The sequence below is a fragment of the Magnolia sinica genome, chromosome 13 (assembly GCF_029962835.1).
Source record: "Magnolia sinica isolate HGM2019 chromosome 13, MsV1, whole genome shotgun sequence".
Classification (NCBI taxonomy): domain Eukaryota; kingdom Viridiplantae; phylum Streptophyta; class Magnoliopsida; order Magnoliales; family Magnoliaceae; genus Magnolia; species Magnolia sinica.
In genome coordinates, this window is record NC_080585.1 from 53,203,618 (window position 1) to 53,347,796 (window position 144,179).

A 144,179-nucleotide genomic window follows, 5' to 3' on the forward strand; every position below is an offset into this window, starting at 1 on the left:
GTGCAGCAGGTGTCGGCCAATTAGTGGGGCCAGTGGCCAGTTGCAAATCTGGTATCATCTCAAAGTCCAGGCCCAAGCTAAGGTCTGTGTGGCTATTGCTCAGGGAAGGTGTCCCATCAAACGATCCACCAAGTGCGAAACGTGTCATATTTCGAGTGTTTGAGGTGGCATCCCCTATACACAACATAGGGTGCAACACGTGTAAGATTCAGATAATATGAACCACATGTCTAGACATATACATCTCACGCTAAAAGGACCCACATGTCCAGACATATACATGAGATTGAATCTTCCATGGATCATGATAGAAGATGCATGTGAGCTAAACAAGTACAAGTTACACACCAACTACTCCAACATAAGACTAAGCCTATCGAGGCCTTTATGTAGAACACCAACTACTCCAACATAACAGTGTGTGCGGGTTGTACTATTTGTAGTAGGATGAATGTAGGCAGGCACGGCTTGTCTTCCTGCTCCGCACTGTATAGGAAGTTGTAACGCCCAGAAAATGTGGAATGGGGAAAGACGGCAGTCACTAGCGCGAAAGAGCCATGAAAGCCGAAAAATTTTGGAAATAGGGAGAGTTGTAGAAGATGGGTTTTTGAGAAAGATGGTGGAGATGGATATGTAGTGAAGAGGAAGAAGATGATATGAGAATGGATGGGGAAATTTGAGAGAGAGAAAATGAGACTTTTAGGGGTTTAGAGAGCTTGGAGGGGTGTGTTGATTTAACCAAATGTTCAATCCGATGAGTTGTTCTTGGAGTGTGACTAGTTTCAAATCAAAGTAAGCTTCCTAAGAGTTACTAAAGGAGCCTATAAGTATTAAGGGGATTCAACGAAAGAATGAGGTCTCACTCCAACCTAATCAAGCTGACTAACTAAGTCTATTATTCAATTATCTTAGCATAATCAGTCTTTTACATTCTGTTATATAACCAGTAACCTAGTCTTAATTTAGGAGTAGCGGTAATCCAATAGTTGTAATCCGACGTCTACGCTCATACACTAGTTGATTTCGTACCATTTCTTATACATTAAATTATTTTATTGCTCAGGGTCAAAAGTTCTCTGATTGAAATTGAGTTGCTGAACTTGAATTTAACTATGCTCGAGCACTTCACATATGTCCATCCCAGCTAGAGAGGTCCTAGGGTTCACGTTATTAATTTATTAGGTTTCTTAACTGTCAGATTTTATATAATTCTCATTCCCAAGGTCCTAGGGTAGTTCTATACCCTTTTCTGCCACTTTTAGTTAGTATATTATTTTAATTATTTTTTTAATAGTTCATCATCAAGTATAATTCATCTCCATCAAATTTCATTTGATTTCGTGCTGTAGAAAAATTCTAAAAATTTTAGAAGCAACAGCTATCCAAACTAATTATTTTTAGATAGTTGTCACAATGACCTATTTTTAACTATATTAAAAATTTTATTATAATTTTCACTTATTTTAATATAAAACTATACTTATATATATTTAATTTAGATTTTGAATCACCTAAATTAGAGTTATAACGAGGGAGATATGATTTTCTGAAGTCAGATGAACAGTGCAGAAAAATCGTAGGAAACGAGCCGCCTGGCCTGTTGGACGGCGAGGCCTTGCCGGTCCCTGGACCCCAGGGCAATGGCTCACCTTGGGGGTGATGGCATCCCCCCTCTGAGGTGCCAGAAATGTGCGAGACCCACCTCGGCTCCCCCCAATTTGCATCATTTGGCCCCCCGAGTCTGTCTGATGTCTTTTTGGGTCTCCCTTGCAAATCGGAATGAGTTATTTGACATACAATATATGATTTTTAGGTAGGAGAAGCCGATCTATCCAAATAAACTATGAATTTCATGAGATTAAAAAATTTTAAGGGTCAAAAGCCCATTTTATTTATTTATTTACTATTTATAGTAAATTTTTGTTTAAGTATTGTTCTTCATCACTTAAACTTTAGGATTCATATCTAATATGGAAGGACTTAGAAAAAGTTGAAGAATAATGCGGCAAAAGTTGAGATTTTGAAAGAAAATGGGTTAAAAAGGGATTTTGGACTTTAGGATTGAGTTCCAAGAAGTTAGTAAGGTGTCATGGTAGACCCATTGCCTAAGGACATCTATTTCCAAGTTTGGAAGTCATCAACTAACAACTCAAACTCGTCGACTGACGGCTTAGAGGTGACTTAGGTCGATTGATGTGATCGAAGATACGTCGTGGACTAAATGAAAGTATTCAGTCTCGCCTGTCGACGAAACTTAGGATTCTAATGTGGTTTCTAAATTCCATCGCCCCCTTCCTAAATCAGAGTGCATCAGAGTGCATCGTGTTACCATAACCCAGGTCCAGTTTAATCCAAATCATATTCTGATACCATCTTATAACACCCTGAAAATCGGGGGTTGAGCAGAAGCTCAACTCCCGAGTTCCAACGCATCACTTATGCGACATAGATAATGATGATTGAATGTTGTTCATATTAGTGTATTAAACATGAGTGAGATTATACCAAACCAGCATATCATACTCTAGAGATAGTTAACTTTTGCAAGCGGAAGACTGTGATAAATATATAAAATATATAAACTGTTGTAAGTCTCCAGAGTGTGATCATGATTCCAGGTTAAATATACACATGTATACTCCAAAAATGAACAAAATGAAGATACGTGGGTGTTCCAAAGGTGCAAAATAACAAGTGTAATGGCATCTAACTAGCATCCCTGTAACCCCGTCGATCATAACATGGTCTACATAGACTCGCCTAATAGCTACATATAGGAGAAACCCTCCTCATCATCATAAAAGTCTGGCTCCGCTTCATACGCATCGCCATCATGTGAAACTAAAATAGGGTTTGGTGGGTGTTTAAAATACCATCCCGTTACGTGAGAGTGAGTGATCAACTCAGTGGAACAATAAAGCAAAGGTTAACATGTTATCAATTCAGTCGAGTAGTAATGATAATGCAATACAAGAATCAGGTCCTAAGTACTCTTATTAATGTAAGAATGATATGAAATAATGATGCATGCCCTCGCCTGCGCTCCCTCAGCGACTTCATCTCACGATCGCGGTATGCAACCCTTCCTCAGTGCTTGACCTGCTACGCCAAACGCACACATAATGTGGTGCATGCACGTGATTAGTCAGGTTCTTACTTAGGTTTATTCATACAACAGGATTGGAAAGCTAAGGTACCCCCCTTATATCAATTCCCAAATAATGATCTATTCTAGGGTCGTCAGTCCTAACAAATCTCATACAATGTTGCAGTTCTAGTTCACTACAAAGGGCTCGTCACCTAATCAGTATAGGCCTAGTTTGTACTCTGGTTGCTACGGAAAGACTCATCGCCTCAACGTAGTCTCAGAGTACACTCGAGGTCACTACCACCCACACTCTACCAACTGGCAGTCTATTTACGAAGGCTCGTCACCAACTCGACTGGGGACCATAGCCAGGCTATGCAAGGGTAAGCCGACAACTCGAATATAGTGTCTCATACCACCGTATTCAGCACGCGAGTTTGGGTTGCACACTGGTCACTACGGGGAAGCTCGTCACCCCAGCGTAGGCCGACAGCTCGACCACGGTGTCCCATACCACCATGCCTCACTCATGAGTCTTAGCGGATCGAGGCACCAAGGTTAAAGGAGTTTTCACTGGTGAGTTTGGTACCTTGGATTCAAGTAGTAACGTCCATACATTGTGAACAAGCATTAGCCAAATCGGGTTACTTGGCAAGTTCGATTGGTACAAGTGTACGTTGAATTAATCGACATGGAGCGCTGACCACTGTCGACAATCATTGTACGACTCGGATTCACCGAACGTATCACTTGTAGTAAGACTAGCTCAGCTACTCTAACAGGAATTGTTATCGATTGCCTTGACTACGTTGTAGTCCCACTCACATTCCAAACAATAACATTCACATATAGTAAGCCAAAACAGCATATGGCAACTGAAATCAAATACAAATCTCATATGAGCATTTCAACAAACACATAAGGTATATGTTAGCATACATATGCATTTCAACCATACAGCACGTTGTAGCGATATAGGTTACATAAAGGAAACTATAGCCATAGTTAAAGGAATTGAGAATCCTATCTCAATACCCTCATTATATGCATTTTAACAAGTATTTTCTCATTGAGGCATTTTATTAAACACTTAGACTACACATATTACATACAGGTAATAACTTAGTTAAAACACATATTATAGCAAATCCTTTCACAAAGGAGATGCCACGTATATGACAATCATGTATTTGAAATCAATAGTCATGGCATGCACAAATCATAATTCCACATTCATTCAAACATTTCAACAAACACTTGGAATGCATTGAAAACAACATAGTGTTACATATATATGTAATATACAAGCAATCAATTCAGTCATAAAGCATTAACTGACATTGAAAGCCTTGAAAACCATAACCTAAACATTTATAGTCCGCACCTTTTGCTGGTACACTCGTAACGAGCTCAGTTTGAACATGATGTCTTTGTTTATGATAAAAGGACAACCTATAGCACGAAATAGGTTAGCTATTTCATCCTTTACTCTACTCAAATCCCTAAAACCAATTAGGTTTAGGATTTCTTACCCAAGTATGGAACCAGAATCGCTGGTATAGCGATACAAACGTGGTGGTTAAGCACGTGGAGCGGCAGGGATCGAATCCCAGGAGTAACTCCAACTCTCTCTCACACTTTCTCTTCCTTTCCTACTCTTTCTTCTCTTTCCGCTCTTTAGGGTTTAGGAATTCGTATGGCAAGGGAGAGAGAGGGTTTAAGGCCCTTATATAAGCCGAGAACTGATGGGAATGGCCCCTGGGCCAAGGTATACTTAGGTTACAGGCAAATAATGTTTGTTTTGATCCAACGGAGCACTTCTGGAGGCCCATTTGCTGAATGCAGTCGGACTTAAGCTCCCTAGCTATGGATCTAGGCCAGGCTAAGTTTTCGGTCCGATTGGATTTACAGATCGACCATGGCGGACTAGTTTCAGTTTATCGGTCACCAGTACTCGATCAGGGCCACAAGTACACTGACATGTGTTGAAAATTTTCCCTGATCTGAGGGTGTAATTGGGTCAGATTCTGACGGTCTGAATCCTTAGATTTGGCCTGCAAGTGAACCTACTCAATTCACTTAAGTTTCAGTTCGTTTTCTAAAGATATTCGTGTTTCTCACACACTTCGCTCCGGGCTTAAGTTGTGCGTTTCTGGATACAATTAGGACTTGATTTCTGAGGTGGTTGTCAGGTCCAATAAGGCGGTTATAAGCATATGGATTCATGTTAATCAGACTTTTGACGTGTGGTCCAGGTCTGATACGGAGTTTCGGCGTGCTCCTAAGAGCAACCGTATTTAGAGCTTGATCCTAGGTTTCAGGGTAACGTAGCATCAACGATCCTACTGATTTTGGGTCTTGCAGTTCAAATTGAAAGTTGTCCAGGCTAATTCGATAGGGGATTTAGTTAAGAACTTAATTAATCTTCGTCTAATTTCTAAAGGATTTGGTCCTTAGTGATTTCTGCCAAATGTCGTACTCGGGTCTTTGTACGGATTTTTCTGGACGTTACATTTAGAGACCGTTCGATATCTCAGAAGCTCATTGGAACTCTTCGAATGTCATTTTTCAATATGGATTGTAAATCTTTCCAAATCGCATGATCCAACGGAGACACCCATAACTCAATCGTTTGATGTCAGATTGGGTTGATTTTTTCTCATCAAAAAGGTGTTGTAGTGCTCTTTCATTCCTGACTGGAATCGTCGTATTCCGAGACCATTTAGGCATCCGTAGGTGGGATCGCAGTCGCCGGTCCTGAATGTTTCCTTCATCTCCTTGCCCAATAGTAATCCTCATAACTCTCTCTTCAGAGGTCGAATTTAGACTATTTCAGGTCGTTGGAATGGTCACTTGTCAAGCTTCAAAATGAGACGAGAATTGCCTAATTCAAATACTGATCGATGTTCTAGACGCATGTTGGAACTCTTCAATTGTCATTTTTCAATATGGATTGTTAATCTTTCCAAATCTCGTGATCCAACAGAGTCATCCATAACTGCATTATTTAATGTCAGATTGGGTCAATTTTTTGTCATAAAAAAGGTGATATAGCGCTCTTTCATTCTTGACTGGAATCGTCGTATTCCGAGACCATTTGGGCATCCCTAAGTGGGATCGCAGTTGTCGGTCCTGAATGTTTCCTTCATCTCCTTGTCTAATAGTAACCCTCATAACTCTCCCTTCAGAGGTCGAATTTAGACTATTTCAGGTCATTGGAATGGTAACTTATCAAGCCTCAAAATAAGAACAGAATTGCCTAATTTAGAGACCATTCCATATCCCAGAAGATCGTTGGAACTCTTCAATCGTCATTTTTCAATATGGATTGTTAATCTTTCCAATTCGCGTGATCCAACGGAGATGCCCATAACTCCATCGTTTGATGTCAGATTCGGTTAATCTTTGGTCATTTAAAAGGTACTTTAGTGCTCTTTCATTCCTGACTGAAATCGTGGTATTACGAGACCATTTGGGCATCCATAAGTGGGATCGCAGTCGTTGGTCCTGAATGTTTCCTTCATCTCCTTGTCCAATAGTAATCCTCATAACTATCTCTTCAGAGGTTGAATTTAGACAATTTCATGTCATTGGAATGGTAACTTGTCAAGCTTCCAAATGAAACTAGAACTGCCTAATTCAGAAACCGTTCGATGTCCCAGAAGCTCGTTGGAACTCTTCATTTTTCATTTTTCAATATGGATTGTAAATCTTTCCAAATCGCGTGATACAATGGAGACGTTAATAACTCCATCGTTTGATGTTGGATTGGGTTGATTTTTAGTCCTCTGAAAGGTACTTTAGAGCTCTTTCATTCTTGACTGGAATCGTCGTATTCCGAGACCATTTGGGCATCAGTAAGTAGGATCACAACCGTCGGTCTGGAATGTTTCCTTCATCTCCTTGTCTAATAGTAACCCTCATAACACTCTCTTCAGAAGTCGAATCTAGGCTATTTTAGCTCATTGGAATGGTAACTTGTCAAGCTTCCAAATGGGACCAGAATTTCCTAATTCAGAGGCCGGTCGATGTCCCAAAAGCACGTTGGAACTCTTCGATCGTCATTTTTCAATAAGGATTGTTAATCTTACCAAATCGCAAGATCCAACGATGACCCCCATACCATCGTTTGATAACGGATTGGGTCAATTTTTGGTCATTTGAAAGGTGCTTTAATACTCTTTCATTCCTTACTGGAATCGCATTATTCCGAGACAAGTTGGGCATCCATAAGTGGGATCGCAGTCGTCGGTCCTAAGAGTATCCTTCATCTCTCTTCAAAGGTTGAATTTAGACTATTTCAGGTCATTGAAATGTTAACTCGCCAAGCTTCCAAATGGGACCAGAATTGCCTAATTCAGAAACGGTTCGATATCCGAGAAGCTCATTGAAACTCTTCAATCGTCATTTTTCAATATGGATTGTTAATCTTTCCAAATCGCGGGATCCAATGGAAATGCCCATAACTCCATCATTTAATGTCGGATTGGGTCGAAATTTGGTCATCTGAAAGGTACTTTAGTGCTCTTTCATTCCTAATATAATCGTCATACTACGAGACCGTTTTGGCATCCTTAAGTGGGATCGCAGTTGTCGGTCCTGAAAGTTTCCTTCACCTCCGTGTCCAATAGTAGCCCTCATAACTCTCTCTTCAGAGGTCAAATTTACACTATTTCAGGTCATTGGAATGTTAACCTTTCAAGCTTCCAAATGATACCAGAATTTCCAAATTCAGAGACCGCTCGATATCCCAGAAGCTCGATGGAACTCGTCGATCGTCATTTTTCAATATGGATTGTTAATCTTTCCAAATCGCGCGATCCAATGGAGTGGTCCATAACATAATCGTTTGAAGTCGGATTGAGTTGATTTTTGGTCATCTAAAAGGTACTTTAGTGCTTTTTTATACCAGACTGGAATCATCATATTCTAAGACCATTTGGGCATCCGTAAGTGGGATCGCAGTCGTCGGTCCTGAATGTTTCCTTCATCTCCTTGTTCATTAGTAACTGTCATAACTCTCACTTCAGAGGTCGAATTTAGACTAGTTCAGGTCATTTAAATGGTAACTTCTCAAGTTTCCAAATGGGACCAAAATTGCCTATTTCAGAGACCGTTCGATATCCCAAAAGCACCTTGGAACTCTTTGGTCGTCATTTTTAAATACGGGTTGTTAATCATTCTAAATCGCGTGATCCAACAGAGATGCCAATAACTTCATCGTTTGATGTTGGATTGGGTCATTTGTAGTCCTTGAAATGGTACTTTAGTGCTCTTTCTATACTGACTGGAATCGTCGTATTCCAAGACCATTTGGGCATTAGTAAGTAGGATTGCAATCGTCGGTCCAGAATGTTTCCTTCATCTCCTTGTCCAATTGTAACCCCCATAACTCTCTCTTCAGAGGTTGAATTTAGACTATTTCTAGTCATTGGAATGGTAACTTGTCAAGCTTCCAAATGGGACCAGAATTGCCTAATTCAGATACCGTTCGATATCCCAAAAGCTTGTTGGAAATCTTCGATCATCATTTTTCAATATAGATTGTTAATCTTTCCAAATCAGTAGATCCAACGATGACCCCCATAACTCCATCATTTGATGACAGATTGGGTCAAATTTTGGTCGTCTGAAAGGTACTTTAGTGCTCTTTCATTCCTGACTTGAATCGTGTTATTCCGAGACCATTTTGGCATCCGTAAGTGGGATCGCAATCGTTGGGCCCAAATGTATCTTTCATCTCCTTTTCCAATAATAACCCTCATAACTCTCCCTTCAGAGGTCGAACTTAGACTATTTCTGGATCATTGGAATGTTAACTTGTCAAGCTTCTAAATGAGACCAGAATTGCCTAATTCAGAGACCGTTGGATATCCCAGAAGCTCATTGGAACTCTTCGATCAACATTTTTCAATATGGATTGTAAATCTTTCTAAATCTCACGATCCAACGGAGACACCCATAACTCCATCGTTTGATGTCGGATTGGGTCAATTTTTGGTCATGTAAAAGGTACTTTAGTGCTCTTTCATTCCTGACTGGAATCGTCGTATTCTGAGACCATTTGGGCATCCGTAAGTGGGATCGCAGTCGTCAGTCCTGAATGTTTCCTTCATCTCCTTGTCCATTCGTAACCCTCATAACTATCACTTTAGAGGTCAATTTTAGACTATTTTGAGTCATAGGAAAGGTAACTTGTCAAGCATCCAAATAGGACCAGAAGTGCCTAATTCAGAGACCGTTAGATATCCCAAAAGCACGTTGGAACTCTTCGATCGTCATTATTCAAAATCAATTGTTAATCTTTCCAAATCGTGCTATCCAATAGAGAGGCTAATAACTCTATCGTTTGATGTTGGATTTGGTCAATTTTTAGTCCTCAGAAAGGTACTTTAGTGCTCTATCATTCTTGACTAGAATCGTTGTATTTCGTTCCCATTTGGGCATCAGTAAGTAGGATCGCGATCGTCAGTCCGGAATGTTTCCTACATCTCCTTGCCCAATAGTAACCCTCATAAGTCTCTCTTTAAACATCGAATTTAGACTATTTCAAGTCATTGGAATGGTAACTTGTCAAGCTTCCAAATGGGACTAGAATTGCGTAATTCAAAGACCGTTCGATATCCCAAAAGCACATTGAAACTCTTCGATTGTCATTTTTCAATATGAATTGTTAATCTTTCCACATCGCGAGATCCAATGGAGAACCCCATAACTCCATCGTTTGATGACGAATTGAGTCAATTTTGAGTCATCTGTAAGGTGCTTTAATGACCTTTCATTCTTGACCGGAATCGTCTTATTTCGAGACCATTTGGGCAAGTGGGATCACAGTCGTCGGTCTTAAATGTTTGCTTCATCTCCTTGTCCAATAGTAACACTCATAACTCTCTCTTTGAAAGTCGAATTTAGATTATTTCAGGTCATTGGAATGTTAACTTGTCAAGCTTCCAAATGAGATTAGAATTTCTTAATTCAAAGACTATTTGATATCCCAGAAGCTCGTTGGAACTCTTCGATCGTCATTTTTCAATATGGATTGTTAATCTTTCTAAATCGCGGGATCCAACGAAGTTGTCCATAACTCCATCGTTTGATGTCGGATTGGGTCGATTTTTCGTCATCTAAAAGGTACTTTAGTGCTCTTTCATTCCTAAATGGAATTGTCGTATTCAGAGACCATTTGGGCATCCGTAAGTGGGATCAGAGTCGTTGGTCCTAAATGTTTCCTTCATCTCCTTTTCCAATAGTAGCCTTTATAACTCTCTCTTAAGAGGTTGAATTTAAACTATTTCAGGTCTTTGGAATATTAACTTGCCAAGCTTCCAAATGAGACCGGAATTACCTAATTTAGAGACCGTTCGATATCCCAGGATCTCATTAGAACTCTTCGATCGTCATTTTTCAATATGGAATGTTAATCGTTCCAAATCGCGTGATCCAACAGAGACGCCCATAACTCCATCATTTGTTGTTGAACTGGGTCGATTTTTGGTCATCTAAAAGGAACTTTAGTGCTCTTTCTTTCCTGACTGGATTGGTCGTACTCCGAGACAATTTGGGTATTCATAAATGGGATCGTAGTCGTTGGTCCTAAATGTTTCCTTCATCTCCTTATCCAATAGTAACCCAAATAACTCTCTTTTTAGAGGTTGAATTTAGACTATTTCTAGTCATTGGAATGTTAACTTGTCAAGCTTCCAAATGAGACCAGAATTACCTAATTCAGAGACCGTTCGATATCCCAGGAGCTCATTAGAACTCCTCGATTGTCATTTTTCAATTTTGAATGTTAATATTACCAAATCGTACTATCCAACAGAGACACCCATAACACCATCGTTTAATGTTGGATTCAGTCGATATTTGGTCATCGAATAGGTACTTTAGTGCTCTTTCATTCCAAAATGGAATCATCGTATTCCAAGACCATTTGGGCATCCGTAAGTGGGATCGCAGTCGTCGGTCCTGAATGTTTCCTTCATCTCCTTGTCCATAAGTAACCCTCATAACTCTCACTCTAGAGGTCAGATTTAGACTATTTCAGGTCATTGGAGTGGTAACGTGTCAAGCTTCCAAATGGAACCAGAATTGCCTAATTCAGAGACCGTTCGATATCGAAAAAGCACGTTGCAACTCTTCGATCGTCATTTTTCTATTTGGATTGTTAACCTTTCCAAATTGCATGATCCAACGGAGATGTCAATAACTCCACCATTTGATGTTGGATTGGGTCAATTTTTAGTCCTCTGAAATGTACTTTAGTGCTCTTTCATTCCTGACTGGAATCTTCATATTTCGATACCATTTGGGCATCAGTAAGTAGGATCGCAATCGTCAGTCCGGAATGCTTCCTTCATCTCCTTGTCCAATAGTAACCCTCATAACTCTATCTTCAGAGGTTGAATTTAGACTATTTTAGGTCATTGGATTGTTAACTTTTCAAGCTTCCAAATGATACTAGAATTTCCTAATTCAGAGACCGTTCGATATCCCAAAAGTTCGTTGGAACTCTTCGATTGTCTTTTTCAATATGGATTGTTAATCTTTCCAAATCATGCGATCCAATGGAGACGCCCATAACTCCATCGTTTGATGTTGACCTGGGTCAATTTTTGTTCATCTGAAAGGTGTTCTAGTGCTCTGTCATTCCTGATTGGAACGTCTTATTCCGAGACCATTTGGGCATCCGTAAGTGGAATTGCAGTCGTCGGTCTTGAATGTTTCCTTCATCTCCTTGTCCATTAGTAAACCTCATAACTCTCACTTTAGAGGTCAAATTTAGACTATTTCAAGTCATAGGAATGGTAACTTTTCAAGCTTCCAAATGGGACCAAACTTGCCTAATTTAGAGACCGTTCGATATCCCAAAAGCACGTTGGAATTCTTCAATCGTCATTTTTCAAAATCGATTCCTAATCTTTCCAAATCGTGCAATCCAACAGCGACGCCAATAACTGAAAGGTACTTTAGTGCTCTTTCATTTCTAAATGTAATCTGAAAGGTACTTTAATGCTCTTTCATTTCTAAATGTAATCTGAAAGGTACTTTAGTGCTCTTTCATTTATAAATGTAATCATCGTACTCCGAGACCATTTGAGAATCCGTAAGTGGGATTGCAGTCGTCAGTCCAGAAAGTTTCCTGCATCTCCTTGTCCAATAGTAACCCTCATAACTCTCTCTTCAAAGGTCGAATTTAGACTATTTAAGGTCACTGGAATGGAAACTTGTGAAGCTTCCAAATGGGAAAAGAATTGCCTAATTCAGAGACCGTTCAAAATCCCAAAAGCACCTTGGAACTCTTCGATTGTCATTTTTCAATACAGATTGTTAATCTTTCCAAATTGCGTGTTCCAATGGAGATGCCAATAACTCCATTGTTTGATGTTGGATTGGGTCAATTTCTAGTCCTCTGAAAGGCACTTTAGAGCTCTTTCATTCCTGACTAGAATCGTCGTATTCCGACACCATTTGGGCATCAGTAAGTAGAATCACAATCGTCGGTCCCGAATGTTTCCATCATCTCCTTGTCCAATAGTAACCCTCATAGCTCTCTCTTCAGAAGAAGAATCTAGGCTATTTCAGCTCATTGGAATGGTAACTTGTCAAGCTTCTAAACGGGATGAAAATTTCCAAATTCAGGCCATCGATATCCCAAAAGCACGTTGGAACTCTTCGATTGTCATTTTTCAATATGGATTGTTAATCTTTCCAAATCGCGAGATCCAATGGAGACCGCCATAACTCCAACGTTTGATGACAGATTGGGATAATTTTTGGTCATCTGAAAGGTGCTTTAGTGCTCTTTCAGTCTTGACTAGGATCGTCTTATTCCGAGACCATTTGGGCATCCATAAGTTGGATCACAGTCGTTGGTCCTGAATGTTTCCTTCATCTCCTTGTCCAATAGTAACCCTCATAAGTCTCACTTCGGTGGTCAAATTTAGACTATTTCAGGTCATTGGAATTGTAACTTGTCAAGCTTCCAAATGGGACTAGAATTGCCTAATTAACAAACTGTTTGATATCCCAAATGCACTTTGGAACTCTTTGATTGTCATTTTTCAATACGGATTGTTAATCTTTCCAAATCGCGCGATCTAACGGAGACGCCCATAACTCCATCATTTGATTTCAGATTTAGTAGATATTTGGTCCTCTGAAAGGTACTTTAGTGCTCTTTCATTCCTAACTGTAATCATCATACTCCGAGAACATTTGGGTATCCGTAAGTGGGATCGCAGTCGTCGGTCCTAAAAGTTTCCTTCATCTCCTTGTCTAATAGTAACCCTCATAACTCTCTCTTCAGAGGTCGATTTACACTATTTCAGGTCATTGGATTGTTAACTTGTCAAGCTTCCAAATGATATCAGAATTTCCTAATTCAGAGAGCGTTCGGTATTTTAGAAGCTCGTTGGAACTCTTTGATCGTCATTTTTCAATATGGACTGTTAATCTTTCCAACTCACACGATCCAGTGGAGTCGTCTATAACATAATCGTTTGAAGTCGGATTGGGTGGATTTTTGGTCATCTAAAAGGTACTATAGTGCTCTTTCATTCCTAACTGGAATCATCGTATTCCAAGACCATTTGGTCATCCGTAAGTGGGATCGCAGTCGTCTCTCCTGAATGTTTCCTTCATCTCCTTGTCCATTAATAACCCTCATAACTCTCTATTCGGAGATCGAATTTACACTATTTCAGGTCATTGGAATGGTAACTTGTCAAGCTTCCAAATGGGACCAAAATTGCCTAATTCAGTGATTGTTCGATATCCCAAAAGCACGTTGGAACTCTTCGATCGTCATTTTTCAATATGGATTGTTAATCTTTCCAAATCGGGAGATCCAACGGTGACCCCCATAATTTCATCATTTGATGACGGATTGGGTTGATTTTTGGTCATCTGAAAGGTGCTATAGTGCTCTTTCATTCCTGACTGGAATTGCGTTATTCCAAGACCATTTGGGCATCTGTAAGTGGAATCGCAGTCACCCGTTCTAAATGTTTCCATCATCACCTTGTCTAATAGTAACCCTCATAACTCTCTCTTCAGAGGTCGAATTTAGACTATTTCAGGTCATTGGAATGGTAACTTATCAAGCTTCAAAATGAGACCAGAATTACCTAATTCAGAGACGGTTCGATATCCTAAAAGCTCGTTGGAACTCTTCGATCGTCATTTTTCAATATGGAACATTAATCATTCCAAATCGCGCAATCCAACGGAGACAACCATAACTCCATCGTTTGTTGTTGAACTAGGTCAATTTTTGGTCATCTAAAAGGTAATTTAGTGATTTTTCATTTCTAACTGGAATCGTCATATTCCGAGACCATTTGGGCATCCATAACTGGCATCGCAATCGTTGGTCCTAAATGTTTCCTTCATCTCCTTGTCCAATAGTAACCCTCATAACTCTTTCTTTAGAGGTCAAATTTAGACTTTTTGGTCGTTGGATTGGTAACTTATCAAGGTTCAAAATGAGACAAGAATTGCCTAATTCAGAGACCGTTCGATATCCCATAAGCTCGTTTGAACTCTTTGATTGTCATTTTTCAATATGGATTGTTAATCTTTCCAAATCGCGCGATGCAATGGAGATGCCCATAACTTCATTGTTTGATGTTGAACTAGGTCGATTTTTAGTCATCTCAAAGGTACTTTAGTGCTCTTTCATTACTGACTGGAATCGTCGTATTCCAAGACCATTTAGGCATCCATAAGTGGCATCGCAGTTGTCGGTCCTGAATGTTTCCTTCATCTCCTTTTCCATTAGTAACCCTGATAACTCACACTTCTGAGGTCAAATTTAGACTATTTCATGTCATTAGAATAGTAACTTGTCAAGCTTCCAAATGGGGCAAGAATTGCCTAATTCAGAGACTATTCGATATCCCAAAAGCACATTCGAACTCTTCGATCATCATTTTTTCAATATGGATTGTTAATCTTTCCAAATCGCGTGATCCAATGGAGACGCCAATAACTCCATCATTTGATGTTAGATTGGGTCAATTTGTAGTCCTCAGAAAGGTACTTTAGTGCTCTTTTATTCATGACTAGAATCATCGTATTCCGAGAGCATTTGGGCATCAATAAGTCGGATTGCAATCGTTGGTCTGGAATGTTTCCATCTTCTCCTTATCCAATAGTAACCCTCATAACTCTCTCTATAGAGGTCGAATTAAGACTATTTCAGGTCATTGGAATGGTAACTTGTCAAGCTTCCAAATGGGACCTGAATAGCCTAATTCAAAGACAGTTCGATATCTCAAAAGCACGTTGGAACTCTTCGATCGTCAAATTTCGTTATGGATTGTTAATCTTTCTAAATCGCACGATCCAACGGAGATGTCCATAACTCCATCGTTTGATGTCGGATTGGGTCGATTTTTGGTCATCTAAAAGGTACTTTAGTGCTCTTTCATTCCTGAATGGAATCATCGTATTCCGAGACCATTTGGGCATCCGTAAGTGGCATCGCAGTCATTGGTCCTGAATGTTGCCTTCATCTCCTTGTCCATTAGTAACCCTCATAACTCTTACTTCAGAGGTCGAATTTAGACTATTTCGGGTCATTGGAATGTTAACTCGTCAAGCTTCCAAATGGGACCGGAATTGCCTAATTCAGAGACTGTTCGATATCCCAAAAGCACGTAGGAACTCTTCAAACATCATTTTGCAATATGAATTGCTAACCCTTTCAAATTACGTGATCCAACAGAGACGCCAATAACTCCATCGTTTGATGTTGTATAGGGTCAATTTTTAGTCCATTGAAAGGTACTTTAGTGCTCTTTCATTCCTGATTGGAATCGTCATATTTCGAGACCATTTGGGCATCAGTAAGTAGGATCGCAATCGTCGGTCTGGAATGTTTCCTGCATCTGTTTGTCTAATAGTAACCCTCATAACTCTCTTTAGAAGTTAAACTTAGACTATTTCAGGTCATTGGAATGGTAACTTGTCAAGCTTCCAAATGGGACTAGAATTTCCTAATTCAGAGGTCGTATAATATCCCAAAAGCACATTGGAAATCTTCGATCGTCATTTTTCAAAATGGATTTTTAATCTTTCCAAATGACGAGATCCAATTGAGACCCCCATAACTTCATCATTTGATGACGGATTGGGTCAATTTTTTATCATCTGAAAGGTGCTTTAGTGCTCTTTCATTCTAGACTAGAATAGTCTTATTTCGAGACCATTTGGGAATCTGTAAGTTGGATCGCAATCGTCGGTCTTGAATGTTTCCTTCATCTCCTTCTCCAATAATAACCCTCATAACTCTCACTTCAGTGGTTGAATTTAAACTATTTCAAGTCATTGTAATGGTTACTTGTAAAGCTTCTAAATGGGACAAGAATTGCCTATTTCAGAGAGCGTTTGATATCCCAAAAGCACGTTGGAACTCTTTGATCGTCATTTTTTTATATGGATTGTTAATCTTTCTAAATCACACGATCTAACGAAGACGCCCATAACTCCATCGTTTGATATCGAATTTGGTTCGTTTTTTTGTTATCTGAAAGGTACTTTAGTGCTCTTTCATTTTTAAATGTAATCGTCGTACTCCGAGACCATTTGGGAATCCGTAAGTGGGATTGCAGTCGTCAGTCCAGAAAGTTTCCTGCATCTCCTTGTCCAATAGTAACCCTCATAACTCTCTCTTCAAAGGTCGAATATAGACTATTTAAGGTCATTGGAATGGAAACTTGTGAAGCTTCCAAATGGGAAAAGAATTGCCTAATTCAGAGACCGTTCGAAATTTCAAAAGCACGTTGGAACTCTTCGATTGTCATTTTTCAATACAGATTGTTAATCTTTCCAAATTGCGTGTTCCAACGGAGACGCCAATAACTCCATTGTTTGATGTTGGATTGGGTCAATTTCTAGTCCTCTGAAAGGCACTTTAGAGCTCTTTCATTCCCGACTAGAATCGTCGTATTCCGAGACCATTTGGGCATCAGTAAGTAGAATCACAATCGTTGGTCCCAAATGTTTCCTTCATCTCCTTGTCCAATAGTAACCCTCATAACTCTCTCTTTAGAAGAAGAATCTAGGCTATTTCAGATCATTGGAATGGTAACTTGTCAAGCTTCCAAACGGGATGAAAATTTCCTAATTCAGAGCCGTCGATATCCCAAAAGCACGTTGGAACTCTTCGATTGTCATTTTTCAATATGGATTGTTAATCTTTCCAAATCGCGAGATCCAACGAAGACCGCCATAACTCCATCATTTGATGACGGATTGGGATAATTTTTGGTCATCTAAAAGGTGCTTTAGTGCTCTTTCAGTCTTGACTAGAATCGTCTTATTCTGAGACCATTTGGGCATCCATAAGTTGGATCACAGTCGTTGGTCCTGAATGTTTCCTTCATCTCCTTGTCCAATACTAACCCTCATAAGTCTCACTTCAGTGGTCAAATTTAGACTATTTCAGGTCATTGGAATTGTAACTTATCAAGCTTCCAAATGGGACTAGAATTGCCTAATTGACAAACCGTTTGATATCCCAAATGCACTTTGGAACTCTTTGATTGTCAATTTTCAATACAGATTGTTAATCTTTCCAAATCACACGATCCAACGGAGACACCCATAACTCCATCTTTTGATTTCGGATTTGGTAGATATTTGGTCCTCTGAAAGGTACTTTAGTGCTCTTTCATTCCTAACTATAATCATCGTACTCCGAGAACATTTAGGTATCTGTAAGTGGGATCGCAGTCGTCGGTCCTGAAAGTTTCCTTCATCTCCTTGTCTAATAGTAACCCTCATAACTCTCTCTTCAGAGGTCAATTTACACTATTTCAGGTCATTGGATTATTAACTTGTCAAGCTTCCAAATGATATCAGAATTTCCTAATTCAGAGAGCGTTCGGTATTTCAGAAGCTCGTTGGAACTCTTTGATCGTCATTTTTCAATATGTACTGTTAATCTTTCCAAATCGCACGATCCAGTGGAGTCGTCTATAACATAATCGTTTGAAGTCAGATTGGGTGGATTTTTGGTCATCTAAAAGGTACTATAGTGCTCTTTCATTCATAACTGGAATCGTCATATTCCGAGACCATTTGGGCATCCGTAAGTGGGATCGCAGTCGTCTCTCCTGAATGTTTCCTTCATCTCCTTGTCCATTAATAACACTCATAACTCTCTCTTCAGAGATTGAATTTATACTATTTCAGGTCATTGGAATGGTAACTTGTCAAGCTTCCAAATGGGATCAAAATTGCCTAATTCAGTGATCGTTTGATATCCCAAAAGCACGTTGGAACTCTTCGATCGTCATTTTTCAATATGGATTGTTAATCTTTCCAAATCGGGAGATCCAACGGTGACCCTCATAATTTCATCGTTTGATGACGGATTGGGTCGATTTTTGGTCATCTGAAAGGTGTTATAGTGCTCTTTCATTCCTAACTGAAATCGTGTTATTCCAAGACCATTTGGGCATCTATAAGTGGAATCACAGTCACCCATTCTAAATGTTTCCATCATCACCTTGTCTAATAGTAACCCTCATAACTCTCTCTTCAGAGGTCGAATTTAGACTATTTTAGGTCACTGGATTGTTAAGTTGTCAAGCTTCCAAACGAGACCAGAATTGCATAATTCAGAGACCGTTCAATATCCCAAAAGCTCATTGGAACTCTTTGATCGTCATTTTTCAATATGGATTGTCAATCTTTCCAAATCACACGATCTAACGGAGACACCCATAACTCCATCGTTTGATGTTGGATTAGGTCAATTATTGGTCATAAAAAAGGTACTGTAGTGCTCTTTCATTCCTGACTGGATTCATCATATTCTGAGACCATTTGGGCATCTGTAAGTGGGATCACAGTCGTCGGTCCTGAATGCTTCCTTCATCTCCTCATCCAATAGTAACCCTCATAACTCTCTTCAGAGGTCGAATATAGACTATTTCAGGCCATTGGAATAGTAACTTGTCAAGCTTCTAAATGGGACTAGAATTGCCAAATTCAAAGTCCGATCGATATCACAGAAGCACGTTGGAACTCTTTGATCGTCATTTTTCAATATGGATTGTTAATCTTTCCAAATCTTGCAATCCAACAGTGTCATCCACAACTCCATTGTTTGATGTCGGATTAGGTTGATTTTTGGTCATCAAAAAAGTGCTTTAGTGCTCTTTCATTCCTAACTAGAATCGTTGTATTCTGAGACCATTTGGGCATCCATAAGTGGGATCACAGTCGTTAGTCCGGAATGTTTCCTTCATCTCCTTGTCTAATAGTAACCCTCATAACTCTCTCTTCAGAGGTCGAATTTAGACTATTTCAGGACATTGGAATGGTAACTTATCAAGCTTCAAAATGAGACCAGAATTTCCTAATTCAAAGACGGTTCAATATCTTAGAAGCTCGTTGGAACTCTTCAATCGTCATTTTTCAATATGGAACATTAATCATTCCAAATCGCGCAATCCATCGGAGACGCCCATAACTCCATCGTTTATTGTTGAACTGGGTCAATTTTTGGTCATCTAAAAGGTACTTTAGTGATTTTTCATTTCTGACTGGAATCATCATATTCCGAGACCATTTGGGCATTCGTAAGTGGCATCGCAGTCGTTGGTCCTGAATGTTTCCTTCATCTCCTTGTCCAATAGTAACCCTCATAACTCTCTCTTTAGAGGTCAAATTTAGACTTTTTGATCATTGGATTGGTAACTTATCAAGGTTCAAAATGAGACAAGAATTGCCTAATTCAGAGACTGTTCGATATCCCATAAGCTCGTTTGAACTCTTCGATTGTCATTTTTCAATATAGATTGTTAATCTTTCCAAATCGCGTGATGCAATGGAGATGCCCATAACTTCATTGTTTGATGTTGAACTAGGTCAATTTTTAGTCATCTCAGAGGTACTTTAGTGCTCTTTCATTACTGATTGGAATTGTCGTATTCCGAGACCATTTGGGCATCCATAAGTGGCATCGCAGTCGTCGGTCCTGAATGTTTCTTTCATCTCCTTTTCCATTAGTAACCCTCATAAAATTAGTAACTCTCATTTTATCGGTCGAATTTAGACTATTTCAAGTCATAAGAACGGTAACTTTTCAAGCATCTAAATGGGACTAGAATTACCTAATTCAGAGACCATTCGATTTCCCAAAAGCACGTTGGAACTCTTCGATCGTCATTTTTCAAAATCGATTGTTAATCTTTCCAAATCGTACGATCCAACGGAGATGCCAATAACTCCATCGTTTGATGTTGGATTAGGTCAATTTTTAGACCTCTGAAAGGTACTTTAGTGCCCTATCATTCCTGACTAGAATCGTCGTATTCTGTCACTATTTGGGCACCAGTAAGTAGGATCGCAATCATCGGTCTGGAATGTTTCCTTCGTCTCCTTGTCCAATAGTAACCCTCATAACTCGCACTTCGGTGGTTAAATTTAGATTATTTTAGGTCACTGAAATGATAACTTGTCAAGCTTCCAAATGGGACTAGAATTGCCTAATTCAGAGACCGTTCGATATCCCAAAAGCACGTTGGAACTCTTCAATCGTCATTTTTCAATATGGATTGTTAATCTTTCCAAATCACATGATCCAATGTAGACACCCATAGCTCCATCATTTGATATCAGATTTGGTTGATTTTTGGTCACCAGAAAGGTACTTTAGTCCTCTTTCATTCCTAACTAGAGTCGTCATATTTCGAGACCATTTGGGCATCCGTAAGTGGGATCGCAGTCGTCGGTCCTGAAAGTTTCCTTCATCTCCTTGTCCAATAGAAACCCGCATAACTCTCTCTTCAGAGGTCGAATTTAGACTATTTCAAGTCATTGGAAAGGTAACTTGTCAAGCTTCCAAATGAGACCAGTATTGCCTAATTCAGAGACCGTTCGATATCCCAGAAGCTCGTTAGAACTCTTCGATCATTATTTTCCAATATGGATTGTTAATCTTTCTAAATCGCGTGATCCAACAGAGTTGTCTATAACTCCATCGTTTGATGTCGGATTGGGTTGATTTTTGGTCATCTAAAAGTACTTTAGTGCTTTTTTATTTCTAACTGAAATCGTTGTATTCCAATACCATTTGGGCATCCATAGTGGGATCGCAATCGTTGGTCCTGAAAGTTTCATTCATCTCCTTATCTGATAGTAACCCTCATAATTCTCACTTCAAAGGTCAAATTTTGACTATTTCAGGTCATTGGAATGGTAACTTATCAAGCTTCCAAATGGGACCAGAGTTGGTAATTCAAAGACTATTCAATATCACAGAATCTCATTAGAACTCTTCGATCATCATTTTACAATACGAATTGTTAATCGTTCCAAATCGCGAGATCCAAGGGTGACCCCCATAACTCCATCATTTGATGACGGATTGGATCAATTTTTGGTCATCTGAAAGGTGCTTTAGTGCTCTTTCATTCCTGACTGGAATCGTCTTATTCCGAGACCATTTGGGCATTCGTAAGTGGGATCGTAATCGTCAATCCTAAATGTTTCCTTCATCTCCTTGTCCAATAGTAAACCTCATAACTCTCTCTTCAGAGGTTGAATTTATACTATTTCAGGTCATTAAAATGTTAACTTGTCAAGCTTCCAAATGAGATAGAATTGCCTAATTCAGAGACCATTCGATATCCCAAAAGCATGTTGGAACTCTTCGATTGTCATTTTTAAATATGGATTGTTAATCATTCCAAATCACGTGAACCAACAGAGATGCCAATAACTCCATCGTTTGATGTTGGATTAGGTCAAAATTTGGTCATTTGAAAGGTACTTTAGTGTTATTTCATTCCTGATTGGAATTGTCGTATTTCGAGACCATATAGGCATCCGTAAGTTGGATCGCAATCGTCAGTCCTAAATCTTTCCTTCATCTCCTTGTCCAATAGTAACCCTCATAACTCTCACTTCAGTGGTTGTATTTAGACTATTTCAGGTCATTGGAATGGTAACTTGTCAAGCTTCAAAAGGGGACCAAAATTGCCTTTTTGAGAGACCGTTCGATATCCCAAAACCAAGTTGGAACTCTTCGATCGTCATTTTCCAATATAGATTGTTAATCTTTCCAAATTGCCCGATCCAATGGAGACGCCCATAACTCCATCGTTTGATATTGGATTTGGTTGATTTTTGGTCATCTAAATGGTACTTTAGTGCTCTTTCATTCCTGACTAGAAGTGCCACATTCCGAGACCATTTGGGCATCTTTAACTGGGATCGTAGTCGTCGGTCCTGAAAGTTACCTTCATCTCCTTGTCCAATAGTAACCCTCATAACTCTCTCTTTAGAGGTCGAATGTAGATTATTTCCGGTCATTGGAATGTTAACTTGTCAAGCTTCCAAATGAGACCAGAATTCCCTAATTCAGAGACTGTTCGATGTCCCAGAAGCTCGTTGGAACTCTTTAATCATCATTTTTCAATATGGATTGTTCATCTTCCCAAATTGCGCGACCCAATGGAGTCGACCATAACTCCATCGTTTGATATCGGATTGGGTTGATTTTTGGTCATCTAAAAGGTACTTTAGTGCTCTTTCATTCCTAACTGAAATCATCGTATTCTGAGACCATTTGGTCATCCATAAGTGGGATTGCAGCCATCAGTCCTGAATATTTCCTTCATCTCCTTGTCCAATAGTAACCCTCATAACTCTCACTTCAGAGGTCGAATTTAGACTATTTCAGGTCATTTGAATGGTAACTTGTCAAGCTTCCAAATGGGACCAAAATTGTTTAATTCAGACACCGTTCGATATCCCAAAAGCACGTTGGAACTCTTTGATCGTCATTTTTAAATATAGATTGTTAATCTTTCCAAATCGCGCGATCCAATGGAGACGCCCATAACTCCATCGTTTGATGTCGGATTCGGTCAATTTCGATGATATGAAAGGTACTACAGTGTTTTTTCATTCCTGAATGGAAACGTTATATTCCGAGACTATTTGGGCATCCGTAAGTGGGATTGCAGTCGTCGGTCTTGAATGTTTCCTTCATCTCCATGTCCAATAGTAACCCCCATAATTCTCTCTTCAGAAGTCAAATTTACACTATTTCAGGTCATTGGAATGGTAACTTGTCAAGCTTCCAAATGGGACTAGAATTGCCTATTTCAAAGGCCGTTCAATATCACAGAAACTCATTGGAACTCTTCGATCATCATTTTTCAATATGGATTGTTAATCTTTCCAAATTGCGCGATCCAATGGAGACGCCCATAACTCCATCATTTGATGTCGGATTGGGTCAATTTTGGTGATATGAAAGGTACTTTAGAGATCTTTCATTCTTAACTGGAATCGTTCTATTCCGAGACTATTTGGGAATCCGTAAGTAGGATCGTAGTCGTCGGTCCTAAATGTTTCCTTCATCTACAAGTCCAATAGTAACCCTCATAACTCTCTCTTCAGATGTCAAATTTTGACTATTCCAGGTCATTGGAATGGTAACTTGTCAAGCTTCCAAATGGGACCAGAACTACCTAATTCAAAGGCTGTTTGATTTCCCATAAGCACGTTGGAACTCTTCGATCGTCATTTTTCAATATGGACTGTTAATCTTCCCAAATCTCGCAATCCAACGAAGACGCCCATAACTCCATCGCTTGATATTGATTTTGCTCAATGCTTTCATCTAAAAGGTACTTTAGTGCTCTTTCATTCCTGATTAGAATCATCGTATTTAAAGACCATTTGGGCATTCGTAAGTGGGATCGTAGTCGTGGGTCCTAAATGTTTCCTTTATCTCCCTGTCCAATAGTAACCCTCATAAATCTCACTTCAGAGATCAAATTTGGATTTTTTCAGGTCATTGGAATGGTCGCTTGTCAAGCTTCCAAATGGGATCAGAATTACCTAATTCAACGACTGATCGATTTCCCAAAAGCACGTTGGAACTCTTCAATCGTCATTTTTCAATATGAATTGTTAATCTTTTCAAATTGCGTGATCCAATGAAGACGCCAGTAACTCCATCGCTTAATGTCAGATTGGGTTAATTTTTGGTCATTTGCAAGGTACTTAAGTGCTCTTTCATTCCCGACTAGAAACATCGTATTCCGAGACCATTTGGGCATCCGTAAGTGGGATTGCAGTCGTCAGTCCTGAATGTTTCCTTCATCTCCTTGTCCAATAGTAATCCTCATAACTGTCTCTTCAGAGGTCGAATTTAGAATATTTCAGCTCATTGGGATGGTAACTTGTCAAGGTTGCAAATAAGACTAAAACTGCCTAATTCAGAAACAGTTCAATATCCCAGAAGCTCTTTGGAACTCTTCGATTGTCATTTTTCAAAATGGATATTTAATATTTCCATATTGCGCGATACAATGGAGACACCCATAACTACATCATTTTATGTTGGACTGGGTCAATTTTTGGTCGTCTAAAAGGTACTTTAGTGCTCTTTCATATGACTAGAATTATCGTATTCTGAGACCATTTCGGCATCCGTAAGTGGGATCGCAGTGGTCAGTCTTGAATGTTTCCTTCATAGTAACCCTCTAAACTCTCACTTTAGAGGTCGAATTTAAACTATTTCAAGTCATAGGAATGGTAACTTGTCAGGCATCCAAATGGGACTAGAATTGCCTATTTCAGAGACCGTTCAATATCCCAAATGATCATTGGAACTCTTCGATCGTCATTTTTCAATATGGATTGTTAATCTTTCCAAATTGCGTGATCCAACAGAGACACCCATAACTCCATCGTTTGATATCGGATTTAGTTGATTTTTGGTCATCTAAAAGGTACTTTAGTGCTCTTTTATTCCTAACTAGAATCATTGTATTCTGAGACCATTTGGGCATCTGTAAGTGGAATCACAATCATCGATCACGAATGTTTCCTTCATCTCCTTGTCCAATAGTAACCATCATAACTCTCACTTCAGAGGTCAAATTTAGACTATTTCAGGTCATTGGAATGGTAACTTGTCAAGCTTCCAAATGGGACCAGAATTGCCTAATTCAAAGACTGATTGGTATCCCAGAAGCACGTTGGAACTCTTCGATCGTCATTTTTCTATATGGATTGTTAATGTTTCCAAATCAAGCGATCTAATGGAGACGCCCATAACTCCATCATTTGATGTCAAATTGGGTCGATTTTTTGCCATCTAAAAGGTACTTTAGTGCTCTTTCATTCCTGACTGGAATCATCGTATCCCGAGACCATTTGGGCATCCTTAAGTGGGCTCACTGTCGTCGGTCCTGAATGTTTCCTTCATATCCTTGTCCATTACTAACCCTCATAACTCTCACCTCAGAGGTTGAATTTGGACTATTTCAGGTCATTGGAATGGTAACTTGTCAAGCTTCCAAATGAGACCAGAATAGCCTAATTCAGAGATCGTTCGATATCCCAAAAGCACATTGGAACTCTTCAAACATAATTTTTCAATATGGACTGTTAATCTTTCCAAATCGCATGATCCAATGGAGATGCTCATAACTCCATCGTTTGATATCAGATTTGGTTGATTTTTGGTCACCAGAAAGGTACTTTAGACCTCTTTCATTCCTTACTTCCTTACTAGAATCGTCATATTTCGAGACCATTTGGGTATCCGTAAGTGGGATCGCAGTTGTCAGTCCTGAAAGTTTCCTTCATCTCCACGTCCAATGGTAACCCTCATAACTCTCTCTTTAGAGGTCGAATTTAGACTATTTCAGATCATTGGAATGGTAACATGTCAAGCTTCCAAATGGGACCAGAATTGCCTAATTTAGAGACTATTCGATATGTCGAAAGCACTTTGGAACTCTTCGATCGTCATTTTGCAATATGGATTGTTGACTTTTCCAAATTGTGCTATCTAACGGAGACGTAAAAAACTCCATCGTTTATTTGAGATGTCAAATTTTGATAGCCTTTCAGTTACTAGGCCTCTTGTAACGACCTTGGAATTTTTGTGCTAATCTTTCCTTAAGTAGTTGTTTTTGGGGTAATTAGCGCTCTACTTGATTGCTTGTGAAATTCGCATCAATCACTTTAAATTGTATCTGCATGGCTCTAAACGTGTAGATTAGTGAGCGCTACGTTACTCTGAAATCTGGGATCCATCGCTAAATCCAGTTGTTCTGGGGAATTTTTGGAAGATCTGGATCGGACCTAGACCGCGCGTCGAAAGTCCGATGGCGATGATCTTAGCCTGGTCACCGAGTTGGGCTTGGTCTTCACCTCGAAAATCAAGTCGTGATGTTCCGGGTCGATTTGGTTGAGTTCTGAGTGAAGAGTGTGAGAACGGTTGGAATTTAATAAGTTTTAAGTCGTGTCGCTTGCGCGACGATTTTAAGCACTCTGACTGTTGGATTTTGACCCAATCAGATGGTTGGGCATATCCTAGTGCTTGTGGACTTGATCGAGTTTTGACCGTTGAATTGAGTGTGGTCCGCCACGGCCGATCTGAAGACGGTCTGACCTAGATCCATGGTCGGTGAGCTTAAGTCCGACCTTTCGTGGTTATAGGCCCAAAGTGCTTCGTTGGATCGAGAAAGGCGTACTTTGGTTATAACCTAAGTATACCTTGACCCCAGGGTTATTTCCATCATTTTAAGGCCTATATATAGTCCTTAAACCCGAGCTCTCAGTTCCATACGAATTTTCTCTAACCCGAGCTTGGAAAGAGAGTGGAAAAGAGAGAGTTAGTGAGAGAGATTGGTTGGTGAATCACCTTGATTCTTCCTTGTTCTTCTTCATCTTTGAATCTTCACTAACCCGTGTTAGAGCTTAGATTAGACTTGGTGTTGTTGTATCTCATTTCTATCCTTATTTTAGGGTATGACGAAGACAACTCGCCTAAATCAGTTCATGTTCTATTATAACTCCATCATTTGATTTTGGATTGGGTCGATTTTTGTGTCATCAAAGGTACGTAGTGCTCTGCTCATTTCACTGCGAATCGTTGTATTCGAGACCATTTGGGCATCCGTAAGTGGGATCACAATCGTCGGTCCAGAATGTTTCCATCATCTCTTTGTCCAATAGTGACCCTCATAACTCTCTCTTCAGAGGTCAAATTTTTACTGTTTCAGGTCATTGGAATGGTATCTTGTCAAGCTTCCAAATGGGACCAGAATTGCCTAATTTTGAGACCGTTCGACATCTCAAGAGCACGTTGTAACTCTTCGATCGTCATTTTTCAATATGGATTGTTAATCTTTCCAAATCATGCGATCCAATGGAGAGCATATAACTCCATCATTTGACTATTTCAGGTACTAGAATCATCGTGGAACCATTTGGGCATCGGTAATTCGAGTTCCTGTAAGTTCGCAGTCGGTCCTAATGTTTCCTTCATCTCCTTGTCCAATAGTAACCTCATAACTCTCTCTTGAGGTCGAATTTATACTATTTTAGGTCATTGGAATGGTAACTTGTCAAGCTTCCAAATGGGACAAGAATTGCCTAATTCAGAGACCGTTCGATATCCCAAAAGCACGTTGGAACTCTTCGATCGTCATTTTTCAATATGGATTGTTAATCTTTCCAAATCGTGCAATCCAACGGAGACGCCCATAACTCCATCGTTTGATGCCGGATTGGATCAATTTTTGGCCATCTGAATGGCACTTTTGTTCTCTTTGATTCCTGACTGGAATCGTCATATTCCGAGACCATTTGGGCATCCGTAAGTGGGATTGCAGTCGTCGGTCCTGAATGTTTCCTTCATCTCCTTGTCCAATAGTAACCCTCATAACTCTCTCTTCAGAGGTCTAAATTAGACTATTTCAGGTCATTGGAATGGTAACTTGTCAAGCTTCCAAATGGGACCAGAATTGCCTAATTCAGAGACCGTTCGATATCCCAAAAGCACGTTGGAACTCTTCGATCGTCATTTTTCAATATGGATTGTTAATCTTTCCAAATCGCGCGATCCAATGAAGACGCCCATAACTCCATCGTTTGATGTCGGATTGGGTCAATTTTTGGTCATCTAAAAGGTACTTTAGTGCTCTTTCATTCTTGACTAGAATCATCGTATTCTGAGACCATTTGGACATCCGTAAGTTGGATCGCAGTAGTCGGTCCAAAATGTTTCCTTCATCTCCTTGTCCAATAGAATCCCACATAACTCTCTCTTCAGAGGTCAAATTTAGATAAATTTAGGTCATTGGAATGAAAACTTGTCAAGCTTCCAAATGGGACCAGAATTGCCTAATTCAGAGACAATTCGATATCCCAAAAGCATGTTGGAACTCTTCGATCGTCATTTTTCAATATGGATTGTTAATCTTTCCAAATGGTGCAATCCAACAGAGACGCACATAACTCTATCATTTGATGTCGGATTGGGTCGATTTTTGGTCATCTAAAAAGTACCTTAGTGCTCTTTCATTCCTGATTGGATTTGTCGTATTCTGAGACCATTTGCGCATCCGTAAGTGGGATCGCAGTCGTCGGTCCTCTATGGTTCCTTCATCTCTTTGTCCAATAGTAACCCTCATAACTCTCTTCAGAGGTTGAATTTAGACCATTTCCGGCTCATTGGAAAGGTAACTTGTCAAGCTACCAAATGGGACCAGAATTGCCTAATTCAGAGACAATTCGATATCCCAAAAGCATGTTGGAACTCTTCGATCGTCATTTTTCAATATGGATTGTTAATCTTTCCAAATCGCGTGATCCAACAGAGACGCCCATAACTACATCATTTGTTGTCGGATTTGATCGATTTTTGATCATATGGAAGGTAATTTATTACTCTGTCATTCGTGACTAGAATCGTCCTATTCTGAGACTATTTGGGCATCCGTAAGTGGGATCACAATCGTCGGTACAAAATGTTTCCTTCATCTCCTTGTCCAAATTAACCCTCATAACTCTCTCTTCAGAGGTCGAATTTAGACTATTTTAGGTCACTGGAATGGTAACTTTCCAAGCATGCAAATGGGACCAGAATTGCCTAATTCAAAGGCTGTTCGATATGCTAAAAGCACGTTGGAACTATTTGATCGTCATTTTTCAATATGGAGTGTTAATCTTTCCCAATCTCGCGATCCAATGGAGACATGTATAACTCCATCGTTTGATGTCAGATTGGGTTGATTTTTGGTCATTTGAAAGGTACTTTAGCGCTCTTTCATTTATAATTGGAATCGTCATATTCCGAGACCATTTGGGCATCCGTAAGTGGGATCGCATCATCGGTCCTGAATTTCTCTTCCACCTCCTTTTCCAATAGTAACCCTCATAACTCTCTCTTCAGAGGTCGAATTTAGACTATTTCAGGTCATTGGAATAGTAACTTGTCAAGCTTCCAAATGGGACCAAAATTGCCTAATTAAGAGACAGTTCGATATCCCAAAAGCACGTTGGAACTCTTCGATCGTCATTTTTCAAAATAGATTGTTATTCATTCCAAATCACGCGATCCAACGGAGATGACCATTACTCCATCGTTTGATGTTGGATTGGGTCAATTTTTAGTCATCTGAAAGGTACTTTAGTGCTCTTTCATTCCTGACTGGAATTGTCGTATTCCGATACCATTTGCGCATCCGTAAGTGGGATCGCAGTGATCGGTCCTCTATGGTTCCTTCATCTCTGTCCAATAGTAACCCTCATAACTCTCTTCAGAGGTTGAATTTAGACTATTTCAGGTCATTGGAATGGTAACTTGTTAAGCTTCCAAATGGGACCAAAATTGCCTAACTCAGAGACCGTTCGATATCCCAAAAGCACGTTGTAACTCTTCGATCGTCATTTTTCAATATGGATTTTCAATCTTTCCAAATCGCGCGATCCAACGGAGATGCCTATAACTCCATCATTTGATGTCAGATTGGGTTAATTTTTGGTCATCTAAAAGGCACTTTAGTGCTCTTGCATTTCTGACTGAAATCATCGTATTGTGAGACCATTTGGGCATCCGTAAGTGGGATTGTAGTTTTCGGTCCTAAATTTTTCATTCATCTCCTTGTCCATTAGTAACCCTCATAACTCTCTCTTCAAAGGTCAAATATACACTATTTCAAGTCGTTGGAATGGTAACTTGTCAAGCTTCCAAATGGGACCGTAATTACGTAATTCAGAGATGGTTCGATATCATAAAAGCACGTTGGAACTCTTCGATCATCATTTTTCAATATGGATTGTTAATATTTCCAAATCGAGCATCCAATGGAGATGCCCATAACTCCATCGTTCGATGTACTATTGGGTTGAGTTGTGGTCATCTGAAATGGTACTTTAGTGCTCTTTCATTCTTTAGGAATCGTCGTATTTTGAGACCATTTGGGCATCGTAAGTGGGATCGCGATCGTCGGTCTGAATGTTTCCTTCATCTCCTTGTCAATAGTAACCCTCATAACTCTCTTTCCAAATCGGATCCAAAATTTAGACGTTATTATAACTCCATCGAATTGCGATGATCAATGGAGACCATAACTCCATCATTTGATGTCGAATTGGGTCAATTTTTGGTGATATGAAAGGTACTTTTGTTCTATTTGATTCCTGACTAGAATCGTTGTATTCCAAAACCATTTGTGCATCCGTAAGTGGGATCGCAGTCGTCGGTCCAGAATGTTTCCTCCATCTCCTTGTCCAATAGTAACCCTCATAACTCTCTCTTCATTGGTCGAATTTAGACTATTTCAGTCATTAGAATGGTAACTTCTTAAGCTTCCAAATGAGACGAGAATTACCTAATTCTGAGACTGCTCGATATCCCAAAAGCACGATGGAACTCTTCGATCGTCATTTTTCAATATGGATTGTTAATCTTTCCAAATCGCGCGATCCAACAGAGATGCCCATAACTCCATCATTTGATGTTGGATTGGGTTGATTTTTGGTCATCTGAATGGTACTTTAGTGCTTTTTCACCCCTAACTGGAATCGTCGTATTCTGAGACCATTTGGGCATCTGTAAGTGAGGTCACAGTCGTCGGTCCATCATCTCCTTGTCCAATAGTAACCCTCATAACTCTCTTCGTGAGGTCAAATTTAGACTATTTTCAGGTGATTGGAATGGTAACTGGTCAATCTTCCAAATGGGACAAGAACTGCCTAATTCAGAGGTCGTTTGATTTCCCATAAGCACGTTGGAACTCTTCGATCGTCATTTTTCAATATGGACTGTTAATCTTTCCAAATCACGTGATCCAAAGAAGACGCCCATAACTCCATTGTTTGATATCGGATTTGCACGATTTTATGTCATCTGAAAGGTACTTTAGTGCTCTTTCATTCCTGACTAGAATCATTGTATTCCGAGATCATTTGGGCATCCGTAAGTGGGATGACAGTCGCAGGTCCTAAATGTTTCCTTCATCTCCTTATCCAATAGTAACCCTCATAACTCTCACTTCAAAGGTCGAATTTAGACTATTTCAGGTCATTGGAATGGTAACTTATCAAGCTTCCAAATGCGACTACAATTGATAATTCAGAGACCGTTCAATATCACAGAATCACATTGGAACTCTTCGATCGTCATTTTTCAATATGGATTGTTAATTGTTCCAAATCGCGAGATCTAAGGGAGACCCCCATAACTCCATCATTTGATGACGGATTGGATCAATTTTTGGTCATCTGAAAGGTGCTTTAGTGCTCTTTCATTCCTGACTGGAATCATCTTATTCTGAGACCATTTGGGCATCCGTAACTGGGATCGTAATCGTCCATCCTAAATGTTTCCTTCATCTCCTTGTCCAATAGTAACCCTCATAACTCTCTCTCCAGAGGTCGAATTTGTACTATTTCAGGTCATTGGATTGTTAACTTGTCAAGCTTCTAAATGAGACAGAATTGCCGAATTCAGAGACCGTTCAATATCCCAGAAGCTCATTGGAACTCTTCGATCGTCATTTTCCAATATGGATTGTTAATCTTTCCAAATCGTGCAATCCACCAGAGACGCCCATAACTCCATCATTTAATTTCAGGTTGGGTCGATATTCAGTCATCGGAAAGGTTCTTTAGTGCTATTTCATTCCTGATTGGAATCATTGTATTTTGAGACCATTTGGGCATCCATAAGTGGGATCGCAGTCGGCGGTCCTGAATGTTTCTTTCATCTCCTTATCCAATAGTAACCCTCATAACTCTCACTTCAGTGGTCAAATTTAGACTATTTTAGGTCATTGGAATGGTAACTTGCGACTTTAAAATGGGAGCAAATTTGCCTTATTGAGAGACCGTTCGATATCCCAAAATGAAGTTAGAACTCCTCAATCGTCATTTTTCAATATTGATTGTTAATCTTTCCAAATCGCCCGATCCAACAGAGACGCCCATAACTCCATCGTTTGATATCGGATTTGGTTGAATTTTGGTCATCTTAAAGACACTTTAGTGCTCTTTCATTCTTGACAAGAATGGTCATATTCCGAGACCATTTCGACATCCATAAGTGGGATCACAGTCGCCAGTCCCGAAAGTTTCCTTCATCTCCTTGTCCATTTGTAACCCTCATAACTCTCTCTTTAGAGGTCGAATTTAGATTATTTCTAGTGATTGGAATGTTAACAAGTCAAGCTTCCTAATAAGACCAGAATTGCCTAATTCAGAGACCGTTCGATATCCCAAAAGCACGTTGGAACTCTTCGATCGTCATTTTTCAATATGGATTGTTAATCTTTCCAAATCGCGTGATCCAACGGAGACGCCTATAACTCCATCATTTCATGTCAGATTGGTTCAATTTTTGGTCATCTGAAAGGTACTTTGGTGTTCTTTCATTTCTGACTGCAATCGTCGTATTCCGAGACCATTTGGGCATCCGTAAGTGGGATCGCAGTCGTCGGTCCTGAATTTTTCCATCATCTCCTTGTCCAATAGTAACCCTCATAACTCTCTCTTCAGAGGTCGAATTTAGACTATTTCAGTTCATTGCAATGGTAACTTGTCAAGCTTCCAAATTGCACCAGAATTGCCTAATTCAGAGACCGTTCGATATCCCAAAAGCACGTTGGAACTCTTCGATCGTCATTTTTCAATATGGATTGTTAATCTTTCCAAATCGTGCACTCCAATGGAGCCACCATAAGTCCATCGTTTGATGTGGGATTGGGTTGATTTTTGGTAATCTGAAACATACTTTAGTGCTCTTTCATTCCTGACTAGAATTGTCCTATTGCGTGACCATTAGGGCATCCATAAGTGGGATCGCAGACGTCGGTCCTGAATGTTTCCTTCATCTCCTTATCCAATAGTAACCCTCATAACTCTCTCTTTAGAGGTCAAATTTAGACTATTTCAGGTTGTTGGAATGGTAACTTATCAAGCTTCCAAATGGGACCAGAACTACCTAATTCAGAGGCCGTTTGATTTCCAAGAAGCACGTTGGAACTCTTCGATCGTCATTTTTCAATATGGACTGTAAATCTTTCCAAATTGCGCGATCCAACGGAGACGCCTATAACTCCATCCTTTGATGTCAGATTGGGTCGATTTTGGGTCATCTGAATGGTACTTTAATGCTCTTTCATTCCTGACTGGAATCGTCGTATTCCAAGACCATTCGGTCATCCGTAAGTGGGATCGCAGTCGTCGGTCCTAAATGTTTCCTTCATCTCCTTGTCAAATAGTAACCCTCATAACTCTCTCTTCAGAGGTCGAATTTAGACTATTTCAGGTCATTGGAATGGTAACTTGTCAAGCTTCCAAATGGGACCATAATTGCCTAATTCAGAGACCGTTCGATATCCCAAAAGCACGTTGGAACTCTTCGATCGTCATTTTTCAATATGGATTGTTAATCTTTCCAAATCGCGCGATCCAATGGAGATGCCCATAACTCCATCATTTCATGTCGAATTGGGTGGATTTTTGGCCATCTGAAAGGTACTTTAGTGTTCTTTCATTCCTTACTGGAATCGTCGTATTCCATGACCATTTGGGCATCCGTAACTGGGATTGCAATCATCGGTCCTGAATGTTTGCTTCATCTCCTTATACAATAGTAACCCACATAACTCTCTCTTTAGAGGTCGAATTTAGACTATTTCAGGTCATTAGAATGGTAAATTGTCAAGCTTTCAAATGGGACTAGAATTGCCTAATTTTGAGACCGTTCTGATATTGTAAAAGGACGTTGGAACTCTTCGATTGTCATTTTTCTATATGGATTGTTAATATTTCCAAATCACGCGATCCAACGAAGATGCCCATAACCCCACCATTTGATATCGGATTGGGTCAATTTTTGGTCATATGAAAGGTCCTTTAGTACTCTTTCATTCTTGACTGGAATCATCATATTCCGAGACCATTTCGACATCTGTAAGTGGGATCGCAGTCGTCGGTCCTGAATGTTTCCTTGATCTCCTTGTTCAATAGTAATCCTCATAACTGTCTCTTCAGAGGTCGAATTTAGACTATTTCAGCAAAATGGGATGGTAACTTGTGAAGCTTCCAAATGAGACTAGAACTGCCTAATTTAGAAACTGTTCGATATCCCAGAAGCTCTTTGGAACTCTTCGATTGTCATTTTTCAATATGGATTGTTAATCTTTTCAAATCGTGCGATACAATGGAGACGCCCATAACTCTATCATTTGAAGTCAGATTGGGTCAATTTTTGGTCATCTAAAAGGTACTTTTGTGCTCTTTCATTCCTGACTAGAATCATCATATTCTGAGACCATTTGGGCATCCGTAAGTGGAATCACAGTCGTCGGTCATGAATGTTTCCTTCATCTCCTTGTCCAATATTAACCATCATAACTCTCACTTCAGAGGTCGAATTTAGACTATTTCAGGTCATTGGAATGGTAATTTGTCAAGCTTCGAAATGGGATCAGAATTGCCTAATTCAGAGACCGTTCGATATCCCAAAAGCTCGTTGGAACTCTTTGATCGTCATTTTTCAATATGGATTGTTAATCTTTCCAAATCAAGCGATCCAACGGAGACGCCCATAACTCCATTGCTTGATATCAGAGTTGGTCAATTTTGGTCATCTAAAAGGTACTTTAGTGCTCTTTTATTCCTGACTAGAATCGTCGTATTCTGAGACCATTTGGGCATCTGTAAGTGGAATCACAGTCGTCGGTCATGAATGTTTCCTTCATCTCCTTGTCCAATAGTAACCATCATAACTCTCACTTTAGAGGTTAAGTTTAGAGTATTTCAGGTTATTAGAATGGTAACTTGTCAAGCTTCCAAATGGGACCAGAATCGCTTAATTCAAAGATTGATCGATATCCCAGAAGAACGTCGGAACTCTTCGATCATCATTTTTCAATACGGATTGTTAATCGTTCCAAATCAAGCGATCCAATGGAGATGCCCATAACTCCATCGTTTGATGTTGAATTGGGTCAATTTTTTTTCATGTAAAAGGTACTTTATTGCTCTTTCATTCCTGACTGGAATAATCGTATTCCAAGACCATTTGGGCATCCATAAGTAGGATCACCGTCGTAAGTCCTAAAGGTTTCCATCATCTCCTTATCCATTATTAACCCTCATAACTCTCACTTCAGAGGTCGAATTTAGACTATTTTGGGTCATTGGAATGGTAACTAGTCAAGCTTCTAAATGGGACCAGAATAGCCTAATTAAGAAACCGTTCGATATCCCAAAAGCACGTTGGAACTCTTCGATTGTCATTTTCCATTATGGATTGTTAATATTTCTAAATCGCGCGATCCAAGAGAGACGCCCATAACTCCATTGTTTGATGTCGGATTGGGTCAATTTGTGGTCATCTAAAAGGTACTTTAGTGCTCTTTCACTCCTGACTGGAATCGTCATATTCCGTGACCATTTGGGCATCCGTAAGTGGCATCATAGTCATTGGGCCTGAATGTTTCCTCCATCTCCTTAAACATTAGTTACCCTCATAACTCTCACTACAGAGGTCGAATTTAGACTATTTTAGGTTATTGGAATGGTAACATGTCAAGCTTCCAAATGGGACCAGAATTGCCTAATTCAGAGACCGTTCGATATCCCAAAAGCACGTTGGAACACTTCGATCATCATTTTGCATTATGGATGGTTAAGCTTTCCAAATTGAGTGATCCAATAGAGACGCCAATAACTCCATCGTTTGATGTTGGATTGGGTCAATTTTTAGTCCTCTGAAAGGTACTTTAGTGCTCTTTCATTCCTAACTGGAATCGTCGTATTCCGAGACCATTTGGGCATCACTAAGTAGATCGCAATTGTTGGTCTGGAATGTTTCCTTCATCTCCTTGTCCAATAGTAACCATCATAACTCTCTCTTCAGAGGTCAAATTTAGACTATTTCAGGTCATTGGAATGGTAACTTGTCAAGCTTCCAAATGGGAACAGAATTGCCTTATTCAGAGACCGTTCGATATCCCAAAAGCACGTTGAAACTCTTCGATCATCATTTTACAATATCGATTCTTAATCTTTCCACAATGTGAGATCCAAGGGAGACCCACATAACTCCATCGTTTGATGATGGATTGGGTCAATTTTTGGTCATCTGAAAGGTCCTGACTGGAATCATCGTATTCCGAGAGCATATGGGCATCCGTAAGTGGGATCACAGTTCTCGGTTCTGAGTGTTTCCTTCATCTCCTTATCTAAAGGTAACCCTCATAACTCTCACTTCAGTGGTCGAATTTAGACTATTTGAGGTCATTGGAATGGTAACTCGTCAAGCTTTAAAATGGGATCAGAATTGCCTAATTGAGACACCGTTTGATATCCCAAAAGCAAGTTGGAACTCTTCGATCGTCATTTTTCTATATTGATTGTTACTCTTTCCAAATCGCCCGATCCAACAGAGATGCCCATAACTCCATTGTTTGGTATTAGATTTGGTTAATTTTTTGCCATCTGAAAGGTACTTTAGTGCTTTTTCATTCCTAACTATATTCGCCATACTCCGAGACCATTTGGGCATCCGTTAGTGGGATTGCAGTCATCAGTCCAGAAAGTTTCCTTCATCTCCTTGTCTAATAGTAACCCTCATAACTCTCTCTTCAGAGGTCAAATTTAGTTTATTACAGGTCATGGGAATGTCAACTTGTCAAGCTTCCAAATGAGACTAGAATTGCCTAATTCAAAGACCATTCGATACCCTAGAAGCTCTTTGGAACTCTTTAATTGTCATTTTTCAATATGGATTGTTAATCTTTTCAAATCGCCAGATCTAACGAAGTCGTCCATAACTACATCATTTGATGTTGGATTGGGTCGATTTTTTGTTATCTAAAATGAACTTTAGTGCCCTTTCATTCCGAGCTGGAATCATCGTATTCCGAGACCATTTGGCCATCTGTAAGTGGGATTCCATTCGTCGTTCCTGAATGTTTCCTTCATCTCCTCATCCAATAGTAACCCTTATAACTCTCACTTCAGAGGTCGAATTTAGACTATTACAAGTCATTGGAATGGTAACTTGTCAAGCTTCCAAATGGGACCAAAATTGCCTAATTCAAAGGTTGTTCGATATCACCGAAGCTCATTGGAACTCTTCGATCATCATTTTTCAATATGGATTGTTAATCATTTCAAATTGCGTGCTCCAATGGAGATGCCCATAACTCCATCATTTGATGTCGGATTGGGTCAATTTTGGTGATATGAAAGGTACCTTAGTGCTCTTTCATTCCTGACTGGAATTGTCATATTCCGAGACTATTTAGGCATCCATAGGTGGAATCAGAGTCTCCGGTCCTGATTATTTCCTTCATCTCCATGTCCAATAGTAACCCTTATAACTCTCTATTCGGAGGTCGAATTTAGACTATTTTAGGTCATCGGAACGGTAACTTGTCAACCTTCTAAATGAGACTAGAACTGCCTAATTCAGGAACCCTTCGATATCCCAGAAGCACGTTGGAACTCTTCGATTGTCATTTTTCAATATGTATTATTAGTCTTTCCAAATCGCGCGATACAATGGAGACGCCCATAACCCCATTTTTTGATGTCGAATTGGGTCAATTTTTAGTCATCTAAATGGTACTTTAGTGCTCTATCATTCCTGACTAGAATCGTCGTATTCTGAGACCATTTGGGCATCCATAAGTGGGATGCAGTCATCAGTACTGAATGTTTCGTTTGTCTCCTTGTCCATTAGTAACCCTCATACTCTCTCTTCAAAGGTTGAATTTAAACTATTTCAGGTCATTGCAATGGTAACTTGTCAAGCTTCCAAATGGGACTAGAATTGCCTAATTCAAAAACCGTTCTGTATCCCAAAAGCACGTTGGAACTCTTCGATTATCATTTTTCAATATGGATTATTAATCTTTCCAAATTGCAAGATCCAACGGAGAATCCCATAACTCCATCATTTGATGATGGATTGGGTCAATTTTGGGTCATCTGAAAGGTGCTTTAGTGCTCTTTCATTCCTGACTGGAATCATCTTATTTCGAGACCATTTGGGTAAGTGGGATCACAGTCGTCAGTCCTAAATGTTTCCTTCATCACCTTGTCCAATTGTAACCCTAATAACACTCTCTTCAGAGGTTGAATTTAGACTATTTCAAGTCATTGGAATGTTAACTTGTCAAGCTTCCAAATAAGACTATAATTGCCTAATTCAGAGACTGTTCGATATCCTAGAAGCTCATTGGAACTCTTCGATCGTCATTTTTCAATATTGATTGTTAATCTTTCCAAATCACGCGATCCAATGGAGACACCCATAACTCCATCGTTTAATGTACGAGTGGGTCGATATTTGGTCATCAGAAAGGTACTTTATTGTTCTTTCATTCCTGAATAGAATCATCATATTCTGAGACCATTTGGGCCTCCATAGGTGGGATTGCAGTGATCGGTCCTGAATGTTTCCTTCATCTCCTTTTCTAATAGTCACCCTCATAACTCTCACTTCAGTGGTCAAATTTAGATTATTTCAGGTCATTAGAATGGTAACTTGTCAATCTTCTAAATGGACCTAGAACTGTCTAATTCAGAGGCTGTTTGATAACTCAAAAGCTCATTGGAACTCTTCGATCGTCATTTTTCAATATGGATTGTTAGTCTTTCAAAATCGCGTGATCCAACGGAGACACCTATAACTCCATCGTTTGATATCGGATTTGGTTGATTTTTGGTCATCAGAAAGGTACTTTAGTGCTCTTTCAATCCTAATTGGCATCATCGTATTCTGAGACCAATTGGGCATCCATAAGTGGGATCGCAGTCGTCGGTCCTGAAAGTTTCCTTCATCTCCTTCTCCAACAGTAACCCTCATACCTCTCTCTTCAGAGGTCGAATTTAGACTATTTTAGGTCATTGGAATTGTAAGACCCGTATCCTAGTCCGTATTGTTTCATCGACTGCCGTGATCCTTCTCATCGAATTCGAGTGACCTACGACCTATAATCGACGTTTGCACGTAATCCTAGGTCATATCCTATAGATTTGAGTCAGCTTAACCCGAGACCCGTACCATTACGATCGCACCGTGACTGTGGTTCCAACACCGCGTCTCGTGTGCCAACCCGACGCTTAGATCATATGGTGTAGACCGTGCATTTTAATGGACGTGGACCGCATATTGCGGGACCCACTCATCCCATGTGGCACCAATCTTTAGGTAATCATGAGGGTGATGGATGACATCACCCTAGCTATACCCACCCTAGCTTAGCCTTAGCCACCCTACCCTAGCTATAGCCACCCTACTCTAGCCTTAGCCACCCTACTTTAGTTATAGCCACCCTACCCTAGCTATAGCCACCCTACCCCCTAGCCTTCTTACAAATATTTATTGGTAGCCACCCTTCTCTTACAAGTAATCATGGCCTACCTAAGCTACCTCTCTCTCCCTCTTTACAACTCTCTCTCTCTCTCCCATTTCTCATCACTTTTCCCAAGCAAGAAAAATCCCACGTCTAAGCCTTCCCATGGAGAGAAAAATGTGATTTGGTGGCCCACTTCCCATTCCAAATATCCTTCATCCAAGCCATCCACTTCTCATCTCCCTCCATCAAAGTGAAGCACAAGGAGATCGACTTTCTAACAGACCAAGAAGATCGACGGTGGGTGCTTGTTAGGATAGATTTTTCATATTTTTTATGATGGGCCAAGTGAGGCCTACCGATTGATGGTATGGATCTCACTTTGGACCCTAGGTGTGGCCGATGGCCCACCTTGATGCTCATGATCATTCCATAATGGGGCCATTCTCCATGGACCCCATCATGATGTTTATTTTCCTTACATGAAAAGAGGTCATCTAGACCTTACATTTGGTGGAGAAAGGTTCTCCACCATTGATTTTTGTTTTAGTGGGCCCACATGTATTAGGACCCACTTAATGTATGATTGAATGCTAGGAGGGCCCATAGTGTTGGGGTTCCTCCATCACACGCGTCCCACTTTATTTCTCTCTCTCTCTCCCTCTCTTTTTACTTATTTATTTTTGTGTGTGATGATGTGGTCGTATGGCCCGCCCAGATGGACCCCACGATGAGGCATGTATTTTATCCAAGTGATCCATAAGTGGGGGCCTACTTTATACGTGTAGCTATGTGGTGGCCCACCTAAGCAGGGCCCACCTTAACTTTATTTGTATGCCCAAACAAAAAAAAAAGAAAGAGAAAAAGAGAGTCCAGCGTCTCTCGACGTGAACTGGAAAGCACAAATATTAGCTTTTCCAAAGCTTATTGGTGGGCCACTTGTGTAAGCTCTACATTGATGTATGAGTTCAATCCATGCCATCCATCGTATTTACCAACTCATTTTAGGCGTTGAGCTGAAAAATGAAGTCCATTCGATCTTCTTGCGGGCCATAGCATGTAAAACATTGGTTTTTACCATTGAAAGTCACCCCGACAATTTTTATGTGCCGAAAAACATCGGATATTGGACTCGTTGGAACAGTCTTGAGCCATAGAGAGTAATGGACGGGCTAGATTCAGTTGAAGCGGGTCCCATATATGAAAAACTGCAGAAAAAGTTAGTTAAAAATAAAAATAAAAAATTTATATGCAGCAGACGGTGCTGCTGTCAGAGACGCAGGCAGCGCTTGCTGCTGGCGGGCGGGCGGAAGAGAGCAGACCCACGGCCCTAGCCGTGGGCCCCACCATGGTGTATATTTGTCATCCAATCCTTTCATTAGGTGGGCCCCTGCTTGAAGTGGGCTCTCTCCAAAATTCAGCCTGATCTGAAACTCAGATGTCCCACATCATGGGAAACAGTGGGATTGAACGTCTGCCCTTGAAACTCATTTTCTGGGCCACAGAAGTGTTGGATCAAGATGAAATTTATTTTCCTCTTCATTCCAGGTCTGTATGACCTTCTTAACGGATTGGATGGTTAGTAAACATAATGGTGGGCCCCACGTGGGACCCACAGTGATGTATGGGTTTTATTCACACCATCCGTCCAGGGGACGGTGTGTGCGTATGTGTGTGTGTGCATGTGTGTGTGTGTGTGTGCGTGTGTGTGTGTGTGTATATAATATTATATACAGTAATGTATATATATATATATTATATAAACTATATATTATATTATATATGGTATAAAGGATGGTGGGCCTTCATGTGGACCCCCACCATGATGCTTATGTTGCGTCCAAATTGTCTAACCATTTTGAAAGCTCAATCTATAGTCCAAGTGGACCCCACCTTGGTATATATATAAGGCCATAGGATTAGGCCCATCTTGATGTATTATGACCCGTTGTTGGGGCCCACTTGAGTATAGACATGGGGCCCAATTGGGGTGGCCCATCTGATGTACATAAGGCCCATGTGATTAGGCCCATTCGATGTATTTGTGGCTGTTGTTGAGGCCCACCTTGATATGAATATAAGGCCCATCTTATAACGCCCATTGTTCTGTATTCAAGGCCCATGGGTTATGGCCCATTGCAATGTGTACAAGGCCCATTGATGCGGCCCACTTGATTTATATAAGGCCCATATGAGACGGCCCATTTGATGTATCTAAGGCCTATGGGTCGAGGCCCAATAAGACGTATATAAGCCCATTGCAATGTATGATTCCCTATGGTTTGGGTAATGATATTTTATGGCGGGCCATACCTTGGGAGCAATGTTGGTTTGGCATCCACATTGTAAGAATAATGTTGGTTAAATGTCTGCATTATAACTCTCCCTAGGGCCCATTAGTAGGCCCATACTTGTTGATTGTTCATCACTTTGTAACATGCTTAGTATATCTCCATGATTCATGCCCATACGGATCATATGTATGCTTGATATGAGGAATATTTGATCGTTGCATAATCGTTGGGCTGAGACATTTACGGGACTCCTTATGAGATGGAGTGACCCACATGAGCATGTGGTACGCTTGAGATTGCTGCATGACTGATGGTGTGACTCATGCATTTCACATTATGTGTCGTGATTCACTGCACACCCTAGCGACATCAGGGCCGTGGCCTTCACAGGCACCTCGTGGATGGTCGTATCGGATACCGAAAATATTGGCTTTAGCATTGTGGGCACTTAGGATGACCTTTGGTGAAAATCCCAGAACCTTTTTAGTACCAGGAGATACCCCAACGTCTAGACCAAGTGGATACACAAGCGCCCGAGTGCCAAATACCAGTAGGCCACGTCTCCTACTGTGTCGTGGTCGGTTGGAAGGGGGTGTGGCCTTATCCGCCCGAGTGAGGGGGCTATAAGCTAGGCTGAGTTTAATCAGCTCGCAAATGAGTTCGCTATCAACGAGCCGGGTACGTATTGGCAGACTACTGGTCAGGCGGATAGTGTGGTCTCTTCCACTTGCTTGACTGTGCAGCTAGGGAGGAGGTAGTCAGTGTGAGGTGTATTAGACCCCGGTGATATCCAGAGAGCAACTGTACTGATATGTGTACTTGACGAGTACTGGCACGCTTGCTTTGCATCTCACATATGACATTTGACTACATAGACCTCACATCACATGGCTTTGGTATGGCCGATAGCATTCATATCTTGCATCATATAGCTTTGGTACAGCTGACAGCATTCATGGACTTACCACATACTTCCGTATTACTCTGATATTGTACACTTGGCGCTTGTCTTGCGCACACACTTACACCACCCTCTAAGCTTTTGTAAGCTTATGCACGACCGTTGCGTGCAGGTGTGGTTGGACAATAGTAGCGTTGAGGCAGGAGCGCGCACCAGATCATTTTAGGGCTTTTTTATTACCTTGTATTTCCCTTTCCTCATTGTACTTATAAGTTTTTGATATAGTGGATATGTAGTGATGTTGTTTTGTGACTTGGTTATGCTTGTGGTAATGCTCCATTACAAAAAAAAATTTATACTGAAAATCCTCCTTGTAGGATCCCAGGATCGGAATCTGGCATGTAAGTGTCGGAATCCGAAAATGGGGTACTACGGAGGCTGTCGGCGCCGGATTCGGCGATCAGGAATTTTGTGAGCCCATTTTCTGAGTTTGAGGCATGACAAGAATTGTAATTTGTCAAGCTTCCAAATGAGACCAGAATTATCTAAGTCAAAGACCGTTCGATATCCTAGAAAATCGTTGGAACTCTTCGATCATTATTTTTCAATATGGATTGTGAATCTTTCCAAATCGCGTGATCCAACGGAGTCATCCATAACTCCATCATTTGATGTCAGATTGGGTTAATTTTTGGTCATTTAAAAGGTACTTTAGTGCTCTTTCATTCCTGACAGAAATCATTGTATTCAGACATGATTTGGGCATCTGTAGTGGGATCGCAGTGGTTGGTCCGGAAAGTTTCATTCATCTCCTTATCCAATAGTAACCCTCTTAACTCTCACTTCAGAGGTCGAATTGAGACTATTTCAGGACATTGGAATGGTAACTTATCAAGCTTCTAAATGGGACCAGAATTGATAATTCAAAGACCATTCAATAATGCTGAATCTCATTAGAACTCTTCGATCATCATTTTTCAATATGGATTGTTAATCTTTCTAAATCGCTGCATCCAACAGAGACGCTTATAACTCCCTCGTTTGATGTCGGATTGGGTTAATTTTTTGTCATCTGAAAGGTACTTTAGTGCTCTTTCATTCCTGACTAAAATCATTATATTCTGAGACCATTTGGCCATCTGCAAGTGGGATCGCAGTCATCGGTCCTAAATGTTTCCTTCACTCCTTGTCCAATAGTAACCCTCACAACTCTCTCTTCAGAGATCGAATTTAGACTATTTCAGGTCATTGTAATGGTAATTTGTCAAGCTTCCAAATGGGACCTGAATTACCATATTGAGAGACCATTCGATATCCCAAAAGCAAGTTGGAACTCTTCGACCACCATTTTTAAATATGGATTGTTAATCTTTCCAAAACGCCTGATCAAACGGAGACGCCCATAACAACATCGTTTGATATCGAATTTGGTTAATTTTTGGTCATTTGAAAGGTACTTTAGTGCTTTTCATTCCTAACTGTAATTGTCATACTCTAAGACCATTTGGGCATCTGTAAGTGGGATCGCAATTGTCGGTCTAGAAAGTTTCCTTCATCTCTTTGTCCAATTGTAACCCTCATAACCCTCTCTTTAGAGGTCGAATTTAGATTATTTCAGGTCATTGGAATCTTAACTTGTCAAGCTTCCAAATGAGACCAAAATTGCCTAATTCAGAGACCGTTCGATATCCCAAAGCACGTTGGAACTCTTCGATTGTCATTTTTCAATAAGGAGTGTTAATCATCCCAAATCGCGCGATCTAACAGAGTCTTCCATAATTCCATCGTTTAATGTCAGATTGGGTTGATTTTTGGTCATCTAAAAGGTACTTTAGTGCTCTTTCATTCCTAACTAGAATCGTCGTATTCCAAGACCATTTGGGCATCCGTAAGTGGGATCGCAGTCGTCAGTCCTGAATGATTTCTTCATCTCCTTGTCCAATTATAACCCTCATAACTCTCTCTTCAGAGGTCGAATTTACACTATTTCAGGTCATTGGAATGGTAACTTGTCAAGCTTCCAAATGGGACCAAAATTGCCTAGTTCAAAGGCCATTCGATATCACAGAAGCTCATTGGAACTCTTCGATCATCATTTTTCAATATGGATTGTTCATCTTTCCAAATCACGCGATTTAACGAAGATGCCCATAACTCCATCGTTTGATGTCAGATTGGGTCGAGTACTTTAGTGCTCTTTCATTCCTTACTGGAATCGTTGTATTCCGAGACTATATGGGCATCCGTAAATGGGATCGCAGTTGTCAGTCCTAAATGTTTCGTTCATCTCTATGTCCAATAGTAACCCTCATAACTCTCTCTTCAGAGGTCGAATTTAGACTATTTCAGGTCATTGGAATGGTAACTTGTCAAGCTTCCTAATGGGACCAGAACTGCCTAATTCAGAGACCGTTTGATATCCAAAAAGCACGTTAGAACTCATCAATCGTCATTTTTCAATATTTCTAAATCGCGCGATCCAATGGAGAGCATATAACTCCCTCTTTTGATGTCGGATTGGGTCAATTTTTGGTCATCGAAAGGTACTTTAGTGCTCTTTCATATCTGACTTGAATCGTCCTATTCTGACACCATTTGGGCATCCGTAAGTGGGATCGCAGTCGTCGGTCCTGAATGTTTCCTTCATCTCCTTGTCCAATAGTAACCCTCATAACTCTCTTTAGAGGTTGAATTTAGACATTTTTAGGACATTGGAATGGTAACTTGTCAAGCTTCCAAATTGCATAAGAATTATCAAATTCTGAGGCATTCAATATCCCAAAAGCATGTTGGAACTCATCGATCGTCATTTTTCAATATGGATTGTTAATCTTTCCAAATAGCGCGGTCCAATGGAGACGCCCATAACTCCATCATTTCATGTCGGATTGGGTCAATTTTTGGTCATCTGAAAGGTACTTTAGTGCTCTTTAATATTTGATGGGAACCGTCATATTCCGAGACCATTTGGGCATCCGTATGCGGGATCGTAGTCGTCGGTCCAGAATGTTTCCTCAATCTCCTTGTCCAATAGTTACCCTCATAACTCTCTCTTCAGAGGTTGAATTTAGACTATTTCAGGTCATTGGAATGGTAGCTTGTCGAGCTTCCAAATGGGACTAGAATTACCTAATTTAAAGACCGTTCGATATCCTAAAAGCACGTTGGAACTGTTCCATCGTCATTTGTAAATATGGATTATTAATCTTTCCAAATCGCATGATCCAATAGAGACACCCATAATTTCATCGTTTGATGTCAGATTGGGTCGATTTTTGGTCATCTACAAGGAACTTTAGTGCTCTTTTGTTCCTGACTTGAATCGTCGTATTCTGAGACCATTTGGGCACCTGTAAGAGGGAGTGCAGTCGTCGGTCCAGAATGTTTCCTCAATCTCCTTGTCCAATAGTTACCCTCATAACTCTCTCTTCAGAGGTTGAATTTAGACTATTTCAGGTCATTGGAATGGTAGCTTGTCGAGCTTCCAAATGGGACTAGAATTACCTAATTCCGAGACCGTTCGATATTCAAAACGCACGTTAGAACTCTTCGATCGTCATTTTTCAATATGGATTGTTAATCTTTCTAAATTGCGCGATCCAATGGAGACGCCCATAACTCCATCATATGATGTCAGATTGGGTCGATTTTTGGTCATCAGAAAGGTACTTTAATGCTCTTTCATTCCTTACTGGAATCTTCGTATTCCGAAACCATTTGGGCATTCGAAAGTGAGATTGCAATCATCGGACCAGAATGTTTCCTTTATCTCCTTGTCCAGTAGTAACCCTCATAACTCTCTTCAGAGGTCGAATTTAGACTATTTCAGGTCATTGGAATGGTATCTTGTCAAGCTTCCAAATGGGACCAGAATTGCCTAATTCAGAGACCGTTCGATATCCCAAAAGCACGTTGGAACTCTTCGATTGTCATTTTTCAATATGGATTGTTAATCTTTCTAAATCGCGCGATCCAACGGAGATGCACATAACTCCATCATTTGATGTCAGATTTGGTCGATTTTTGGTCATATGGAACATAATTTATTAATCTTTCATTCATGACTGGAATCGTCCTATTCCGAGACCATTTGGGCATCCGTAAGTGGGTTTGTAGTTGTCAGTCCAGAATGTTTCCTTCATCTCCTTGTCCAATAGTAACCCTCATAACTCTCTCTTCCGAATTCGAATTTTGACTATTTTAGGTCATTGGAATGGTAACTTGTCAAGCTCCAAATGGGATCAAAATTGCCTAATAAACAAACCGTTCGATATCCCAAAAGCACGTTGGAACTCTTCGATTGTCATTTTTCAATATGGATTGTTTATCTTTCCAAATCGATCGATCCAACAGAGACGACCATAACCCCATAGTTTGATGTCGGATTGGGTCGATTTTTGGTCATCTAAAAGGTACTTTAGTGCTCATTCATTCTTGATGGGAATCGTCATATTCTTAATCCATTTGGGCATCCATAAGTGGGATCGCAGTCGTCGGTCCTGAATGTTTCCTTCATTTCCTTGTACAATAGTAACCCTCATGACTCTCTCTTTAGAGGTCGAATTTAGACTATTGCATGTCATTAGAATGGTAAATTGTCAAGCTTCCAAATGGGATAAGAATTGCCTAATTCAAAGACCGTTCGATATCCCAAGAGCACGTTGTAAGTCTTCAATCATCATTTTTCAATATGGATAGTTAATCTTTCCAAATCGCACGATCCAACAGAGATGTCCATAACTCCATCGTTTGATGCCAGATTGGGTCGATTTTTGGTCATCTGAAAGGTATTTTAGTGCTCTTTCATTCCTGACTGGAATCGTCGTATTACGAGACCATTTGGGCACCCGTAAGTGGGATCGCAGTCGTCGGTCTAGAGTGTTTCCTTCATATCCTTGTCCAATAGTAACTGCCATAACTCTCTCTTCAGAGGTCGAATTTAGACTATTTAAGGTCATTGGAATCGTAACTTTTCAAGCTTCCAAATGGGACTAGAATTGCCTAATTAGAGACCGTTCGATATCCTAAAGGCACATTGGAACTCTTCGACCGTCATTTTTCAATATGGATTGTTAATCTTTCCAAATCACGTAATCCAACGGAAACGCCCAGAACTCCGTCGTTTGATATCGAATTTGGTCAATTTTTGGTCATATCGAAGGTAATTTAATGCTCTTTCATTCGTGACTGGAATCGTCCTATTCCGAAACCATTTGGGCTTCCGTAAGTGGGATCGTAGTCATCGTCTAGAATGTTTCCTTCATCTCCTTGTACAATATTAACCCTCATAACTCTCTCTTCAGAGGTCGAATTAAGACTATTTCAGGTCATTGGAATGTTAACTTGTCAAGCTTCCAAATGGGACCAGAATTACCTAATTCAGAGATCGATCAATATCCCAAAAGCACGTTGGAACTCTTCGATTGTCATTTTTCAATATGGATTGTTAATCTTTCCAAATCGTGCGATCCAACGGAGACGCCCATAACTCCATCGTGTAATTTCGACTTGGGTCGATATTTGGTCATCTAAAAGGTACTTTAGTGCTATTTAATTCTTAACTGGAATCATCATATTCCAAGACTATTTGGGCATCCGTAAGTGGGATCATAGTTGTCTATCCGGAATGTTTCCTTCATCTCCTTGTCCAATAGTAACCCTCATAACTCCGTCTTCCGAATTCAAATTTAGAATATTTGTGGTTATTGGTATGGTAACTTGTCAAGCTCCTAATGGGACCAGAATTGCCTAATATACAAACCGTTCGATATCACAAAAGCGCTTTGGAAGTCTTCGATCGTCATTTTTCAATATGGATTCTTAATCTTTCCAAATCACACGATCTAACAGAGACCCCGATAACTCCATCGTTTAATGTCGGATTTGGCCGATTTTTGGTAATATGGATGGTAATTTATTGCTCTTTCATTCCTGACTGGTCCCTGTTGACTGGAATAGTCCTATTCCGAACCATTTGGGCATCCGTAAGTGGGATCACAATCATCGGTCCTGAATGTTTCCTTCATCTCCTAGTCCAATAGTAACCCTCAAAACTCTCTCTTTAGATGTTGAATTTAGACTATTTTAGGTCATTGGAATGGTAACTTGTCAAGCTTCCAAATGGGACCAGAATTACCTAATTCAGAGACCGTTCGATATCCCAAAAGCACGCTGGAACTCTTCAATCGTCATTTTTCAATATGGATTGTTAATCTTTCTAAATCAAGTGATCCAATGGAGACGCCCATAACTCCATCGTTTCATGTCAGATTGGGTCAATTTTTGGTCATCCAAAAGGTAATTTAGTGCTCTTTCATCCCTTACTAGAATCGTCGTATTCCGAGGCCAATTGGCATCCATAAGTGGGATCGCAGTCGTCAGTCCTGAATGTTTCCTTCATCTCCTTGTCCAATAGTAACCCTCATAACTCTCTCTTTAGAGGTCGAATTTAGACTATTTAAGGTCATTGGAATGGTAACTTGTCAAGCTTCCAAATGGGACCAAAATTGCCTAATTCAGATACTGTTTGATATCCCAAAAGCACGTTGGAACTCTTCGATCGTCATTTTACAATATGGTGTGTTAATCTTTCCAAATCGCGTGATCCAACGGAGATGCCTATAACTCCATCATTTGATGTCGGATTTAATCAATTTTTGGCAATTTGAAAGATAGTTTAGTTCTCTTTCTTTCTAATAGGAATCGTCGTATTCTGAGACCATTTGGGCATCCGAAAGTGGGATAGCAATCGTCGGTCCTGAATTTTTTCTCCACCTCCTTGTCAATAGTAACCCTCATTACTCTCTTTTGAGGTCGAATTTAGACTATTTTAGCTCATTGCAATGGCAACTAGTCAAGCTTCCAAGTTGCACCAGAATTGCCTAATTCAGAGACCGTTTGATATGCCTTCGATCGTCATTTTTCAATATGGATTGTTAATCTTTCCAAATCCCGTGATCCAATGGAGACGCCCATAACTATATCGTTTAATGTTGGATTGGGTCGATATTTGCTCATCTAAAAGGTACTTTAGTGCTCTTTCATTCCTGGCTAGAATCGTCGTATTTCGAGACCATTTGGGCATCGTAAGTGGGATCGCAGTCGTCGATCTTGAATGCTTCCTTCATCTCCTTGTCCAATAGTAACCCTCATAACTCCCACTTCAGAGGTTGAATTTAGACTATTTCAGGTCATTGGTATGTTAACTTATCAAGCTTCCTAATAGGACTAGAATTTCCAAATTCAGAGACCGTTCGATATACCAAAAGCACGTTAGAACTCTTCGATCGTCATTTTTCAATAAGGATTGTTAATCTTTCCAAATCACGCGATCCAAAGGAGACGCCCATAACTCCATCATTTGATGTTGGATTGGGTCAATTTTTGGTCATCTGAAAGGTACTTTAGTGCTCTTTCATTTCTGACTAGAATCGTCGTATTTCGAGACCATTTGGGCATCCGTAAGTGGGATCGCAATCGTCGGTCCAGAATGTTTCCTTCATCTCCTTGTCCAATAGTAACCCTCATAACTCTCTCTTCAGAGGTCGAATTTAGACTATTTTAGGTCATTGGAATGGTAATTTGTTAAGCTTCCAAATGGGACTAGAATTGCCTAATTCAGAGACCGTTCGATATCCTAAAAGCACGTTGGAACTCTTCGATCGTCATTTTTCAATTTGAATTGTTAATCTTTCCAAATCGCACGATCTAACGGAGACGCCCATAACTCTATCGTTTGATGTTAGATTGGGTCGATTTTTGGTCATCTGAAAGGTACTTTAGTGCTCTTTCATTCTTAATTAGAATCGTTATATTCCAAGACCATTTGGGCATCCGTAAGTGAGTTGCATTCGTCAGTCCTGAATGTTTCCTTCATCTCCATGTCCAATAGTAACCCTCATAACTCTCTCTTTGAGGTCGAATTTAGACTATTTCAGGTCATTGGAATGGTAACTTGTCAAGCTTCAAAATGGGGCTAGAATTGCCTAATTCAGAGACCGTTCGATATCCCAAAAGCACGTTGGAACTCTTCGATCGTCATTTTTCAATATGGATTGTTAATCTTTCCAAATCGCGCGATCTAATGGAGACGCCCATAACTCCATCATTTGATGTCGGATTGGGTCAATTTTTGGCCATCTGAAAGGTACTTTAGTCCTCTTTCATTCCTGACTGGAATCATCCTATTCTGAGACAATTTGGGGATCCATAAGTTGGATTGCAGTCATCGGTGCAGAATGTATCCATCATCTCCTTGTCCAATAGTAACCCTCATAACTCTCTCTTCAGAGGTCGAATTTAGAATATTTCAGGTCATTGGAATGGTAACTTGTCAAGCTTCCAAATGAGACCAAAATTGCCTAATTCAGAGACCGTTCGATATCCCAAAAGCACGTTGGAACTCTTCGATTGTCATTTTTCAATAAGGAGTGTTAATCATCCCAAATCGCGCGATCTAACGGAGTCTTCCATAACTCCATCGTTTAATGTCAGATTGGGTTGATTTTTGGTCATCTAAAAGGTACTTTAGTGCTCTTTCATTCCTAAATAGAATCGTCGTATTCTGAGACCATTTGGGCATCCGTAAGTGGGATCGCAGTCGTCGGTCTTGAATGATTCCTTCATCTCCTTGTCTAATTGTAACCCTCATAACTCTCTCTTCAAAGGTCGAATTTATGCTATTTCAAGTCATTGGAATGGTAACTTGTCAAGCTTCCAAATGGGACTAAAATTGCCGAATTCAAAGGCCGTTCAATATCACAAAAGCTCATTGGAACTCTTCGATCATCATTTTTCAATATGGATTTTTTATCTTTCCAAATTGCGTGATCCAACGGAGACGCCCATAACTCCATCGTTTGATGTCGGATTGGGTCAATTTTGCTGATATGAAAGGTACTTTAGTGCTCTTTCATTCCTAACTGGAGTCATTGTATTCCGAGACTATATGGGCATCCATAAGTGGAATCGCAGTCATCAGTCCAAAATGTTTCCATTAATCTCCATGTCCAATAGTAACCCCATAACTCTCTCTTCAGAGGTTAAATTTAGACTATTTCAAGTCATTGGAATGGTAACTTGTCAAGCTTCCAAATGGGACCAAAACTGCCTAATTCAGAGGCCGTTCGATTTCCCCGAAGCTTGTTGGAACTCTTCGAACGTCATTTTTCAATATGGACTGTTAATCTTTCCAAACCGCGCGATCCAACAGAGACGCCCATAACTCCATCGTTTGAAGTCGGATTTGGTTGATTTTTGGTCATATGGAATGTAATTTATTGCTCTTTCATTTGTGACTAGAATCGTCCTATTCCAAGTCCATTTGGGCATCCGTAAGTGGGGTCGCAGTCGTCAGTCTAGAATGTTTCCTTCATCTCCTTCAGAGGTCGACTTTATACTATTTTAGGTCATTGGAATGGTAACTTGTCAAGGTTCCAAATGGGACCAGATTTACCAAATTCAGAGACCGTTCGATATCCCAAAAGTACGTTGGAACTCTACGTTTTTCATTTTTCAATTTAGATTGTTAATCTTTCCAAATCGCGTGATCTAATGGAGACGCCCATAACTCCATTGTTTGATGTCAGTTTGGTCAATTGTTAGTCATATGGAAGGTACTTTATTGCTCTTTCATTCGTGAGTGGAATCATCCTATTCCGAGACCATTTGGGCATCCGTAAGTGGGATCGCAGTCGTGGTTCCTGAATGTTTCCGTCATCTCCTTGTCCAATAGTAACCCTCATAAGTCTCTCTTCAGAGGTAGAATTTTTACTGTTTAAGGTGATTGGAATGGTAACTTGTCAAGCTTCCAAATGGGACCAGAATTGCCTAATTTAAAGACCGTTCGATATCCCAAAAGCACGTTGGAACTCTTCGATCGTCATTTTTCAATATGGATTGTTAATCTTTCTAAATTGCGCGATCCAACGGAGACGCCCATAACTCCATCATATGATGTCAGATTGGGTTGATTTTTGGTCATCAGAAAGGTACTTTAGTGCTCTTTCATTCCTTACTAGAATCTTCATATTCCGAAACCATTTGGGCATCCGAAAGTGAGATTGTAATCATCGGACCAGAATGTTTCCTTTATCTCCTTGTCCAGTAGTAACCCTCATAACTCTCTTCAGAGGTCGAATTTAGACTATTTCAGGTCATTGGAATGGTATCTTGTCAAGCTTCCAAATGGGACCAGAATTGCCTAATTCAGAGACCGTTCGATATCCCAAAAGCACGTTGGAACTCTTCGATTGTCATTTTTCAATATGGAAATTTAATCTTTTCAAATCACGCAATCCAACGGAGACGTCAATAACTCCATCATTTGATGTCGGATTGGGTCAATTTTTGGTCATCTAAAGGTACTTTAGTGCTCTTGCATTTCTGACTGGAGTCGTCGTATTCCGAGACCATATCGGCAACCGAAAGTGGGATCGCAGTTGAATGTTTCCTTCGTCTCCTTGTCCAATAGGAACCTTCATAACTCTCTCTTCAGAGGTTGAAATTAGAATATTTCATGACATTGGAATGGTAACTTGTCAAGCTTCCAAATGGGACAAGAATTGCTTAATTCAAAGACCATTCGATATCCCAAAAGCACGTTGGAACTCTTCGATCATCATTTTTCAATATGGATTGTTAATCTTTCCAAATTGCGCGATCAAACGGTGAAGCCGATAACTCCATCATTTGATGCCGGATTGGGTCAATGTTTGGTCATTTGATAGTACTTTAGTGCATCCCTAAGTTGGACTAAAATCATCATATTCCGAGACCATTGGACTAAAATCATCGTATTCCGAGACCATTTGGGCATCCCTAAGTTGGATCGCAGTCAACGGTCTCTTGAGGTCAAATTTAGACTATTTTGAGCTCATTGGAATGGTAAGTCAACAAGCTTCCTAATGGGACCAGAATTAGCTAATTCTAAGACCATTCGATATCCCAAAAGCACATGGGAACTCTTCGATTGTCATCTTGTAATTTGGATTGCTAAGCTTTCGAAATCGCGTGATCCAATAGAGTGCTCATAACTCCCTCGTATGATGTTGGATTCAGTCGATTTTTGGTCATCAGAAAGGTACCTTAGTGCTCGTTCATTCTTGACTAGAATCGTCATATTCCGAGACCCTTTCCGAATCCGTAAGTGGGATTACAATCGTCGGTCCACTATGGTTCCTTCATCTCCCTGTCCTATAGTAACCCTCATAACTCTCGCTCTTTAGAGTTCGAATTTAGACTATTTCCAGCTCATTGGATTGGTAACTTGTCAAGCTTCCAAATGGGACTAGAATTGCCTAATTCAGGGACCGTTTGATATCCCAAAAGCACGCTGGAACTCTTCGATCATCATTTTTCAATATGGATAGTTAATCTTTCCAAATCACGCGATCCAACGGAGATGCCTATAACTCCATCGTTTGATGTCGGATTGGGTCAATTTTTGGTCATTTGAAAGGTACTTTAGTGCTCGTTCATTCTTGGCTGTCGTCATATTCGAGACCATTTGGGCATCCATAAGTGGGATCGCGTCGTCGGTCTGAATGTTTCCTTCATCTCCTTGTCCAATAGTAACCCTCATAACTCTCTCTTTTGAGGTCAACTTTAGACTATTTTCAGGTCATTGGAATGGTAACTTGTCAAGCTTCCAATTGGGACCAAAATTGCATAATCCAGAGACCGTTCGATATCCCAGAAGCACGTTGGAACTCTTCGATCGTCATTTTTCAATATGGATTGTTAATCTTTCCAAATTGCGCAATCCAACGGAGATGCCCATAACTCCATCATTTGAGGTTTGAATGGGTAGATTTTTTGGTCAACTAAAAGGTACTTTAGTGCTCTTTCATTCCTAACTGGAATCGTTGTATTCCGAGACCATTTGGGCATCCGTAAGTGGGATCGCAGTAGTCGGTCCTTAATGTTTCCTTCATCTCCTTGTCCATTAGTAACCCTCATAACTCTCTCTTTAGAGGTTGAATTTAAATGATTTCAGGTCATTGGAATGGTAACTTGTCAAGCTTCCAAATGAGACCAGAATTGCCTAATTTAGAAACCGTTCGATATCCCAGAAGCTCGTTGGAACTCTTCGATCGTCAATTTTCATTATAGATTGTTAATCTTTCGAAATCACGCAATACAACAAAAACGCCCATAACTCCATCGTTTGATGTCGAATTAGGTCGATATTTGGTCATCTAAAAGGTACTTTAGTGTTCTTTTTTCATGACTGGAATCGTCATATTCCGAGACCATTTGGGCATTCGTAAGTGGGTTCGCAGTCGTCGGTCCAGAATGTTTCCTTCATCTCCTTGTCCATTAGTAACCCTCATAACTCTCACTTCAGATGTCGAATTTAGACCAATTCAAGTTATTGGAATGGTAACTTGTCAAGCTTCCAAATGGGACGAAAATTGCCTAATTTAGAGACTGTTCGATATTCCAGAAGCACATTGGAACACTTTGATCATAATTTTTGAATATGGACTGTTAATCTTTCCAAATTGCGCGATCCAATGGAGACGCCATTAACTCCATCGTTTGAAGTTGGATTGGGTCAATTTTTAGTCATCAGAAAGGTACTTTAATGCTCTTTCATTCCTAACTAGAATCTGCATATTCCGAGACCATATGGGCATTCGTAAGTGGGATCGTAGTCTTCTGTCCAGAATGTTTCCTTCTTCTCCTTGTCCAATAGTAACCCTCATAACTCTCTCTTCAGAGGTCAAATTTACACAATTTCAAGTCATTGGAATGGTAACTTGTCAAGCTTCCAAATGGGACCAAAATTGGCTAATTCGAAGGCCGTTCATTCTTGAAAGCCCGTTGGAACTCTTTGATCGCCATTTTTCAATATGGATTTTTAATCTTTCTAAATCGCGTGATCCAACGGAGACACCTATAACTCCATTGTTTGATGATAGATTGGTTCAATTTTTGGTCAGCTAAAAGGTGCTTTAGTGCTCTTTCATTCTTAATGGGAATCGTCTTATTCCGAGATCATTTGGGCACCTGTAAGTGGGATCGCAGTCGTCAGTCCTTAATGTTTCCTTCATCTCCTTGTCCGATAGTAACCCTCATAACTCTCTGTTCAGAGGTCGACTTTAGACTATTTCAGGTCATTGGAATGTTTACTTGTCAAGCTTCAAAATGGGACCAGAATTTCCAATTTCAGAGACCGTTCGATATCCCAGAAGGCCATTGGAACTCTTCGATCGTCATTTTTCAATATGGATTGTTAATCTTTCCAAATCCCGTGATCCAATGGAGACGCCCATAACTATATCGTTTAATGTTGGATTGGGTCGATATTTGCTCATCTAAAAGGTACTTTAGTGCTTTTTTATTCCTGAATAGAATCATCGTATTCCGAGATGATTTGGGCATCCGTAAGTCGGATCACAGTTTTTGGTCCTGAATTTTTCCTTCATCTCCTTATCCAATAGTATCGTTCACAAATCTCTCTTCAGTGGTCAAATTTTGACTATTTTGAGCTCATTAGAATGGTAACTTGACAAGTTTCCAAACGGGACCGAAAATGGCTAATTTCAAGACCATTTGATATTCTAAACCCATGTTAGAACTCTTCGATCGTGATTTTGCAATTTGGATTGTTAATCTTACTAAATCGAGCGATCCAAAGGATACGCACATAACTCCATCGTTTGATGTCGGATTGGGTCAATTTTTGGTCATCTAAAAGGTACTTTAGTGCTCTTTCATTCTAGACTAGAATCATTGTATTCTGAGACCATTTGCGCATCCGTAAGTAGGATTGCAGTCGTCGCACCTGAATGTTTCCTTCATCTCCTTGTCCAATAGTAACCCTCATAACTCTCACTTCAGAGGTCGAATTTAGACTATTTCAGGTCATTAGAATGGTAGCTTGTCAAGCTTTCAAATGGAACCAAACTTACCTAATTCAAAGACCGATCGATATCCCATAAGCATATTGGAACTCTTCGATCGTCATTTTTTAATAAGGATTGTAAATCTTTCCAAATCCCGTGATCCAATGGAGACACCCATAACTCCATCATTTGAAGTCAGATTGGGTCGATTTTTGGTCATCTGAAAGGTACTTTAGTGCTCTTTCATTCTTGAATGGAATCGTCATATTCCGAGAGCATTTGGGCATTTGTAAGTGGGATCGTAGTCGTTGCTCCAGAATGTTTTCTTCAACTCCTTGTCCAATAGTAAACCTCATAACTCTCACTTCAGAGGTTGAATTTAGAATTTTTTAGGTCATTGCAATGTTAACTTGTCAAGCTTCCGAATAATACATGAATTGCCTAATTCAGAGACCGTTTGATATCCTAGAAGCTCATTGGAACTCTTTGATCATCATTTTTCAATATAGATTGTAAATCTTTCCAACTCGCGTGATCCAACGGAGTAGCCCATAACCACATCGTTTGAGGTTGGATTGGGTCAATTTTTGGTCATCTAAAAGGTACTTTAGTGCTCTTTCATTCTTGACTGGAATCGTCCTCTTCCGAGACCATTTGGGCATCCGTAAGTGGGATCGCAGTCGTCCGTCCTGAATGTTTTCTTTAACTCCTTGTCCAATAGTAACCCTCATAACTCTCTTTTTAGAGGTCAAATTTAGACTATTTCAGGTCATTGGAATGGTAACTTCTCAAGCTTCCAAATGAGACCAAAATTGCCTAATTCAGAGACCGTTCGATATCCCAGAAGCTCATTGGAACTCTTCGATTGTCATTTTTCAATATGGATTGTTAATCTTTCTAAATCTCGTGATTTAACGGAGACGCCCATAACTCCATTGTTTGATGTCAGATTGGGTCAATTTTTGGTGATAAGAATGGTACTTTTGTGTTCTTTCATTCCTGACTGGAATTGTCGTATTCTGAGACCATTTAGGCATTCGTAAGTGGGATCGTAGTCGTCGATCCTGAATGTTTCCATCATCTCCTTGCCTAATTGTAACCCTCATAACTCTCTCTTTAGAGGTCGACTTTAGACTATTTCAGGTCATTGGAATGGTAACTTGTCAAGCTTCCAAATGGGACTAGAATTGCCTAATTCAGAGACCGTTCGATATCCCAAAAGCATGTTGGAACTCTTCGATTGTCATTTTTCAATATGGATTGTTAATCTTTCCAAATCGCGTGATCCAACGGAGACGCTAATAACTCCATCATTTGATGTCGGATTGGGTCGATTTTTGGTCATCTGAAAGGTACTTTAGTGATCTTGGATTTCTAACTGGAATCGTCGTATTCCGAGACCATTTGTGCATCCGTAAGTGGGATCGCAGTCGTCGGTCCTAAATTTTTCCTTCATCTCCTTGTCAAATAGTAACCCTCATAACTCTCACTTTAGAGGTCGAATTTACACAATTTCTAGTCATTGGAATGGTAACTTATCAGGCTTCAAAATGTGATCAGAATTGCCTAATTCAAAGACCGATTGATATCCCAAAAGCTCGTCAGAATTCTCCGATTGTCATTTTGCAATTTGGATTGTTAATCTTTCCAAATCACGTGATCCAATAAAGATGCTCATAACTCCCTCGTTTGATGTCGGATTGGGTAGATTTTTGGTCATCTAAAAGGTACTTTAGTGCTCTTTCATTCTTGACTGGAATTGTCATATTCTGAGGCCATTGGCATCTGTAAGTGGGATCGCAGTTGTCGGTACTGAATGTTTCTTTCATTTCCTTGTCCAATAGTAACACTCGTAACTCTCACTTCAGAGGTCGACTTTAGACTATTTCAGGTCATTGTAATAGTAATTTGTCAAGCTTCTGAATGGGACAAGAATTACCTAATTCAGAGACCGTTTTATATTCCAAAAGCATGCTGGAACTCTTCGATCGTTATTTTTTGATATGGATTGTTAGTCTTTCCAAATACAGCGATCCAATGAAGATGCCCATAACTTCATCGTTAGATGTCCGATTGGGTTGAATTTTTGTCATCTGAAAGGTACTTTGGTGCTCTTTGATTTCTGGCTGGAATCATCATATTTCGAGACCATTTGAGCATCCGTAACTGTGACCACTGTCCTGTGTCCTGAATGTTTCCTTCATCTCCTTGTCTAATAGTAAACCTCATAACTCTCTCTTCAGAGGTCGAATTTACACTATTTCAAGTCATTAGAATGGTAATTTGTAAAGCTTCCAAATGTGACCAAAATTGCTTAATTCAGAGACCGTTCGATATCCCAGAAGCTCATTCGAACTCTTCGATCGTCATTTTCTAATATCGATTGTTAATATTTCCAAATCACGCGATCCAACAGAGGCGCCCATAACTCCATCGTTTGATATCAGATTGGGTCAATTTTTTGTGATAGGAATGGTAATTTAGTGTTCTTTCATTCCTGACTGGAATTGTCGTATTCTGAGACCATTTGGGCATCCGTAAGTGGGATCGCAGTCGTCGGTCCAGAATGATTCCTACATCTCATAACTCTCTCTTCAGAGGTCGAATTTATACTATTTCAGATCATTGGAATGGTAACTTGTTAAGCTTCCAAATGGGACTAGAATTGCCTAATTCAGAGACCATTCGATATCCAAAAAAGCACGTTGGAACTCTTCGATCGTCATTTTTCAATATGCATTATTAATCTTTCCAAATCACGCGATCCAACGGAGACGCCCATAACTCTATCATTTGATGTCAGATTTGGTCGATTTTTGGTCATATGGAAGGTAATTTATTGATCTTTCATTCATGACTAGAATCATCCTATTTTGAGACCATTTGAGCATTCGTAAGTGGGATCACAGTCGTCGGTCCAGAATGTTTCCATCATCTCCTTGTCCAATAGTAACCCTCTTAACTCTCTCTTCGGAGGTCGAATTTTTACTATTTCAGGTCATTTGAATGGAAACTTCTCAAGCTTCCAAATGGGAACAAAATTGCCTAATTCAGAGACCGTTCGATATCCCAAATGCACGTTGGAACTCTTCGATCGTCATTTTTCAATATGGATGGTTAATCTTTGTAAATCGCGGGTTCCAATGGAGAAGCCCATAACTCCATAATTTCATGTCAGATTGGGTTGATTTTTGGTCATCTGAAAGGTACTTTAGTGCTCTTCCATTTTGGACATGATCATTGTATTCCGAGACCATTTGCGCATCCGTATGTCTGATCGTAATCGTCGGTCTTAAATTTTTCCTTCATCTCCTTATCCAATAGTAACCCTCATAACTCTCTCTTTAGAGGTCGAATTTTTACTATTTTAGGTCATTATAATGGTAACTTGTCAAGCTTCCAGATGGGACCAGAATTGCCTAATTCAGACCGTTCGATATCCCAAGCACGTTGGAACTCTTCGATCGTCATTTTCAATATGGATTGTTAATCTTTCCAATGCGATCCAATGGAGACGCCCATAACTCCATCTTTGATGTTGGAATGGGTCGATTTTTTGTGATATAAAAGGTACTTTAGTGCCCTTTCATTCCTGACTGGAATTGTCATATTCCGAGACCATTTGGGCATCCGTAAGTGGATCGCAGTCATCGGTCCTGAATGATTCCTTCATCTCCTAGTCCATAGTAACCCTCATAACTCTCTCTTCAGAGGTCGAATTTAGGCTATTTTAGGTGATTGGAATGGTAACTTTTCAAGCTTTCAAATGGGACTAAATTTTCCTAATTTAGAGATCGTTCGATATCCCAAAAGTACGTTGGAACTCTTCTATCGTCATTTTTCAATATGGATTGTTAATCTTTCCAAATTTCGTAATCCAACGTAGACGCCCATAACTCCATCATTTGATATCTAATTTGGTTAATTTTTTATCATCTGGAAGATACGTTAGTGTTCTTTCATTCCTAGTTAGAATCGTCGTATTCCGAGAACCTTTGGTCATCTGTAAGTGGGATTGCAGTCGTCGGCCCTGAATGTGTTCTTCACCTCCTTATCTAATAGTAACCCTCATAACTCTCACTTCAGAGGTCGAATTTACACTATTTCAGGTCATTGGAATGGTAACTTGTCAGGCTTCCAAGTTGGACCAGAATTGCCTAATTTAAAGACCGATCGATATCCCAAAAGCATGTTGGAACTCTTCGATCGTCATTTTCCAATATGGATTGTTAATCTTTCCAAATCGCGCGATCCAACGGAGATGCTCGTAACTCCATCATATGATGTCAGATTGGGTCAATTTTTAGTCATCTGAAAGGGACTTTAGTGCACTTTCATCCTTGAATGGAATCGTGATATTCTGAGACCAATTGAGCAACCATAAGGGAGTCGTAGTCGTCGGCGCTGAATGTTTCCTTCATTAGCTTATCCAATAGTAACCCTCATAACTCTCACTTCAGAGGTCAAATTTTAACTATTTTTGGTCATTGGAATGGTAATTTGTCAAGTGTCCAAATGGGACCAGAATTGCCTAATTCAAAGACCATTCAATATTCCAAAAGCTTGTTGGAACTCTTCGATCGTCATTTTTCAATATGGATTATTACTCTTTTTAAATCTCGCGATCCAATGGAGATGCCCATAACTCCATTGTTTGATGTCAGATTGGGTCGATTTTTGGTCATCTATATGGTACTTTAGTGCCCTTTCATTCCAGACTAGAATCGTTATATTTCGAGACCATTTGAGCATCCATAAGTGGGATCGCAGTCGTCGGTCCTGAATGTTTCCTTTATCTCCATGTCCAATTGTAACCCTCATAACTCTCTCTTCAGAGGTCGAATTTAGACTATTTTAGGTCAATGAAATGGTAACTTGTCAAGCTTCCAAATTGGACTAGAATTGCCTAATTCAAAGACCATTCGATATCCCGAAAGCTCGTTGGAAGTCTTCAATCGTCATTTTTCAATATAGATTGTTAATCTTTCCAAATCTTGTGATCCAACGAAGATGCCAATAACTCCATTGTTTGATATCAGATTTGGTCAATTTTTGGTCATCTGAAACGTAATTTAGTGTTCTTTTATTCCTGGTTAGAATCGTCATTTTCTGAGATCATTTGGGCTTCCATAAATGGGATCCCAGTCATCGGTCCTAAATGTTTTCTTCATCTCCTTGTCCAATAAAAACCCTCATAACTCTCACTTCAGAGGTCGAATTTACTACTTCAGGTCATTGGAATGGTAATTTGTCAAGCTTCCAAATGGGATCAGAATTGCCTAATTCAGAGATCGTTCGATATTCCAAAAGCACGTTGGAGCTCTTCGAATGTCATTTTTCAATATGGATTGTTAATCTTTCCAAATCCCGTGATCCAACGAACTAGCCCATAACTCCATCATTTAAGGTCGGATTGGGTTGATTTTTGGTCATCTGAAAGGTACTTTAGTGCTCCTTCATTTCTGGATGGAACTGTCATATTCCGAGACCATTTGTGCATCCGTAAGTGGGATCGCAGTCATCGGTCCCGAATGTTTCCTTCATCCCCTTGTCTAATAGTAACCCTCATAACTCTCTCTTCAGAGGTCAAATTTACACTCTTTCAGGTCATTGCAATGGTAACTTTTCAAGCTTCCAAATGGGTCCAAAATTGCATAATTCAAAGACCGTTCGATATCCCAGAAGCTCATTGGAACTCTTCGATTGTTATTTTTCAATATGGATTGTTAATCATCCTAAATCGCGTGATCCAACGAAGACGCCCATAACCCCATCGTTTGATGTCGGATTGGGTCGATTTTTGGTGATACGAAAGGTACTTTAGTGCTCTTTCATTCTTGACTAGAATCGTCATATTTTGAGACTATTTCGGCATCCGTAAGTGGGATCGCAGTCATCAGTCCTGAATGTTTCCTCAATCTCCTTATCCAATAGTAACCCTCATAACTCTCTCCTAAGAGGTCGAATTTACACCATTTCAGGTCATTGGAATGGTAACTTGTCAAGCTTCCAAATGGGACCAAAATTACCCAATTTAGAGACCGTTCAATATCCCTGAAGCTCATTGGAACTCTTCGATCATCATTTTTCAATATGGATTGTTAATCTTTCCAAATCGTGTGATCCAACGTAGACGCCCATAACTCCATCGTTTGATATTAGATTTGGTTAATTTTTGGTCATCTGAAAGATACTTTAGGGTTCTTTCATTCCTGGTTAGAATCATCGTATTTCGATACCCTTTAGGCATCCGTAAGTGGGATCGTAGTCGTCGGTCCTGAATGTTTTCTTCATCTCCTTGTCCAATAGTAACCCTCATAACTCTCACTTCAGAGGTTGAATTTACACTATTTTCGGTCATTGGAATGGTAACTTGTCAGGCTTCCAAGTGGGACTAGAATTGCCTAATTCAAAGACCGATCGATATCTCAGAAGCATGTTGGAACTCTTCGATCATCATTTTTCAATATGGATTGTTAATCTTTCCAAATTGCGCGATCTAACAGAGATGCCCGTAACTCCTTCGTTTAATGTCAGATTGGGTCAATTTTTGGTCATCTGAAAGGTACTTTAGTGCACTTTCATTCTTGACTGGAATCGTGATATTTTGAGACCATTTGAACAACCGTAAGTGGGTCACAGTCATCGGTGCTGAATGTTTCCATCATCTCCTTGTCCAATAGTAACCCTCATAACTCTCACTTCAGAGGTCAAATTTTGACTATTTTTGCTCATTGGGATGGTAATTTGTCAAGCTTCCAAATGAGACCAAAATTGCCTAATTTAGAGACCGTTTAATATTCGAAAAGCACGTTGGAACTCTTCGATCGTCATATTTCAATATGGATTGTTAATCTTTCCAAATCCCGCGATCCAACGAAGAAGCCCATAACTCCATCATTTGAGGGCAGATTGGGTCGATTTTTGGTCATCTAAAAGGTACTTTAGTGCTCCTTCATTTCTGGCTGGAACCGTCATATTCTGAGGCCATTTGTGCATCCGTAAGTTGGATCACTATCGTCGGTCCTGAATGTTTCCTTCATCTCCGTGTCTAATAGTGACCCTCAAAACTCTATCTTTAGAGGTCTAATTTACACTATTTCAGGTCATTGGAATGGTAACTTTTCAAGCTTTCAAATGGGACCAAAATTACCTAATTCAAAGACCGTTCGATATCCCAGAAGCTCATTGGAACTCTTTGATCATTATTTTTCAATATGGATTGTTAATCTTTCCAAATCTCACGATCCAACGGAGATGCCCATAACTCCATCGTTTGATATCGGATTTAGTTGATTTTTTGTCATCTGAAAAGTACTTTAGTGTTCTTTCATTACTGACTAGAATTGTCATATTCTGAGACCGTTTGGCCATCCGTAAGTGGGATCGCAGTCGTCGGTCCACAATGTTTCCTTCATCTCCTTGTCTAATAGTATCCCTCATTACTCTCACTTCAGAGGTTGAATTTACACTATTTCAAGTCATTGGAATGGTAACTTGTCATGCTTCCAAATGGGACCAGAATTGCCTAATTCAAAGGTCGATTGATATCCCAGAAGCACGTTGGAACTCTTCAATCGACATCTTTCAATATGGATTGCTAATCTTTCCAAATCGCACGATCCAACGGAAACACCCATAACTACATCGTTTAATGTCGTATTGGGTCAATTTTTGGTCATCTGAAAGGCACTTTAGTGCTCTTTCATTCCTGACTGGAATCGTCAAATTTCAAGACCATTTGGGCATCCATAAGTGGGATCGCAGTCGTCGGTCCTGAATGTTTCTGTCATCTTCTTGTCCAATAGTAACCCTCATAACTATCACTTCAGAGGTCAAATTTAAACTATTTAAGGTCATTGTAATGGTAATTTGTCAAGCTTCCAAATTAGACCAGAATTACCTAATTCAGACACCGTTCGATATTTCAAAAGCACGTTGGAACTCTTCGATCACCATTTTTCAATATGGATTATTAATGTTTCCAAATCCAGCGATCCAACAAAGACGGCCATAACTCCTTAGTAAGATGTCATCTTGGGTTGAATTTTGGTCATCTGAAAGGTACTTTAGTGCTTTTTCATAACTGGCTGGAATTGTCATATTCTGAGACCATTTGACCATCCATAAGTGGGACCATAGTCGTCGGGCCTGAATGTTTCCTTCATCTCATTGCGCAATAGTAACCCTCATAACTCTCTCTTCAGAAGTCGAATTTACACTATTTCAGGTCATTGGAATGGTAACATGTCAAGCATCCAAATGGGACTAAAATTGCCTAATTCAAAGACCGTTCAATATCCAAAAGCTCATTAGAACTCTTTGATCGATATTTTTCAATATGGATTGTTAATCTTTCCAAATCACGCGATCCAACAGAGACGCCCATAACTCCATCGTTTGATGTCGGATTGTGTCAATTTTTGAATATATGAAAGGTACTTTAGTGCCCTTTCATTCATGACTAGAATCATCATATTCTGAGACCATTTGATCATTTGTAAGTGGGATCGCAAACGTCGGTCCTAAATGTTTCCTTCATCTCACTGTCCAATAGTAACGCTCATAACATTCTCTTCAGAGGTAGAATTTACACTATTTTAGGTCATTGGAATGGTAACTTGTCAAGCTTCCAAATGGGACCAAAATTTCCTAATTCAGAGACCATTCGATATCTCAGAAGCTCATTAGAACTCTTCTATCGTCATTTTTCAATATGGATAGTTAGTCTTTCCAAATCGTGCGATCCAACAGAGACACCCATAACTCCATTGTTTGATGTCGGATTGGGTCAATTTTTGGTCATCTGAAAGGTACTTTAGTGCTCTTTGATTCCTGACTGGAATCATTGTATTCCGAGACCATTTGGGCATCTGTAAGTGGGATCGCTGTCGTCTGTCCTGAATGTTTCCTTCATCTCCATGTCCAATAGTAACCCTCATAACTCTCTCTTCAGAGGTCGAATTTACACTATTTCAAATCATTGGAATGGTAACTTGTCAAGCTTCCAAATGGGACCAAACTTGCCTAATTTAGAGACTGTTCGATATCCCACAAGCTCATTGGAACTCTTCGACCGTCATTTTTCAATTTAGATTGTTAATCTTTCCAAAACGCGCGATCCAACGCAGATGCCCTTAACACCATTGTTTGATATCAGATTTGGTTGATTTTTGGTCATCTGAAATGTACTTTAGTGCTCTTTGATTCCCGACTGGAATCGTCATATTTCGAGACCATTTGAGTATCCGTAAGTGGGATCGCACTCGTTGGTCCCGATTGTTCCCTTTATCTCCTTATCCAATAGCAACCCTCATAACTCTCTCTTCAGAGGTCTAATTTAGAATATTTCAGGTCATTGGAATAGTAACTTGTCAAGCTTCCAAATGGGACCAAAATTGCCTAATTCAGAGACTGTTCGATATCCCAGAGCTCATTGGAACTCTTCAATCGTCATTTTTCAATATGGATTTTTAATCTTTCGAAATCGTGTGATCCAATGGAGATGCCCATAACTTCATCATTTGATGTTGGATTAGGTCGATTTTTGGTGATAAGAAAGGTACTTCAGTGCTCTTTCATTCCTGACTGGAATCGTCGTATTCTGAGACCATTTGGGCATCCGTAAGTGGGATCGCAGTCATCGACCAGAATGTTTCCTTCATCTCCTTATCTAATAGTAACCCTCAAACTCTCACTTCAGAGGTCAAATTTACACTATTTCAGGTCATTGGAATGGTAACTTGTTAGGCTTTTAAATGGGACCAGAATTGCCTAATTCAAAGAACGATCGATATCCCAGAAGCACATTGGAACTCTTCGATCGTCATTTTTCAATATGGATTGCTAATCTTTCTAAATAGCGCGATCCAATGGAGACACCAATGACTCCATCGTTTGATGTTGGATTGGGTCGATTTTTGGTCATCTGTAAGGTACTTTAGTGCTCTTTCATTCTTGACTAGAATCGTCATTTTCGAGACCATTTGGGCATCAGTATGTGGCATCGCAATCGTCGATCCTGAATATTTCCTTCATCTCCTTGTCCAATAGTAACCTGCATAACTCTCACTTTAGAGGTCGAATTTAGACTATATCAGGTCATTATAATGGTAATTTGTCAAGCTTCCAAATAGTACTAGAATTACCTTATTCAGAGACCGTCGATATTCCAAAAGCACATTGGAACTCTTCGATCAACATTTTTCAATATCTATTTTTAATCTCTCTAAATCGCATGATCCAACGGAGACCTCCATAACTCCATCGTTTGATGACGGATTGGGTCGATTTTGGTCAACTAAAAGGTGTTTTAGTGCTCTGTCATTCCTGATGGGAATTGTCTTACTCTGAGACCATTTCGGCATCCGTAACTGGGATCGCCGTTATCGGCCCTGAATGTTTCCTTCATCTCCTTGTCCAATAGTAACCCTCGTAACTCCCACTTTAGAGGTTGAATTTAGACTATTTCAGGTCATTGGTATGGTAAGTTGTCAAGCTTCCTAATGGGACTAGAATTGCCTAATTCAGAGACCGTTCGATATCCCAAAGCATGTTGGAACTCTTTGATCATCATTTTTCAATATGGATTGTTAATCTTTCTAAATCGTGCGATCCAACGGAGACTCCCATAACTCCATCGTTTGATATTGGATTTAGTCAATTTTTCGTCATCTGAAAGGTACTTTACTGCTTTTTCATTCCAGACTAGAATCGTCATATTCCATGACCATTTGGGCATCCGTAAGTGGGATTGCAGTCGTCGCCCCAGAATGTTTCTTTCATCTCCTTGTCCAATAGTAACCCTCATAACTCTCACTTCAGAGGTCAAATTTAGATTATTTCAGGTCATTATAATAGTAACTTGTCCAGCTTCCAAATGGGACCAGACTAACATAATTCAAAGACCGATCGATATCCTAGAAGCACATTGGAACTCTTCGATCGTCATTTTTTAATCAGGATTGTTAATCGTTCCAAATAGTGTGATCCAACGGAGATGCCCATAACTCCATCGTGTGATGTCTGATTGGGTCAATTTTTGTTCATCTGAAAGGTACTTTAGTGCTCTTTCATTCCTGACTAGAATCATCGTCCGAGACCATTTGGGCATCCTTACGTGGGATCGCAGTCGTCAATCCTGAATGTTTCCTTCATCTCCTTGTCCAATAGTAACCCTCATAACTCTCACTTCAGAGGTCAAATTTACACTATTTCTGGTCATTGGAATGTTAACTTGTCAAGTTTCCAAATGATATAGGACTTGCCTAACTCAGAGACCGTTTGATACCCCAGAAGCACGTTAGAACTCTTCGATCGTCATTTTTCAATATGGATTGTTAATCTTTCCAAATCGCGCGATCCAATGGAGACGCCCGTAACTTCATCATTTATGTCAGATTGGGTCAATTTATGGTCATCTGAAAGGTACTTTAGTGGTCTTTCATTCCTGACTGGAATCGTAATATTCCGAGACCATTTGAGCATCCGTAAGTGGGATCGTAGTGGTCAATACTGAATGTTTCCTTCATCTCCTTGTCCAATAGTAATCCTCATAACTCGCTCTTCAGAGGTCAAATTTACACTATTTCAGGTCATTAGAATAGTAACTTTTCAAGCTTCCAAACGGGACCAAAATTGCCTATTTCAGAGACCGTTCGGTATCCCACAAGCTCATTGGAACTCTTCAATCGTCATTTTTCAATATGGATTGTTAATCTTTTGAAATCGCGTGATCCAACGGAGACGCCCATAACTCTATCGTTTGATGTTGGATTGGGACAATTTTTATTGATAAGAAAGGTACTTTAGTGCTCTTTCATTCTTAATTGGAATCATCGTATTTCGAGACCATTTGGGTATCCGTAAGTGTGATCGCAGTCATTGATCCTGAATGTTTCCTTCATCTCCTTGTCCAATTGTAACCCGCATAACTCTCTCTTTAGAGGTCGAATTTAGACTATATCAAGTCAATGGAATGGCAACTTGTCAAGCTTCCAAATGGGACCAGAATTGCCTAACTCAGGGACCATTCGATATCACAAAAGCATGTTAGAACACTTCAATTGTCATTTTCAATATGGATTGTTAATATTTCCAAATCTCGCGATCCAACGGAGATGCCCATAACTCCATTGTTTGATATCGGATTTGGTCAATTTTTTGTCATCTGAAAGATACTTTATTATTCTTTCATTCTTGACTAGAATCGTCATATTCCGAGACCATTTGGGCATACGTAAGTAGGATCCAGTCGTCGGCCCTGAATATTTCCTTCATCTCCTTGCCTAATAGTAACCCTCATAACTCTCACTTCAGAGGTCGAATTTACACTATATTAGGTCATTGGAATGGTAACTTGTCAGGCTACCAAATGGGACCAGAAGGGCCTATTTTAAAGACCGATCAATATCCCAGAAGCACGTTGGAACTCTTCGATCGCCATTTTTCAATATGGATTGCTAATTTTCCAATTCGTGCGATCCAACGGAGATGCCCATGACTCCATTGTTTGAAGCCGGATTGAGTCAATTTTTGGTCATTTGAAAGTTTTTAGTGTTCTTTTATTCTTGACTGGAATCGTCATATTCCAAGACCATTTGGGCATCCGCAAATAGGATCGTAGTCGTTTGTCCTGAATGTTTCCTTCATCTCCTTGTCCATTAGTAACCCTCATAATTCTCACTTCAGAGGTCGAATATAGACTATTTTAGGTCATTGTATTGGTTATTTGTCAAGCTTCCAAATGGGACCATAATTACCTAATTCAGAGACCGTTCGATATTCCAAAAGCACGTTAGAACTCTTTGATATGGACTGTTAATCATTCCAAATCCAACGATCCAATAGAGACGCCCATAAAACCATCATTAGATGTCAGATTAGGTTGAATTTTAGTCATTTGAAAGGTGCTTTAGTGCTCTTTCACTTCTGGCTGGAACCGTCATATTTCGAGACCATTTGTGCATCCTTAAGTGGGATTGTCGTCATTGCTCCTGAATGTTTCCTTCATCTGCTTGGCCAATAGTAACCCTCATAACTCACTCTTCAGAGGTCAAATTTAGACTATTTTAGGTCAATGGAATGGTTACTTGTCAAGCTTCCAAATGAGACTAGAATTGCCTAATTTAGAAACCGTTCGATATCCCAGAAGCTCGTTGGAACTCTTCGATTGTCATTTTTCAGTATGGATTTTTAATCTTTCCAAATCGCACGATACAATGGTGACGCCCATAACTCCATCGTTTGATGTCGGATTGGATTGGGTCAATTTTTTGTCATCTAAAAGGTACTTTAGTGCTTTTTCATTGCTGACTGGAATCGTCGTATTCTAAGACCATTTGGGCATCCGTAAGTGGGATCGTAATCGACGGTCCTGAATGTTTCCTTCATCTCCTTGTCCATTAGTTACCCTCATAACTCTCACTTTAGAGGTCGAATTTAGACTACTTCAAGTCATAGGAATGGTAACTTGTCAAGCATTAAAATGGGACCAGAATTGCCTAATTCAGAGACCATTCGATATCCTAAAAGCACGTTGGAACTCTTCGATCGTCATTTTTAAAAATTGATTGTTAATCTTTCCAAATCATGCGATCTCATGGAGACGCTAATAACTCCATCTTTTGATGTTGGATTTGGTCAATTTTTAGTCCTCTGAAAGTTACTTTAGTGCTCTATCATTCCTGACTAGAATCGTCGTATTCTAATACCATTTGGGCATTAGTAAGTAGGATCACAATCGTTGGTCTGAATTTTTTCCTTCATCTGCTTATCCAATAATAACCCTCATAACTCTCTTCAGAGGTCGAATTTAGACTATTTCAGGTCATTGGAACGGTAACTTGTCAAGCTTCTAAATGGGACTAGATTTGCCTAATTCAGAGACAGTTCGATATCCTAAAAGCATGTTGGAACTCTTCGATCATCATTTTTCAATATAGATTGTTAATCTTTCCAAATCGCACAATCCAATGGACTTGCCCATAACTCTATTGTTTAATGTCGGATTGGGTCGATATTTGATCATTTGAAAGGTACTTTAATGCTCTTTCATTCCTGACTAGAATCATCGTATTCCGACACCATTTGGGCATGTGGGATCGCAGTCGTTGGTCATAAATATTTCCTTCATCTCCTTGTCTAATAATAACCCTCATAACTCTCTCGTCAGAGGTCGAAGTTAGAATATTTAGGTCATTGGAATGTTAATTTGTCAAGCTTCCAAATGAGACTAGAATTGCCTAATTCATAGACCGTTCGATATCCCAGAAGCTAATTGGAACTCTTCGATCATCATTTTTCAATATTGATTGTTAATCTTTCCAAATCGTGCGATCCAACGGAGACGCCCATAATTCCATCGTTTAATGTCGGATTGGGTCGATATTTCATCATCTGAAAGGTACTTTAGTACTCTTTCATTTCTGACTAGAATCATTGTATTTCGAGACCATTTGGGCATTCGTAAGTGGGATCGCAGTCATCGGACATGAATGTTTCCTTCATCTCCGTGTCCAATAGTAACCCATATAACTCTCACTTCAGTGGTCGAATTTAGATTATTTCTGGTCATTGGAATGATAACTTGTCATGCTTCCAAATGAGACCAGAATGGCCTAATTCAAAGACCATTCGATATCCCAGAAGCTCGTTGGAATTCTTTGATTATTATTTTTCAATATGGATTGTTAATCTTTCCAAATCACGCGATCCAACAGAGTCATCCATAAATCCATCGTTTGATGTTGGATTGGGTTGATTTTTAGTCATCTAAAAGGTACTTTAGTGCACTTTCATTCCTGACTAAAATCCTCATAGTCCGATACCATTTGGGTATCCGTAAGTTGGATCGCGGTCATTAGACCTGAATGTTTCCTTCATCTCCTTGTCCAATAGTAACCCTCATAACTCTCACTTCAGAGGTCGAATTTAGACTATTTCAGGTCATTGGAATGGTAACTTAACAAGCTTCCAAATGGACCTAAATTAATAATTCAGAGACCGTTCGGTATCGCAAAAGCTCGTTGGAACTCTTCGATCGTCATTTTTCAATATGGATTGTTAATCTTTCCAAATCGCGCAATCCAACCTAGACGCCCATAACTCCATCGTTTGATGTCAGATTGGGTCAATTTTTGCTCATCTGAAAGTTATTTTGGTGATCTTTCAATCCTGACTGGAATCAACATATTCTGAGACCATTTGGGCATCCTTCAGTGGGATCGCAGTCATCGGTCCTGAATGTTTCCATCATCTCCTTGTCCAATAGTAACCCTCGTAACTCTCTCTTCAAAGGTCAAATTTCCAATATTTTCAATGGTACCAAAATTGCCTAATTCAGAGGCCGTTCAATATCACAGAATCTCATTAGAACTCTTCGATCATCAATTTTCAATATGGATTGTTAATCTTTCCAAATTGCGCGATCCAATGGGGACGCCCATAACTCCATTGTTTGATGTCGGATTGGGTCAATTTTTACTCATCTAAAAGCTACTTTAGTGCTCTTTCCTCCTTACTAGAATTGTCGTATTCTGAGACCATTTGGCATTCGTAAGTGAGATCGCAGTCATCGATCCTGAATGTTTACTTCATCTCCTTGTCCAATAGTAACCCTCATAACTCTCTCTTCAGAGGTCAAATTTAGACTATTTCAGCTCATTGGAATGGTAACTTGTCAAGCTTCTAAATGGGACCAGAATTACCTAATTCAAATGCCGATCGATATCCCAGAAGCATGTTGGAACTCTTCGATCGTCATTTTTCAAAATGGATTGTTAATCTTTCTAAATCGCGCGATCCAAAGGAGATGCCCATAACTCCATCGTTTAAGGTTGGAATGGTCAATTTTTGGCCATCTGAAAGGTACTTTAGTGCACTTTCATTCCTGACTGGAATCTTCGTATTTCGAGATCATTAAGGCATCCGTAAGTGGGATCACAGTCGTCGGTCCTGAATGTTTCCTTCGCCTCCTTGTCCCATAGTAACCCTCATAACTATCTCTTTAGATGTCGAATTTAGACTATTTCAGGTCATTGGAATGGTAACTTGTCAAGCTTCCTAATGAGACCAGAATTGCCTGATTCAGAAACCGTTTGATATCCTAAAAGATCGTTGGAACTCTTCGATCGTCATTTTTCAATATGGATTGTTAATCTTTCCAAATCATGCGATACAACGGAGATGCCCATAACTCCATCGTTTGATGTCGGATTAGGGCAATTTTTTGGTCAACTAAAAGGTACTTTAGTGCTCTTTAATTCCTGATGGGAATCGTCATATTCTGAGACCATTTCGGCATCCGTAAGTGGGATTGCAGCCGTCAGTCTGGAATGTTTCCTTCATCTCCTTGTCCATTAGTAACTCTCATAACTCTCACGTCAGATGTCGAATTTATACTATTTCAAGTCATTGGAATCATAACTTGTCAAGCGTCCACATGGGACGAGAATTGCCTAATTCAGAGACCGTTCGTTATCCCAAAAGTACGTTCGAACTCTTCGATCGTCATTTTTCAATATGGACTGTTAATCTTTCCAAATCACTCGATTCAACCGAGACGCCAATAACTCCATCGTTTAATGTTGGATTGGGTCAATTTTTAGTCATCTGAAAGGTACTTTAGTGCTCTTTCATTCCTGACTGGAATCGACATATTCCGAGACCATTTGGGCATCCGTAAGTGGGATCATAGTCATCGGTCCTGAATGTTTCCTCCATCTCCTTGTCCAATAGTAACTCTTAAAACTCTCTCTTCAGACGACGAATTTACACTATTTCAGGTCATTGGAATGGTAACCCGTCAAGCTTCTAAATGGGACCAAAATTGGCTAATTCAAAGGCCGTTCATTTCTGAAAGCATGTTGGAACTCTTCGATCATCATTTTTGCATATGGATTGTTAATTTCTAAATCGCGTGATCCAACGAAAACCCCCATAACTCCATCATTTGAAGACGGATTGGGTTGATTTTTGGTCAGCTGAAAGATGCTTCAGTGCTCATTAAGTCATGATGGGAATCATCTTATTTTGAGACCATTTGGGCATCCATAAGTGGGATCTCAATCGTCGGTCAAATTTAGACTATTTTGGGTCAATGGAATGTTAACTTGTCAAGCTTCCAAATGAGACCAAAATTGCCTAATTCAAAGACCGTTCGGTATCCCAGAAGCTCATTGGAACTCTTCGAACGTAATTTTTCAATATGGATTGTTAATCTTTCCAAATCCTACGATCCAACGGAGATGCCCTTAGCTCCATCATTTAATGTCGGATTAGGTTGATATTTGGTTATCTAAAAGGTACTTTAGTGCTCTTTCATTCCTGACTGGAATCGTCATATTCCGAGACCATTTGGGCATCTGTAAGTAGGATTGTAGTCGTCAGTCCTGAATGTTTCCTTCATCTCCTTGTCCATTAGTAACCCCCGTAACTCTCACATCAGATGTCGAATTTAGACTATTTTAAGTCATTGGAATGGTAACTTATCAAGCTTCCAAATGGGACCAGAATTGCCAAAGTCAGAGACCGTTCAATATCCCAGAAGCTCATTGGAACTCTTTGATCCTCATTTTTCAATATGGACTGTTAATCTTTCTATATCGTACGATCCAACAGAGACACCCATAGCTCTGTCGTTTGATGTGGGATTGGGTCAATTTTTTGTGATATGAAATGTACTTTAGTGCACTTTCATTCCTGTCTGGAATCATCGTATTCTAAGACCATTTGGGCATCCGTAAGTGTGATTGCAGTCATCAGTCCTGAATGTTTCCTTCATCTCCTTTCCCAATAGTAACCCTCATAACTCTTCCTCAGAGGTCGAATTTACACTAATTCTATTCATTGGAATGGTAACTTGTCAAGCTTCCAAATAGGACTAAAATTGCCTAATTTAGAGACCGTTCGATATCCCAGAAGCACGTTGGAACTCTTCGATCATCATTTTTAAATACAAATTGTTAATCTATTCAAAACACGCAATCGAACATAGATGCCCATAACTACCTCATTTGATATCGGATTTGGTCAATTTTTTATCATCTAAAAGGTAGTTTAGTGTTCTTTCATTCCTGATTAGAATCGTCGTATTCTGAGACCATTTGGGCGTCCGTAAGTGATATAGCAGTCGTCGGTCCTGAATATTTTCTTGATCTCCTTGTCCAATAGTAACCCTCATAGCTCTCACTTCAGGGTTGAATCTCCACTATTTCTGGTCAATGGAATGATAACTTGTTAGGCTTCCAAATGGGATCAGAATTGCCTAATTCAAAGCCCGATCGATATCCCAAAAGCAAGTTGGAACTCTTCGATTGTCATTTTTCAATTTGGATTGCTAATCTTTCCAAATCGTGTGATCCAACGGAGACACCCGTAACTCCATCGTTTGATGTCAGATTGGGTCATTTTTTGGTCATCTGAAAGGTACCTTAGTTCTCTTTCATTCTTGACTAGAATCATGATATTCTGAGACCATTTGAGGAACCGTAAGTGGGTTGCATTCATCGGTCCTGAATGTTTCCTTCACCTCCTTGACCAATAGTAACCCTCATAACTCTCACTTCAGAGGTCAATTTTAGACTATTTCTAGTCATTGGAATGGTAATTTTTCAAGCGTCCAAATGGGACCAGAATTGCCTAATTCAGAGACCGTTCGATATTCTAAAAGAACGTTGGAACTCTTCGATCGTCATTTTTCAATATGGATTGTTAATCTTTCCAAATCCCGTGATCCAACAGAGACGCACATAACTCCATCATTTGATGTCGGATTGGGTTGATTTTTAGTGATAAGAAAGGTACTTTAGTGCTCTTTCATTCCTAACTGGAATCATCGTATTCTGAGACCATTTGAGCATTCGTAAGTGGGATCGCAGTCGTCGGTCCTGAATGTTTCCTTCGCCTACTTGTCCCATAGTAACCCTCATAACTCTCTCTTCAGTGGTCAAATTTAGACTATTTCAGGTCATTGGAATGTTAACTTGTCAAGCTTCCAAATAAGACAAGAATTGCCTAATTCAGAGACCGTTCGATATCCCAGAAGCTCATTGGAACTCTTCGATCGTCATTTTTCAATATGGATTGTTAATCTTTCCAAATCACGCGATCTAATGAAGATGAACATAACTCCATCGTTTCATGTTGCATTGGGTTGACATTTGGTCATCTAAAAGGTACTTAAGTGTTGTTTCATTCCTGACTGGAATCGTCATATTCCGAACCATTTGGGCATCCGTAAGTGGAATCGCAGTTGTCAGTCCTAAATGTTTCCTTCAGCACCTTGTCCAATAATAACCCTCATAACTCCCACTTCAGAGGTCGAATTTAGACTATTTGTGGTCATTGGTATGGTAACTTGTCAAGCTTTCTAATGGGACCAGAATTGCCTAATTCAGAGACCGTTCCATATCTGAAAAGCACGTTGGAACTCTACGATCGTCATTTTTCAATAAGGATTGTTAATCTTTCTAAATTGCGCGATCTAATGGAGACGCCCATAACTCCATCGTTTGATATTGAATTTGGTCAATTTTTTGTCATCTGAAAGGTACTTTAGTGCTCTTTCATTCCATACTAGAATCATCGTATTCCGAGACCGTTTGGGCTTCCATAAGTGGGATCGCAGTCGTCGCACCTGAATGTTTCCTTCATCTCCTTGTCCTATAGTGACCCTCATAACTATCACTTCGGAGCTCGAATTTAGACTATTTCAGGTCATTGGAATGGTAACTTGTCAAGCTTTCAAATGGCACCAGACTTGGCTAATTCAAAGACCGATCGATATCCCAGAAGCACATTGGAACTCTTCGATCGTCATTTTTCAATAAAGATTGCTAATCTTTCCAAATCACGTGTTCCAATGGAGACGTCCATAACTCCATCATTTGATGTCGAATTGGGTCAATTTTTATTCATCTAAAAGGTACTTTAGTGCTCTTTAATTCCTGACTGGAATCGTCGTATTCCGAGACCATTTGGGCATCTGTAGTGGGATCGCAATCGTCAATCCAGAATATTTCCTTCATCTCCTTGTCTAATAGTAACCCTCATGACTCTCACTTTAGAGGTTGAATTTAGAGTATTTCAGGTCATTGGAATGTTAACTTGTCAAGCTTCCAAATGATACAGGAATTGCCTAATTCAGTGACCGTTCGATAGCCCAGAAGCTCGTTGGAACTCTTCGTTCGTCATTTTTCAATATGGATTGTTAATCTTTCCAAATCATGTGATCCAATGGAGTCACCCAAAACTCCATCGTTTGATGTCGGATTGGGTCGATTTTTAGTCATCTAAAAGATGCTTTAGTGCTCATTCATTCCTGATGGGAATCATCGTATTCCGAGACCATTTGGGCATCTGTAAGTGGGATCGCAGTCGTCGGTCCTAAATGTTTCCTTCATCTCCTTGTCCAATAGTAACCCTCATAACTCTCACTTCAGAGGTCGAATTTAGACTATTTCACTTCATTGGAATGGCAACTTGTTAAGCATCCAAAATGGGACCAAGTTTCCCTAATTAAGAGATCGATCGATATCCCAGAACCTCATAAGCCAAACTCTGATGGGTGCAAAATGCAACTATTCCCCAATCGAGAAAGAGTGACTGGCATTGATATTTGCAGTACAAAAATTAAGACATTATTGTCTCTCTCACAGCATAACTTTGATTTCAAGAGCAGATCTTATAAAGTTTTTGATGACAAGACCAATGTTGTCTGGAAGATTAGCCAAATGGATGTTGTTGCTTTCAGAATATGACATTACATGTGAGTCAGCAAAAGTAGTAAAAGGACAAGCAGTGGCAGACTTTCTTACAGCACATCCTGTAGCAGAATGTGAAGTTGTTAGTGATGACTTTCCGGATGAACAAGTCATATTGACTGAGACACAAAACCCGTGGCAGATGTATTTTGATGGCGCCGCTCGAGTGTCAGGAGAGGGGGCAGGAATAATATTTATCAATCCTCAAGGTGACTTACTACCGTAATCCTTCACGTTGAGTGCCACATGCACGAATAATGAAGCTGAGTACATGGCCCTCATTATTGGAATGGAAATGGCTCACGAAATGAAGGTAAGAGCACTGCATATTTTTGGGGATTCTAAATTGATTATAAATCAATTGACGACTAAATTTGAGGTGAGAAAGTAAGAACTTTTAGCATACTGTCGGAAAGCACAACAATTACTGGAACAATTCTGTCATGTAGAAGTCAAACATATACCGCGGTCTGAGCATGCAAGAGCAAACGCTTTGGCTAGCCTGGCAGCAGCTCTGTCCTGCCCAAATAGAAGCCCCGCTCCAAATAACTATAGAAGAGAGAAGATTTTTGCCATTCTCGGAGGTCATTGAAGAAATTGTCGAAACCCTTCCTGTATCGTGTTTAGAGATAACGGCAAACGATTGGCGTCAACCTTTCATTGATTATCTCAAATACGACATCCTACCAGAAGAGCCAGTGCAGAAACAACAAGTTAAGCAACGGTCAAGCAGATTCATCATATGCAGTGAAGTATTGTATATAAGATCTTATAATGGAATACTGCTACGATGTTTAGATGAACAAGAAACAAATCAAATGTTACGGGAAGCACACTCTGGGGAATGTGGGACGCATCAGGTGGGACGAAACTTATTCCATCGAATACATCGAATGAGATATTATTGGCCTTTTATGTTCAAAGATGCGATAAATTATGCGAAACGGTGTCATGAATGTCAGATTCATGGAGATGTTATACACATCCCCCCAGAAGACTTACATCAGTCAGTTACCCTTGGTCCTTCTCAGTCTGGGGACTTGACGTCATTGGTCCTATAAATTTCGTCTAAAGGAAAGCAGTATATCTTGGCAGCAACAGACCATTTTTCCAAGTTGACAGAGGCAGTTACTTTACATAGTGTCAAAGAAAAGGATGTGGTGAATTTCATCCAGCATGCGATAATATACCATCATGGTATTCCGAATAAAATTATTATGGATAATGGTATGCCCTTCAAAAACAGAGGTATGGAAAAGCTGTGTCAGAAATTCAATATCCATCATTCATTTTCAATGCCTTACTATTCATCGGCCAATGGATTGGCAGAGGCATTTAATAAAATGATAGTCAAGATACTGAATAAAACAGTGACAGGGAACAGACATGATCGGGATGAAAGATTAGAAGAAGCATTATGGGCATACAGAACCACTCACCGGACAATGACAAAAGCAACACCGTACTCATTGGTTTATGGTATAAAAGCAGTGATCCCAATTGAAATGCAAGTAGCGTCACTCAAAGTGGCAGTACATCAGTCTATAACAGAGGATGAAAATGCAAAAATAAGGCTGAAAGAGTTAGATTTGCTTGATGAAAAATGCCTGGCAACCCAACAACGATTACAATCGTATCAAGCAAGAATATTGGCCGCTTTCAATAAACATGTTAAATATCGCTCTTTCAAGAAAGGGGATATGGTGCTGATGTTGAAAAGACCCATAGTGGTCACCTGGTGAATAGGGGACAAATTCGAGCCTAAATGGGATAGACCTTATATAATTAAAGAGGTATACTCCAATGGCACATATAGAGTGGTGAATCAAGACAAGAAAGGTATAAGTATACCGGTCAATGCTCGCTTCATAAAGAGATATCATCCCTAAAGACATTATTGATTTTGATCAAGAATATTACCAACATAATGATTCTGTATCAAAAGGGGGTAAGAATGGGCAGGACCATGACAATGTATTGACAGATGAATAAATAAAGAAGAAATTTACAAGCATATCAAAACCATGTATCGACAAGTGTCGTGAAAAGAAAGTGAACATCGTTAGACTAAGAGAGCTTCGATCAAGTGAACTGCAAAACTCTGCCAAAATTGATATCGTCACTAAGTTGATGTATTATAAACAATACAAATGGATCTTCTTGAAGACATTAGCAGAAGCAATGATGCATCAATTTCAGTCAGAGATGTCTATCATTCTCACAGCAGCAATGATCACACCTATTATTGTCCCTTGAGGCATTTTAAGGCGGTCTAGTCAAGCCCTAAAAGGCCAAGCCTTAAAAAGGGTTAGCTACGCATAAGACCTATCATTTTTGCCATTCGGGCAGTGGCGAGAAGCCAGTGGCCCTAAAAAGCCCGTGAAGGCCATCGTACACATACCTATGCGCGCAGCTGATGAAGCCAGCGACTAAAAGCCTGAAAGGCTAAAAGTCCTCAAATGGTCGGTCACGCGTAAGACCAATGCCGTCTATATTGCTTTTTAGTAGCGTCACGGGGAATGGAGGAAAATGCCCTCCCATGAATGGGCTCGACCTTACAGATGAAGAAAAAGCGGGTCGCAGTGTGAGCTCTTTGGCCATGTCCATAGATAGGTCAACCATGCATAAGACCCCCCAGATCTTTTGCTCGATTTCAGTACTAACTCATGAGGAAGGGCTTAAACCTACTCATTGACGGACTGGCAGCCTAGGATTTGGTACCCCAAAGGTCACCTTGTGAGCTCTTTGAACTCTAGAGAGTTACCGTGGCCAACCCTGTGCGTAATTCCAACCAAGTTCACGGCCCCGGTAGCTTCACTGAACCCCTCTGATGGACCGCAGTTTGTGAACTCCCAGGCAGTGAGAAGCCCAGTGAACTCCTAAGAGTTACAGAGACCATCACATAAGACCACTCGACTCCACTATGTAAGAGTCTAAGAAACTGCATATGCTCCCCTACTCAAGAGCTTAAACTGTGTGTAACTAATTAAATTAAAATTTAGTACCACTAATTAAGATAAGGTTCATTTAGGAAATTCTTTACTAACACGGCATAAAAGGATGACACAAAAAGGCATAAATAAAGCAGTAGTCAAAATGAATATTTATAATAGCAAGATACAATGTATTGAAGTTATACATTTCAGAATTCCCTTATAACACCTAGTACTGCTAAATACTGCTGCAAACTTTCTTAAAAATTAACTTGAGCAGTCACATTTCTAGCCTGGCGGTCGAAGTCATTCTCGCAGTATCAGGGATGCCAGCTAACTTTTCCTCCAAAGAGGCAATCAATTCCTCATTCTTAATCAGTTCGGATCTTTCAGAGTCCACAAAATGAAGGCTACAATCTATTTGTTCTTGTACTCTCTCAATGTTCAGATCCTCCTCTGAACTTTGCTTCTCTAATTGAGCTATTTCTTGCTTCAGGAGAGAAATGCGATCTTGGATAGCTGTCTTATTATCAGCAAAGGTCTTCAATTGCTCGCACAAAGATAAGTGTTCTTGATCATGGCGAGACACAATCGGAGCAAGCCGAGAAGCTTTCTCTTTAGAACATGTAAGCTGCTTCTTGTATTCTAAGAGTTCAGGTGAAGCAATCACAACTTCAGCTAATGACAGAACAGCTCTTTCATTCCTGACTGGAATTGTCATATTCTGAGACCATTTGGGCATTCGTCAGTGAGATCGTAGTCGTCGGTCCTGAATGCTTCCTTCATCTCCTTGTCCAATATTAACCCTCATAACTCTCTCTTCAGAGGTCGAATTTAGACCATTTCACGTAATTGGAATGTTAACTTGTCACACTTCCAAATGAGATCAAAATTGCCTCATTTAGAAACCGTTCGATATTCAAAAAGCTCGTTGGACGTCCTTGATCGTCATTTTTCAATATGGATTGTTAATCTTTCCAAATCGCACGATCCAACGAAGACGTCCATGACTCCATCATTTGATGCCAGATTGGGTCAAATTTTTGTCATCTGAAAGGTACCTTAGTGATCTTTCATTCCAGATAAGAATTGTCGTATTCTGAGACCATTTGGGCATCCATAAGTGGGCTCGCAGTTGTCGGTCCTGAATGCTTTCTTCATCTCCTTGTGTAATAGTAACCCTCATAACTCTCTCTTCAGATGTCGAATTTAGACTATTTCAGGTCATTAGAATGTTAACTTGTCAAGCTTCCAAGTGAGACCAGAATTGCTCAATTCAGAGACCGTTTGATATCCCAAAAGCTCATTTGAACTCTTCAATCTTCATTTTTCAATATAGATTGTTAATCTTTCCAAATCGTGCCATCCAATGGAGTCGCCCATAAGTCCATCATTTGTTGTCGGATTGGGTCAATTTTTGGTCATTTGATAGGTACTTGAGTGCTCTTTCATTCCTGATTGTAATTGTCATCAATTTTCAATATAGATTGTTAATCTTTCCAAATCGCGCGATCCAACGAAGACGCCCATAACTCCATCGTTTGATTTCGGATTGGGTCGATTTTTCATCATCTGAAAGGTACTTTAGTGCTCTTTCATTCCTGAATGGAATCGTTATATTCCGAAACCACTTGGGCTTCCGTCTGGGGATCGTAGTCGTCGGCCCTGAATGTTTCCTTCATCTCCCTTAGTAACCCTCCTAACTCTCTCTTTAGAGGTCGACTTTACACTATTTCAGGTCATTGGATTGGTAACTTGTCAAGCTTCTAAATGGGACTAGAATTGCCTAATTCAGAGACCGTTCGATATCACAAAAGCACGTTGGAACTCATCGATCGTCATTTTTAAATGTGGATTGTTAATCTTTCCAAATCGCGTGATCCAACGGTGACGCCCATAACTCCATTGTTTGATGTCGGATTGGGCCGATTTTTTGTCATCTGAAAGGTACTTTAGTGCTCTTTCATTCTTTACTGGAATCGTCGTATTCCTGGACCATTTGGGCATCAAACAGTGGGATCGCAGTCGTCGGTCCTGAATGTTACCTTCATCTCCTTGTCCAATAGTAATCTTCATAACTATCTCTTCAGAGGTCGAATTTTGACTATTTCAAGTCGTTGGAATGGTAACTTATCAAGCTTACAAATGGGACATGAATTCCCTAATTTAGAGACCATTCGATATCCCAAAAGCACGTTGGAACTCTTTGATCGTCATTTTTAAATGTGGATTGTTAATCTTTCCAAATCGCGCAATCCAACGGAGATGCCCAAAACTCCATCATTTGATGTCGGATTGGGTCGATTTTTGGTCATCTGAAAGTTACTTTTGTGCTCTTTAATTCCTAACTGGAATGATCGTATTCCAAGACCATTTAGGCATCCGGAAGTGGGATCGCAGTTGTCAGTCCTGAATGTTTCCTTCATCTCCTTGTCCAATAGTAACCCTCATAACTCGCTCTTCACAGGTCAAATTTAGACTATTTCAGGCCATTAGAATGGTTACTTCCCAAGCTTCCAAATGGGACCAGAATTGCCTAATTTAGAGACCGTTCGATATCCCAGAAGCTCGTTGGAACTCTTTGATCATCATTTTTCTATATGGATTGTTAATCTTTCCAAATCGCGCGTTCCAACGTAAACGGCCATAACTCCATCCTTTGATGTCGAATTGGGTTGATTTTATGTCATCTGAAAGGTACTTTAGTGCTCTTTCATTCCTGAATGGATCGTCATATTCCGAGACCATCTGGGTATCCATAAGTGGGATCGCTGTCGTCGGTCTTGAATGTTTCCTTCATCTCCTTGTCCAATTGTAACCCTCATAACTCTCTCTTCACAGGTTGAATTTAGACTATTTCAGGTCATTGGAATGGTAACTTGTCAAGCTTCCAAATTGGACCAGAATTGCCTAATTCAGAGACTGTTCAAAATACCAAAAGCACGGTGGAACTCTTCAATCTTCATTTTTCATTATAGATTGTTAATCTTTCTAAATCGTGTGATCCAATGGAGATGCCCATATTCCATTGTTTAATGTCGAATTGGGTTGATTTTTTGTCATCTGAAAGGTAATTTAGTACTCTTTCATTCCTGATTGGAATCGTCGTATTCCGAGACCATTTGGACATCAGTAAGTGGGATCGCAGTCATCAGTCCTAAATGTTTCCTTCATCTCCTTGTCCAATAGTAACCCTCATAACTCTCTCTTTAGGGGTCAAATTTATACTATTTCAGGTCATTGGAATGGTAACTTCTCAAGCTTCCAAATGGTACCAGAATTGCCTAATTCGGAGACCGTTCGATATCCCAAAAGTACGTTGGAACTTTTCGATCGTAATTCTTCAATATGGACTGTCAATCTTTCCAAAACGTGCGATCCAACGGAGACACCCATAACTCCATCGTTTAATATTAGATTGGGTCAATTTTTGGTCATCTAAAAGGTACTTTAGTGCTCTTTCATTCCTGACAGGGATTGTCGTATTACGAGACGATTTGGGAATCAGTAAGTGGAATCGCAGTAGTTGGTCCTGAAAGTTTCCTTCATCTCCTTATCCAATAGTAACCCACATAACTCTCTCTCCAGAGGTCAAATTTTGACAATTTCAGGTCATTGGAATGATAATTTATCAAGCTTCCAAATGGGATCAGAATTGCCTAATTCAGAGACCGTTCGATATCCCAAAAGAACGTTCGAATTCTATGATCTTTATTTTTCAATATGGATTGTTAATCTTTCCAAATCGCGCCATCTAATGGAGACGCCCATTACTCCATCATTTGATATCGGATTGGGTCGATTTTTGGTCATTTGAAAGGTACTTTAGTGCTCTCTCATTCCTGACTAGAATTGTCGTACTACGAGACCATGTGAGCATTAGTAAGTGTGATCGCAGTCGTCAGTCCTAAATGTTTCCTTCATCTCCTTGTCCAATAATAACCCTCATAACTCTCTCTTCAGAGGTCGAATTTAGACAATTTCAGGTCATTGGAAAGTTAACTTGTCGAGCATGCAAATGAGATCAAAATTGCCTAATTCAGAGACCGTTCAATATCCCAGAAGCTCGTTGGAACTCTTCGATCGTCATTTTTCAATATGGATTGCTAATCTTTCCAAATCACATGATCCAACGGAGACTCCCATTACTCCATCGTTTGAAATCGAATTGGGTCAATTTCTGGTCATCTGAAAGGTACTTTAATGCTCTTTCATTCCTGACTAGAATCGTCGTATTCCGAGACCATTTGGACATCCGTAAGCGGGATCGTAGTCGTCGGTCCTGAATGTTTCCTTCATCTCCCTGTCAATAGTAACCCTCATAACTCTCTCTTCAGAGGTTGAATTTTGACAATTTCAGGTCATTGGAATGGTAACTTGTCAAGCTTCCAAATGGGACTAGAACTACCTAATTCAGAGACTGTTCGATATGATTAAAGTATGATAGAACTCTTCGATCTTTATTTTTAATATGATTGTTAATCTTTCCAAATCGCGCGATCCAATGGGGATGCCCATAAGTCCATCGTTCGATGACGGATTGGGTTTATTTTTTATCATCTGAAAGGTACTTTAGTGCTCTTTCATTCCTAATTGTAATCATCGTATTTCGAGACCATTTGGGCATCCGTAAGTGGGATCGCAGTCGTCGGTCCAGAATGTCTCCTTCATCTCCCTGTCCAATAGTAACCCTCATAACTCCCTGTTCAGAGGTCGAATTTATTCTATTTTAAGTCATTGGAATGTTAACTTGTCAAGCTTCCAATTGAGACTAGAATTGCCTAATTCAGAGATTGTTCGATATCCAGAAGCTCGTTGGAACTCTTCGATCGTCATTTTTCAATATAGATTGTTAATCTTTCTAAATCGCGCGATCCAACAGAGACACCCATAAATCCATCATTTAATTTCAAATTGAGTCAATTTTTCATCATCTGAAAGGTACTTTTGTGCTCTTTCATTCCTGAATGGAATCATCGTGTTCCAAGACTATTTGGGCCTCCGCAAGGAGATCGCAGTTGTTGGTCCTGAATATTTCCTTTATCTCCTAGTCTAACAGTAACCCTCATAACTCTCTCTTTAGAGGTTGACTATACACTATTTTAGGTCATTGGATGGTAACTTGTCAAGCTTCCAAATGGGAGCAGAATTGCCTATTTCAAAGACCCTTCGATATCCCAAAAGCACATTGGAACTCTTCGATCGTAATTTTTCAATATGGACTGTTAATCTTTCCAAATCGCACGATTCAATGGAGACTCCCATAACTCCATCGTTTGATTTGGATTGGGTTGATTTTTGGTCATCTGAATGGTACTTTAGTGCTCTTTCATTCCTGACTAGAATTATCATACTACGAGACCATTTGGGCATCGGTAAGTTGGATCGCAGTCGTCGGTCTTAAATGTTTCCTTCATCTCCTTATCCAATAGTAACCCTCATAACTCTCTCTTTAGAGGTCGAATTTTGATTATTTCAGGTTATTGCAATGGTAACTTGTCAAGCTTCCAAATGGGACCAGTATTACATAATGGAGAGACCGTTCGATGTCCCAAAAGCACGTTGGAACTCTTCGATCTTCATTCTTCAATATGGATTGTTAATCTTTCCAAATCGCGCGATACCACGGAAATGCCCATAATTACATCGTTTGATGTCGGATTGGGTCAATTTTTGTCATTTGAAATGTACTTTAGAGATCTTTCATTCCTGATTGGAATCGTCGTATTCTGAGACCATATGGGCACAAGTAAGTGTGATCGCAGTCGTCGGTCCTGAATGTTTCCTTCATCTCCTTGTCCAATAGTAACCCTCATAACTCTCTCTTCAGATGTCGAATTTTGACAATTTTAGGTCATTAGAGTGGTAACTTGTCAAGCTTCCAAATGGGACCAGAATTGCCTAATTCAGAGACCATTCGATGTCCCAAAAGCGCGATGGAACTCTTCAATCTTTATTTTTCAATATGGATTGTTAATCTTTCTAAATCGTTTGATCCAACAGAGATGCCCATAATTACATCGTTTGATGTCAGATTCGGTCGATTTTTGGTCATCTGAAAGGTACTTTAGAGATCTTTCATCCCTAACTAGAATCATCGTATTTCGAGACCATTTGGGCATCAGTAAGTGGGATCGTAGTCGTCGATCCTAAATGTTTCCTTCATCTCCTTGTCCAACAGTAACCTTCATAACTCTCTTCAGAGGTCAAATTTTAACTATATCAGGTCATTGGAATGGTAACTTGTTAAGCTTCCTAATGAGACCAAAATTGCCTAATTCAGACACCGTTCGATGTCCCAAAAGCTCGTTGGAACTCTTCGATCTTCATTTTTCAATATGGATTGTAAATCTTTCCAACTCGCATGATCCAAAGGAGACACCGATAACTCCATCGTGTGATGTCGGATTGGGTCCATTTTTGGTCATTTGAAAGGTACTTTAGTGATCTTTCATTCCTGACTGGAATCCTCGTATTCCGAGACCATTTGGGCATCCGTAAGTGAGATCTTAGTCGTCAGTCCTGCATATTTCCTTCATCTCCTTGTCTAATAATAACCCTCATAGCTCTCTCTTCAAAGGTCAAATTTAGACTATTTCAGGTCATTAGAAGGTAACTTGTCAAGCTTCCAAATGGGACCAGAATTGCTTAATTTAGAGATCGTTCGATATCCCAAAAGCACGTTGGACCTCTTCGATCGTCATTTTTCAATATGGAGTGTTAAGCTTTCCAAATCGCACGATCCAATGGAGACGCCCATAACTCCATCATTTGATATCGGATTAGGTCGATTTTTGGTCATTTGAAAGGTACTTTAGTGCTCTTTCATTCATGATTGGAATCAGTATATTCTGAGATTATTTGAACATCAGTTAGTGGGATCTCCATTGTCAGTCCTGATTGTTTCCTTCATCTCCTTGTCCAATAGTAACCCTCATAACTCTCTCTTCATAGGTCAAATTTTGACAATTTCAGTTCTTTTGAATGGTAACTTGTCAAGCTTCCAAATGGGGCTAGAATTGCCTAATTCAGAGACCGTTCAATATCCTAAAAGAACATTGGAAGTCTTCAATCTTTATTTTTAATATGGATTGTTAATCCTTCCAAATCGTGCAATCCAACGGAGATGCCCATAAGTCCATCGTTTGATGTCAGATTGGATCTATTTTTTACCATCTGAAAGGTACTTTAGTGCTCTTTCATTCCTGACTCGAATCATCGTATTTCGAGACCATTTAAGCATCTGTAAATGGGATCGCAATCGTCGGTCCTGAATGTTTCCTTCATCTCCTTGTCCAATAGTATGCCTCATTACTCTCTCTTCAGAGGTCGAATTTAGACTACTTTAGGTCATTGGAATGTTAACTTGTCAAGCTTCCAAATGAGACCAGAGTTGCCTAATTCAGAGACCATTCGATATCCAGGAAGCTCATTGGAACTCTTTGATCATTATTTTTCACTATGGATTGTTAATCTTTCCAAATCGAGCTTTCCAATGGAGATGCCCATATCTCCTTCGTTTGATGTCGGATTGGGTCGATTTTTTGTTATCTGAAAGGTACTTTAGTGCTCTTTCATTCCTGACAAGAATCATCGTATTACGACGTTATAGACTCCAAGTACCAGATCTAATGGAGGCAAAGAACAAACGAAATCATTATCATAAAGATCTAAGGAAAAGTTTATGCCAAGCTGCACAAGCTAGAAAAGACTAAGCAAAAAGAAGACTTAGTGGATGAACCTTTGGAGCTGGAAATAATATCTCCAAGAGTGCAATTTAATGAACAAAGAAGGCAATAAATGCAATACGAAGCACGATGACAGAACGAATGTCATGATCATCCTAAGAAGAGAAGAAGCTTTCAATATATTTCAAAATTATCAATGCTTCATAAAGCTAAACTGAAAAAAAAAAATTATAATGTCTTGAGATACTAATTCTGATTAATTTGGTAGGAAAGACTATTATTTAAAAGCTTAGGTTATGCAGATCATGAATAAAGGAAACAATTGAAAGAGTTGCTGCAGTAGGAGCAGCATTAAAGAGCAACCCTAAACACAAAAGAGTCACTAGAGTCGATCAAAGAGTTGTTGCAGCAGCAGCGGTGTTGAAAGAAAGTTTTTTTTTGATCAAGTTGTTTAAAGACAAAGTCGTCACAGCTATTACAGTGGCAAGTTTCGATGAAAAGAGATTTTCATCTTCTCTAATGAAGCATCCGCTCGACAATGCTAGCAGGGGGCATTCAAATCTTCTGTTTGACCGCGATCATTCAAGTCTTTCAATCAAGCACAATCATCAAGCGCGATCATCGAGCATGATCATTAAGCGTGATCATTCAAATCTTCCATTCGACCGCGATCATTCAAGTCTTCCGATCGAGCGCGATCATCAAACGCAAGCATTCCAGTCTTCCGTTTGAACACGATCATTCAATCTTCTGGTCAAGTATGATCATCCAGTTTTCCATGCAAGCATGATCATTCAGTCATCCTTCAATTGCAGTTCATTCAAGTTCTTCGGGCGAAGGAAGATCGATCCTCCATTTGATTTCAGGACCAGGGGTAGTTTAGGTATTCCAGTAAAAATCCATGTCCAAGGGTATTTTAGGTATTTTGGTAAAAAATCTATATCCAGGGATAGTTTGGGTATTTTGATAAAAGTTAATGGGTATTTTGGTAAAAAAGGGTGCATAGGTATCATTTGAAGGGAGAGAGGTTGAAAATGGGTATTTTGGTAAAAAAGTGTGCATAGGTATCATTTGAAGGGAGAGAGGTTGTAGACCATCATTTAAGAGGGAGCTTGGTGGACACCATGGTTTAAGAAAAGAAGATTTCCATATGTGAAGGGATAAGTGGTAGTGATCACCACTTTGTAAGAGTGGTGGGGCCTATAAATACCCCTCCCCTGCCTCATTTGAGGGGTTGGATCAGTTGGTGGGCCAGATATTGAGAGAGAAACAAGGTAGGAGAAGGAGAGAAGGGAGTCCCTACATGGACCCGCGTAGCTGAAGTTACTTGCGCACAGCTGCGCAACTGAAGTTGCTTGGGCATGGCTGTGCAACTGAAGTAAAGAGGGCCTTTGCGCCACTTTTCAAGGAGATTTGGAAAAGACCCTTTGCGCGGCCCTGCACAATAGGAATGGGATATTTCTCATGAGCCATACGTCCTGTAATGCTGTCTGAGGAAGGATTTCCGTTGCGCGGGACCGCGCAACCGACCGAATCCTCGGACGTGCGTAAACAGAGGAAGAAAGCTTCTTCCTTCCAACTGTGCTACTGGTGAGGTCCATTATAGTAGTCTTTTGAGAGATCCACGTTGTCCACTGTCTTCCTCTCAGAATTTAGACTGTGAAAGGCCAGTTTTGATCATCCGATGATGTTGCCCACAGAGATAATCGAGTTGCAATGGTAGTTCAATGGTCTGCTTGCGATCGCCATAACGATCATGTGAATGAACATGGCCACCAAAGATCAACATGACCTTGATGGGTTTTTTCCCCTATACTGATGAACGGTTCAGATCCACCTTTCGCCGTATGGTGGTGGCCCACAACGAATGAACAGAGTTGATGTACGCCGACTCTATGAAGTTTGATGCTTCATTTATTGAAGCCTAATGGAAAATCCACTCCGTCCATTAGTTTCAGGACAAAAAACCATACGAAAAAAAGTGTTTTTGGAGTGAAATTGGTGTGGTCCATGTGCTTGTCTACTCCGCCTTCCATTTTATGTTTAACGGCTGGGATTTTTCAACAGGCTGCATAGTGGCAAAAGGACACCTAGGCGAGGGTAATACCCCACCTCTGGAGTTAATGGACGGTCTGGATTATGCAATTGAGTGGAGAGTGGGCCCCACTACTGAGAAATGGCCAAACATCGTCCGTACACTGTTGTGAAATTTGAATGAAGAAGAAGTCGGTCAGCGTGCGCTAACCAACTCTGGTTGTAACGGTGCACGTCGAGCACTTGGGCTTTATGTACATGGAATGTACATGTGGGCTCTAGCTTGATGTTCTTAGGAAATCTGCTCCGTTCATCTGCATTGTCAGCTCATCTAACTTGTTAAGACCGAATTTAAAACATATCCAGATATAAGCGGGCCTTAAATCAGGATTTTAGGGGCTGATTTGATAGTTTAGCCCTTTTCATAGGGATCTAGGAGATGAATTTGATGTGTACAGTTAATTTGTGGTCCCAAGGCTACATATAAAGTTTCGAGTTAATCGGATGGTGGCAACCTGAAGATGAGGAGCAGAAGAATGGGTCAGTTTCGCAAGCTGCGCAACCCTCAAATTAGTTGCGCTGAAGGACAAGCTCAAAAGAGAGATTGGTTGATCAATTCAACATTCCTCCTAAGTCCTAGGAGATGACCTAAGCAGCTGTCGAAATGCTACTGAATTTGAGACTCGATACTTTCCTTTCAGAATCAAGGGAATCCGAGGATGTAAATGAATTCAGAATAAATATGATCAATGTTCTCTCATTATTTCTTTGTTATCATTGAATAAATCCCCCAAATCGAATGCATTTGTTTCTATTTGAAACAGCTCTTTCATTCCTAACTGGAATCATCGTATTCCAAGACCATTTGGGCAACCGTAAGTGGGATCGTAGTCGTTGGTCCTTAATGTTTCCTTCATCTCCTTGTCCAATAGTAACCCTCATAACTCTCTCTTCAGAGGTTGAATTTAGACTACTTTAGGTCAATGGAATGGTAACTTGTCAAGCTTCCAAATAGGACTAGAATTGCCTAATTTAAAGACCGTTCGATATCCCAGAAGTTCATAGGAACTCTTTGATTGTCATTTTTAAATGTGCATTGTGAATCTTTCCAAATCGCATGATCCAACGGAGACGCCCATAACTCCATCGTTTAATGTCGGATTGGGTCGATTTTTGGTCATCTAAAAGGTACTTTAGTGCTCTTTCATTCCTGACTGAAATCTCCATATTCCAAGAACATTTGCGCATTAGTAAGTGGGATTGCAGTCGTCGGTCCTGAATGCTTCCTTCATCTCCATGTCCAATAGTAACCCACATAACTCTCTCTTCAGAGGTTGAATTTTGACAATTTCAGGTCATTGGAGTGGTAATTTCTCAAGCTTCCAAATGGGACCGGAATGCCTAATTCAGAGACCATTCGATATCCCAAAAGCTCATTGGAACTCTTCGATCTTCATTTTTCAATATGGATTGTTAATCTTTCCAAATCGCGTGATCCCCCATAACTCCATCGTTTGATGTCGAATTGGGTCGATTTCTGGTCTTATGAAATGTACTTTAGCGCTCTTTCATTCCTAACATGAATCGTCGTATTCAGAGACCATTTGGGCATCCGTAAGTGGGATCATAGTCGTCAGTCCTGAATGTTTCCTTCATCTCCTTGTCCAATATTAATGCTCATAACTCTCTCATCAGAGGTCCAGTTTAGACTATTTCTGGTCAGTGGAATGGTAACTTGTCAAGCGTCCAAATGGGACCAGTATTACCTAATTCAGAGACCGTTCAATATCCCAAAAGCATGTTGGAACTCTTTGATCGTCAGTTTTCAATATGGACTGTTAATCTTTCTAAATCTCACAATCCAACGGAGACGCCCATAACTCCATCGATTGATGTTAGATTGGGCCGATTTTTGGTCATCTGAAAGGTACTTTAGTGCTCTTTCATTCCTGACTAGAATCGTCGTATTCCAATACCATTTGGACATCCGTAAGTCGGATCGCAGTCATCGGTCCTGAATGTTTCCTTCATCTCCTTGTGCAATAGTAACCCTTATAACTCTCTCTTCAGAGGTTGAATTTATACTATTTCAGGTCATTAGAATGTTAACTTGTCAAGCTTCCAAATGAGACCAAAATTACCTAATTCAGAGAACGTTCAATATCCCAGAAGCTCGTTGGAACTCTTCTATCTTCATTTTTCAATATAGATAGTTAATCTTTCCAAATCACGCAATCCAACGGAGTCGCCCATAAGTCTATCGTTTGATGTCAGATTAGGTCAATTTTTAGTCATCTGAAAGGTACTTTAGTGCTCTTTCATTCCTGATTATAATTGTCGTATTCCAAGACAATCTGGGCATCCGTAAGTGGGATCATAGACGTAGTTCTTGCATGTTACCTTCATCTCCTTGTCCAATAGTAACCCTCATAACTCTCTCTTCATAGGTCGAATTTAGACTATTTCAAGTCATTGGAGTGGTAACTTGTCACGCTTCCAAATGGGACAAGAAATGGCTAATTCAGAGACCGTTGGAAATCCCAGAAGCTCATTGGAACTCTTCGATCATCAATTTTCAATATGGATTGTTAATCTGTCCAAATAACGTGATCTAATGGAAACGCCCATAACTCCATCGTTTGATATTGAATTGGGTCAATTTTTTGTCATCTGAAAGGTACTTTAGTGCTCTTTCATTCTCGACTGGAATCGTCATATTCTGAGAACATTTGGGCATCAGTAAGTTGGATTGTAGTCGTCGGTCCTGAATGTTTCCTTCATCTCCTTGTCAAATAGTAACCCTCATAACTCTCTCTTCAGAGGTCGAATTTTGACTATTTCAAGTCATTGGAATGTTAAATTGTCAAGCTTTTAAATGAGACCAGAATTGCCTATTTCAGAGACCGTTCGAAATCCCAGAAGCTTGTTGGAACTCTTCGATCGTCATTTTTCAATATGGATTGTTAATCTTTCCAAATCGCGTGATCCAATGGAGACGTCCTTAACTCCATCATTTGATGTCGGATTGGGTCGATTTTTGGTCATCTGAAAGGTACTTTAGTGCTCTTTCATTCTTGACTGGAATCGTCGTATTCCGAGAACATTTGGGCATCAGTAAGTTGCATCGTAGTCATCGGTGTTGAATGTTTCCATCATCTCTTTGTCCAATAGTAGCGCTTATAATCTCTCTTCGGAGGTCGAATTTAAACTATTTCATGTCATTAGAATGTTTACTTGTCAAGCTTCCAAATAAGACCAGAATTGCGTAATTTTGAGACTGTTCGATATCTAAGAAAGTCGTGGAATTCTTCGATCGTCATTTTTCAATATATATTGTTAATCTTTCCAAATTGCGTGATCCAACAGGGACGCCCATAACTCCATCCTTTAATTTCAGATCGGGTCAATTTTTGGTCATCTGAAAGGTACTTTAGTGCTCCTTCATTCCTGACAGGAATCATAGTATTCCGAGACCATTTGGGCATCCGTAAGTACGATCGCAGTCGTCAGTCCTGAATGTTTCCTTTATATCCTTGTCCAACAGTAACCCTCACAACTCACTCTTTAGAGGTCAAATTTAGACTATTTCAGGTCATTGGAATGGTAACTTGTCAAGCTTTAAATTGGACCAGAATTGCCTAATTCAGAGACCGTTCGATACCCAAAAGCACGCTGGAGCTCTTTGATCTTCATTTTTCAATATGGATTGTTAATTTTTCCAAATCGCGCGATCCAACGGAGACGCCCATAATTCCCTCATTAGATGTCGGATTAGATCAATTTTTTGTCATCGTATTCCAAGACCATTTGGGCATCAGTAAGTGGGATCGCAGTCGTCGGTCCTGAATGTTTCCTTCATCTCCATGTCTAATAGTAAAGCACATAACTCTCTCTTTAGAGGTCAAATTTTGACATTTTCAGGTCATTGGAGTGGTAATTTGTCAACCTTCCAAATGGGACCAGAATTGCCTAATTCAGAGACTGTTCAATATCCCAAAAGCTCGTTAGAACTCTTCGAACTTCATTTTTTAATAAGGATTGCTAATCCTTCCAAATTGTGTGATCCCCCATAACTCCTTCTTTGAAGTAGGATTGGGTCGATTTCTGGTCATCTGAAATGTACTTTAGCGCTCTTTCATTCTGAACAGGAATCATCGTATTCAGAGACCATTTGGGCATCCATAAGTGGGATCACAGTCGTCAGTCCTGAATGTTTCCTTCATCTCCTTGTCCAATAGTAACGCTCATAACTCTCTCATCAGAGGTCCAGTTTAGACTATTTCTGGTCAGTGGAATGGTAACTTGTTAAGCTTCCAAATAGGACCAGTATTACCTAATTTAGAGACCATTCGATATCCCAAAAGCACGTTGTAACTCTTTGATGATCATTTTTCAATATGGACTGTAAATCTTTCTAAATCGCACGATCCAACGAAGAGACCCATAACTCCATCGTTTAATGTTAGATTGGGTCAATTTTTGGTCATCTGAAAGGTACTTTAGTGCTCTTTTATTCCTGACTAGAATCGTCATATTCCGATACCAATTGGGCATCCGTAAATCGGATCGCAATCATCGGTCCTGAATGCTTCCTTCATCTCCTTGTGCAATAGTAACCCTCATAACTCTCTCTTTAGAGGTTGAATTTAGACTATTTCAGGTCATTGGAATGTTAACTTGTCAAACTTCCAAATGAGACCAAAATTACCCAATTCAGAGATCATTCGATATCCCAGAAGCTTGTTGAAACTCTTCTATCTTCATTTTTCAATATAGATAGTTAATCTTTCCAAATTGCGCGATCCAACAGAGTCACCCATAAGTCCATCGTTTGATGTCAAATTGGGTCGATTTTTGGTCATCTGAAAGGTACTCTAGTGCTCTTTCAATCCTAATTATAATTGTCATATTCGGAGACAATTTGGGCTTCAGTAAGTGGGATCTCAGTCGTCGTTCTTGAATGTTACCTTCATCTCCTTGTTCAATAGTAACCCTCATAACTCTCTCTTCAGAGGTTGAATTTAGACTATTTCAAGTCATTGGAGTGGTAACTTGTCAAGCTTCCAAATGGGACAAGAATGGCCTAATTCAGAGACCGTTCAAAATCCTAGAAGCTCGTTGGAACTCTTCAATCATCATTTTTCACTACGGATTGTTAATCTTTCCAAATCATGTGATCTAATGGAGACGCCCATAACTCCATCGTTTGATGTTGGATTGGGTCATTTTTTTGTCATCTGAAAGGTACTTTAGTGCACTTTCATTCCTGATTGGAATCGTCGTATTCTGAGAACTTTTGGGCATCAGTAAGTTGGATCCCAGTCGTCGGTCCTAAATGTTTCCTTCATCTCCTTGTCAAATAGAAACCCTCATAACTCTCTCTTCAAAGGTCAAAGTTAGACTATTTCAGGTCATTGGAATGTTAACTTGTCAAGCTTCCAAATGAGACCAGAATTGCCTAATTCAGAGACCGTTCGAAATCCCAGAAGCTTGTTAGAACTCTTCGATCGTCATTTTTCAATATGGATTGTTAATCTTTCCAAATTATGTGATCCAATGGAGACGCCCATAACTCCATCATTTGACGTCGGATTGGGTTGATTTTTGGTCATTTGAAAGGTACTTTAGTGCTCTTTTTTTCCTGACTGGAATCGTCATATTCCGAGAATATTTAGGCATCCGCAAGTTGCATCACAGTCGTCGGTGTTGAATGTTTCCATCATCTCTTTGCCCAATAGTAACCCTCATAACTCTCTCTTCAGAGGTCGAATTTAAACTATTTCAGGTCATTGGAATGTTTACTTGTGAAGCTTCCAAATGAGACCAGAATTGCCTAATTCTGAGACAGTTAAATATCCTAGAAGGTCGAGGAATTCTTCGATCGTCATTTTTCAATATAGATTGTTAATCTTTCTAAATCGCCCGATCCAACAGGGACGCCCATAACTCCATCCTTTGATGTCAGATTGGGTCGATTTTTGGTCATCTGAAAGGTACTTTAGTGCTCTTTCATCCTGACAAGAATCGTCGTATTCCGAGACCATTTGGGCATCCGTAAGTGCGATCGCAGTCATTGGTCCTGAATGTTTCCTTTATATCCTTGTCCAACAGTAACCCTCACAACTCTCTCTTTAGAGGTCAAATTTAGACTATTTCAGGTCATTGGAATGGTAACTTGTCAAGCTTTAAATGGGACCAGAATTGCCTAATTCAGAGACCGTTCGATATCCCAAAAGCACGTTGGAGCTCCTTGAACTTCATTTTTCAATATGGATTGTTAATCATTCCAAATCGCGTGATCTCACGGAGACGCCCATAATTCCCTCGTTAGATGTCGGATTGGAATGATTTTGGGTCATCTAAAAGGTACTTTAGTGCTCTTTCATTCCTGACTGGAATCATCGTATTCCGAGACACATTTGGGCATCAGTAAGTGGGATCGCAGTCGTCAGTCCTGAATGTTTCCTTCATCTCCTTGTCTAATAGTAACCCTCATAACTCTCTCTTCACAGGTCGAATTTTGACAATTTCAGGTCATAGGAGTGGTAATTTGTCAAGCTTCCAAATGGGACCAGAATTGCCTAATTCAGAGACTATTCGATATCCCAAAAGCACGTTGGAACTCTTTAATCTTTATTTTTCAATATGGATTGTTAATCTTTCCAATTCGCTTGATCCGACGGAGATGCCCATAACTCCATTGTTTGAAGTCGGATTAGGTTGATTTTTAGTCATCTGAAAGGTACTTTAGTGCTCTTTCATTCCTGACTAGAATCGTCATATTCCGAGACCATTTGGGCATCCGTAAGTGGGATCATAGTCATCAGTCCTAAATGTTTCCATCATCTCCTGGTCCAATAGTAACGCACATAACTCTCACTTCACAGGTCGAATTTGGACTATTTCAGGTCATTGGAATGTTAACTTGTCAAGCTTCCAAATGAGACCTGGATTCCCTAATTTTGAGACCATTTGATATCACAGAATCTTATTGGAACTCTTCGATCGTCATTTTTCAATATGGATTGTTAATCTTTCCAAATCACGTAACCCAACAAAGACTCCCATAACTCCATCGTTTGATGCAGATTGGGTCAATTTTTGGACATCTAAAAGGTACTTTAGTGCTCTTTCATTCCTGACTGGAATCGTCATATTCCAAGACCATTTGGGCATCAGTAAGTGGGAGCGCAGTCGTCGGTCCTTCATGTTTCCTTCATCTCCTTGTCCAATAGTAACCCACATAACTCTCTTCAGAGGACGAATTTTGTCAATTACAGGTCATCAGAGTGGTAACTTGTCAGGCTTCCAAATAGGACCAGAATTTCCCAACTCAGAGGCCGTTCGATATCCCAAAAGCTCGTAGGAACTCTTCGATCTTCATTTTTCAATATGGATTGTTAATCTTTCCAAATCGCGCGATCCAACGGAGATGCCCTTAACTCCATTGCTTGATGTCGGATTGGGTCAATTTTTGGTCCTCTGAACGGTACTTTAGTGCTCTTTCATTCCTGACTAGAATCGTCATATTTTGACACCATTTAAGCATCCGTAAGTGGGATCACAGTCATTGGTCCTAAATCTTTCCTTCATCTCCTTGTCCAATAGCAACCCTCATAACTCTCTATTCAGAGGTCAAATTTAGACTATTTCTGGTCATTGGAATGTTAACTTGTCAAGCATCCAAATGGGAGTAGAATTACCTAATTCAGAGAGCGATCAATATCCCAGAAGCTCGTTGGAACTCTTAGATCGTCATTTTTCAATATGGATTGTTAATCTTTCCAAATCGTGCGATCCAACAGAGATGCCCAGAACTCCATCGTTTGATGTCGGATTGGGTCAATTTTTGGTCAACTAAAAGTACTTTAGTGCTCTTTATTCCTAACTGGAATTGTTGTATTCCGAGACCATTTGGGCTTCCATAAGTGGGATCGCAGTTGTCGGTCTTGAATGTTTCCTTCATCTCCTTGTCCAATAGTAACCCTCATAACTCTCTCTTTAGAGGATGACTTTACACTATTTCAGGTCATTGGAATGGTAACTTGTCAAGCTTCCAAATGGGACATGAATTGCTTAATTCAGAGACCATTCGATATCCCAAAAGCACGTTGGAACTCTTCGATCATCATTTTTAAATGTGGACTGTTAATCTTTCAAAATCACATGATCCAACGGAGACGCCGAGAACTCCATTGTTTGATGTCTGTTTGGACCAATTTCAAGTCATCTGAAAGGTACTTTAGTGCTCTTTCATTCCTGACTAGAATCATCGTATTCCTGGACCATTCGGGCATCCGTAAGTGGGTCGCAGTCGTCAATCTTGAATGTTTCCTTCATCTCCTTGTCCGGTGTAACCCTCATAACTCTCTTTTCAGAGGTCGAATTTAGACTATTTCAGGTCATTGGAATGGTAACTTGTCAAGCTCTCAAATGGGACCAAAATTGCCTAGTTCAGAGACCGTTCGATATCCTAAAAGCACGTTTGAACTTTTCAATCTTTATTTTTTAATAAGGATTGTTAATCTTTCCTAATCGAACGATTCAATGGAGACGCCCACAACTTCATCGTATGATGTCGGATTGGGTCAATTTTTGGTCATCTGAAAGGTACTTTAATGCTATTTCATTCCTAACTAGTATCGTCATATTTCGAGACCATTTGGGCATCCATAAGTGGGATCGCAGTCGTCGGTCCTGAATGTTTCCTTCATCTCCTTGTCCAATAGTAACCCTCATAACTCTCTGTTCAGAGGTCGAATTTAGACTATTTCAGGTCATTGGAATGTTAACTTGTCAAGCTTCTAAATGAGAACAAAATTACCTAATTCAGGGACCGTTCAATATCCCAGAAGCTCATCGAAACTCTTCAATCGTCATTTTTCAATATGGATTGTTAATCTTTCCAAATCGTGCAATCCCACGGAGATGCCCATAACTCCATTGTTTGATGTCGGATTATGTTAATTTTTGGTCATTTGAAAGGTACTTTAGTGCTCTTTCATTCCTGACTAGAATCGTTGTATTCTGAGAACATTTGGGCATCAGTAAGTTGGATCGCAGTTGTCAGTCCTGAATGTTTGCTTCATCTCCTTGTCCAACAGTAACCCTCATAACTCTCTTCGGAGGTTGACTTTAAACTGTTTCAGGTCATTAGAAGGTTGACTTGTCAAACTGCCAAATGTGACTAGAATTACATAATTCAGAGACTGTTGAATATCCCAGATGGTTGTGGAATGCTTTGATCATCATTTTTCAATATAAATTGTTAATCTTTCCAAATCGCACGATCCAACAAGGATGCTAGAACTCCATTGTTTGATGTCAAATTGGGTTATTTTTGGTCATCTGAAAGGTACATTAGTGCTCTTTCTTTCCTGACAGGAACCATTGTATTCCGAGACCATTTCGGCATCTGTAAGTGCGATCGTAGTCATCTGTCCTGAATGTTTCCTTTATATCCTTGTCCAATAGTAACCCTCACAACTCTCTCTTTAGAGGTCGAATTTAGACTATTTCAGCTCATTGGAATGGTAACTTGTCAAGCTTCAAATAGGACCAGAATTACCTAATTCAGAGACCGTTCGATATCCCAGAAGTTCGTAGGAACTCTTTGATTGTCATTTTTAAATGTGGATTTTGTATCTTACCAAATCGCATGATCCAATGGAGACTCCCATAACTCCATCGTTTGATGTCGGATTGGGTCGATTTTTGGTCACCTGAAAGGTACTTTAGTTCTCTTTCATTCCTGACTGGAATCATCGTATTCCGTTACCATTTGGGCATCAGTAAGTGGGATCGCAGTGGTCACTCCTGAATGTTTCCTTCACCTCCTTGTCCAATGTAAGCCACATAACTCTCTTCAGTGGTCGAATTTTGACAATTTCAGGTCATCGGGGTGGTAACTTGTCAGGCTTCCAATAGGACCAGAATTTCCTAACTCAGAGACCGTTCGGTATCCCAAAAGCTCGTTGGAACTCTTCGATCTTCATTTTTCAATATGGATTGTTAATCTTTCCAAATCGCGCGATACAACGGAGATGTCCATAACTCCATTGTTTGATGTTGGATTGGGTCAATTTTTTATCATCTGAAAGGTACTTTAGTGCTCTTTCATCCCTGACTGGAATCGTCATATTCTGACACCATTTAGGCATCCGTAAGTGGGGTCGCAGTCCTCGGTCCTAAATGTTACCTTCGTCTCCTTGTCCAATAGTAACCTCATAACTCTCTGTTCAAAGGTCGAATTTAGACTATTTCTGTTCATTGGAATGTTAACTTGTTAAGCTTCCAAATGAGAACATAATTGCCTAATTCAGAGACCGTTCGATATCCTAGAAGCTCGTTGGAACTCTTCGATCGTCATTTTTCAATGTGGATTGTTAATCTTTCCAAATCGTGCAATCCAACGAAGACACCCAGCACTCCATTGTTTGAGGTCAGATTGGAATCGTTGTATTCTGAGACCATTTGGGCTTCCGTAAGTGGGATCGCAGTCATCGATCCTGAATGTTTCCTTCATCTCCTTGTCCAATAGTAACCCTCATAACTCTCTCTTTAGAGGTCGACTTTACATTATTTCAGGTCATTGGAATGGTAACTTGTCAAGCCTCCAAATGGTACTAGAATTGCCTAATTAAGAGACCGTTCGATATCCCAAAACCACGTTGGAACTCTTCGATCATCATTTTTAAATGTGGACTGTTAATCTTTCCAAATTGCGCGGTCCAACAGAGACGCCGAGAACTCCATTGTTTGATGTCCCTTTGGGCCAATTTCTGGTCATCTGAAAGGTACTTAAGTGCTCTTTCATTCCTAACTGGAATCATCGTATTCCTGGACCATTCGGGAATCTATAAGTGGGTCGCAGTTGTTGTTCTTGAATGTTTCCTTCATCTCCTTATCCAATATTACCCTCATAACTCTATTTTCAGAGGTTGAATTTTGACACTTTCTAGTCATTGGAATGGTAACTTGTCAAGCTTACAAATGGAACCAAAATTGCCTAATTCTAAGACCGTTCGAAATCCCAAACGCATGTTGGAACTCTTTGATCGTCATTTTTTAATATGGATTGTTAATCTTTCCAAATCGAACGATCCAATGGAGACGTCCATAACTCCATCGTTTGATGTCGGATTGGGTCGATTTTTGGTCATCTAAATGATACTTTAGTGCTCTTTCATTCCTAACCGGTATTGTCTTATTTCGAGACCATTTGGACATCCGTAAGTGGGATCGCAGTCGTTGGTCCTGAATGTTTCCTTCATCTCCTTGTCCAATAGTAACCCTCATAACTCTCTATTCAGAGGTTGAATTTAGACTATTTCTGGTCATTGGAATGTTAACTTGTCAAGCTTCCAAATGAGAATAGAATTGCCTAATTCAGAGACCGTTCGATATCCCCGAAGCTCATTGGAACTCTTCAATCTACATTTTTCAATATGGATTTTTAATCTTTCCAAATTGTGCGATCCCATGGAGACGCCCAGAACTCCATCGTTTGATGTCGGATTGGGTCGATTTTTGGTCATCTAAAAGTTACTTTACTGCTATTTATTCTTGACTGGAATCGTCGTATTCTAAGATCATTTGGGCATCCGTAAGTGAGATCGTTGTCATCAGTCTTGAATGTTTCCTTCATCTCCTTGTCTAATAGTAACCCTCATAACTCTCTTTTCAGAGGTCGAATTTAAACAATTTCAGGTCATTGGAATGGTAACTTGTCAAGCATCTAAATGAGACCAGAATTGCCTAATTCAAACACCGTTCGGTATCCCAAAAGCTCGTTAGAACTCTTTGATTGTCATTTTTCAATATGCAATGTTAATCTTTCCAAATTGCACGATCCAATGGAGACGCCCATAACTCCATCCGTTGATGTTAGAATGGGTCAATTTTGGTCATCTGAAAGGTACTTTAGTGCTCTTTCATTCATGATTGGAATCGTTGTATTCCGAGACCATTTGGGCATCTGTAAGTGGGATCGTAGTCATCAGTCCTAAATGTTTCATTCATATCCTTGTCCAATAGTAACGCTCAAAACTCTCTCTTCATAGGTCGACTTTAGACTATTTCAGGTCATTAGAATGTTAACCTGTCAAGCTTCCAAATAAGACCAGAATTGTCAAATTTAGAAACCATTTGATTTCCCAGAAGCTCATTGGAACTCTTCGATCGTCATTTTTCAATATGGATTGTTAATCTTTCCAAATCACGTGACCCAACGGAGACACCCATAACTCCATCGTTTGATGTCAGATTGGGTCAATTTTTGGTCATCTGAAAGGTACTTTAGTGCTCTTTCATTCCTAAATGGAATCCTCGTATTTTGAGACCATTTGGGCATCCATTAGTGGGATCGCTATAATCGGTCCTAAATGTTTCCTTCATCTCCTTGTCCAATAGTAACCCTCATAACTCTCTCTTCAGAGGTTGAATTTAGACTATTTTAGGTCATTGGAATGTTAACATTTCAAGCTTCCAAATGAGACCAAAATTGCCTAATTTAGAGACCGTTCAAAATCCTAGAAGCTCCTTGGAACTCCTCGATCGTCATTTTTCAATATGGATTGTTAATCCTTCCAAATCGCGGATCCAACGGATTTGCGCATAACTCCTTTGTTTGATGTCAGATTGTGTCAATTTTTGGTCATCTGAAAGGTACTTTAGTGCACTTTCATTCCTGACTAGAATCGTTGTATTCTGAGAACATTTGGGCATCAGTAAGTTGGATCGTAGTTGTCAGTCCTGAATGTTTGCTTCATCTCCTTGTCCATTAATAACCCTCAAAACTCTCTCTTCGGAGGTCGAATTTAAACTATTTCAGATCATTAGAAGGTTTACTTGTTAAACTACCAAATGAGACCAGAATTACCTAATTCAGGGACCGTTCGATATCCCAGAAGGTCGTGGAATTCTTCGATCGTCATTTTTCAATATAGATTGTTAATCTTTCCAAATCATGCTATCCAACAAGGACGCCCATAACTCCATCGTTTGATGTCAGATTAGGTCGATTTTTGGTCATCTGAAAGGTACTTTAGTGCTCTGTCATTCCTGACAGGAATCATCATATTCCGAGACAATTTGGGCATCCGTAAGTGCAATCGCAGTCGTCAGTCCTGAATGTTTCCTTTATATACTTGTCCAACAGTAACCTTCACAACTCTCTCTTCAGAGGTCGAATTTAGACTATTTCAGCTCATTACAATGGTAACTTGTCAAGCTTCAAATGGGAAAAGAATTGCCTAATTCAGTGACAGTTCGATATCCAAAAAGCACGTTGGAACTCTTTGATCTTCATTTTTCAATATGGATTGTTAATCCTTCCAAATCTCTCGATCCAACGGAGACGCCCATAATTCCATCGTTTGATGTCGGATTGGGTTGATTTTTGGTCATCTGAAAGGTACTTTAGTGCGCTTTCATTCCTGACTAGAAGCGTCATATTTCGAGACCATTTCGACATCAGTAAGTGGGATCGTAGTCATCGGTCCTGAATGTTTCTTCATCTCCTTGTCCAATATTAACCCACATAACTCTCTTCAGAGGTCGAATTTTGACAATTTCAGGTCATTGGATTGGTAACTTGTCAAGCTTCCAAATGGGACCAGAATTTCCTAACTGAAAGACCGTTCGATATCCCAAAAGCTCGTTGGAACATTTCGATCTTAATTTTACAATATGGATTGTTTATCTTTCCAAATCGTACGATCCAATGGAGACACCGATAACTCCATCATTTGATGTCGGATTGGGTCAATTTTTGGTCATCTTAAAGGTACTTTAGTGCTCATTCTTTCTTAACTAGAATCATCATATTCAGAGACCATTTGGGCATCCGTAAGTGAGATCGCAGTCATCGGTCTTGAATGTTTCCTTCATCTCCTTGTCCAATAGTAACCCTCATAACTTTCTCTTCAAAGGTCGAATTTAGACTATTTCTGGTCATTGGAATATTAACTTGTCAAGCTTCCAAATGAGAATAGAATTGCCTAATTCAGAGACAGTTCGATATCCCGGAATCTCGTTGGAACTCTTCGATCATCATTTTTCAGTATGGATTATTAATCTTTCTAAATCGTGCGATCCAACGGAGATGCCCAGAACTCCATCATTTGATGTCGGATTGGGTTGATTTTTCATCATCTGAAAGGTTATTTAGTGCTCTTTATTCCTGACTGGAATCGTTGTATTCCGAGACCATTTGGGCTTCCGTAAGTGAGATCATAGTTATCGGACCTGAATGTTTCCTTCACCTCATTGTCCAATAGTAACCCTCATAATTCTCTCTTTAGATGTCGACTTTATGCTCTTTCAGGTCATTGGAATGGTAACTTGTCAAGCTTCCATATGGGACTAGAATTGCCTAATTCAGAGAACGTTCGATATCCCAAAAGCACATTGGAACTCTTCGATCATCCTTTTTAAATGTGGACTATTAATCTTTCTAAATCGCACGATCCAATGGAGACGCCGAGAACTCCATCATTTGATGTCCATTTGGGCTAATTTCTAGTCATCTAAAAGGTACTTTAGTGCTCTTACATTCCTAACTTGAATCATCGTATTCCTAGACCATTCGGGCATCTGTAAGTGGGTCGCAGTCGTCGGTCCTGAATGTTTCCTTCATCTCATTATCCAATAGTAACCCTCATAACTCTCTTTTCAGAGGTCGAATTTAGACTATTTTGGGTCATTGGAATGATAACTTATCAAGCTTCCAAATGGGACTAGAATTCCTAATTCAGAGAACGTTCGATATCCCAAAAGCACATTGGAACTCTTCGATCATCCTTTTTAAATGTGGACTATTAATCTTTCTAAATCGTACGATCCAATGAAGATGCCGAGAACTCCATCATTTGATGTCCATTTGGGCTAATTTCTGATCATCTAAAAGCTACTTTAGTGCTCTTTCATTCCTGACTTGAATCGTCGTATTCCTGGACCATTCGGGCATCCGTAAGTGGGTCGCAGTCGTCGGTCCTGAATGTTTCCTTCATCTCCTTGTCCAATAGTAACCCTCATAACTCTCTTTTCGGAGGTCGAATTTAGACTATTTCAGGTCATTGGAATGGTAACTTATCAAGCTTCCAAACAGGACTAGAATTGCCTAGTTAAGAGACCGTTCGATATCCCAAAAGCACGTTGGAACTTTTCAATCTTTATTTTTCAATATAGATTGTTAATCTTTCCAAATCAAACGATCCAATGGAGACGCCCATAACTCCATCGTTTAATGTCGGATTGGGTCAATTTTTAGTCATCTGAAAGGTTCTTTAGTGCTCTTTCATTCGTAACTGGTATCATCATATTCCGAGATCATTTGGGCATCCGTAAGTGGGATCGCAGTCGTCGGTCCTGAATGTTTCCTTCATCTCCTTATCCAATAGTAACCCTCATAACTCTCTGTTATGAGGTCGAATTTAGACTATTCAAGGTCATTGGAATGTTAACTTGTCAAGCTTCCAAATGAGACTGGAATTGCCTAATTTAGAGACCATTTGATATCCCAGAAGCTCGTTGGAACTCTTCGATCGTCATTTTTCAATATGGATTGTTAATCTTTCCAAATCACGTGACCCAATCGAGACACCCATAACTCCGTCATTTGATGTTAGATTGGATCGATTTTTGGTCATCTGAATGGTACTATAGAGCTCTTTCATTCTTGAATGGAATCATCGTATTCCGAGAACATTTGGGCATCAGTAAGTTGGATTGCAGTCGTCGGTCCTGAATGTTTCCTTCATCTCCTTATCCATTAGTAACCCTCATAACTCTCTTCAGAGGTCGAATTTAAACTATTTCAGGTCATTGGAAGGTTTGCTTTTCAAACTGCCAAATGAGAACAGAATTGCCTAATTCAGAGACCATTCAATATAGATGGTTAAGCTTTCCAAATCACGTTATCCAATAAGGACGCCCATAACTCCATCGTTTGATGTCAAATTGGGTCAATTTTCGGTCATCTGAAAGGTACTTTAGTGCTCTTTCATTCCGGATAGGAATCGTCATATTCCGAGACCATTCGGGCATCCATAAGTGCGATCACAGTCGTCGGTCCTGAATGTTTCCTTTATATCCTTGTCCAACAGTAACCATCACAACTCTCTCTTTAGAGGTTGAATTTAGACTATTTCAGCTCATTGGAATGGTAACTTGTCAAGCTTCAAATGGGACCAGAATTGCCTAATTCAGTGATTGTTCGATATCCGAAAAGCATGTTAGAACTCTTCGATCTATATTTTTCAATATAGATTGTTAATTGCTCCAAATCACGCGATCCAATGTAGACGCCGATAATTCCATCATTTGATATCAGATTGGGCCAATTTTTGGTCATCTGAAAGGTACTTTAGTGCTCTTTCATTCCTAACTGGAATCGCCGTATTCCGAGACCATTTGGGCATCAGTAAGTGGGATCGCAGTCGTCGGTCCTGAATGTTTCGTTCATCTCCTTGTCCAATAGTAACCCACATAACTCTCTTCAAAGGTCGAATTTTGACAATTTCAGGTCATCGGAGTGATAACTTGTCAGGCTTCTAAAAGGGACTAGAATTTCCTAACTTAGAGACCGTTCGATATCCCAAAAGCTCCTTGGAACTCTTCAATCTTCATTTTTCAATATGGACTGTAAATCTTTCCAAATCGTGCGATCTAACGGAGATGCCCATAACTCCATCGTTTGACGTCGGATTGGGTCAATTTTTGGTCATCTGAAAGGTACTTTAGTGCCCTGTCACTCCTGACTGAAATCGTCATATTCTGAGACCATTTGGGCATCCGTAAGTGGGATCGCAGTTGTCAATCCTAAATGTTTCCTTCATCTCCTTGTCCAATAGTAAGCCTCATAACTCTCTGTTCAGAGGTTGGATTTAGACTATTTCTGGTCATTTGAATGTTAACTTGTCAAGCTTCCAAATGCGAACAGAATTGCCTAATTTAAAGACCATTCGATATCTTAGAAGCTCGTTAGAACTCTTTGATTGTAATTTTTCAATATGGATTGTCAATCTTTCCGAATCGTGCGATCCAACGAAGACACCGAGAACTCCATCGTTTGATGTCGGATTGGGTCAATTTTTAGTCATCTGAAAGGTACTTTAGTGCTCTTTATTCCTGACTGGAATCGTTGTATTCTGAAACGATTTGGGCTTCCACAAGTGGGATCGCAGTCGTCGGTCCTGAATGTTTCCTTCATCTCCTTGTCCAATAGTAACCCTCATAACTCTCTCTTTAGAGGTCAACTTTATGCTATTTCGGGTCATGGGAATGGTAACTAGTCAAGCTTCCAAATGAGACTAGAATTGCCTAATTCAGAGACCGTTCAACATCCCAAAAGCACATTGGAACACTTCAATCATCATTTTTACATGTGGACTATTAATCTTTCCAAATCGCGTGATCCAATGGAGACGCCAAGAACTCCATCGTTTGATGTCCGTTTGGGTCAATTTTTGGTCATCTGTAAGGTACTTTAGTGCTCTTTCATTCCTGACTGGAATCGTCGTAGTCCTGGACCATTCGTGCATCCATAAGTTGGATCGTAGTCGTCAGTCCTGAATGTTTCCTTCATCTCCTTGTCCAATGGTAACCCTTATAACTCTCTTTTCAGAGGATGAATTTAGACTATTTGAGGTCATTTGAATGGTAACTTATCAAGCTTCCAAATGGAACCAAAATTGCCTAGTTCAGAGACCGTTCGATATCCCAAAAGCACGTTAGAACATTTTGATCTTTATTTTCCAATATGGATTGTTAATCTTTCCAAATCGAACAATCCAATGGAGATGCCCATAACTCCATCGTTTGATGTCACATTGGGTCGATTTCTAGTCTTCTTAAAGGTGCTTTAGTGCTCTTTCATTCCTAACTGGAATTGTCTCATTCCGAGACCATTTGGGCATCCGTAAGTGGGATTGTAGTCGTCTCAGTCCTGATTGTTTCCTTCATTTCCTTGTCCAATAGTAATCCTCATAACCCTCTCTTCAGAGGTCCATTTTTTACAATTTCAGGTCATCGGAGTGGTAATTTGTCAAGCTTCCAAATGGGACCCGAATTGCTTAATTAAGAGTCCACTCGATATCCCAAAAGCTCATTGAAACTCTTCGATCTTCATTTTTCAATATGGATTGTTAATCCTTCCAAATCGCGCGATCCAACGGAGACGCCCATAACTCCATCATTTGATGTCAGATTGGGTTGATTTTTGGTCATCTGAAATGTACTTTAGTGCTCTTTCATTCCAGACTAGAATCGTCGTATTCCGAGACCATTTTAGCAACTATAAGTGGGATCGCAGTCATCGGTCCTGAATGTTTCCTTCATCTCCTTGTCCAATAGTAACCGTCATAACTCTCTCATCAGAGTTCAAATTTAAACTATTTTAGGTCATTGGAATGGTAACTTGTCAATCTTCTAAATAGGACTAGAATTGCCAAATTCAGAGACCGTTCGATATCGAGAAGTTCGTTGGAACTCTTTAATCGTCATTTTTAAATGTGGATTGTGAATCTTTCCAAATCACGTGATACAACGGAGACGCCCATAACTCCATCGTTTGATGTCGGATTGAGTCAATTTTTAGTCATCTAAAGGTACTTTAGTGCTTTTTCATTCCTGAGAAAAATCATCGTATTCCAAGACCATTTGGGCATCAGTAAGTGGGATCGCAGTCGTCGGTCCTAAATGTTTCCTTCATCTCCTTGTCCAATAGTAACCCTCAAAACTCTCTCTTCAGAGGTCGAATTTCGACAATATAAGGTCATTGGAGTGGTAACTTGTTAAGCTTCCAAATTGGACCAGAATTGCCTAATTCAAAGACCATTCGATATCCCAAAAGCACGATAGAACTCTTCGATCTTCATTTTTCAACATGGATTGCTACTCTTTCCAAATCACGCGATCCAATGAAGACGCCCATAACTCCATCGTTTGAAGTCAGATTGGGTCGATCTTTGGTCATCTGAAATATACCTTTGGGCTCTTTTATTCCTGATAGGAATCTTCGTATTCTGAGACCATTTGGGCATCCGTAAGTGGGATCGCAGTCGTCGGTCCCAAATGTTTCCTTTATCTCCTTGTCCAATCGTAACCCTCAAAACTCTCTCTTCAGAGGTCAAATTTCGACAATTTAAGGTCATTTGAGTGATAACTTGTCAAGCTTCCAAATTGGACCAGAATTGCCTAATGCAGAGACCATTCGATATCCCAAAAGCACGTTAGAACTCTTCGATCTTCATTTTTCAATATGGATTGTTAATCTTTTCAAATCACGCGATCCAACGGAGATGCCCATAAGTCCATTGTTTATTGTCGGATTGGGTAGATTTTTGGTCATCTAAAAGGTACTTTAGTGCTCTTTATTCATGACTGGAATCATTATACTCCAAGACCATTAGGGCTTCCGTAAGTGGGATCGCAGTCGTCGGTCCTGAATGTTTCCTTCATCTCCTTATCCAATTGTAACCCTCATAACTCTCTCTTTAGAGGTCAACTTTACGCTATTTCAGGTCCATGGAATGGTAACTTGTCAAGCTTCCAAATGGGACTAGAATTGCCTAATTCAGAGATCGTTCGATACCCAGAAGCATGTTGGAACTCTTCGATTATCATTTTTAAATGTGGATTGTTAATCTGTCGAAATCGCCCGATCCAACGGAGACACCTAGAACTCCATCATTTGATGTCGGTTTGGGCCAATTTCTGGTCATCTGAAAGGTACTTTAGTGCTCTTTCATTCTAAACTAGAATCATCGTATTCCTGGACCATTCGGGCATTCGTAAGTGGGATAGCAGTCATTGGTCTTGAATGTTTCTTTCATCTCCTTCTCTAATAGTAACCCTCATAACTCTCTTTTCAGAGGTCGAACTTAGACTATTTCAGGTCATTGGAATGGTAACTTGTCAAGCTTCCAAATGAGACCAGAATAGCCTAATACAGAAACCGTTCGATATCCAAGAAGCTCGTTAGAACTCTTCGATCGTCGTTTTTCAATAAGGATTGTTAATCTTTCCATATCCCGCGATCCAACGGAGATGCCCATAACTCCATCGTTTTATGTTGGATTGGGTCAATTTTTGGTCATTTGAAAGGTACTTTAGCGCTCTTTCATTCCTGACTAGAATCATTGTATTCCGAGACCATTTGGGCATCCGTAAGTGGGATCGCAGTCATCGGTCTTGAATGTTTCCTTCATCTCCTTGTCCAATAGTAATGCTCATAACTCTCTGTTCAGAGGTCGAATTTAAACTATTTCTGGTCATTGGAATTTTAACTTGTCAAGCTTCCAAATAAGACTAGAATTGCCTAATTCAGAGATCGTTTGATATCCCAAAAGCTCGTTGGAACACTTCAATCATCATTTTTCAATATGGATTGTTAATCTTTCCAAATCACGTGACCCAATGGAGATGCCCATAACTCCATCGTTTGATGTCAGATTGGGTTGATTTTTGGTCATCTAAAAGATACTTTAGTGCTCATTCATTCCTAAATGGAATGGTCGTATTCCGAGACCATTTGGGCATCTGTAAGTGGGATCGTAGTCGTCGGTCTTAAATGTTTCCTTCATCTCCTTGTCAAATAGTAACCCTCATAACTCTCTCTTCAGAGGTCGAATTTATACTATTTCAGGTTTCAAGTCATTGGAATGTCAACTTGTCATGCTTTTAAATGAGATAGAATTGCCTAATTCAGAGACCGCTCAATATCCCAAAAGCTCATTGGAACTCTTCAATCATCATTTTTCAATATGGATTGTTAATCTTTCCAAATCGCGTGACCCAACGAAGTCGCCCATAACTCCATTTCATGTCGGATTGGGTCAATTTTTAGTCATCTGAAAGGTACTTTAGTGCTCTTTCATTCCGGAGTAGAATCATCGTTTCCTGAGACCATTTGGGCATCCGTAAGTGGGTTCACAGTCGTTGGTCCTGAATTTTTCCTTCATCTCCTTGTCCAATAGTAACCCTCATAACTCTCTCTTCAGAGGTCGAATTTAGACTATTTCAGCACATTGCAATGGTAACTTGTCAAGCTTCCAAATTGCACCAGAATTGCCTAATTTAGAGACCGTTCGATATCCCAAAAGCAAGTTGGAACTCTTCGATCGTGACTTTTCAATATGGATTGTTAATCTTTCCAAATCACGCGATCCAACGAAGACGCTTATAACTCCATCATTTGATGTCAGATTGGGTCGATTTTTGGTCATTTGAAAGGTACTTTAGTGCTCTTTCATTTCTGACTGGAATCGTTATATTCTAAGACCATTTGGGCATCCGTATGTGGGATCGCAGTCATCGGTCCTGAATTTTTCCATCATCTCCTTGTCCAATAGTAACCCATATAACTCTCTTCAGAGGTTGAAGTTAGACTATTTCAGGCCATGAGAATGGTAACTTGTCAAGCTTCTAAATGGGACCAGAATTGCCTATTTCAGAGACCGTTCGATATCACTAAAACACGTTGAAACTCTCTGATCGTCATTTTTCAATATGGATTGTTAATCTTTCCAAATAGGGCGATCCAACGGAGACGACCATAACTCCATCTTTTGATGTCGGATTGGTTTGATTTTTGGTAATCTGAAAGGTACTTTAGTGCTCTTTCATTCGTTACTGTAATCGTCATATTTCAAGACCATTTGGGCATCCATAAGTGGGATCGCAGTCATCGATTTAGAATCTTTCCTTCATCTCCTTGTCCAATAGTAACCCTCATTACTCTCTCTTCAGATGTTGAATTTATACTATTTCAGGTGATTGGAATGGTAACTTGTCAAGTTTGTAAATGAGATGAGAGTTGCCTAATTCAGAGATCGTTCGATATTCCAAAAGCTCGTTGGAACTCTTCGATCGTCATTTTTCAATATGGATTATTAATCATTCCAAATCACGCGATCCAACGGAGACGTCTATAACTCCATCTTTTGATGTTGGATTGGGTCAATTTTTGTCATCTGAAAGGTACTTTAATGGTCTTTCATTTCTGACTGGAATCATTTTATTCTGAGACCATTTGAGCATCCGTAAGCGGGATCACTGTCGTCAATACTGAAATTTTTCCTTCATCTTTTTATCCAATAGTAACCCTCATAACTCTCACTTCAGAGGTAGAATTTAGACTATTTAAGGTCATGGGAATGGTAACTTGTCAAGGTTCCCAATGGGACTAGAATTGCCTAATTCGAGACCGTTCGATTTCCCGAAAGCATGATGGAACTCTTCAATCGTCATTTTTCAATATGAATTGTTAATCTTTCCTAAATCTGCGGTCCAACAGAGACACTCATAACTCACTCATTTCATGTTTGAATGGGTCGATTTTTAGTCCTCTGAAAGGTACTTTAGTGCTCTTTCATTCCTGACTGGAATCGTTGTATTCCGAGACCATTTGGGCATCACTAAGTAGGATCGCAATCGTTGGTCTGGAATGTTTCCTTCATCTCCTTGTCCAACAGTAACCCTCATAACTCTCTCTTCAGGGGTCGAATTTAGAGTATTTCAGCTCATTGCAATGGTAACTTGTCAAGCTTCCAAATTGCCCAAGAATTGCTTAATTCAGAGACCGTTTGATATCTCAAAAGCACGTTGGAACTCTTCGATCGTCATTTTTCAATATCGATTTTTAATCTTTCCAAATCGCGCGATCCAATGAAGACGCCCATAACTCCATCATTTCATGTTGAATTGGGTCAATTTTTAGTCATCAGAAAGGTACTTTAGTGCTCTTTCATTTCTGACGGGAATCCTCGTATTCCAAGACCATTTGGGCATCTTTAAGTGGAATCGCAGTCGTCGGTCCTGAATTTTCCCATCATCTCCCGGTCCAATAGTAACCCTCATAACTCTCTCTTCAGAGGTCGAATTTAGACTATTTCAGATCATTGCAATGGTAACTTGTCAGGCTTCCAAATTGCACCAGAATTGCCTAATTCAGAGACCGTTCGATATCCCCAAAGCACATTGGAACTCTTCGATCGTCATTTTTCAATATGGATTGTTAATCTTTCCAAATCACGTGATCCAAGGCAGACGCCTATAACTCCATCATTTCATGTCGGATTGGGTCGATTTTTGGTCTTCTGAAAGGTACTTTAGTGCTCTTTCATTTCTGAATGGAATCGTCCTATTCCGAGACCATTTGGGCATCCGTAAGTGGGAACGCAGTCCTCGGTCTTGACTGCTTCCTTCATCTCCATATTCAATAGCAACCCACATAACTCTCTTTTCAGAGGTCAAATTTTGACAATTTAAGGTCATTGGAATGGTAACTTGTCAAGCTTCCAAATGGGACCAGAATTGCCTAATTCAGAGACCGTTCGATATCCCAAAAGCACGTTGGAACTCTTCGATCAACAATTTTCAATATGGATTCTTAATCTTTCCAAATTGCGCGATCCAACGGAGACGCCGATAAGTCCATCGTTTGATGTCGGATTAGGTCAGATATTGGTCATCTGGAAGATAATTTGGTGCTCTTTCATTCCTGATTGGAATCATCCCATTCCGTGACCATTTGGGCATCCGTAAGTGGGATCGTAGTCATCGGTCCTGAATGTTTCCTTCATCTCCATGTCCAAAAGTATCCCTCATAACTCTCTCTTTAGAGTTCGAATTTAGACTATTTCAGGCCATTAGAATGGTAACTTGTCAAGCTTCCAAATGGGACTAGAATTGAAGAATTCAGAGACAGTTCGATATCCCAAGATCACGTTGTAACTCTTCGATCGTCATTTGTCAATATGGATTGTTGATCTTTACAAATCGCGCGATCCAATGGAGATGCCCATAACTCCATTATTTGATGTCAGATTGGGTCGATTTTTGGTCAACTGAAAGGTACTTTAGTGCTCTTTCATTCCTGATTGGAATCGTCGTATTCCGAGACCATTTGGGCATCTGTAAGTGGGATAGCAGTCGTCGGTCCTCTATGGTTTCTTCATCTCCTTGTCCAATAGTAACCCTCATAACTCTCTCTTTAGAGGTCGAATTTGCACAATTTCAGGTCATTGGAATGGTAACTTGTCAAGCTTCCAAATGGGACTAGAATTGAAGAATTCAGAGACGGTTCGATATCCCAAGATCACGTTGTAACTCTTTAATCAACATTTTTCAATATGGATTGTTTATCTTTCCAAATTGAACGATCCAATGGAAACGCCCATAACTCCATCGTTTGATGTCGAATTGGGTCGATTTTTGGTCATCTGAAGGATACTTTAGAGCTCTTTCATTCCAGACTAGAATCATCGTATTCTGAGACCATTTGTGCATCTGTAAGTGGGATCGAGGTCATCGGTCCAGAATGTTTCCTTCATCGCCTTGTCCAATAGTAACCCTAGTAACTCTCTCTTCAGAGGTCAAATTTAATCCATTTTAGGTCAGTGGAATGGTAACTTGTCAAACTTCCAAATGGGACCAGAATTGCCTAATTTAGAGACCGTTCGATATCCCAAAAGCACGTTGGAACTCTTCGATTTTTATTTTTCAATATGGATTACTAATCTTTCCAAATCGCGCAATCTAATAGAGATGCCCAAAACTCCATCGTTTGATGTCGGATTGGGAAAATTTTTGGTCATCTAAAATATACTTTAGTTCTCTTTCATTCCTTATAGGAATCGTCATATTCCACGACCATTTGGGCATCCGTAAGTGGGAACGCAGTCCTCGGTCTTGACTGCTTCCTTCATCTCCATATTCAATAGCAACCCACATAACTCTCTTTAGAGCGTTTGATGTCTGATCAAGTCATTCGAATGGTAACTTATCGAGCTTCCAAATGGGACCAAAATTGCCTAAAACAGAGACCGTTCAATATCCCAAAAGCTCATTGGAACTCTTCAATCATCATTTTTCAATATGGATTGTTAGTCTTTCCAAATCACGTGATCCAACGGAGATGCCAAGAACACCATCATTTGATGTCGGATTGGGATGATTTCTGGTCATTTGAAAGGTATTTTAGTGCTCTTGTGTTTCTGACTGGGACCGAAGCATTCTGAGACCATTTGCGCATCAGTAAGTGGGATCACAGTCGTCGGTCCTGAGTTAGTCCTTCATCTCCTTGTCTAATAGTAACCCTCATAACTCTCTCTTCATAGGTCGAATTTAGACTATTTCAGCTAAATGCAATGGAGAGCATATAACTCCATCACTAGAATTGCCTAATTCAGAGACCGTTCGATATCCCAAAAGCATGTTGGAACTCTTCGATCGTCATTTTTCAATATGGATTGTTAATCTTTCCAAATCGCGTGATCCAATGGAGAGCATATAACTCCATCATTTGATGTCGGATTGGGTCAATTTTTGGTCATTTGAAAGGTACTTTAATGGTCTTTCATTTCTGACTGGAATCGTCGTATTCCGACACCATTTGGGCATCCGTAAGTGGGATCGTAGTCGTCGATCCTGAATTTTTCCATCATCTTCTTGTCCAATAGTAACCCTCATAACTCTCTCTTTAGAGTTCGAATTTGGACTCTTTCAGCTCAATCAAATGGTAACTTGTCAAGCTTCCAACTGGCACTAGAATTGCCTAATTCAGAGACCGTTCGATATCCCAAAAGCACGTTAGAACTCTTCGATTGTCATTTTTCAATATGGATTGTTAATCTTTCCAAATCGCGTGATCCAACGGAGACGCTAATAACTCCATCATTTGATGTCGGATTGGGTCGATTTTTGGTCATCTGAAAGGTACTTTAGTGCTCTTTCATTCCTGACTTAAATCGTTGTATTCTGAGACCATTTGTGCATCCTTAAGTAGGATCGTCGTTGTCGGTCCTGAATTTTTCCATCATCTCCTTGTCCAATAGTAACCTTCGTAACTCTTTCTGAGGTCGAATTTTGACAATTTTAGGTCATTGGAATGGTAATTTGTCAAGCTTCCAAATGGGACCCGAATTGCTTAATTAAGAGTCCACTCGATATCCCAGAAGCACATTGGAACTCTTCGATCGTCATTTTTCAATATGGATTGTTAATCTTTCCAAATCGCGCGATCCAACAGAGATGCCCATAACTCCATCATTTAATGTCAGATTGGGTTGATTTTTGGTCATCTAAAAGGTACTTTAGTGCTCTTTCATTTCTGACTGGAATCGTCGTATTCCGAGACCATTTGGGCATCTGTAAGTGGGATCGCAGTCGTCGGTCCTAAATTTTTCCATCATCTCCTTGTCCAATAGTAACCCTCATAACTCTCTCTTCAGAGGTCGAATTTAGACTATATTAGCTCATTGCAATGGTAACTTGTCAAGCTTCCAAATTACACAAGAATTGCCAAATTTAGGGACCGTTCAATATCTAAAAAGCACGTTGGAACTCTTCGATCGTCATTTTTCAATATGGATTGTTAATCTTTCCAAATCACGCGATCCTACGGAGACACCCATAACTCCATCGTTTGATGTCGGATTGGGTCAATTTTTGGTCATCTGAAAGGTACTTTAGTGCTCTTTCATTCCTAACTGGAATCGTCGTATTCCGAGACCATTTGGGCACCCATAAGTGGGATCGCAATCGTCGGTCCAGAATGTTTCCTTCATCTCCTTGTCCAATAGTAACCCTCGTAACTCTCTCTTCAGAGGTCGAATTTAGACTATTTAAGGTCATTGGAATGGTAACTTGTCAAGCTTCCAAATGGGACCAGAATTGCCTAATTCAGAGACCGTTCGATATCCCAAAAGCACGTTGGAACTCTTCGATCGTCATTTTTCAAAATGGATTGTTAATCTTTCCAAATCACGCGATCCAATGAAGATGCATATAACTCCATCATTTAATGTCGGATTTCATCGATTATTGGTCATATGGAAGGTAATTTATTTCTCTTTCATTCCTGACTAGAATCGTCCTATTCCGAGACTATTTGGGCATCCGTAAGTGGGATCACAGTCGTCGGTCCAGAATGTTTCCTTCATCTCCTTGTCCAATAGTAACCCTCATAACTCTCTCTTCAAATGTCGATTTTAGAATATTTTAGGTCATTGGAATGGTAACATGACAAGCTTCCATATGGGACCAGAATTGCCTAATTCAGAGACCGTTCGATATCCCAAAGCACGTTGGAACTCTTCGATCGTCATTTTTCAATATGGATAGTTAATCTTTCCAAATCATGCGATCCAATGGAGATACCCATAACTCCATCGTTTGTTGTCGGATTGGGTCGATTTTTGGTCATCTGAAAGGTACTTTAGTGCTCTTTCATTCCTTACTGGAATCATCATATTCCGAGACCATTTGCGCATCCGTAAGTGGGATCGCAGTCGTCGGTCCTGAATGTTTCCTTCATCTCCTTATCCAATTGTAACCCTCATAACTCTCTCTTTAGAGGTCAACTTTACGCTATTTCAGGTCCATGGAATGGTAACTTGTCAAGCTTCCAAATGGGACTAGAATTGCCTAATTCAGAGATCGTTCGATACCCAGAAGCATGTTGGAACTCTTCGATTATCATTTTTAAATGTGGATTGTTAATGTTTCTAAATCGCGCGATCCAAGATGCTCATAACTCCCTCGTCTGATGTCAGATTGGGGCAATTTTTGGTCAATTGAAAGGTACTTTAGTGTTCTTCCATTCTTGACTTGAATCATCGTATTCTGAGCCCATTTGCTCATCCATAACTTGGATCGCAGTCGTTTATCCTGAATGTTTCCTTCAACTCCTTGTCCAATAGTAACCCTCATAACTCTCTCTTCAGAGGTCGAATTTAGACTATTTCAGGTCATTGGAATGGTAACTTGTCAAGCTTCCAAATGGGACCAGAATTGCCTAATTCAGAGACTGTTCGATATCCCAAAAGCACGTTGGAACTCTTCGATCGTCATTTTTCAATATGGATTGTTAATCTTTCTAAATTGCACGATCCAACGGAGATGCCCATAAATCCTTCGTTTGAAGTCGGATTGGGTCAATTTTTGGTCATCTGAAAGATACTTTAGTGCTCCTTCATTCCTGACTAGAATCCTCGTATTCCGAGACCATTTGGGCATCTGTTAGTGGGATCGCAGTCGTCGGTCATGAATGTTTCCTTCATTTCCTTGTACAAAAGTAACCCTCATAACTCTCTCCTCAGAGGTCGAATTTATACTATTTCAGTGCAATGGTAACTTGTCAAGCTCCAAATGGGACCAGAATTGCCTAATTTAGAGACTGTTCAATATCCCAAAGGCATGTTGGAACTGTTTGATCGTCATTTTTCAATATGGATTGTTAATCTTTCCAAATCACGTGATCCAATGGAGATGCCCATAACTCCATCGTTTGATGTCAGATTGGGTTGATTTTTGGTCATCTAAAAGATACTTTAGTGCTCATTCATTCCTAAATGGAATGGTCGTATTCCGAGACCATTTGGGCATCCGTAAGTGGGATCGCAGTCGTCGGTCCTGAATGTTTCCTTCATCTCCTTGTGCAATAGTAATCATCATAACTCTCTCTTCAGATGTCGAATTTAGACTATTTCAGGTCATTAGAATGTTAACTTCCCAAGCTTCCAAATGAGATCAAAATTGCCTAATTCAGAGACCGATTGAAATCCCAGAAGCTCGTTGGAACTCTTCGATCGTCATTTTTCAATATGGATTATTAATCTTTCCAAATCACGCGATCCAACAAAGATGCCCATAACTCCATCGTTTGATGTCGGATTGGGTCAATTTCAGGTCATCTGAAAGGTACTTTAGTGCTCTTTCATCCGTGACTAGAATTATCGTATTCCTAGAACATTTGGGCATCAGTAAGTGGGATCGCAATCATCGGTCCTGAATGTTTCCTTCATCTCCTTGTCCAATAGTAACACTCATAACTCTTTCTTCAGTGATCAAATTTAGACTATTTCTGGTCATTGGAATGTTTACTTGTCATGCTTCCAAATGAGATAAGAATTGCGTACTTCAGAGATAGTTCGATATCCGAGAAGGTCGTGGAATTCTTCTATCGTCATTTTTCAGTATAGATTGTTAATCTTTTTAAATCACGCGATCCAACAGAGACGCCCATAACTCCATCATTTTATGTCAGTTCGGGTTGATTTTTGGTCATCTGAAAGGTACTTTAGTGCTCTTTCATACCTGACTGGAATTGTCGTATTTTGAGACCGTTTGGGCAACTGTAAGTGGGATCGCAGTCATCGGTCCTGAATGTTTCCTTCATCACCTTGTCCAATAGTAACCCTCATAACTCTCTCTTCAGAGGTTGAATTTAGACAATTTTAGGTCATTGGAATGGTAACTTGTCAAGCTTCCAAATAGGTGTAGAATTGTCTAATTCAGTGACCGTTCGATATCCTTGAAGTTCGTTGGAACTCTTCGATTGTCTTTTTTAAATGTGGATTGTCAATCTTTCCAAATCATGTGATCCAACGGAGCCGCCAATAACTGTAACCTTTGATGTCCGATTGGGTCAATTTTTCGTCATCTGAAAGGTACTTTAGTCCTCTTTCATTCCTAACTGAAATTGTCGTATTCTAAGACCATTTGGGCATCAGAAAGTGGGATCGCAGTCGTCGGTCCTGAATGTTTCCTTCATCTCCATGTTCAATAGTAACCCACATAACTCTCTCTTTAGAGGTCGAATTTTGACAATTTAAGGTCATTGGAGTGGTAACTTGTCAAACTTCCAAATGGGCCCAGAATTGCTTAATTAAGAGACCGTTCGATATCCCAAAAGCTCGTTGGAACTCTTCGATCTTCATTTTTCAATATGAATTGCTAATCTTTCAAAATCACGCGATCCAATAGAGACGCTCATAACTCCATCATTTGATGTCGGATTGGGTCAATTTTTGATCATCTGAAATATACTTTAGTGCTCTTTCATTCCTGATAGGAATCGTCTTATTCCGAGACCATTTAGGCATCTGTAAGTGGGATCGCAGTTGTTGGTCCTGAATGTTTCCTTCATCTCGTTGTCCAATAGTAACCCACATAACTCTCTTCAGAGGCCGAATTTTGACAATTTCATGTCATTGGAATGGTAATTTGTCAAGCTTCCAAAAGGGACTAGAATTGCCTAATTCAGAGGCCGTTCGATATCCCAAAAGCACGTTGGAACTCTTCGATCGTCATTTTTCAATATGGATTGTTAATCTTTCTAAATCGCGCGATCCAATGGAGACGCCATAACTCCATCATTTGATGTCAGTTTGGGCCAATTTTTGGTCATCTTAAAGGTACTTTAGTGCTCTTTCATTCCTGATTGGAATCATCATATTCCGAGACCATTTGGGCATCACTAAATGGGATCGCAGTCATCGGCCTTGAATGTTTCATTCATCTCCTTGTCCAATAGTAACCCACATAACTCTCTTCAGAGGTCGAATTTTGACAATTTTAGGTCATCGGAGTGGTCACTTGTCAGGCTTCCAAATAGGACCAGAATTTTTGAACTCAAAGGCCTTTCGATTTCACAAAAGCTCGTTGGAACTCTTCGATCTTCACTTTTCAATATGGATTGTTAATCTTACCAAATCGCACGATCCAACGGAGACGCCCATAACTCCATCGTTTAATGGAGGATTGGGTCAATTTTTGGTCATCTGAAAGGTACTTTAGTGCTTCTTCGTTCCTGACTGGAATCATCGTATTCCGAGACCATTTGGACGCACGTAAGTGGGATTGCAGTCGTCGGTCTTAACTGTTTCCTTCATATCCTTGTCCAACAGTAACCCTCACAACTCTCTCTTTAGAGGTCGAATTTAGACTATTTCAGGTCATTCGAATGGTAACTTGTCAACCTTCCAAATGAGACCAGAATTGCCTAACTCAGAGACTGTTCAATATCCCAAAAGCTCGTTGGAACTCTTCAATCTTCATTTTTAATATGAATTGTTAATCTTTCTAAATCACGTGATGCAACGGAGACGCTCATAACTCCATTATTTGATGTCGGATTGGGCCGATTTTTGGTCATCTGAAAGGTACTTTAGTGCTCTTTCATTCCTGACTGCAATCGTTGTATTCCGAGACTATTTGGGCATCAGTAAGTGGGATCACAGTTGTCAGTTCTGAATGTTTCCTTCATCTCCATGTCCAATAGTAACCTGCATAACTATCTCCTCAGAGGTCGAATTTTGACAATTTTAGGTCATCAGAGTGCTAACTTATCAAGCTTCAAAATTGGACTAGAATTGCTTAATTAAGAGACCGTTCGATATCCTAGAAGTTCATTGGAACTCTTCTATCTTCACTTTTCAATATGGATTGCTAATCTTTCCAAATCGCGCGATCCAATGGATACGCCCATAATTCCATCGTTTGATGTCGGATTGGGTCAATTTTTCATCATCAGAAAGGTACTTTAGTGCTCTTCCATTCCTGACAGGAATAATCGTATTCCCAGACCATTTGGGCATCCGAAAGTGGGATCGCAGTCGTTGGTCCTGAATGTTTCCTTTATCTCGTTGTCCAATAGTAACCCTCATAACTCTCTAATCAGAGGTCGATTTTAGACTATTTCAGGTCATTGGAATGGAACTTTCCAAGCTTCCAAATGGGACTAGAATTGCCTAATTCAGAGACCGTTCGATATACCAAAAGTACGTTCGAACTCTTTGATCTTCAATTTTCAATTTGGATTGTTAACTTTCCAAATTGCACGATCCAATGGAGACCCCCATAATTCCATCGTTAGATGTCGGATTGGGTCAATTTTTTGTCATCTAAAAGGTAATTTAGTGCTCTTTCATTCCTGACTGGAATCGTCATGTTCCGAGACCATTTGGGCATTAGTAAGTGGGATCGCAGTCATCGGTCCTGAATGTTTCCTTCATCTCCTTATCTAATAGTAACCCACATAACTCTCTCTTTAGAGGTCGAATTTTGACAATTTTATGTCATCAGAGTGGTAATTTGTCAAGCTTCCAAAAGGGACTAGAATTGCCTAATTCAGAGGCCGTTCGATATCCCAAAAGCACGTTGGAACTTTTCAATCATCATTTTTCAATATGGATTGTTAATCTTTCCAAATCGCGCGTTCCAATGGAGATGCCCATAACTCCATCATTTGATGTCGGATTGGGTTGATTTTTGGTCATCTGAAAGGTACTTTAGTGCACTTTCATTCCTGACTGGAATCGTCATATTCCGAGACTGTTTGGGCATTCGTAAGTGGGATCGCTGTTGTCTCGGTCCCGAATGTTTCCTTCATTACCTTATCTAATAGTAACCCTCATAACTCTCCCTTCAAAGGACGAATTTTGACAATTTCGGGTCATTGGAATGGTAACTTGTCAAGCTTCTAAATGGGAATAGAATTGCCTAATTCAGATACTGTTTGATATCCCAAAAGCTCGTTGGAACTCTTCGATCTTCATTTTTCAATATGGATTGTTAATCTTTCCAAATAGTGTGATCCAATGGAGACCCCATAACTCCATCGTTTGATGTCGGATTGGGCCAATTTTTGGTCATCTTAAAGGTACTTTAGTGCACTTTCATTCCTAATTGGTATCATCATATTCCGAGACCATTTGGGCATCACTAAATGGGATCGTAGTCATCGGTGCTGAATGTTTCCTTCATCTCCTTATCCAATAGTAACCCACATTAGTCTCTTTAGAGGTCGGATTTTGAAATTTTCATGTCATCGGAGTGGTCACCTGCCAGGCTTCCAAATGGGACCAGAATTTCTGAATTCAAAGGTCGTTCGATATCCCAAAAGCTCATTGGAACTCTTCGATCTTCATTTTTCGATATGGATTGTTAATCATACCAAATCGCGCGATCCAACGGAGACGCCCATAACTACATCGTTTGATGTCTGATCAAGTCATTCGAATGGTAACTTATCGAGCTTCCAAATGGGACCAAAATTGCCTAAAACAGAGACCGTTCAATATCCCAAAAGCTCATTGGAACTCTTCAATCTTCATTTTTAATACGAATTGTTAATCTTTCCAAATGGCGTGATCCAACAGAGATGCTCATAATTCCATCATTAGATGTCGGATTGGGTCTATTTTTGGTCATCTGAAAGGTACTTTAGTATTCTTTAATTCTTGACTAGAATCGTCTTATTCCGAGACCGTTTGGGCATCAGTAAGTGGGATCGCAGTCATTGGTCCTGAATGTTTCCTTCATCTCCTTGTCTAATAGTAACCCACATAACTCTCTCTTCAGAGGTCGAATTTTGACAATTTCAGGTCATTGGTGGGGTAATTTGTCAAGCTTCCAAAAGGGACTAGAATTGCCAAATTTAGAGACCATTCGATATCCCAAAAGCTTGTTGGAACTCTTCGATCATCATTTTTCAATATGGATTGTTAATCTTTCCAAATCACGCGATCCAGTGGAGATGCCCATAACTCCATCGTTTGATGCCGAATTGGGTCAATTTTTGATCATCTGAAAGGTACTTCAGTGCTCTTTCATTCTTGACTGGAATCGTCGTATTCTGAGACCATTTGGGCATCAGTAAGTGGGATCACAGTTGTCTCGGTCCTGAATGTTCCATCATTTCCTTGTCCAATAGTAACCCTCATAACTCTCCCTTTAGAGGATGAATTTTGACAATTTCAGGTCATTGGAATGGTAACTTGTCAAGCTTCCGAATGGGACTAGAATTGCCTAATTCAGATACTGTTCGATATCCCAAAAGCTCGTTGGAACTCTTCCTTCATTTTTCAATATGGATTGTTAATCTTTCCAAATTGCGTGATCCAACGGAGACGCCCATAACTCCATCGTTTGATGTCGGATTGGGCCGATTTTTGGTAATCTTAAAGGTACTTTAGTGCTCCTTCATCCTGACTGGAATTGTCATATTCTGAGACCATTAAGGCATCAGTAAGTGGGATCGCAGTCGTCGGTCCTGAATGTTTCCTTCATATCCTTGTCCAATAGTAACCCGCATAACTCTCTCTTCAGACATCGAATTTTGACAATTTTAGGTCATCGGAGTGGTAACTTATCAAGCTTCCAAATGGGACCAGAAATGCCTAATGAAGAGACCGTTCGATATCCCAAAAGCTTGTTGGAACTCTTCGATCTTCATTTTTTAATATGGATTGTTAATCTTTATAAATCGAGCGATCCAAGGGAGATGCCCATAACTCCATCATATGATGTTGGATTGGGTCGATTTTTGGTCATCTGAAAGGTAGTTTAGTGCTCTTTCATTCCTGACTGGAATCGTCATATTCCGAGACCATTTGGGCAACCGTAAGTGGGATCGTAGTCATCTGTTCTGAATGTTTCCTTCATTTTCGTGTCCAACAGTAACTCTCATAACTCTCTAATCAGAGGTCAAATTTAGACTATTTCAGGTCATTGGAATGGTAACTTGTCAAGCTTCCAAATAGGACTGGAATTGCCTAATTCAGAGACCGTTCGATATCCCAGAAGTTCGTTGGAACTCTTTGATCGTCATTTTTAAATGTGGATTGTTAATCTTTCTAAATCGCGTGATCCAATTGAGACACCAATAACTCCATCATTTGATTTCGGATTGGGTCAATTTTTGGTCATCTAAAAGGTACTTTAGTGCTCTTTCATTCCTAACTGGAATCGTTGTATTTTTAGACCATTTGAGCATCTGTAAGTGGGATCGCAGTCATCAGTCCTGAATGTTTCCTTCATCTCCTTGTCCAATAGTAACCCTCATAACTCTCTCTTCAGAGGTCGAATTTAGACTATTTCGGGTCATTAGAATGGTAACTTGTCAAGCTTCCAAATGGACTAGAATTGCCTAATTCAGAGACCGTTCGATATCCCAAAAGCTCGTTAGAACTCTTCGATCGTCATTTTTAAATATGCACTGATAATCATTCCAAATCACACGATCCAACAGAGTTGCCCATAACTCCATCGTTTGATTTCAAATTGGGTCGATTTTTGGTCATCGAAAGGTACTTTAGTGGTCTTTCATTCTTGACTGGAATTGTTGTATTCCGAGACCATTTGGGCATTTGTAAGAGGGATCCCAGTCGTCGGCCCTGAATGTTTCCTTCATCTCCTTGTCCAATAATAACCCTCATAACACTCTCTTCTGAGGTCAAATTTAGACTATTTCAGGTCATTGGTATGATAACTTGTCAAGCTTCCAAATGAGATCAGAATTGCCTAATTCAGGGACCATTCGATATCCCAGAAGCTCGTTGGAACTCTTCCATCGTCATTATTGTTAATCTTTCCAAATCGAGCAATCCAATGGAGACACCCATAAGTTGATCGTTTGATGTTGGATTGGGTCGATTTTTAGTCATCTGAAAGGTACTTTAGTTCTCTTTCATTCATGACTAGAATCGTCCTATTCGGAGACCATTTGGGCATCCGTAAGTGGGATTGCAGTTGTCGGTCCTGAATGTTTCCTTCATCTCCTTGTGCAATGTTAACCATCATAACTCTCTCTTCAGAGGTCAATTTTAGACTATTTCAGGTAATTGGAATGTTAACTTGTCAAGCTTCTAAATGAGATTAGAATTGCCTAATTCAGAGACCGTTTGAAAACCCAGAAGCTCGTTAGAACTCTTCGATCGTCATTTTTTAATATGGATTGTTAATCTTTCCAAATCGCGCGATCCAATGGAGATGCCCATAGCTCCATCATTTGATGTCGGATTTGGTCGATTTAAGGTCATCTGAAAGGTACTTTAGTGCTTTTTCATTCATGACTGGAATTGTTGTATTCCTAGAACATTTGGGCATCAGTAAGTGGGATTGCAATCGTCGGTCCTGAAAGTTTCCTTCATCGCCTTGTCCAATACTAACCTGCATAACTCTCTCTTCAGAGGTCAAATTTAGACTATTTTAGGTCATTGGAATGTTTACTTGTCAATCTTCCAAATGAGACAAGAATTGCCTAATTCAGAGACCGTTCAATATCCCAGAAGGTCGTGGAATTCTTCGATCGTCATTTTTCAATATAGATTGTTAATCTTTCTAAATCACGTGATCCAACAGAGACGCCCATAACTCCATTATTTGATGTTGGATTGGGTTGATTTTTTATCATCTGAAAGGTACTTTTGTGCTCTTTCATTACGGACTGGAATCGTCGTATTCTGAGACCAATTGGGCATCCGTAAGTGGGATCGCAGTCGTCGGTCCTGAATGTTTCCTTCATATCCTGTCCAACAGTAACCTTCACAACTCTCTCTTCAAAGGTCAAATTTAGACTATTTCAGGTCATTGGAATGGTAACTTATCAAGCTTCTAAATGGGACCAAAATTGCCTAACTCAGAGACCGTTAAATATCCGAAAAGCTCATTGGAACTCTTCGATCTTCATTTTTCAATATGGATTGTTAATCTTTCCAAATCGCATGATCCAACGGAGACGCCAATAACTCTATCGTTTGATGTCGGATTAGGCCCATTTTTGGTCATCTGAAAGGTACTTAAGTGTTTTTAATCCCTGAATGGAATCGTCATATTCTGAGACCATTTGGGCATCAGTAAGTAGGATCGTAGTCGTCAGTCCTGAATGTTTCCTTCATCTCCTTGTCCAATAGTAACCCGCTTAACTCTCTCTTCAGAGGTCGAGTTTTGACAATTTCAGGTCATTGGAGTGGTAACTTGTCAAGCTTCCAAATGGGACCAGAATTGCCTACCTAAGAGACAGTTCGATATCCCAAAAGTTCGTTGGAACTCTTCGATCGTCATTTTTCAATATGCACTGTTAATCTTTCCAAATCACACGATCCAATGGAGACGCCCATAACTCCATCGTTTGATTTCAGATTGGGTCAATTTTTGATCATCTAAAAGGTACTTTAGTGGTCTTTCATTCCTGACAGGAATCATCATATTCCGAGACCGTTTGGCCATCCGTAAGTGGGATTGCAGTCGTCGGTCCTGAATGTTTCCTTCATCTCCTTGTCTAATAGTAACCCTCATAACTCTCTCTTCAAAGATCGAATTTAGACAATTTCAGGTCATTGGAATGGTAACTTGTCAAGATTCCAAATGGGACTAGAATTCCCTAATTCAGAGACCGTTCGGTATCCTAAAAGCTCGTTAGAACTCTTCAATTGTCATTTTTCAATATGCACTGTTAATCTTTCCAAATCGCACGATCCAACGGAGCCGCCCATAACTTCATTGTTTGATTTCAGATTGGGTTGATTTTTGGTCATCTGAAAGGTACTTTAGTGCTCTTTCATTCCTGACTGGAATTGTCGTATTCTGAGACCATTTGGGCATCCATAAGAGGGATAGCGGTTGTCGGTTCTGAATGTTTCCTTCATCTCCTTGTCCAATAGTAACCCATATAACACTCTCTTCAGAGGTCGAATTTAGAATATTTCAGGTGATTGGAATTATAACTTGTCAAGCTTCCAAATGAGATCAGAATTGCCTAATTCAGAGACCATTTGATATCCCAGAAGCTCGTTAGAACTCTTCGATCGTCATTTTTTAATATTGATTGTTAATCTTTCCAAATTGCAGGATCCAATGGAGACGCCCATAAGTCGATCGTTTAATGTCGGATTGGGTCAATTTTTAGTCATCTGTAAGGTACTTTAGTTCTCTTTCATTCCTGACTGGAATCATCGTATTCCGAGACCATTTGGGCATCCGTAAGTGGGATCGCAGTCGTTGGTCCTGTCTGTTTCCTTCATATCCTTGTCCAACAGTAACCCTCACAACTCTCTCTTCAGAGGTCGAATTTAGACTATTTCAGGTCATTGGAATGGTAACTTGTCGAGCTTTCAAATGGGACCAAAATTGCCTAACTCAGAGACCGTTCAATATCCCAAAAGCCCGTTGGAACTCTTCGATCTTCATTTTTCAATAAGGATTGTTAATCTTTCCAAATCTCGTGATCCAAAGGAGACGCTAATAACTTTATTGTTTAATGTCGGATTGGGCCGATTTTTGGTCATTAGAAAAGTACTTAAGTGTCTTTCATACCTGACGGGTATCGTCATATTCCGACACCATTTGGGCATCAGTAAGTGGGATCGCAGTCGTCGGTGCTGAATGTTTCCTTCATCTCCTTGTCTAATAGTAACCCGCATAGCTTTCTCTTCAGAGGTCGAATTTTGACAATTTCAGGTTATTGGAGTGGTAACTTGTCAAGCTTCCAAATGAGACCAGAATTGCCTACTTAAGTGACCGTCCGATATCCCTAAAGCTCGTTGGAACTCTTCGACCTTCATTTTTCAATAAGGATTGTTCATCTTTCTAAATTGCACGATCCAACGAAGACGCCCATAATTTCATCGTTATATGTCGGATTGGGTTGATTTTTGGTCATCTGAAAGGTGCTTTAGTGCTTTTCATTCCTAACTAGAATCGTCATATTCCGAGACCATTTGGGCATCAGTAAGTGGGATCGCAGTCGTCGGTCCTGAAAGTTTCCTTCATCTCCTTGTCCAATATTAACCCACATAATTCTCTCTTCAAAGGTCGAATTTTGACAATTTCAGGTCATTAGAGAGGTAATTTGTCAAGCTATCAAAAGGGACCAGAATTGCCTAATTCAGAGACCGTTCGATATCCCAAAAGCTTGTTGGAACTCTTCGATCTTCATTTTTCTATATGTATTGCTAATCTTTCCAAATCGTGCGATCCAATGGAGACGTCCATAACTCCATCGTTTGATGTCGGATTGGGTCAATTTTTGATCTTCTAAAATATAATTTAGTGCTCTTTCATTCCTGATAGGAATTGTCGTATTCCGAGACCATTTGGGCATCCATAAGTGGGATCGCAGTTGTCAGTCCTAAATGTTTCTTACATCTCATTGTCCAATAGTAACCCTCATAACTCTCTCATCAGAGGTCAAATTTAGACTATTTGAGGCTATTGGAATGGTTAGTTGTCAAGCTTCCAAATGGGACTAGAATTGCTGAATTCAGAGATCGTTTCGATATCCCAAAAGCACGTTGGAACTCTTTAATCTTCTTTTTTCAATTAGGATTGTTAATCTTTCCAAATTGCATGATCCAACGGAGACGCCAATAATTCCATCATTAGATGTCCAATTGGGTCGATTTTTGGTCTTCTGAAAGGTTCTTTAGTGGTCTTTCATTCTTAACTGGAATCGTCGTATTCCGAGACCATTTGGTTATCCATAAGTGAGATCGCAGTCGTCGGTCCTGAATGTCTCCTTCATCTCCTTGTCCAATATGAACCCACATAATTCTCTCTTCAGAGGTCGAATTTTGACAATTTCAGGTCATTGGAGTGGTAATTTGTCAAGCTATCAAAAGGGACCAGAATTGCCTAATTCAGAGACCGTTCGATATCCCAAAAGCATTTTAGAACTCTTTGATCTTTATTTTTCAATATGGATTGTCAATCTTTCAAATTCGCTCGATCCAACGGAGACGCCCATAACTCCATCGTTTATGTCAAATTAGGTTGATTTTCAGTCATCTAAAAGGTACTTTAGTGCAGCTTGACAAATACCACTCCAATGACCTGAAATTGTCGAAATTCGACCTCTGAAGAGAGAGTTATGAGGTTTATTCAAAGACCGTTTGATATCCCAAAAGCACGTTGGAACTCTTCGATCGTCATTTTTCAATATGGATTGTTAATCTTTCCAAATCGTGCGATCCAACGGAGACGCCGATAACTCCATGTTTGATGTCAGATTGGGACGATTTTTGGTCTTCTGAAAGGTACTTTAGTGCTCTTTCATTGCTGACTAGAATCATTGTATTCTGAGACCATTTGGGCATCCGTAAGTGGGATCGCAGTCGTCGGTCCTGAATGTTTCCTTCATCTCCTTGTCCAATAGTAACCCTCATAACTCTCTCTTCAGAGATCAAATTTAGACTTATTATAGGTCATTGGAATCATAACTTGTCAAGCTTCCAAATGGACCAGAATTGCCTAATTCAGAGACCGTTCGATATCCTAAAAGCTCGTTGGAACTCTTCGATCGTCATTTTTCAATATTCACTGTTAATCTTTCCAAATCGCACGATCCAACGGAGACGCCCATAACTCCATCGTTTGATTTAGGATTAGGTCAATTTTTAGTCATCTGAAAGGTACTTTAGTGGTCTTTCAATCCTGACTGGAATCGTAATATTCCGAGACCATTTGGGCATCCGTAAGTGTCATCGCAGTCGTCGGTCCTGAATGTTTCCTTCATCTCCTTCTTCAATAGTAACCCTCATAACTCTCTCATCAGAGATCGAATTTAAACAATTTCAGGTCATTGGAATGGTAACTTGTCAAGCTTCCAAATGGGACCAGAATTACCTAATTCAAAGACCGTTCGGTATCTAAAAAGCTCGTTAGAACTCTTTGATTGTCATTTTTCAATATGCACTGTTAATCTTTCCAAATCGCCCTATCCAATGGAGACGCCCATAACTCCATCGTTTGATTTCAGATTGGGTCAATTTTTGGTCATCCGAAAGGTACTTTAGTGCTCTTTCATTCTTGACTGGAATCATCGTATTCTGAGACCATTTGGGCATCCGTAAGTGAGATCGCAGTCGTCGGTCCTGAATGTTTTCTTCATCTCCTTGCCCCATAGTAACCCTCATAAGTCTCTCTTCAGAGGTCGAATTTAGACTATTTCAGGTCATTGGAATCATAACTTTTCAAGCTTCCAAATGGACCAGAATTGCCTAATTCAGAGATCGTTCGATATCCCAATAGCTCATTGGAACTCTTCGATCATCATTTTTCAATATGCATTGTTAATCTTTCCAAATCGCACGATCCAATGGAGACGCCCATAACTCCATCGTTTGATTTTTGATTGGGTTAATTTTTCATCATCTGAATGGTACTTTAGTGGTCTTTCAATCCTGACTAGAATCGTCGTATTCCAAGACCATTTGGGCATCCGTAAGTGGGATCTCCGACGTCGGTCCTAAATGTTTCCTTTATCTCCTTCTTCAACAGTAACCCTCATAACTCTCTCTTCAGAGATCGAATTCAAAAAATTTCAGGTCATTAAAATGGTAACTTGTCAAGCTAGAATTACCTAATTCAAAGACCGTTCGGTATCCCAAAAGCTCGTTAGAACTCTTCGATTGTCATTTTTCAATATGCACTGTTAATCTTTCCAAATCGCACGATCCAACGGAGACGCCCATAACTCCATCATTTGATTTCGGATTGGGTCAATTTTTGGTCATCTAAAAGGTACTTTAGTGCTCTTTCATTCCTGACTGGAATCGTTGTATTTTTAGACCATTTGGGCATCTGTAAGTGGGATCGCAGTCATCGGTCCTGAATGTTTCCTTCATCTCCTTGTCGAATAGTAACCCTCATAACTCTCTCTTCAGAGGTCGAATTTAGACTATTTCAGGTCATTAGAATGGTAACTTGTCAAGCTTCCAAATGGACTAGAATTGCCTAATTCAGAGACCATTCGATATCCTAAAAGCTCGTTAGAACTCTTCGATCGTCATTTTTAAATATGCATTGTTAATCATTCCAAATCACACAATCCAACGGAGATGCCCTTAACTCCATCGTTTGATTTCAAATTGGGTCAATTTTCGGTCATCGAAAGGTACTTTAGTGGTCTTTCATCCTGACTAGAATTGTTGTATTCCGAGACCATTTGGGCATCTGTAAGAGGGATCCCAGTCGTCAGCCCTGAATGTTTCCTTCATCTCCTTGTCCAATAGCAACCCTCATAACACTCTCTTCTGAAGTCAAATTTAGACTATTTCAGGTCATTGGTATGATAACTTGTCAAGCTTCCAAATGAGATCAGAATTGCCTAATTCAGGGACCATTCAATATCCCAGAAGCTCGTTGGAACTCTTCCATCGTCATTTTTTAATATCAATTGTTAATCTTTCCAAATCGAGCAATCCAACGGAGATGCCCATAAGTTGATCGTTTGATGTTGGATTGGGCCGATTTTTAGTCATCTGAAAGGTACTTTAGTTCTCTTTCATTCATGACTGGAATCGTCGTATTCCGAGACCATTTAGGCATCCGTAAGTGGGATTGCAGTTGTCGGTCCTGAATGTTTCCTTCATTTCCTTATCTAATAGTAGCCCTCATAACTCTCTCTTCAGTGGACGAATTTAGACTATTTCACGTCATTGGAGTGTTAACTTGTCAAGCTTCCAAATGAGAACAGAATTGCCTAATTCAGAGACTGTTCGATATCCCAGAACCTTGTTGGAACTCATCGATCCTAATATAGATTATTAATCTTTCTAAATCCCGCGATCCAACGAAGACGCCCAAAACTCCATCGTTTGATGTCGGATAGGGTCAATTTTTGGTCATTTGAAAGGTACTTTAGCCTCTTTCACTCTTAGTTGGAATCGTCGTATTCTGAGACCATTTAGGCATCTGTAAATGGAATCACAATCATCGGTCCTGAATGTTTCCTTCATCTCCTTGTCCAATTGTAAGCCTAATTACTCTCTCTTACGAGGTCAAATTTAATCTACTTTGGGCCATTGGAATGTTAACTTGTCAAGCTTCCAAATGAGACCAGGGTTGCCTAATTCAGAGACCGTTCAATATCCTAGAAGCTCGTTGGAACTCTTCGATCATCATTTGTCATTATGGATTGTTAATCTTTCTAAATTGAGCTACCCAATGGAGACGCCCATAACTCCATCATTTGATGTCGGATTGGGTCGATTTTTGGTCATCTGAAAAGTACTTTAGTGATCTTTCATTCCTGACTAGAATCGTCATATTTCAAGACCATTTGACTATCTGTAAATGGGATCAGAGTCATCGGTCCTGAATGTTTCCATCATGTCAATCCCCGAACTCAGAAACTAGGCTCACAAAATTTCTAATCGACGAATCTGGTGCCGACAGCCTCTGTAGTACCCCATTCTCAGCTCCCAGTGTGCATGCGCCAGATTCCGATCCTGGGATCCTATAAGGAGGATTTTTCAACGTGTATTTGTCTCATAAGAAGCATAACCACAAGTATACCCAAATCACAAGAACAACATCATCATCATATATCTACTAATATAAACATTTGAATACAATGTTGAAAAGGAAATACATATGTCAAAAATCAAAGCTCCAGAAGTCCACTGCACGCTCCAAGCTCAACACTGCTGCAACCTAATGTCACCTGCATGCATCTATCGTGCATAAGCTTATAGAGAGCTTAGTGGGTGGTGAAAGTGTGTGCACAAGGTAAGTGCCCAATAAGCAATATCAGAGTAATCAGAGTAAGCGGAAATACTAACAAGCCCATAAATCATACAATATCAGAAATACTAGCAAGTTCATAAATCATACGATATCAGAGTAATGCGAAGACATGCTAACAGACCCATAAATACCATCAGCCTTATCCATGCTATGTGATGCAAAAATATAATAAATCAATATCATATATTGATGAAGGAATGTAGATCAGCTATCCAATGCGAATACAATAAGCCAAATACTATGTGCTGAGGATGTAATGCAATATGCGATACAAATGAAATGACCAAGCTGGAGTGTGAAGTCGAGATGATAGTACGTAGTATCGCAGGCTACGGGGTCCATCATAAGGGGCTTCTATCCAAACTGGTCCCATACCTAAATTTGGATAGTCAGACTTAATGTGGTAAACTCCTGATCTCAGGTTAGTCGCGCGCCCAACCGAAATCTTGGCCATGTGAAGGTACACAATAATTAGTTGCGCACCACCAACCCGAGTGGATAGTGAATGAAATGAATGCATGAGTATGCAACTCCTACTCAATAAGTCCACATATCAGTACGGTTCCTCTTTGGGAAATCACCTGCCCTATGACATATGTAATGGTCAATCACATCTCATAACAAACATACAGATGATGCGTATGGGTATGTATTACGATGTTATGCTGTAATATACTCATAATCAGTATCAATAACTGATCTCAATAATCGTCATCGACAATTGGCATCGACAATGTGGACATTTAACTAACATTGTCCCCAATGAGTGGCCTTCATAGGGCCAAACATATATTGGGCCCATGGATTCACACAAAGGCCTAATATACAACACATTGTGCCTTACTCAAGGGCCACATATACACAACAGGTGGGCCCTGCTCATGGGCCTCAAATGCATGACATGTGGGCCCTACACATGGGTCTCGAATACATCAAACGGGCCATGCATCATGGGCTTAATACATATCACAATGGGCCTTGCCCACAAGCCACGAATACATCACAATGGGCCTTGCCCATGGGCCTCAAATATATCACAATGGGCCCCATCACATAGACCTCATATTCATCACATTAGGCCTTAAACATGGGTTACATATACATCATAGGCCGAATACACATCATAATGGGCCTCAACTATTGGTCGCATATACATCACATAGGTCTCGACAATCGGACTTGATAATCGAAATCGAACTCAACAATCGGCCTCGACAATTGGAATCGGCCTATACAATCAGCCTCGACCATTAGAATCGGCATCGATTATCGGAATCGATCGATAATCAGAATCAACAAACTGGTTACGTCAACCGGAATCGGCAATTGGTCATGACAATCGAAATCGATCGATAAATCGATCATGTTAATCGAAATCGGCAACCAGTCATGACAATCGAAATCGATCGATAATCAAAATCAGCAAATCGGTCATGACAATCAGAATCGACAATCAGTCATGACAATCGGAATCGATCGATAATCAGAATCAGTAAATTGGTCACATTAATCAGAATCGGCAATCGATTATGACAATTGAAATCGATCAATTATTAGAATCAGTAAATCGATCACGATAATCAGAATCAGCAATCGGTCATGACAATCGGAATCGATTGATAATTAGAATCGGTAAATCAGTCACAACAATCAAAATCAGCAATCGGTCATGACAATCGGAATCAATCGATAATCAGAATTGGCAAATCGGTCACGTCAATCGGATATCAATAATCGATCATGAAATTGGGAATCAATCGATAATCAGAATCGACAAATCGGTCACGTCAATCGAAATCGACAATCGATCATGACAATCGAAATCGATTTATAATCAAAGTCAGCAAATCGGTCACGATAATCGGAAAGGCAATCGGTCATGACAATCAAAATCGATCGATAATCAAAATCGGCAAATCTGTCATGACAATCGGAATAGGCAATCGGTCATGACAATTGGAATCAATCGATAATCAGAATCGGCAAATCGGTCACGTCAATCGAAATCAACAATCAGTTGTGACAATTGGAATCAATCGATAACCAGAATCGACAAATTGATCACGTCAATCACAATCAGCAATCGGTCGTGACAATCGAAATCGGCCTATATAATTGGATTCGGCCTCAATAATGGGTCGAACAAAGCTTAAGGGTAGGTCATGATGTGGACATCCAACCATCATTGCCCATCAATGTGGACATCTAACCAACATTGCTCCCAAGGAGTGACTTACATAGGGCCAAACATATAGTGGGCCCATGGCCTCACGTACAATCACGATGGGCTTCATTTACGTCACATAGGCCTTGTCATATGGGTCAACATACATCACATCGGGCCTTGAATACACAACAGGTGGCCCTTGCACCTAGGCCTTAAATATATCACAATGGGCTTCGCCAATGGGCCTCGAATACATCACAATGGGCCTTCAATATATCACTATAGGCCGTATTATTTGGGCCGCACCAACGGGCTTCATGTATATCTAGTAGGCCATGCCGATGGGCCTCACGTTTATCAAATCGAGCCCACCCTGATGTATATTTGAGATCCGACCTATTCATAAGTTAACATAGAGGTAAATGAAGTGAAAACAAGTAGTATCTTAATTGGAAACCACTGTGGCCCTTAGAAGTTTGAACGGTGGATGTCACTGTCCACTATTTAAATAGTGGGGTCCACTTGAACTTTGGATCTGACTTACTCATTTTCTCATGCCATAAAATGATATCACAAGTGGTTGGATGGTATGGATACAACACATGCATCATGGTGGGCCCCACCACCCAAACAGTGGGCCGTGAAGATAAAACACTTACATCCTCGTGGGGCCTGCACGTCGAATAACAGTGGGACCCACAGAGCTGGACGATGTGGATTGTATCACATGTGCAACAGGTCCCACGGAACTAGCTGATGCCAAGGGAGCAGCTACATAGCTACTGCACGTGCAGCCTCAGCTGCCTTAAAGAGACAAAGGTGGGTCCCACGTAGGGCCCACCCATATATATATATATATATATATATTTCATATATAATATAATATATTATTTCATATATTTTATTCTTCCACTCCAGCGTCCAGATGGACTACTTGGACAAAACCCATACATCAGTGGATGAAATTCACTTAAACGTGGGTCCCACATGGGAGTAACTCACTGTAAGATATATTTATATAATATAATATATATCATTTAATATATAGATATGTGGGTGTGTGAGAGAGTGAGGAGTCCAGCATCCAGTCACCGTCCAGCCACCATCCAGCCACCGTCCAAATGTTGTGGATGGTATGGATGAGATATGTACATCACGTGAGCCCCAGTTGCCATCTCAAAATGGTTGGACGGTGTGAGTGAAGCACGTATCCTGGGTGGGCCTCTCCTGCCAAATGGATGGACGTTTGAATATAACACGTACTTTGGATCAGACTCACTGACTGACATCAGTGCAGCAGCTACGCTGTTGGGACCCACCATCCCACATGGTAAAGCAAATGGACAGCTAGATATGCATCACGGAAGGCCACACGTGGCAGCCGAAAGGTGGGCCCCATGTAGCTGTGCATGGGCGGGGTGGATCAGGAATACACTCATAAACGTGGGCACGAGAGTGGACAGTCTAGATTATAACACATACCTCAGGCCCTCAGGGCTGATGATGTTAAATCAGCAGCTATACAGCTGATACGGTGCACCAGCCAATACGCTTCTAGGCAAGTGGGTCCCAAGTGGGGCCCACCATACTATTGTATATAATAAATTATATTATTATATATATATAATGTTATATTATAATAATAACAATATTATTATTATTTTTTTAAAGCAACCCAGCGTCCAGGGCCTGGACGGCCAGGACCTAAAACGCATACATCTGGTGGGTAGCCACCGTCTAAACCTGCTGGACGGCTGGGATGAAGAATACACACATATGGTGGGGTCCACACACCATGTCTGGACTGTGTGGTTAGAATACATACATCAGGGCCCCGCATCACCACGCAATTGATCCATCACCGTCTAATACGATCTGGACAGTGTGGATGAAACAAATACATCACGGTTAGGCCCACCCGAAAACGGGCAGCAAGGTGAGCCACCGGATGGACAGCGGGGTGGATAAAATACATTCATCATGGCAGGCCACACATTAAAAGAGGGAGAGGGAGAGAAAGAGAGAGATAGATGGCATAGATGGAGGGACCCTGCCACTATGGGACCCTCACTACAATGCATACATCAAGATGGGTCCCACTACAAGTGGGCCCTCAAGTCATCAAAATCAACAAATAAAACCACCCACCGTTGCAAATCTTCTAGCCTCTTTGGTCTCCCCGAGCTCCAAGGGATGCAATTCAATGGTCGAGATTATCTTTGGAGGGTGAGGATGAGAGGTAAGAAGGTGGGCCATACAAGCATCTCCATGGAAGTCATGAACGGTGGGTGCTCTCATGGTGCTTAGGAGAAAAATGAGAGAGATGAGAGAGAGAGAGGTTGTAAGAGAGAGAGGGATGGGTGAGTGATGGGGTGAGTGATAGGTGAGTGATGGGTGTACTTGAAAAGGGATGGGTGGAGAGAGGGAGAGTTGACTTTGGGTTGCTTTTTGGGTAATGTGACATGTACTTGATTGATTTGAAATATTATAAAGATTCTCTTAATATTGCAACGCGCGACATTTTCCTCAAACTGAACAAGGGCCCACATCTCCTGTATCGGGTATCGACTTGGCGCGTAATATGCGACGTCGGAACCGCGGCGACGTCGCGGTCATAAGGGTATATGCTTTGAGTCGATCCGACTCTGATATATGGGACATGACTCACGATCGCGCACAAACGCCGATAACAGATCGAGGGTCGCCTGAATTCGACCGGGAGGACCGCAGAGCCTTATGGAACGGTATGGTTAGGATACGGGTCTTACAGCTCTCCCCACCTAATAAAAATTTTATCCTTGAAATTTACAGAATAGACAAGGGAGAAAGAATCATCATCAAGTATATATGTTAAGGCTCAATCAATTTGCAAAAGGATGAAGATAACGCTCTCTAATCTCAACCTTGCCCTCCCAAGACACATTACCAACACTATGGTGACCCTACTAATCTTTAGATGTCAGATCAGAAATGGTCGAAAATGGAATACTATGCAGCCTCACAATTTCAATGGTAGGGAGCTATATCCAAAAATCTCTAAGTTATTCGAACTCGGGGATCTAACCATCCTACGTTCTCAACAATCATAGAGTGCAAGGTAGCTATCAGTAGATACGTGATGTTATCTTCAGGTATTCCCAAGTTATACTTTGATACTAACTTTTGTCACGCCCCAAACTCGGAAACCGGGCTCATAAAATTCTCGATCGCCAATCCGATGCCGACAGCCTCCGTAGTACCCCATTCTTAGCTCTTAGCACGCATACGCCGGATTCAAATCCTGGGATCCTAGAAGAAGGATTTTCTAACGTGCATTTGTCTCATAAGAAGCATAACCACAAGAATACCCAAATCACAAGAATAACATCATCATCACATATCCACTAATATAAACATTTGAATATAATGTTGAAAGGGAAATACATATGTCAAAAATCAAAGCTCCAGAAGTCCACTGCACCCTCTAAGCTCAACATTGCTGCAACCTAACGCCACCTGCACGCATCTATCGTGCATAAGCTTATGAAAGCTTAGTGGGTGGTGAAAGTGTGTGTACAAGGTAAGTGCCCAGTAAGCAATATCAGAGTAATCAGAGTAAGTGAAAATACTAACAAGCCCATAAATCACACAATATTAGAAATACTAGCAAGTTCATAAATCATACGATATCAGAGTAATGCGAAGACATGCTAATAGGCCCATAAATACCATCAGCTTTATCTAGTGTATGTGATGTAAAAATATAATAAACCAATATCATATATTGATGAAGGAATGTAGATTAGCTATGCAATGTAAAGACAATAAGCCAAATACTATGTGCTGAGGATGTAATGCAATATGCGATGAGAATGAAATGACCAAGCTGGAGTGTGAAGTCGGGATGATAGTACGTAGTATCGCAGGCTACGAGGTCCATCCAAGGGGCTTCTATCCAAACTAGTCTCATACCTAAATTTGGATAGTCAGACTCAATGTAGTAAACTCCTGATCTCAGGTTAGTCACGCGCCTAACCGAAATCCTGACCATGTGAAGGTACACAATAATTAGTTGCGCATCACTAGCCCGAGTGGATAGTGAATGAAATGAATGCATGAGTATGCAACTCCTACTCAATAAGCCCACATATCAGTACAGTTCCTATTTGAGAAATTACCGGGGTCTATTACACTCTAAACCGGATTGTTGCCCCATCGCGCGCAATAAGGTGAGTGGAAGAGACCTCACTATCTGCCTACCAATATCGGGCCCAGCTTGTCGATAGCGGACCCATTCCTCGAGCTGGTCAGACTCAGCCTAGCATTGCCCCCTCCTCTTGAGCAGGTAAGGTCGTACCCCCTTCCAACCGACCACGACAAGTGGGAGATGTGGCCTAACGGTATACGGCACTCATGTGCTCATGCATCCACTAGGTCTAAATGTTGGAGCAACCTCTGGAACCAAGAGGGTTTAGGGACTTTCACCCAGGGAGATCATAACACCCCATGTAGAACAGATTTTTTGTGTCCCATCTGGCCATCCATGAAATACCTGTAGAGGCTAAGGCCCTGATGTCGCTAGGGCGTATGGTCGTCATGTCACACAAATACAAGATGCATGAGTCACACAATCCAATCATGCATCAATCTTGCACATATCGTGCACTCATGTGGGGAAACTCCGCCTATCAGGGAGTCCCATGAACAACCTACCCTATGGCATATGCAATGGTCAATCACATCTCATAACAAACATATAGATGATGCGTATGGGCATGTATTACAATGTTATGCTATCACATACTCATAATCAGTTTCAATAACCGATCTCAATAATCGTCATCGACAATCGGCATCAACAATGTAGACATTTGACTAACATTGTCCCCAATGAGTGGCCTTCATAGGGCCAAACATATATTGGGCCCATGGATTCACACAAAGGCCTAGTATACAACACAATATGCCTTACTCAAGGGCCACATATACACAACAGGTGGGCCCTGCTCATGGGCCTCAATACATGACATGTGGCCCTACACATGGGTCTCGAATACATCAAATGGATCATTCATCATAGGCTTAATACATATCACAATGGGCCTTGCCCATGGGCCATAAATACATCACAATGGGCCTTGCCCATGGGCCTCAAATATATCACAATGGGCCCCATCACATAGACCTCATATTCATCACATTAGGCCTTAAACACGAGCTGCATATACATCACATAGGCCGAATACACATCATAATGGGCCTCAACTATGGGTCGCATATACATTACATAGGTCTCGATAATCGGAATTGATAATCAAAATCGGGTTCGATAATCAAAATCGGCCTCAACAATCAAAATCGACACTTGGAATCGGCCTATACAATCGGCCTCGATACTCAGCGATGACTATCAGAATCAGCCTATACAATCGGCCTCGACCATCAGAATTGGCCTCAATTATCGAAATCGATCGATAATCGGAATCGGCAATCGGTCATGACAATCGGAATCGATCGATAATCAGCATCAGCAAATCGGTCACATTAATCAGAATTTGTAATCAGTCATGACAATCAAAATTGATCGATAATCAAAATCAGAAAATCGGTCACAACAATTGAAATCGGCAATCAGTCATGACAATCGGAATCGATCGATAATCAGAATCGGTAAATTGGTCATGTCAATCGGAATCGACAATTGGTCATGACAATCGGAATCGATCGATAATCAGAATCGGCAAATCGGTCACGACAATCGAAATTGGTAATCAGTCATGACAATTAGAACCGATCGATAATCAGAATTGGCAAATCGGTCATGACAATCGGAATCGATCGATAATCAGCATCGGCAAATCGGTCACGTTAATCAGAATTTGTAATCAGTCATGACAATCAAAATCGATCGATAATCAAAATCAGAAAATCGGTCACAACAATCAAAATTGGCAATCAGTCATGACAATCGGAATCGATCGATAATCAGAATCGGTAAATTGGTCATGACAATCGGAATCAATCGATAATCAGAATCAGCAAATCGATCACGACAATCGAAATTGGCAATCGGTCATGATAATCGAAATCGATCGATAATCAGAATCGGCAAATCAGTCACGACAATCGAAATTGGTAATCAGTCATGACAATTAGAACCGATCGATAATCAGAATTGGCAAATCGGTCATGTCAATCGGATATCGGCAATCGGTCATGACAATTGGAATCAATCGATAATCAGAATCAATAAATCAGTCACGTTAATCGAAATCGGCAATCGGTTATGGCAATCAGAATTGATCGATAATCAAAATCGGTAAATCGGTCACAACAATTGGAATAGGCAATCGGTCATGACAATCAAAATCGATCGATAATCAAAATTGCCAAATCGGTTATGGCAATCGAAATTGGCAATTGGTCATGACAATTGGAATTAATCAATAATCAGAATCGGTAAATCGGTCACGTCAATCAAAATCGGCAATCGATCATGACAATCGGAATCGATCGATAACCAAAATCGGCAAATCGATCATGTCAATCAGAATCGGTAATCGATCGTGACAATTGGAATTGGCCTATACAATTGGATTCGACTTCAATAATCGGTTGAACAAGGCTTAAGGGAAGGTCACGATGTGGACATCCAACCATCATTGCCCATCAATGTTGACATCTAACCAACATTGCTCCCAAGGAGTGACCTACATAGGGCTAAACATATAGTGGGCCCATGGCCTCACGTACAATCATGATGGGCCTCATTTACGTCACATAGGCCTCATCATATGGGCCAACATACATCACATCGGGCCCTAAATACACAACAGGTGGGCCTCGCACCTAGGCCTTAAATATATCACAATGGGCTTCGCCCATGGGCCTCGAATACATCACAATGGGCCTCCAATATATCATTATGGGCCATATTATTTGGGTCGCACCAACGGGCTTCATGTATATCTAGTAGGCCATGCCGATGGGCCACACATATATCAAATCGAGCCCACCCTGATGTATATTTGAGATCTGACCTATTCATAAGTTAACATAGAGGTAAATGAAGTGAAACCAAGTAGTAGCTTAATTGGAAACCACTGTAGCCTTTAGAAGTTTGAACGATGGATGTCACTGTCCACTATTTAAATGGTGGGGTCCACTTGAACTTTGGACCTGACTTACTCATTTTCTCATGCCATAAAATGATCTCACAAGTGGTTGGACGGTATGGATACAACACATGTGTCATGGTGGGCCCCACCACCCAAATAGTGGGTCGTGAAGATAAAACACATACATCCTCGTGGGGCCTGCACCTCGAATAGCAGTGGGACCCATAGAGCTCAAAATATTCTAAATTCTACCACTAAAGAGAGAGTTATGAAGGTTACAATTGGACAAGGAGATGATGTAAAAATTCAGGACCGACGACTGCGATCCTACTTACGGATGCGCAAATGGTCCCGGAATAGGACGATTCAAGTCGGGAATGAAAGTGCGCTAAAGTACCTTTCAGATGACCAAAAATTGACCCAATACATCATCAAACGAGGGTATATGAGTATCTCCATTAGATCTCATGATTTAGAAAGAGTAACAATCCAAATTTTAAAATGACGATCGAAGAGTTCCAACGGGCTCTTGGGATATCAAACGGCCTCAGAATTTGACAATTCTAGTCCCATTTGGAAGCTTGTCGAGTACCATTCCAACGATCTCAAAATAGTCCAAATTCATCCACTGAAGAGAGAGTTATGAACATTTCTATTGAACAAGGAGATGGCTGAAAAATTTAGTACCGACAACTGCGATCTCACTTACGTATGCGCAAATAGTCTCGAAATACGATGAATCAAGTCAGGATTCAAAGTGCACTAAAGTACCTTTCAGATTACCAAAAATTGACCCAATCCGACATTAAACGAGGGAGTTATGAGCATCTCCATTGGATCACACGATTTGAAAAAATTAATAAGTCAAATTGCAAAATGAGAATCGAAGAGTTCCAATGTGCTTTTGGGATATCAAACGGTCTCAGAATTTGGCAATTCAGGTCTAATATGAAAGTTTCTCGAGTTACCATTATAATGAGGTCAAAATAGTCCAAATTCAACCACTGAAGAGAGAGTTATGAACGTTACCATTGGACAAGGAGATGAAGGAAAAATTCACGACCGACGACTGTGATCCCACTTATGAATGCACAAATGCTCTCGAAAAATGATGATTTAAGTCAGGAATGAAAGATCATTAAAGGACCTTTCAAATGGCCAAAAATTGACCCAATCCGACATCAAATGAGGGAATTATGAGCATCTCTGTTGGATCGAGCGATTTAGAAAGATTAACAATCCAAATTGCCAAATGATGATCGAAGAGTCCCGACGTGCTTTTGGGATATCAAACGGTCTCAGAATTAGCCAGTTTTGGTCCCATTAGGAAGCTTGTTGAGTTACCATTCCAATGAGCTTAAAATAGTCTAAATTCAACCACTGAAGAGAATGTTATGAAGGTTACTATTGGACAAGGAGATGAAGGAAAAATTCAGGACCAACGACGGCAATCCCACTTACAGATGCGTAAATGGTCTCAGAATACGACGATTCAAGTCAGGAATGAAAGAGCGCTAAAGTACCTTTCAGATGACCAAAAATTGACCCAATCCGACATCAAACAAGGGAGTTATGAGCATCTCCATTGGATCGCGTGATTTAAAAAGATTCATAATCCAA